Source organism: Liolophura sinensis, chromosome 1 (genome assembly GCF_032854445.1).
Source record: "Liolophura sinensis isolate JHLJ2023 chromosome 1, CUHK_Ljap_v2, whole genome shotgun sequence".
Taxonomy (NCBI): domain Eukaryota; kingdom Metazoa; phylum Mollusca; class Polyplacophora; order Chitonida; family Chitonidae; genus Liolophura; species Liolophura sinensis.
Window position 1 is genome coordinate 90,607,268 of NC_088295.1, and position 135,292 is coordinate 90,742,559.

Consider the following 135,292-nt stretch of genomic DNA (forward strand, 5'->3'; position numbering starts at 1 on the left):
TTTACAAGTGAACATGTAACTTCAACAATTTACAAAATTAGTAAGTTGCATGCCGGTGTGGATGACAGAAAGTCTTTCGAAACTTCTGAAGTTTCTGCACAGGAAGATTCGTCAAGTTAATAATTATCGGAACTCTGGCAGAAATTCAAGTGGAATGTGCAGTTTGAGAAGGATGCTCCCTGGAAAATCCCTGCAGTTGTACATGTGCAAGTGTCATGGTTCACATTGTGTGTGAAATTTTGTCAAAAAAAAAAAATGCATCGTTCTGCCATGGACAAGTACTGAATGGGACACATGAGTCTATTTCTTTGGATGTACTGGGTCAGTGTTCCTACATTTCTTAAAAAATCTCTTCCCAGGACTTTCAAGGACTTAAATAGTCGTTTTTTCCAGCACTTTCAAGAACCTTAATCCACGTATAAAGGAGCCATAAACATGCAGCCGTACTTTTCATATTAACTTGTTTGTACAATCACACAGACGTACATTAACCCCACATAACTGACACTGAGGTCCACAATGGTCATGGTGTCTGACTGGTTATTTGAAAACCTACAGTCATATCCTTGAACTACCACTGGAACTACGCAAGATTACTTGGACTTGTCAGTATACATGGTACACATGCAGCGTGACTTTATTAGGCATCGGTGTCAGTTACCTACAGGTGCTGCATGGCACTTCAGTGCTGACACCTCTGTAGTGTCAGTTACCTACATGCAGAGCATGGCACTTCAGTGCTGACACCTCTGTAGTGTCAGTTACCTACATGTACAGCATGGCATTTAAGTGCTGACACTTCTGTAGTTTCAGGGGTCTGCCCCCTCACAAGCAGACAAAGTGGTCATGGGTGCATGTGGTGTATGTCCCAAAACCCAAAACTCACACATCTACAGCATGGCACTTCAGTGCTGACACCTCGGTAGTGTCAGTTTTCTACATGTACAGCATGACATTTCAGTGCTGACACCTCTGTACTGTCAGTTACCTACATGTACAGCATGGCATTTAAGTGCTGACACCTCTGTAGTTTCAGGGGTCTGCCCCCTCACAAGCAGACAAAGTGGTCATGGGTGCATGTGGTGTATGTCCCAAAACCCAAACCTCACACATCTACAGCATGGCACTTCAGTGCTGACACCTCGGTAGTGTTAGTTACCTACATGTACAGCATGACATTTCAGTGCCGACACCTCTGTAGTGTCAGTTACCTACATCTGTAGTTTCAGGGACCCGCCCCCTCACAGACAGACTCAGTGGTCATGGGTGTATGTCCCAAAACCCAAACCTCACACATGTACAGCATGGCACTTCAGTGCTGACACCTCTGTAGTGTCAGTTACCTACATGTACAGCATGGCATTTAAGTGCTGACACTTCTGTAGTTTCAGGGGTCCGCCCCCTCACATGCAGACACAGTGGTCATGGGTGCGTGTTCCAAAACCCAAACCTCACACATACACCTCGGATAATACCTATAATATGACTATAAAACTGGGAGCCTAATCTCACATTACATAACAGAAGATTCTGGCATATATTCTGACTTTTTCAAGCAATAACCTTAGATATCTAGTGTATATCACCAGGACAATTCAATTATACATGTACCAAATAAACTGATGTATTCTTTAAGCTTTACATGGCCACCAGCTGACTTTCATGTAACCTCATGTTCATTTGTTCCTAACTTTGTAAGGAATTAAAACTTGCACTATCTCTATTTTAAAACAGAAAATGTACCTAAATCATTTTATCATAAAAAATAAATAATAAATAAAAAAAAAATAATGATATATCCCATGTATGGTAATTAACTGTTTTCAGTTTGTCACTTTCCACTGGCACTGGCGCCAGGGACTCAGTTGGCATCAGTGTTGGAGATAGATGCATCAATCTCACCGCATTTATCCCACCCATATGAAATATTAATGCCAACTCACCCATATTGAGAATATCAAAAACTTTACAATAAACTTTGCCTCATGCCTTGTGTTTATTACTTGACACGCACTGAAGCCATCTCTGAAATTTGTTGCCAAACATCCAAAGGCTGCTAAAGAGACTTTACCTGCATGGTGAAGTCTGGAATAACTTGTGTGTAACTTATTTGGTTTGTGTCATATCACGCTGTCACTGATGTAAAAAAACATAACGCTTTCTGGAACAGGAAAGACTTCTTGCGGTGGTTATCTCCTTAGCATCAGTATGTATAATGACAGTTACACTTGTGTTCGACCACTTTTGGCCTGCTATTCATCTCAGTAAATTTCACTAGGCATTTTATACACATACATACCTGGCAGAAAAATACTTGTGACAAAAAAAAAACTAAGGACCAATTTCTAAATTTCAAATTTAAAAACACATGATTTTCAAGCACTTTCCAGGTCTGGAAATCACTTCATCTCCAGTCAAGGATTTTCCAGGATTTTAAGGACCCGTACCAACCCTGGCCTTACCCTTTCTCCCACTTACAATACTGCCCTTGAGGTGAAAATGTCAACAAGCTCCTTATTTTAATGCCAATGTTGATCAATGCATTTCACGGTCCCTATAATCATCTGCCATATTTTCAGTGATTTATAGCTATATGACCAAAAAAAGCTGTAATGAAGATGCATTATCCAGCCTCATTGCCAAAAGCTATCAGCAAGGCTGTTAAGCATCCAGGCTTAATCCTATGAGAGGAAACACCTGGACACTTCTAGATGTTCAGTTTTCCAACAGCAGAGGCACGTGGTAGCTGACAAGATAATCAGCCTTTATCCTGAGTGCGGCCTACAGGCACAAAGCACTGAGCTGATCATACCATTCATCCAGTTTGTCTTTAACACATGGATGGCTGTGAAACAGACAAATCAGGTTTCTGCTTCCATTCAGCTGTGCATGGTTTCATAAACTCTTTAAACTGCGGTTTGTCCATGAACATTAGTCAGCATTATAGTGGAGAGACAATATTACATATCTCCAGTTATCAGCTTTTCACAGAGTGTCCAGCAAAGGGCCACCATTTTTTCAGTATTATTACCAAAACTACTCAAAATGTGAGACATGCACCACAACTAAAGGTGTAACATACTATTTTTTTCCATAAAAAAGCCCCATATATTTCACACATTATATTAATACACATTATTTATGCATTGCTCTATGAACCATGTATGTAACTAGCAGTGACCGAGAATAGGGGCTGTGTTTATCTAGTAGTTTGTCTGGGTCAATAAAGCACATGTCCTCTATACAGAGATGACCTGACTGGTTAATGTAAAGATATTCCCATAGGTGCATTCCTGTCATACCAGATACCCCACTTTATTACAGTTACATTGATCAGTACACTCCTCAATTGGGATTGGCATACCTAGTCTTCAATATCGCAATGTCTGTGTCTGATATATGTCTGCATTCTCTTCACGGGCTAACACCTAAATAATTTATTTAATAAAACTGCTTGCAAATTAGTTTTACATGCACACCTTCAAATCAGAAGAAAAATGTAATATCAAAATATAGGAGACTTTTCTTTTCCAGTAATTAATGGCCAAACATAAATCCTGCCTAATGTTTTATTTTACAGATACAATGCAGTTTTACATTTAAACTACATTGTTTGAGTTTGAAGACAAAGACACTACTTTGATTAGATTGGCCAATTTCAGGGCTTCATAAAAAGTATAATTTTATCAGCCTGCACAGAATAACACCTTCAGAATATGCTTGAATGAACACCTTGCACACTTGCAAAATGGTTGAAGAATTACAGTAGTCATCATTCACCTGGCTACTCTACCCCTAAGGCTACACAATTAATTTGTTTAATTTTTTTGTTTAGAAAAATTAGAAGTATTGGATTACATAATCTTTTGATGCAAACTTTTTTACAGTTAACTGTTGGTTAAAACCTAAAACATAACAATCTTTGTTCTCTCCTCTGGTACCGTAGGTGTACATGTGTAAGCTGTACATATGAACAGTGCACCTTGAACTATTTGAAAGGAATCTCAATTGTGTCTCCCACAATAACCTGTAAACTTGTTAAATCTCACAGATATGTGTACATTCATGTTTACATCCTAACATAGCCCATTCATCTCATGTAGGTCTCTAGCTGCAACACTCAGGTATTATGAGGTACCCAGTAAAGGACATGGGCTGACTCTAGCCACTCAGTTTCCTACACTCTGATGCTATTACATAAGTCTGCAGATATTTTAGGCTGGCATAATTGTGGCAACCAAATCTTTGTGACATTGACTTAAGGGAATCCAAAATGGACGGTGATTAGCTGACAGCTGAGATGGGGTTTCCTGGGTTAAACTCTGCAGCCTTGGCCATGCTTGAATAACTGTGCCATCCCTAAAATTCAGCTTTTGCTAGGCATAACTTTATAGACTTGCCCATCTCTCAAACCAGCCAATCAGAAACGATTTTGCATTCTTTTATGTCTCAACAACAACAGCTTAACCTATTTTAGAAAAGGAGTCTTCACAGTTGAAAGCAAAATCTGTATCACAATACAATAACAAAGTTACAATGCCTGAAGTTTACAAATAATCAACAGTTGTTGATGACTGTCCATGCATGAATGCATATATGCAGACATATGATGGATGGTAAATGGGAGGTTATGTTTGTGATGCACAGCAAACTGATTTAAATGTAAACAAACATATATATTTCATTGTATAAATGGACAAGCATTTCTGGAAAATCTGTGCAAACAAGCAAGAGCTGGTCGTAAGCACTGTTGTTAGTATTGCGCGTATCCCATCTAACTGTTTACATACCAGACTTGTGAGCCTGAAACTCATCTACAACAAGAGCATTCCAACATTTCCAACACTTTGCAGGATGGTAATTACAGGTATTCATAATATGTCACTAAGTATCCAAAATATACACACATAAGCTGTTAGAATTAATTCTAGATCCGAAGTCCGCAAGCATGGTTCATTTATACATAATGTAGTATGGGAGATTTGGACACAATTCAACCTGAAAATTTGGTAAAGTTACCTACAATAGGTAATGTTACCTGTGGAAGACACTGCTGCATGTATATAAAAGCAGTCATACCTGTAGGAGACAATCTTTACGGGCATATATTGCATTGTCAGCAGTATTGCCTGATGCATATATAGAATGCAATGTTACCAAGACAGTAAAATACCAATAGTCTGAACAGTTATCTTTAGCAGTAGTGTTACCTATAGAGTGCGATGTTATCTGTATAAGGCAGTATTACCAATAGGGTGAGCTGTTATCTTTAGGAGTAATGTTACGTGTAGAATGCAATGTTGCCTGTACAAGGCAGTATTACCAACAGGGTGAACTGTTATCTCTAGGAGTAGTGTTACATGCAGAATGCAATGTTACCTGTACAAGGCAGTATTACCAATAGGGTGAGCTGTTATCTTTAGGAGTAGTGTTACGTGTAGAATGCAATGTTACCTGTACAAGGCAGTATTACCAATAGGGTGAACTGTTATCTCTAGGAGTAGTGTTACATGTAGAATGCAATGTTACCTGTACAAGGCAGTATTACCAATAGGATGAGCTGTTATCTTTAGGAGTAGTGTTACATGTAGAATGCAATGTTACCTGTACAAGGCAGTATTACCAATAGGGTGAGCTGTTATCTTTAGGAGTAGTGTTACGTGTAGAATGTAATGTTGCCTGTACAAGGCAGTATTACCAATAGGGTCAACTGTTATCTTTAGGAGTAGCGTTACGTGTAGAATGCAATGTTGCCTGTACAAGGCAGTATTACCAATAGGGTCAACTGTTATCTTTAGGAGTAGTGTTACCTGTAGAATGCAATGCTACCTGTACAAGGCAGTATTACGAATAGGGTGAACTGTTATCTTTAGGAGTAGTGAATGTGTATCTGAGACAACATGTTTATTTTCAGCTTTTGCTCACTAGACAATATTATGCCTGTAGAGGATAGTGTTGCTTGTACCATGTAGTCCTACATAGACTTGCAGAATGCAATGTTATCTGTAGGGGGCAGTGTTGCTTGTAGAATGCAATGTTATTTGTAGGGGGAAGTGTTGTATGTAGAATGCAATGTTATTTGTAGGGGGATGTGTTGCCTATAGAATGCAACGTTATTTGTAGGGGGAAGTGTTGTATGTAGAATGCAATGTTAACTGTAGGGGGGACAGTGTTGCTTGTAGAATGCAATGTTAACTGTAGGAGACAGTGTTGCTTGTAGAATGCAATGCTAACTGTAGGGGGCAGTGTTGCTTATCTAGTGCAATGTCAGCTGCAGGGGTAGTTTTGCTTGTAGAATGCAATGTTAACTGTAGGGGGCAGTGTTGCTTGTAGAATGCAATGTTATACATGTAGGTAGGTGGAAGTGTTGTTTGTAGAATGCGGTGTTAACTGTAGGAGGCAGTGTTGCTTGTAGAATGCAATGTTATTTGTAGTGGACAGTGTTGCTTGTAGAATGCAATGTTAACTGTAGGAGGCAGTATTGCTTCTCTAGTGCAATGTCACCTGTAGAGGCAGTGTTGCTTGTAGAATGCAATGTTAACTGTAGGGGGCAGTGTTGCTTCTCTAGTGCAATGTTAACTGTAGGGGGCAGTGTTGCTTCTCTAGTGCAATGTCAGTTGTAAGGGGCAGTGTTGCTTGTAGAATGCAATGTTAACAGGGGGCAGTGTTGCTTCTCTAGTGCAATGTCAGCTGTAGGGGGCATTGTTGCTTGTAGGGTGCAATGTTAACTGTAGGGCACAGTGTTGCTTCTCTAGTGCAATGTCAGCTGTAGGAGGCAGTGTTGCTTGTAGAATGCAATGTTATCTGTAAGAGGCAATGCCAGAAGTTGATGTTTATTACCTGTAAAATCAATGTTAGCAATCTGTCAGGTCCTGGTGAAAGGCCACCAGGCTGTTACAAGTGAAGCCACATGTTCACTTACAGTTTTTGCTCACTAGGCAATATTGTACCTGTAGAAGATATAGCTAACCTGTACTATGCAATATCACATACACCTGTACAAGGCAACGCTACATAACCTGTACCATGCAATGTTATGTACACCTGTACCATGCAATGTTACCTACACCTGTACAATGCAATGTTACATACACCTGTACAAGGTAATGTTACATACACCTGTACAAGGTAATGTTACATACACCTGTACAAGGCAATGTTACCTACACCTGTACAAGACAATGTTACATACACCTGTACAAGGTATTGTTACATACACCTGTACAAGGTAATGTTACATACACCTGTACAAGGTAATGTCAGATATAAAAGTAAGGGAAAATTTTGACTATTTTACAAGATAAAAATTATGTGCAGAATAAAATGATCAATAGCATTAAGTTCTGCTGTTGACGTTATTAATTTTTATCGTTCATATACAGGTCAAATGTCCAAATTTCTTTCAGAGCAAAAAGTGTTATTTTACATGTTAATTATCACTTCTCTTATTACATTCTGATATTTTACACCCAACACAATGTTGACAAAAAGGAAACATTTTGAGAAAGCACATTCCTGCAGAGAAATACATGTATAAAGACTGCCAGAACAGCTCATAGCCAGAAGGATAGATATCAGTTTGCAATCATATACAGCTCTGCCCACTCCCACATGCAAATGGTCTGTACTATTTCCCATGATCTAGCTGTAGTCTGGTCACAGTCTGGTCACAGTTTGGTCACAGTCTGGTCACAGTTTGGTCAACCCATGACTTTCAATACACACTTCAGGGAAGTAATTGAGTGTGGTGCTAAATCATCAGCATCAAAACACACAGTGCTTGAAAAAGCCTCTCAGATTGGGGGAAAAAATAAACACACTGTGGATAAACCTGTACATGTTTAGTATCGATTTATAGCAAGGACTACGAATCTAAATTTGTGCAAGTAATTATTGAGATGCAAAATCAAACAATATCCTGCTTTTTGTTTACTGTTCTTTTTTCAATATGTATCAATTATGCAAAATTCAATTTCAAATTTACAATTGCCAGTGATGCCTATCATAAGAGTAAAAATCCTTTCAAAATGACAGCCTGAAAAAAGTATTCACACAGAAACAGAAACAGAAAACAAATTAAGAGAAAACCCAGGCGATTTTCTAAACATTGTACACTTCTGGAATTAAAAACGTACATTATGACCAGAATCAGAGATTTTCACTTGTGATGTAGTAATGACTCACCTTCGATGACGACCTTGATAAGTTGTGATATCTGACCAACCATGTTGGTGAAGGTGCACATGTATACGCCGCCATCGCTGCGCTGGATGTTGGTGATGTTGACATGATCTCCCTGCAGACGCACACGGAGTGAGCTGAACAGTGGCTGGGTGTCCTTGCTCCAGGAGATGGTGGGCTGGGGCGACCCCACCCCGTCACAAAACAGTGAGACGGAGTCTCCCTGACGCAGCAACAGGAACTTGGGCGAACTGTGCTCAATACGGGGAGGAGCTGAAATCAACACATAACAAAGTAAGAATTTCTCACTTGCAGAACAAATGTTTAAAAAATATTTGATGTGGTATATTTCAGGTACTGAAAGCTACTTTAGATGCAAACTAACTCAACAGTATTAAGATAATCTCAGTGTTTTCTATTTGTAACTGTATGTCAGAAGTTAAGAAAAGGAATGAGGGGAGACTACTCTGTATAATGTTCACAAATCACTGCTTGGCAAATGCCTTGACATTACTGATGATCAGGCGCCCTTTGGCCCTATTTTAAACTTCACCTTTCTTTTGCTTGCAATCTTTTAGGGTGTATGGAATATAACGGAAGAAAAAAAAAACAAAAACAGTGAAATAGTCTAAACTAAAAGTAGAGGATAAATCAACCCATCCAAAGGTAATGATGTACAGAAATCAGCTCCCCAGAGCACAGAGCCTGCAACAATGGGATAAAGAAGTAGCAGCCGTGAGAGAAAGCAGAATAAACCTGTCGCTTCAAGACTGATTGCATGTGACTCTTCAGCATCTGTTTCCTTCTGCTTAATCTAGCGGTTAAGGATGCAAATACGCTACACTTTTTTATCCATGGCTAAATTGCAGGCTGGCCTATCAGCAGCTGTCATGAAGGGCTGACCAATTGCCAAGCACGAGACAGACAACACTGTCGCTCAGATACCACGGCAGCGGCACACTCATTTAAACAGTCTATTCACAGATTTATCTCCCCTCAGAGAGCAAAGAGAAAGGAGATCAATTTATTAGGTGTCCACAGGCTAATGTTGGGCTACAGCAATCTACAGCAATGGCCATCTATCAGCTTCAAAAAAAGCACCTCCTCTTCTAGCCTAGCCTTGTTCCTGAGGAAAACAAACCAGAACATCGGAGCCTGCAAATGGAGAGCCCTCCAAACAGATCTGTCATTGCAATAACTACACACACTGCTTGTCCAGAAACAAATAAAAAGAAAAAAATCCCTAAACAGCGGGTCAATAGCTGCCGCTCAAGACCTGTGACTTTACGGCTTCTCCAGACTTTTTCTTAGTGAAATAGATAGACAGAAAAAGTGGAGCGTAATCAAAGCAAAACAGTGTGACAGTAACATACAGACTTAATCACATCCTTTGAGTACAAGGATTTACTCGAAAAATCAAATGTACATTTGCATTTGTTACCATTTACAATTTAATCCTACAACATACATGTATTTCTTCATTTCACACACATGTATTTATCATTCCACACACATGTACATGTATTTATCATTCCACACACATGTACATGTATTTATCATTTCACACACATGTACATGTATTTATCATTCCACACACATGTACATGTATTTATCATTCCACACACATGTACATGTATTTATCATTCCACACACATGTACATGTATTTATCATTCCACACACATGTACATGTATTTATCATTTCACACACATGTACATGTATTTATCATTCCACACACATGTACATGTATTTATCATTCCACACACATGTACATGTATTTATCATTCCACACACATGTACATGTATTTATCATTCCACACACATGTACATGTATTTATCATTTCACACATATGTACATGTATTTATCATTCCACACACATGTACATGTATTTATCATTCCACACACATGTACATGTATTTATCATTCCACACACATGTACATGTATTTATCATTCCACACATATGTACATGTATTTATCATTTCACACATATGTACATGTATTTATCATTCCACACATATGTACATGTATTTATCATTCCACACACATGTACATGTATTTATCATTTCACACATATGTACATGTATTTATCACTTCACATACATACAGCTGTATTTATTCATTTTATTTATTAGATTGTTGCTCCACACCATGTTCAAGAAATCTGTTACTTATACAAGGACTGCCAGTGTTATGAGTGGATGAGACCAAAGTGCCCTTAATAAACCACCAATCTTATGCCAAGTTACTGACAAACTTGCCCTGGTGAGACAAGATTTTGATTGGTGTTTTGTGCTATACTCAAGAATATTTCACTTCTATGACAGTGGCCAGCAATATAGTTGGAGGAAAAGGGCAAACCAGTGGAAGTTCGCAACCATCTGCAGATCTTCGCACTTATACAGAGGGAGGGGAAGGCAGCATGAGCCACCTGTAATAGTGGACAGGAGAGTGACCAACACCTTCATTCACATGTATAAGTGGACACAAGAGAGTGACCAACATCATCATCCACAAGTATTAGTGGACACAAGAGAGTGACCGACATCATCCACATGTATAAGTGGACACAAGAGAGTGACCAACATTATCATCCACATGTATTAGTCAAGAGAGTGACCAACATTATCATCCACATGTATTAGTGGACACAGAGAGTGACCAACATCATCCACATGTATTAGTGGACACAAGAGAGTCACCAACATTATCATCCACATGCATTAGTGGACACAAGAGAGTGACCAACATTATCATCCACATGTATAAGTGGACACAAGAGAGTGACCAACATTATCATCCACATGTATAAGTGGACACAAGAGAGTGACCAACATTATCATCCACATGCATTAGTGGACACAAGAGAGTGACCAACATTATCATCCACATGTATAAGTGGACACAAGAGAGTGACCAACATTATCATCCACATGCATTAGTGGACACAAGAGAGTGACCAACATTATCATCCACATGTATTAGTGGACACAAGAGAGTGACCAACATTATCATCCACATGCATTAGTGGACACAAGAGAGTGACCAACAATATCATCCACATGTATTAGTGGACACAAGAGAGTGACCAACATTATCATCCACATGTATAAGTGGACACAAGAGAGTGACCAACATTATCATCCACATGTATTAGTGGACACAAGAGAGTGACTAACATCATCCACATGTATTAGTGGACACAGAGAGTGACCAACATTATCATCCACATGTATTAGTGGACACAAGAGAGTCACCAACATTATAATTCACATGTATTAGTGGACACAAGAGAGTGACCAACATTATCATTCACTTGTATTAGTGGACACAAGAGAGTGACTAACATCATCCACATGTATTAGTGGACACAAGAGAGTGACCAACATTATCATCCACATGTATTAGTGGACACAAGAGAGTGACCAACATTATCATCCACATGTATTAGTGGACACAAGAGAGTGACCGACATCATCCACATGTATAAGTGGACACAAGAGAGTGACCAACATTATCATCCACATGCATTAGTGGACACAAGAGAGTGACCAACATTATCATCCACATGTGTTAGTGGACACAAGAGAGTGACCAACATTATCATCCACATGTATTAGTGGACACAAGAGAGTGACCAACATCATCCACATGTATAAGTGGACACAGAGAGTGACCAACATCATCCACATGTATAAGTGGACACAGAGAGTGACCAACATTATCATCCACATGTATTAGTGGACACAAGAGAGTGACCAACATTATCATCCACATGTATTAGTGGACACAAGAGAGTGACCAACATCATCCACATGTATAAGTGGACACAAGAGAGTCACCAACATTATCATCCACATGCATTAGTGGACACAAGAGAGTGACCAACATTATCATCCACATGTATTAGTGGACACAAGAGAGTGACTGACATCATCCACATGTATTAGTGGACACAAGAGAGTGACCAACATTATCATCCACATGTATTAGTGGACACAGAGAGTGACCAACATTATCATCCACATGTATTAGTGGACACAAGAGAGTGACCAACATTATCATCCACATGCATTAGTGGACACAAGAGAGTGACCAACATTATCATCCACATGTATAAGTGGACACAAGAGAGTGACCAACATTATCATCCACATGCATTAGTGGACACAAGAGAGTGACCAACATTATCATCCACATGTATTAGTGGACACAAGAGAGTGACCAACATTATCATCCACATGTATTAGTGGACACAAGAGAGTGACCAACATTATCATCCACATGTATAAGTGGACACAAGAGAGTGACCAACATTATCATCCACATGCATTAGTGGACACAAGAGAGTGACCAACATTATCATCCACATGTATTAGTGGACACAAGAGAGTCACCAACATCATCCACATGTATTAGTGGACACAAGAGAGTGACTAACATCATCCACATGTATTAGTGGACACAAGAGAGTGACCAACATTATCATCCACATGTATTAGTGGACACAAAAGAGTGACCAACATTATCATCCACATGTATTAGTGGACACAAGAGAGTGACTAACCACATCCACATGTATTAGTGGACACAAGAGAGTGACCAACATTATCATCCACATGTATTAGTGGACACAAGAGAGTGACCAACATTATCATCCACATGCATTAGTGGACACAAGAGAGTCACCAACATTATCATCCACATGTATTAGTGGACACAAAAGAGTGACCAACATTATCATCCACATGTATTAGTAGACACAAGAGAGTGACCAACATTATCATCCACATGTATTAGTGGACACAAGAGAGTGACTAACATCATCCACATGTATTAGTGGACACAAGAGAGTGACCAACATTATCATCCACATGTATTAGTGGACACAAGAGAGTGACTAACATCATCCACATGTACTAGTGGACACAAGAGAGTGACCAACATTATCATCCACATGTATTAGTGGACACAAGAGAGTGACTAACATCATCCACATGTATTAGTGGACACAAGAGAGTGACCAACATTATCATCCACATGTGTTAGCTGACACAAGAGAGTGACCAACATTATCATCCACATGTATTAGTGGACACAACAGAGTGACCAACATTATCACCCACAAGTATTAGTGGACACAAGGGAGTGACCGACATCATCCACACGTATTAGTGGACACAAGAGAGTGACCAACATTATCATCCACATGTATTAGTGGACACAAGAGAGTGACCAACATCATCCACATGTATAAGTGGACACAAGAGAGTGACCAACATTATCATCCACATGTATTAGTGGACACAAGAGAGTGACCAACATTATCATCCACATGTATTAGTGGACACAAGAGAGTGACCAACATTATCATCCACATGTATTAGTGGACACAAGAGAGTGACCAACATTATCATCCACATGTATTAGTGGACACAAGAGAGTGACCAACATCATCCACATGTATAAGTGGACACAAGAGAGTGACCAACATTATCATCCACATGCATTAGTGGACACAAGAGAGTGACCAACATCATCCACATGTATAAGTGGACACAAGAGAGTGACCAACATTATCATCCACATGTATTAGTGGACACAAGAGAGTGACCAACATTATCATCCACAAGTATTAGTGGACACAAGAGAGTGACCAACATCATCATCCACATGTATTAGTGGACACAAGAGAGTCACCAACATTATCATCCACATGCATTAGTGGACACAAGAGAGTGACCAACATTATCATCCACATGTATAAGTGGACACAAGAGAGTGACCAACATTATCATCCACATGTATTAGTGGACACAAGAGAGTGACCAACATCATCCACATGTATTAGTGGACACAAAAGAGTGACCAACATTATCATCCACATGTATTAGTCAAGAGAGTGACCAACATTATCATCCACATGTATTAGTCAAGAGCTCGACCAACATTATCATCCACATGTGTTAGTGGACACAAGAGAGTGACCAACATTATCATCCACATGTACTAGTGGACACAAGAGAGTGACCAACATTATCATTCACATGTATTAGTGGACACAAGAGAGTGACCAACATTATCATCCACATGTATTAGTGGACACAAGAGAGTGACCAACATTATCATCCACATGTATTAGTGGACACAAGAGAGTGACCAACATTATCATCCACATGTATTAGTGGACACAAGAGAGTGACCAACATCATCCACATGTATAAGTGGACACAAGAGAGTGACCAACATTATCATCCACATGCATTAGTGGACACAAGAGAGTGACCAACATTATCATCCACATGTATTAGTGGACACAAGAGAGTGACCAACATCATCATCCACATGTATTAGTGGACACAAGAGAGTGACCAACATCATCCACATGTATTAGTGGACACAAAAGAGTGACCAACATTATCATCCACATGTATTAGTCAAGAGAGTGACCAACATTATCATCCACATGTATTAGTCAAGAGCTCGACCAACATTATCATCCACATGTGTTAGTGGACACAAGAGAGTGACCAACATTATCATCCACAAGTATTAGTGGACACAAGAGAGTGACCCACATCATCCACATGTATAAGTGGACACAAGAGAGTGACCAACATTATCATCCACATGTATTAGTGGACACAAGAGAGTGACCAACATCATCCAGATGTATTAGTGGACACAAGAGAGTGACCAACATTATCATCCACATGCATTAGTGGACACAAGAGAGTGACCAAGTGTATTAGTCAAGAGCTCGACCAACATTATCATCGACGCGATGATCCAAATGTAATTATCAATGTATCAAACCAGCAGGCACATATATACATCTATCACTTCATCAACACGTGAACATGCTGAAAGTACAGAGGGATGTCAGTCCGAAGTTACTGGAGTCAGGGCTTCATTGTTAACCCTGAATTCCTGCCTAGTCTTCCCGGTCTTGGGTGAGTAATGACCCTATACCCCTATTAAAGTAGAAGAAAGCTAAAATATGAAGTAAGATTCATCTTATAGACAAGTGAAAACCATGCATAAAAATACTTTCATGTACTTTTTCAGCTTTTTTAAAAGGCATGTTGTTGAAAGGCATTAAAATATTTCAATAATATGGTGGGCTTTATGAGCTATACTGACGGCATCTAAGAACTATGACATCACATCACATTTTTTTTCCTGATGTTCACCAAAAGGAAGGAATTTTTGGTAACGTTATTTCAGTAATCTTTCACCCATTGGCAGAAAAAGTTGAAAAAACTTCCTGTGACGTCAGAGTTCCTAACCTCAAAGAGTACAGTCCATAGTGCCACATTAGAATTCAAATGTTTGAGGGCCTTTAATTTTTTTCACAAAAATTTGAAAAAACAAATGAAAGCATATTTAAGTACAGTTTTAAGTGATCTATTTAGTGATGCCTACTTCAATTTTTGGAGCTCTTTTCCTTTCACTTGTGCACCCTGTCCCTTTTTTACCAGGCACACAGTTGACACAGTCTCCAGATGCCACCTATACCCCTTTTCTACCAGGCACAGTCTCCAGATGCCATCTATACCCCTTTTCTACCAGGCACAGTCTCCAGATGCCACCTATACCCCTTTTCTACCAGGCACAGTCTCCAGATGCCATCTATACCCCTTTTCTACCAGGCACACAGTCTCCAGATGCCACCTATACCCCTTTTCCACCAGGCACAAATTATTATGCTCATTATTATCAGTACCACTCTTCACTTCTAGTTAAGAGGCTGCCCAGAGACAGCTCGCTATTTTAAGGGACATGCCCATTATTCAAGACTTAAAATTTGTCGTCCCAGTATCATCAAATGAGAGGCATTAACAGCACATAAAGGTTTTGTCACACATCTCGGCTATCCTACTGAGGCTTTCCCCTCAGATCATAAAAATCAGCCTAGACTCCCTAAACCCTCCAAAAAAGTGTATTACACACCCTAACCTCCCTCAAACCTTCCACAAAAAGTGTATAACAGGTGATATTTCCCCATTACAAAACATTCTGTGCCTTCTGTTAGCTATAAACAGCTGTGTGCCAGGCTTGATTACACCTGCACGAAGCACGCCTTGATCATTATCCAGCTTCTTCAGCCTCCCACAGCAGAATATAAATTCTAACCAGTCTAATCATTATAAATAATTGACAATAAAACTTCTATGATCGGAAGTGGCTTGTTTTTTTTCTCACAGTGTTGGGTTGAGAGGTGTGCTTCTGACAGTAGAGTGCCTATACCCTTAAAGACCAATGCTGTAAGGAAGGGACAACAAGGCCCGGGTCTGACGCCAATAGACAAGGGACGGATTTCAAGGGGTCATACACAACTTGTCTCTTTCAGTGCCAGCCATCAGTTTGATATTTCTCCCCTAGCTGCAGCAATCAGCTCCATGTGCCCAGCACATTGTTTTGGAGCTCTCTGTGCCAGAGTTGATGTGTCCCCAAGGAGGGGCAACAGACAAACTGCAGCCTGGAGCACCTCAAGTAAAACATCCTACAATACACCAAGCTAAAGGTATGAACCATTCTGTAGAAAGTTAGATTTTAGCACGTGTTAAAATATCTGAAATAAGACAAAGTTTTTGATGTACTTGATGTATGTTTTTTTGTAGACCCTTAAAGTCTACAAAAACCTGCTTAGAACAGTCTACAGAGATGACTTCTGAATTCTATGCACTTGTACACTGTCAAATCAACATCCACCTACACGTAAATTTATATTAAGACATAAATAAAGAAAAAAGTACATACAAGAATGCAACACGTTACACTATATTTTAATTTTAACTGCTGCATTTGTGTATCCAAAATCATGATGTATCATTAGGTTTCTGTAGACCACATTTACTAGCATTATGATTATCTCATCATAACTAACAATTTATGTCCAAGTTTGACCCACTATATCTTCACAGTTTTGTGATAACTTCTCAGCTTTCTTACATTTTTTCTGAGTTTTGATTGAATGGCTACATCAACATGATACAAGATACACCTTCAGCAACTGTAAAGTGATTCTTTCATTCTGATGGAAATGTTTTTGATATGTTTATACAATATCATCAACATAGGTTCCTGTAGTGTGCCTAGTCACTTTTCTGTGATAACTTTCTGTTTTCTGATATTAATATTTCATGTGATCACTGCACTATAATTTTTGTGAAGACGCACTCTGCACTGGAATCATAAAGCTTGTTGTACATGTGGGCAATTTACAGTTATAGACACAACCATTAGATGGATGCATTTGCCAACAAAGACACCTATATCTCGGTCTTAATCAGGCAGATTGGATTAGATGGCTGTGGATTCTGAAGTACAGCCACATGCATCAGTGAGAGGGTGTGGCTGTTCCTGATAGGCCCAGAAAACTACAGACAACTTAAGCATGATGTACACTTTAATGGTGCTACCACCTCAGACCAGTGAATTGTCTTAGGAGTCCAAGTTTACACCATTATCACTCAACTTTACACCTGGCTAATTAGATAGAATGTATCCCTGCTGATCAGCGCTGGTGATTTGCACCTGTACATGGATAAATAATTTACAAAGACTAATGGGTACGTCAGCTATTCCATACCGACTCGGGGAGCAATAACTCACCGGAAGCCGTGCACAAAGATCTGCTTAAACCATCCCTCCAACAATTCTCATCATAAATCCCAACTTTTTACATGCTCATATTGCATTTTGGCAGAGGCGGCTTTTAGATCCGTTTAATTATTCAAAGAGAGCAGAGTCATTTCCGAAAATCCTGTCTGGCTGCCTGTAGAAGCCGGCCGCCTGGATTTGTAGTGCAGTAATTATCTCTTAATCAACACAAGGACATGGCTGTATCAGGAGAGACTGGAGTCATCCCACAGGGAGACAAAGCTTTATAATGTTCATCTGAGACATCCAGGATATAGCTTTAATACATAAGATGTGTGCATTTACAGTCTCTCAGATTTGTCCCTCCTCAAAACCAGCATCCCTGTGCAAAGCTGGTTATAAGTCTGAAATACTCACATACAATTATCAAAATAATGCCTTTCAAGATAATATGGACATCCACTGAGAAATGAAAAAGAAGTCATGCCTTGTCATGGAATGGTATACACAAATTGCAGTACACACTTGTAGCTGGAGAAACACTAATGTGCATGTAGTGCCCTATATCTTACTTGAAAGGATTCTGTTTCACATAACCTCAGATTAACTTCAGATGTGTAACCGTACGTAACTCTTCAAATGTAGTTTTCAAATTGCAATCTCTGTTAAACAATTTTAACAATTTTCATATCTAGAGTAGAGATCGTTAGCTGTAGGGTTTTACAAAAATTTTTCTCTCTCAAATCTTAATTTCATTTACATGTACCTGTATAAAAGGCCTTCATGCCAATGTGACCCATGTGCTATCACCCACTGTAGCTCTGGACTTGGCACCAATAGGATCCCTAGACTACCACCATTGGCAACAATGGGCTCTCCACTAATGGGATCCCTGGACTGCCACCCATGGGAACCCTGGAATCCACACCTATCAGAGCCCTGCATTTCCCACCAATAGGATTCCTGGAAACCCTGGATTCTCCACCAATGGGAACCCTGAACTTTCCTCCCATGGGTACCCTGGAATCCCCACCAATAAGAACCCGGGGCTCCCCATCAGCGGAACCCCTGGATACTCCACCAATGAGAACTCTGGACTTCCCTCCCATCGGAACACTGGACTCCCCTCCCATGTGAACGCTCGGCTCCACCACCAATGGGAACCATGGGCTCCCCGCCAAAGGGATCTCTCGATTCTCCACCCTTGGGAACCTGGATTTCTCACCACTGGGATTTCTGGACTTCTCACCCACAAGAACTCTGGACTAGCCACTCAGGCTTACGTGTTACCTCAGCAGCGTAAACACAACTAGCCACTGAGGTTATTATGTTACCTCAGCAGTGTAACTACAACTAGCCACTGAGGTTAGTATGTTACCTCAGCAGTGTAAATACAAACTAGCCATTCAGGTTAGCATGTTACCTCAGCAGTGTAAACACAAACTAGCCATTCAGGTTAGCATGTTACCTCAGCAGTGTAACTATGACTTGCCAATCAGGTTAGCATGTTACCTCAGCAGTGTAAACACAAACTAGCCATTCAGGTTAGCATGTTACCTCAGCAGTGTAACTACAACTAGCCATTCAGGTTAGCATGTTACCTCAGCAGTGTAAATACAAACTAGCCACTCAGGTTAGCATGTTACCTCAGCAGTGTAAATACAAACTAGCCATTCAGGTTAGCATGTTACCTCAGCAGTGTAAACACAAACTAGCCATTCAGGTTAGCATGTATCCTCAGCAGTGTAAATACAAACTAGCCACTCAGGTTAGTATGTTACCTCAGCAGTGTAAACACAAACTAGCCATTCAGGTTAGTATGTTGCCTCAGCAGTTTAACTATGACTAGCCACTCAGGTTAGAATGTTACCTCAGCAGTTTAAACACAAACTAGCCACTCAGGTTAGCATGTATCCTCAGCAGTGTAACTACAACTAGCCACTCAGGTTAGCATGTTACCTCAGCAGTGTAAACACAAACTAGCCATTCAGGTTAGCATGTTACCTCAGCAGTGTAACTACAACTAGCCACTCAGGTTAGCATGTTACCTCAGCAGTGTAAATACAAACTAGCCACTCAGGTTAGCATGTTACCTCAGCAGTGTAAATACAAACTAACCATTCAGGTTAGCATGTTACCTCAGCAGTGTAAATACAAACTAGCCACTCAGGTTAGCATGTTACCTCAGCAGTGTAACTACAACTAGCCACTCAGGTTAGCATGTTACCTCAGCAGTGTAAATACAAACTAGCCACTCAGGTTAGCATGTTACCTCAGCAGTTTAAACACAAACTAGCCATTCAGGTTAGCATGTTACCTCAGCAGTGTAACTACAACTAGCCACTCAGGTTAGCATGCTACCTCAGCAGTGTAAATACAAACTAGCCACTCACTTAGCATGTTACCACAGCAGTGTAACTACGACTAGCCACTCAGGCTGGCATGTTGTAACTACAACTGGCCACTCAGGCTTGCACGTTACCATAGCTGTCTTGTTACACTGGCCAGTCATCCAGCTCCACAAAACAATGTACCCAGACAAGGTGTTTAGCCCCCTTCTGATTACAGCCTTCAGGCCCTCATCTCTGGAGTCAAATCTATCAGTTGGGTGTCTGACAACTCAGTTTCGCAAAGACATTAGCTGTCTGTGCGGTGTGTGATCAGACTTAGTACCATATTGCTTATATCAATTAGTTTTCTGGTCTCGTACTAGCTGGAGATCTATGAGGAGGACATCTTGGAGGGCTGTGACAGAATAGTGACTGTGCGAATATCGCGCTGGGATGAGGGAAGTCCCCGACTCCAGCCTGATCCAAAGGTCCCAGCCACTCGGTATGAAATTAAACTTTGCCATTCTATTACGGACAGCCGAGGACTAAAGCCATGTCTTTGAGAAAGGGCTTAGGGAGCATTAATCTTTACCCTCTCGGATGAGCGATCAGGATCGAGTTGGATATGGGAGCCCGATCTGTAAAGACCAGCCAATCATAACGCAGCTGTCAGCAACGAAGAGCAGAGATTATATAACGGAGCTCTGTCATTATACTGCCATTTACAAGACATATTGGACCCAACCATCTGTAATAATGTCTCCATCGTCTTCGTATCAGCGTTCAATATGGCTGTACATTTGTTAACAATTCAGAACTGACAAAGGTTGGGCACTGCCGGATGATTAATCCAATACTGGGTGCCCTTCAGTCACACTGGTGGAAATCAGCACAGAGAGGGGAAAAAAGCAAAAATGCAAAGACAGATTCCTTCTGGTGACCATCCAGCGTTCCGGATAACTGTAGGATTGTGTTACATTCCACGTGACACAGCAGTTTTCTCCCTTAACTGGGTTGTTTAGCTACCTATAGTCAGCTCAATAACCTAAATTGAACGTCCACTACAGCAAGTAGCAAATACATTCCGCTTGAATGGTTGAACTTGAAATCTCCATTTAACTTGCACGTACTTGCTAGCCACATCATGTGATAACTGTGTTTGGTGTTTTATGTTTTACTCGAGATATGAATAATGGTTATAATTGTCAAAGTCTTTTTGGAAAAGGGACCAGGAAATACAATTGATATAATCTTCACACCTTCATGGCAATGAGGCAGTGATTAATGACTGTAGGAACAGCTACACAAACAACGTACTATATCCACATACATGTACATCTATACATGTGTATGTATTCAGGGCCATACATGTACATCTATACATGTGTATGTATTCAGGGCCATACATGTACATCTATATCTGTGTATGTATTCAGGGCCATACATGTACATCTATACATGTGTATGTATTCAGGGCCATACATGTACATCTATACATGTGTATGTATTCAGGGCCATACATGTACATCTATACATGTGTTTGTATTCAGGGCCATACCGGTACATCTATACATGTGTATGTATTCAGGGCCATACATGTACATCTATACATGTGTATGTATTCAGGGCCATACATGTACATCTATACATGTGTTTGTATTCAGGGCCATACCGGTACATCTATACATGTGTTTGTATTCAGGGCCATACCGGTACATCTATACATGTGTATGTATTCAGGGCCATACATGTACATCTATACATGTGTATGTATTCAGGGCCATACATGTACATCTATACATGTGTATGTATTCAGGGCCATACCGGTACATCTATACATGTGTATGTATTCAGGGCCATACATGTACATCTATACATGTGTTTGTATTCAGGGCCATACCGGTACATCTATACATGTGTATGTATTCAGGGTCATACATGTACATCTATACATGTGTATGTATTCAGGGCCATACATGTACATCTATATCTGTGTTTGCATTCAGGGCCGTATGTCTAGACAAAATTGAAAGTTCTGATCCTAAACTCAACTAGCTGATATTGTGACACTGCAACTCAAGATGATATTTACTGAAATCTGAGAAGTCTGTGAATGACATGAATCTGTATGTAAATTTAACTGCTTATTGGTATTTTTATTTAATGTGCTTATTAGTTTAATAAAACTTAATTGATTGGATGCCCTGTAGCTTGAGAGCTGCTGAAACATTTTCTGGAACTAAAATGGCTCTAGATATGGCCATAATATTATGATGTACTAATTTAATAGTGGTTTACAGTTGAACTTTTTAGCATTGATTGAAATCAGTGGATTTTGGAAAGATAATGTTCCAAAAATCACAATGCTGAAATGTTTCATGCAGATAAAATTTCAGTTACTAGAGACTGAAAAGCAGTGGCATCTTTCAAAAGTAACCATGTAGTTGAAGCAGATACCCACAATTATGGCAGTATGTTGGCTGCAATTACTATAAAGATAAGATCAAAAATAACAATCAGGGTGATTATAATGTTGTACATGCACTTCGGACAACATAAAACTGGCAGTGCTGACTTTAAAGGCAGACTGCTATGTGTGATGTCACAGCCATCATCCCAGACTTAGCATTTCTAATTGCACATTAATGCATCAAGTTAATCAGCAAGCTGAGGCCTATATTCATGTCTGTAACACACACTCCTGATGCAAGACTGCACTGTAAACACTACCATCTACCCCAAGGGTAAGGATTCATCAGGTACAATTCTATAGTATCCATGGCAACCAAAGTTAAAACTGTTACTTGTGATCAGAGTTGCCCATCTCTATTAATAATGTATATTTGTATCTCTGGAATCCATGCAGTGTCTCTATTACCAGCTCATCAAGTTTTTCCTATCTTCGTTTTTCAGTCTTGATTTTAGCCGTCAACCTGATAGGCCAGAATACTGCATGGTGTTACTGTACACAGTTCACAGTTGAAAACCAAGATTCCATGTCTTGATAATATGGTGCAAATTTATCCGAGGATTTCCTGAAGCCATTTAGATGCGTGTAATGAGGCACTAAATAAGGTTTCATATAAGGTTGCATATAAGGCTATGGTAATCCTCCCATAAAACTGTTTTGGTAAAGATTACAAAACTTGCAGGACTAATTGAACAGCCGCTCAACTATCTATTGTTTGGCATTCTAAAACCCCAGCGACATTAAACTTTGCCACACAGTATAAAATAAACACCAAGAATATGACACTGCAAATGTAAAAATAATAATAATAATAATAAAATAAATATAATATTCATTAATCCCATTTAACTGATGTATTCTTAATAATACACTGAACTCTGAAATTATTTTGCTTACAAGTGTATGGGTGAGGAAATCACTACACCTCATCAGGTATACATTTATCTGACAAAATTCCTTACTTCAGGCTGCATTCAAACTCTCAGGAGCTTGATTTGAAGATAAGCCAGCTTCAGTAGTCACAGGCTTGTTATCTTCATAATTAACAATGCCCATTAGAAGGCTCATTCATGAAGGCTTTTGCTATCCAAGTATGCTAGGTGACACCATTTTTATTTTTTGTTTTACCAGCATTATTGGACATCAAAAACTCCAAAAATGGAATTAAAATAAAACTGAAAATCCACCATTTTAGTTTAGCCAATCTTTAAATTTTTAGGATTGTCTGGTTTTTCAAAGCTTAATTTATAAATAGGTCTTCAACAGTTTACATTTCCCACAAATTAGACAATTTTTAAGTTTTATTTTTATATTTATACCTTCCTCTAACATTGGGAAAAGATTTCTTCTGCCCGTAAAACAACAATTTAAACTGGTGTGGCCTACTTTGTGATTATATACAATGGACATGATACACTGTCCTTTCCACACTTGTACTTGATTACAGCCACACTTTACTTCCACATTTCATGTGATCACACTTAAGAAATACGAAATATTATGTATGTCCTTTGAACTACATACGAGCACGTCACATGCAGCTTCAGCATGTGTGTGTGTGTGTGTGTGTGTCACTGAAGGGGGCTGCAGGCAGCCAAAGCCATCAAGAGACAAGCTCTGCCAAGATGTCCATCAACGAATCCTCCAATGTGCTCAATGTTACAGTTAGGACAGAAAATCAGTCAATTGATTTGGGAAAGTAAAAGTCTTATCACAGACAAGGTCTTCAATGATCAATGGGTATTACTGGAGTATTAGATCTGCTCTACATGCCAGCCGCGTAACCAGATGAATCTTTGATTGGGCACGGCAACAGGCCCCCGATCCACATTTCAGGTATCTGGCAGTAGACAAACCCTGTCAGAACAACGATGGGGGGCAAGCAGAATTAGTCTAGCTTCTTGTTATCAATGTGTGTATGGAAAGCTACACTATAAATCCATCCAACCCAAATAGGTATGGCTCAATTAATGGCTCGGTTCAGACAATGGCAATCTGAGCAACTACATTATACACACTCTAATATGTCGGACAACACACTGTTTTCTTTGGCACAAATTCTAAGGTCATCAGTGAATAAGAAGACTTCTCAGGCTGACATGAGAGCACAATCAGTAGGTCCTGCCCTGCTTTGGAGAATGAATACAAGATATTACAGTAAGCCAATTAGTCCAATATCAGCGTACAGGCCAGAATACAAACCTAGACTCTTCCAAGTTTTACCTCAAGCAAAAGAACAAGTTGTCATGAAACAATTGGTAAGAACATGAAAAGTCAAAAGTCAAAATCAGTCCACATCACACATCCGCTTAACTTTTGGAGCGTATGTGTAAACAGGATGGAACATGACATTTAGCACCTCCAAAGCCAGAATAAAATGAGTGGAGACATCTGAACGGTAAGATCAATGATACAGAAAAAGGACTACAATTACTCAAAGGACTGAATTAAATTACAGGTGTTAATTCCAATCAAGGAGAGGCCGAGGCTCCACCTGACTGATTAAAACTGTTGAGATTGGGATGCCTTGGGATTGCTGCCAGCTGATTACATGATGGGGGGACTTCGGCAGGTGGCCAGGCTTCACACCCTGTGTTATTGCATTGGCCACAGTTCATCCCACTGGGGAAAGGTTACACAGGTCGTGCGGCCAGCACCAACTCAGGGCTCAGCTTCAAACAGAACTTCTCAATTTCCTTTGAGGGTCTCAAGCACAAAAGGTGGAGGAACAAGCCAATTACAGTCTTACTAGTACACTGACAGACCACCCAGATCAATTACGGCAGGGATATCTCTGGACCCATGTACTGTATCTGTCTAAAGCCATGACCTGTGACATCCAACTATATACACACAACATCAATATAATCAACTTCTGTCTCTGGTCAGTCTGACCTTAGGAAGCCAAGTCATGACAAAAAAACATCAGCTCATATTCATGTGCAGATTATGGAAACTATTACGGAAACTTATCCCTCAAAATTGTTGTCAAACAAGGCAATAACTCAAATCACTGTAACTAGGAAACTGTTGTCTACAGGGACTGTTACCATGAAAATGTGCTAGTCAAACCTCCATGGATCTGCATCTCTAACGGGATCTCACAACCACAAAGACTGGATACATTGTTATCTTGGGTTACAGTTCATACATTTACTGTTTCCAATCTGAACAGGGAAGGGGAATAAATGAATGAATGAATGATTATGGCTTAACGCCACATCGACAATATTTCAGCCATATTGTGGCAAGAACATGTTTAAATCAAGAAGCCGTGAAAGCTTTTCGATGTGATAATATGAACATTCAAAATAAAACAAAACAGACGAACATGTTTCAGATCAGATAAACCCCTACATGTACATGTAATCACTTTCCTTGCATATGGCTCAGAGGTTTTGGAGATGCCTCGTGAAATGACATATGAACTCTGACCTTAGCAAGTAGATCATCAGTATTATAGTAGCAGAAAATCATGAAGAGCCCCGGAAAACCTAAGACTATCCACAGATTACTACTACATATGATGTGAGAGGAAGCTAGCATGAGATGGTCTTGAACTCACAGCAACCATATTGGCAAGAGGCTCCTTTGTCATTATGCTGCGCTTGCGCACTAACTAGTTGGCCATGCATTAAAAAGTCAGGTGTAATATTGTACATGTTGTAACTGGTAAAAAATCGACCTAGTCTACCAAGGCTTAACTCAAAGCAAAAATACTGATTAAAAATATGCAGCATTGATTTATATATTAATTTCATTGTTGTCAGTTGAGCTGCTCATATAATATTAAGTTAATTATCACATGTAATTTGCATGTTTTTTCTGATTCCATTACATTAAGCACTCAAGGATTCATAGAAGTCCAAATTTTTACAACCAGAAACCCAAAATTGGGTTTTTTTCTGGTTCAGATTTTAAATAAAGACTACAGCCTGGTACTGAGTTTAATTCCGCTTTACCAACCACTAATGTTGTGAATGTGAAAGTATATAAGTTTAATTTCATTTGGGGTTCAATTCTGATCATTTTATTGTTTGTACATCCATATACTTTAGCAAGTATATTATCCTGCTCAGAGATACACATTGCATAATAAAACAGTTATAAAGCATGGTGATCCATGGTAAGATGTTGATTGAAAGAGGAAGAAAGAAACTAACAAACATTATATCAAAAGCAAAATGTGCAAAATACAGAGACAAGGCTTATCCCGCTCAGAGGTATATAATGAAACAGTGATAAACCATGCAAGGTCAGTTGTTGGTTGTCATAAATATTAGAAGAAAGAAAGGAACTAACAAATATTACATAAAACATATGTACGGATTTACTTCAAGGATGCGTTTGCTGGAATTAATTGTTGCATAATTAATCAAAGAAATACTAAAAAAAATCTTAAAACTTAAAATCTTAAAAATCTTCCGAATTATAATATGGCCAAAATTACTCAATCAAGTCAAACAGGTATTACCGAGAGTGGCCATAACCCTCTTTTGTTTCCTGCGGTGTTGTTGTGAGCAGTAGTCGAAGAACCTAAGAGGTGTCACATGTTTTTGCACCTGCCTTTGACTGGCGAGCGAGTACACGAAGGCCTACTTTATATCAACTGGCAAAGTGACCTGTCACCTTTTGAGCAGATAAAAATTAAATATACACAGTAAATTCACCATTATCGGAGCCAGTCATTCACACAATCAAGCAACACGACTAGTTTTGGACTGTTTTCGGTTTTAGTTGTCCTCTGTAGACACTAACAACGCGTATTTGTCAAACGGCCATCGCATTGTTGTATACAGTTTATAATTTGTTACAAACTCACTCATAGATTCACAGGAGACACGCAGGCAATGGGATAGCCTGTATCAAAGCGTCATTCATTAGAAGCCAGCATGTTTTCTAATTTTCTTTCACTTTCCTGGCATACTGAAGACTGATCAAACTAAATACGAATAAACTGACAATTTGTTTTATACCACTAAATGTTAACACCATAGTTCGAATATTTTTAAAGCCTAATTTTAATTTAATTACAAACAATACATGCATGATCATTTTGGCTTGTCATGCATGCAGCCGTTAGTTGACCGCTCATCGCCACGCCTATATTTTTGATCGCAATTCAGTTTTTTTTCCCCAAAATTTGAGTATTTGTCCCTGAAAAACACAGAATTGAATTTTTTTCACCCCAATTTTTGGTCTTTAACTGAATTTTACCACCGAATACCGAGGTCTAAAATCGACATGTATTCATCCATGGTACTGTGATGATATTACGATGTTTCAAAAAAACAATGAATCGATGTATGTAGACCATCATTATAATAATCAAATCATTTCCAACTACAGTAGCATTCACTAGAAATTTGTTAGGATGTGATTATTCATATAACATTAGACTAAATTTGGTGTCACAACTAGATATATGTATAGACAATGATTTTACAATATATGAAAGAGTTTTGTAACAAACATTATGAATTTCACATGCATGTACGTTCATTCAGCTTAATTTCACCAAAAGTTTAAATTATTGTTTATCATATAAACGGGATAAGTCTTTGTAAATATGAGCCTGGCTGTCCTTGATAAAAATCACACACAAGTCCATTAGTCTTATTTATGAAGCAGAATCTATGACAAGATATAAAACTCAAGAGGATCAATCCTCTTAACAATGTATTCCAGCATAGCTATTTTCCATTCATTGCCTGTAACTGTTTCACATCAGGATCTGACCCCTTAGTCACTTCAGTCTGGAATCCACCATGGACAGACTGGATTGCCTCAGACTGTTTACCAGTTAACTGGCTTCATTCCACTTGGCAGTGTGAACTCTGCAGATATAGCCACTGTGGTATACACCTACATGTACATGTAAAAAGGTGGGTCACAGTCTTCATGAATCATTCAAGGTGATGCTAACCTGCACCATTGGCTGGCACTACAATACACATCTGAGATACTCAAGAACAACAAAGACATTGGCTGGCACTACAATACACAGCTGAGGTACTCCAGAACAGCAAACACAAGAATCAAATACTTTATGATGCACTGACGTTGTAAAGGGTAAAAATACATTGTGTAAGGCATCAATAATGTATGTGGTAAGAGCTTAGGGTTTGTGATGACTCCATCCACTTTGTCAGTCCCTGAAGGTTCTGGTTTAACATCTTCAAACACAACTATTTGTAACTCACACCCTGCATCATTCATGAATGACAGCTAAACCTTACGCTTTTTGACCCCCTTCCAGCAATCCTCACAAAAGGGCTAATTAGGTACTGATGAGACAGATGCCACATAGCCTGGCTGGACAGGCCACAGTCTTAAGTTGATCAAGTTTTCGTTTTGCACCCAAATACCCAGAATTCAAGATGAGCTAAGGGGAGTAATACATATTCACATAAAGGCTTTTATGATATTAATCTTCTTTATTCTTCACAGGGGCATCTGCAACTGTCTCAGTGGGCAACTTATTGGCGCACAAGTCACACCGTTCATAGCCCTATAATTATTGGGGCTTACCCAGCCTATGCTTCATGGGCGACCCTCATCAAAGCAGCAAAATATCACAGAATCACCAAGGGACTCAGTCTAGCAGTAGCCACACCTAATCCCAAAATATCCAATCATCCAACCCTCAGATTCTTCTGATGTTCCTCAATTTTTACGCGTGATTTTTTCATCACTGAGATGCCTGCTAGGATGGGGATGTTCATGAGGTTCAACTCTCATATCCTATGCCCCAACTTCATTTCCGACTATAAAACATATATATACATGAACATCATACAAACATCTGAAATAAATAAACAAAAAAAAACCCAAAACAAAACAAAACAAAAAACATGACAGAATTCTATGTCAATCTGTGCAGGAACACAGCTATATACACATACATGTCATACTATTATATAGAAATCATCACTTGTAGACAAGACTCAGCTTTGCTCAGGTTTTCTCATGAAGACTCATAAACCCCAGCGTTGACATTTACAGGAAAAACCCTGACGAGAATGACTGAAGTGCTTTCTGTCCCTTCCAATCACAGACAATGCGGTAACTCAGCGTCCAATAGTGCCATGTGACGAGTCTGACCACTGGTGGTCAGATCATTTATCACAAGACGTTTGATCTGCTCTTTCAAAAGCAATCATCTCACAGCAGGGTGAAATATTAACTCTACTGCCTAGTTGAAATGAATAACTGGGAGATATTGTTATGGCTGGCCACCAGTGACCAGCAAACAGGGCGGTGGACAAAGTGAAGAAAGGCCTGCTGCTGACACAAGAATGCCAAATGAAGATTTATCACACTTTCATCCAGCATTCTTTGGCAGCTGACAAATGGTGATTAAATTTACATGAACTTCTGGTCAGTGTGTAGGGAATGGTCTTACTGGGCCAAAGAGTCTTTGCTGTAATTCCTGGCACTGTAAGCAATTGGCAATTAGTGTTTCTCACAAACAGTTTCATTAAATCACAGACAAAGTGAAGCGGGACAAAATTTTTCTGTAAGTACATTACAATAAGTAATGCAGCACAAATGACTTATGTACATGTAGATAGTGATCTAGCTCAGCAAATTTTCTGGATAAATTTAAGACAAAGTGTTACAAGGAAGCGTATTAACTGCTGTACATGAAGCTTTAATAGGAACTAGGATAAGCAACTTTTGAAGCTAAGCCTGATACAATGTGAACCAAGAAAAGAAGTAACTACACTGAAGGCATAAATCTGCAACAAAGTAAAAAGCACAAATTCTTGTAACTTCTCTATATACATCTGATAAATATAAAGTCAACTCGGAAAACGTATGCAGATAAGGCTGAGACAAAGTGAAACCAGACAATCATTCTTAGAAGTTCTTGTGACACATCTGATTTTCAAGATAACAACCTGCAACGAAGTATTCAAAGACAAAAGATGATCAGGACAATTGTTCATGGAGTCACTTGGGATGCCATTTAATTCATTTATTTAAAAAGAAGGAACAACTGAGTACTAAAAGAAAAAGAAAAATGAACAGGACAAATTTTCCCGAAGTCACTTAGTTACTGAAAATAACAACTTGGGACAAAGTATTCAAAGAAAAAGGAAAACGAACAGGACAATTGCTCCTGGGAGCACTGGAGGCCCATCCTAACTTCTGAAGATAACAATCTAGAACAAAGTTATCACAGTAGAAGAAAAGACATTGGTAGATGCATACATGGAATTCAGTCAGCAACATTTATTACAACTCCTTCCTTGCATACTCTCTGCCAAGTGCTAGACACATTAATCCAGAAAAGAATCCAATAGTTAATCCCTGACCTTGATATATAAGCCAAACTGCCACAATAATGTAATAAAGTAGACAAGCTGATGCTGGTCCAATCCCATCAAAGTAAATAATACATATACACTGGTAATAGACACTGATTAAAGGCAAATATCAAACAACTCTTTCTCAATTAATATTTTCAAAATGTCACTCAAGCTGCATTAACAAGACTGTTAAGGTGATCTACTGAAAAATTGTTAATATATTTGAGGAGTTTCAGACAGTTGGTCTACATTGCTTCTACCCCACAATGTAAGATAACAGCTAATTACTAAAGTAGGGGCATTATTAACTACAAGCATGTACACATCCACATTTGGAAAAAGATTCTCATTACTGTAGTCATATCTGCTCTGATTACAGTATAATAGCATAACATTTAAATGATCTTTTTTCAAATTTCACTCTTGAGTGTTCAAGGCCTTTTCACTTCATTACTTCAGTCTACATCAAAGGCACATGCATGTACATGTACCTGGCATTGTCTATACTCAGACCACGGTGATGCTACCGAAAAGGAACAGGAACAGCTTCCCATCTGTGTCATTGATTTGGACAGTGGTGGTCGTGAGTGAGAGTGGACACTTGTAAGAAGGCAGAGGACAAATTGGCAATGGCCACACAAATTAATTGCTCTGCCACTGGCCGCGCAACCTCCCCAGAATAAAAACTCAGAGGGAGAAATCAAACAATTCCACAAGGACTGAAGATGAATGGGCCACACAAAACACTGACACTGTCCAGCAGGTGAAGCTAAAAGAGAAGTACCAGTCAGGCAGAAATTGATATAATATTTGTGTTAATTTTTCCAAAATTCCATTTTCATTCCATCACTGCACAGTTTCCATTTATGCCTTAATGGTTCTCGTAATCTAATAACCATTTTATTCAAAGTATTTTCCTGGTGACAGCTAGCCCAGCCGATTCATTTCATCTAAGTCTGTTGCCGCAGTAAGTCAATGGTGCTGACAAAGATTAACAGGGATGGTGTAAATTCTGCATCACAGACACAGCCTCCTGGAACTGCTAGCAGAAAGTCAATGTTTTCACACAACAGCTTCTCTTTTGAACGTTTACCCACATGAACTGAGAGGAGTGAAGCAGTAGGTGGAATCACATGGGTGTTTGCAGTTTAGGCAGTGCTAAGTGCTGATAGTACACGGGAAGGCTCCTGGAGACTTAGCAAATGACTCTCTTTTCAACATGCACCAAACTTTTTTTATTACACCATATCGTGATCAAAGGAAAACCATACAAACTTTTCCTACAATGATGAAATTAGCTTTTGTCATTACTCAGTGTGTGCATAATGAAGCGACACATTCTCTGTTTGTATATCCTCTTTGAGGAAGTGCTGCTGCCCTATAGTTCTTCCTCCACTCTAGAAGGACAGCCAACAAAGCTTACATTGATGGTTGGGCTTCAGACAGAGAGGTTCAGCTTTACTGCTATACACCGCTTGCCTCTGCCTAAGTTATGGGCTAGGGAAAAGTGGAATGAGGTGGAAGTGAAAAGAGGGCAGGAGATCTAGTGAGTTATAGAGAACCAATTAACACTTGTCAAAGAACATTTGGAACTGGCCAAAGAGAAATGGATGCAAGTGAAAAAGGCGTGGACTACAGACAGCTAAAGAGGCAGACACTGGGGTTTAGTATGCTGGAGGTGTGGGCAGGGATGGTCAGTGATCAGGGCTTAATACAAGACATCCCCAATGACCAATGTGGGCAGGCCAAGTGAAGTTAACAAAGCACTGGTGAGACAAGGAAATGGCGAACCTAAATCAGTCAGTTTGACGGCGACCTGCTCAGACCACTTCCCAGGAATGTCAGATTGAAGATAAGACTGAGTGATTGGACGCTGGCTATCCCCAATACTCCTCTAGACCTGGTTATTTCAGGTGTATACGTTAAGCGAGTAACACCCTGATCCACATAACGACAAAAACTCATTTTTAGTTTGACAAAAACCTAACATCAGAGCAATCTCGGATTGATTATGCACTCATTTGGATCTGGAACAACATTTCTTAGCACTTTCAAGTAGATGGTAGATGTTCTGCCATCTACATGTATAATCACCAAATCACAGGCAACATATCCCTAAATACACAAGGAATTGACTTTTCTTCAAGGTGTATTTCATTCAAACATCACATTTCCCAAATGCTTAGGTTTTCGGTGACATGTTTTCTGTACACATACATGTAACTGAAATAGTGGTCTATCTAAGCTAGCAAAATCACCAAATGACAAAAAACCAATACATTTCAATGTACAACCACAAATTTATCAAATGAAAAACATTCCTACAAAAAGCACTGCAGAACCATTTCATGTCAGTGGAGCCAACTAAATACAAAACATGGAGGTTTTCACAAACTTGGGCTATACATGTACATATAGCATTCCGTTTTTGATCAGTACACTGAAATGCTTCCCATTAGATGGAGACAGAGGTGCTTATGCCAATACAAGTATATTTAATACCTACCCACCCCCCTCCCCACCACAAAAAAACTTTAAATGTGTCTGGCCTGACAGAGATACTTCCACACTGACAGCATGGTCATCAACACTAGCAAATAGGGGTCCATGTGGAAACATTTAAACAAACAAATTAATATGGCAAGGGGAGGTACTGGCTTTCTCTCTCATAATTATCAAGACCAGTGTTCAGTGTTGATGTATAGATGGAATTAAAACCTTTTTTTGTTTTGATTTTACTTAACAACATCAAGTTTCCTATTTACAAACAGCAATCTAATTATATAGCAGAGTCTCAGCTGATGGCCAACATTTTCCACGACAACAATGTGTGTCTTCTCTGGAAGCAAAGCGATTGAATTTATCATCTGATAAGCCAGAAGCTACATGTAGGTGTAGATTTCATGAGTGAGTGAGTGAGTGCTTGGGGTTTAACGTCGTACTCAACAATTTTTCAGTCATATGACGACGAAGGAATCATTAGGGTGCATGCACGTGTAATGTGCCTCCTTGTTGCAGGACGGATTTCCACCGCTCTTTTATTTAGTGCTGCATCACTGAGACGGCTTACCGAAGGCAAGTAAGCCATCCCGCCCGAGCCATTATACTGATACGGGTCAACCAGTCGTTGCACTATCCCCTTCATGCTGAACGCCAAGCGAGGAAGTTACAACTTCCTCTTTTAAAGTCTTAGGTGTGACTCGACCAAGGATTGATCCTGGATCTACCGTAGATTTCATGACAAAACTGAGGCAAATAAGGGGTTTGTAATGCAGTTGACATTGAGGTCAGTCAATAAAGGGTTTATTATGCAGATGACAAAGATCTACAAAAAAACAGGTTTGTAATGCAGTTGACACCAAGGTCAGTGAATAAAGGGTTTGTAATGCAGTTGACACCGAGGTCAGTGAATACAGAGTTTGTAATGCAGTTGACACTGAGGTCTACGAATAACAGGTTTGTAGTGCAGTTGACACCAAGGTCAGTGAATAAAGGGTTTGTAATGCAGTTGACACAGAGGTTACTGAATTAAAGGTTTGTAATGCAGTTGCCACCCAGGTCTACGAAAAAGGTTTTTTTCATGCAGTTGACACCAAGGTCATTGAATCAGGGGTTTGAACTGGAGTTGATGCTGAGATCACTGAATTAGGGTTTTTTAATACAGATGACACTGAGGTCTGTGAATAAAGGGTTTTTAATGCAGTTTGCATGGAAAATGGATAAGGATTTTGTCATGCAGTTGACACCAAGCTCAGTGAATAAAGGGTTTGTATAAATGCTGTTTGACACCGGTGTCAGTGAACGAGGGGATTGTACCGTAACACAGTTGACTTTGACCTTTGCCCACAGAATTACCTCAATGTAAAGAACATATTTAAGGAAGACATGCTTTCCCCAACAAATTTCATGTAAGACCAACTGAAACAGCCCAATAACGCTGCTGTTCGCTTATTGCTGCCAAATGAGGAGGTATGGGGAAATCTGTAAAATGTGCTCATATCATAACAATGACTTGACAATCAAGGCCAGTGAACACGAGGTACAAAATACTTACTGTTGACGTTGAGATGGACCCAGCTTCCATTCACAGAGGAGTCCTCTTTACCATCCAGCAGAATGATCTTGCATTCATACCACCCCTCGTCTGATGGCTTAATCTGGCTAAGCTCCAAGCTCCCGTGGTCCAGAAGCCGCACTCGACTCTTGTAGCCACGGTCCATGTGGGATGGGTAGTTATCATACTGGATGAAAACCGGGTTCTTCACCCCCTCCTTCTTCCACTGGACGACGTAGGGTAGGGTTAGCTCATCCGGGTAACTCAGGCATGTTAACACCTGGCGACCACCCACGCTTGCCGACTTGCTACTGGTCTGGCTGTAGATGTATGCAACTGTAAATACAAACAAATGAAAGATTAAAACCTACCTCACCTAGTCCTACACTTATATCGATTTATCCCATATGGTAGGTAAGTTGTTTTGAAAAAAAATTCACTTAATTTTGACGATGGTCAAATTTTGTTTGTGGAGAAAACCTGAGAGACAGGTGTAAATCACCACCAGTCGCCAGATAGACAATGACAGAGAGACAGGTGTAAATCACCACCAGTTGCCAGGTACACACTGACAGAGAGACAGGTGTAAATCACGACCAGTCACCAGGTACAGGTATGCTGCATTGTCCATGAACACAAACTTAAAAGCTGCACTATAAACATGTACTTGCAAGCTATCAAACTGCAGCTGTTATCTGCATACTGTCCATGTACATACAAGCTATCAAACTGCAGCTGTCATCTGCATACCGTTCACGCAAATACAAGCTATCAAACTGCAGCTGTTATCTGCATACCGTTTATGTACATACAAGCTATCAAACTGCAGCTGTCATCTGCATACCGTTCACGTACATACAAGCTATCAAACTGCAGCTGTTATCTGCATACCGTTTATGTACATACAAGCTATCAAACTGCAACTGTTATCTGCATACCGTTCACGTACATACAAGCTATCAAACTGCAGCTGTTATCTGCATACCGTTCACGTACATACAAGCTATCAAACTGCAGCTGTCATCTGCATACCGTTCACGTACATACAAGCTATCAAACTGCAGCTGTTATCTGCATACCGTTTATGTACATACAAGCTATCAAACTGCAGCTGTTATCTGCATACCGTTTATGTACATACAAGCTATCAAACTGCAGCTGTTATCTGCATACCGTTCACGTACATACAAGCTATCAAACTGCAGCTGTTATCTGCATACCGTTTATGTACATACAAGCTATCAAACTGCAGCTGTCATCTGCATACCGTTCACGTACATACAAGCTATCAAACTGCAGCTGTTATCTGCATACCGTTTATGTACATACAAGCTATCAAACTGCAGCTGTTATCTGCATACCATTTATGTACATACAAGCTATCAAACTGCAGCTGTCATCTGCATACCGTTCACGTACATACAAGCTATCAAACTGCAGCTGCTATCTGCATACCGTTTATGTACATACAAGCTATCAAATTGCAGCTGTCATCTGCATACCGTTCACGTACATACAAGCTATCAAACTGCAGCTGTTATCTGCATACCGTTTATGTACATACAAGCTATCAAACTGCAGCTACTACCTGCATACCGTTTATGTACATACAAGCTATCAAACTGCAGCTGTTATCTGCATACCGTTTATGTACATACAAGCTATCAAACTGCAGCTGTCATCTGCATACCGTTCACGTACATACAAGCTATCAAACTGCAGCTGCTATCTGTATACTGTTTATGTACATACAAGCTATCAAACTGCAGCTGTCATCTGCATACCGTTCACGTACATACAAGCTATCAAACTGCAGCTGTTATCTGCATACCGTTTATGTACATACAAGCTATCAAACTGCAGCTGTTATCTGCATACCGTTTATGTACATACAAGCTATCAAACTGCAGCTGTTATCTGCATACCGTTCACGTACATACAAGCTATCAAACTGCAGCTGTCATCTGCATACCGTTCACGTACATACAAGCTATCAAACTGCAGCTGTTATCTGCATACCGTTTATGTACATACAAGCTATCAAACTGCAGCTGTTATCTGCATACCGTTTATGTACATACAAGCTATCAAACTGCAGCTGTTATCTGCATACCGTTCACGTACATACAAGCTATCAAACTGCAGCTGTTATCTGCATACCGTTTATGTACATACAAGCTATCAAACTGCAGCTGTCATCTGCATACCGTTCACGTACATACAAAGCTATCAAACTGCAGCTGTTATCTGCATACCGTTTATGTACATACAAGCTATCAAACTGCAGCTGTCATCTGCATACCGTTCACGTACATACAAGCTATCAAACTGCAGCTGCTATCTGCATACCGTTTATGTACATACAAGCTATCAAACTGCAGCTGTCATCTGCATACCATTCACGTACATACAAGCTATCAAACTGCAGCTGTTATCTGCATACCGTTTATGTACATACAAGCTATCAAACTGCAGCTACTACCTGCATACCGTTTATGTACATACAAGCTATCAAACTGCAGCTGTTATCTGCATACCGTTTATGTACATACAAGCTATCAAACTGCAGCTGTCATCTGCATACCGTTCACGTACATACAAGCTATCAAACTGCAGCTGCTATCTGTATACCGTTTATGTACATACAAGCTATCAAACTGCAGCTGTCATCTGCATACCGTTTATGTACATACAAGCTATCAAACTGCAGCTGTCATCTGCATACCGTTCACGTACATACAAGCTATCAAACTGCAGCTGTTATCTGCATACCGTTCACGTACATACAAACTATCACATTGCAGCTGTTATCTGCATACTGTCCATGTACACACAAGTACACACACCATGTATATAAAGGTGTATATCAAACACTGTGTACACTGTAGTAAATTTCACAAAATGGTAGAATCAATCAACAGCCCAATTCACACGTAAAAAAATCATGCAGGATTACATCTATCTGGTATCACTACTGGCTAGCATAAATAGAACATTACCGTTTTCGTGCTGATTTTTGTTTGTCACAAAGCAGCTACTAGAACCCCTTTGTTGCCTCTTGGTGATAAGAGAAGACACCAAGAAGATATGTACAAACATACAGGTACACGTAAACTGGACCGCACACCAAGCCTATATGATGTGTTCAAATATATTGTTTAGCGGACTTCTGATTTCCAACCGACACAATGCTAAAATTGATCAAAAGCCCAATTCACGCTTCTAAAAACTTCATGCAGGAGCATATCAATCTGATATCACTATCTGCTATTCTAAACAGAACTTTTATAAGTTTTTCTTTTCTTTTTTTTTACTTTGATTTACAAAGAAGCTGAGCACCTTAGTTGCCTCTGGTTCATAAGGGAAGACACCACAAACATATTTCTGTCTCTGCTACTTGTGGTATATTTTTATAACATATATGGCTGTGATGCAAGTTGTATAAGAATAAAGCTTGATCCATCATGAAAAGTGCATGTACAAAATCATAATTTTACACTAAATTATACATTACATCAATGATGCTATTTCACAACATAAAGTCATACTCTGTTACTGTGCAGATCAGAAAAATTCTCACTTATACAACTACCACTGAGAGATGGTTGTGAAATGGAATGTCAAAATTTATTACAGAATATTTGATTTGAGTATACCATAATTTACCATACTTGAAAATGCAGCCAGGTCACTTCTTTCAACAGAGCATCATACTTTAAAACATAAATTTAAACTTCATATAAATCAAACGCGAGTTCATTCCAAGTTCCCATCAACAAAGAACCAATAATACCACCTTAATCCTCAACATCTTCTAAAATGAAATTGCCAGATCCACAGAGCCAAACAGTTTACAGGTTTTTGTCACTTAATCTTAAATTATATCACAATTCATTCTCAAAAATGTCCCTACGGCTTTATTTACAATTACCTCCCTTTACGGTCTTTTAGCGGTTTGGCTGCAAACATCCGTCACACTGACAGTGAGCGACAGAATAATTAGGGCACCCCAAGATATGGGTTGGCACAGGGACTGGAACGATCCTTCAAACCACCAGTATTGTCTAACAGGCTCACTCACTTAATTCTAATGACATTTATAGGTGATTCAGCTAAACACATATCCGGCACAGATGTTGGCCACTCCACATTATAAGCAGCATCCTCTGGCAGCCATAGCCTGTTGTAGCAGAACAATTTGTCCAGCCTGATAGTACAGTAATCCTAAAGAGTTACTGATCAATATGAAACTTAATTACATTATACCCTCGTCTAAGGAACCATTTACGGTCTGCAACAGCAGAAGACACCAAAATGATGCACTGTATGCAAAATGGGCATACAAGGTCAGTGTGCATGTTTTTACATAAAGAAATGTAATCTGGAAGGGACAGTCATTTTACATAATGAGATTTGATGTTCGCAATTTAACCAGCATCAGAAAAATAGCCATTTTTAATATCCCTGATGCGATTTACAAAAACGTAAAGACTTTGATTTGATATTGATCACTTAATGTAATCAATCCTTTACCCTTAAATTCTTATCATGAAATATTCAACCAAAAATTATTACCTTAAAAAAGTAAAGTTTGTGGTTGAATGACAGAAAAACAGCCGAGGCCCTCTCTCCTTTAATCCCCTATTTTCCAATTTACTTTTAAGCTCAATACAACCTAATCCTTCTGGTGCCCAATATCATCCTCTGCTCCTACTTTTTTAAAACCTGAACAAACTATCATTTTCAATTTAATGAAAATTGATATCCCAGTGAGACAGTTAAATCTGTTGGAACTGAGATTTAATACGAGCATGAGAAGGTGTTCTAATCGGCCTTTGGGTCGAGCTGGCAGGAGGGATGTCAGGCCAGTCCACCCAAGCTGTAATTAACACACATCACAACTGATAATTTGAAGTTGTCAAAATGCCAAGAAAATGGAGATCACGCGCCAGCAAATGGAGAAATCTTTTTTTTTTCTCGCACACACTCTGTTGAACAGTTTTGCTGAGCAACATTTCAAAATGATGTCACACTGTGTAACTTGACATTGCTCGTGTGCAGTTCAAATGGAAGAAATACAAATACTGCTTGTGCTGCTTACAGAAATCAACATATTCTGCTTGTGCTGCTTACAGAAATCAACATTTTCTGCTTGTGCTGCTTACAGAAATCAACATATTCTGCTTATGCTGCTTACAGAAATCAATATACTCTGCTTGTGCTGCTTACAGAAATCAACATATTCTGCTTGTGCTGCTTACAGAAATCACAATGTTTATCCTCATATTAATGAAAGTAACCAAAGAAACTCGTTCTCTTTGGTTTTCATCTCTTCCAAACTGAAATGTTTTTGGCTTATGATGATGCTGTTCCTTTTGGTGCTGTCTGGTTTTCTCCCACTATAATACTTGCTGTCATCATGTAAGTCAAACATTCCTGAGTACAAGTATAGCATAAAAACACCAATGAAATAAATAAATAAATAAATATATATACATATATATATATATATATATATATATATATATATATATATATATATATATATATATATTATAAAGATGAAGATATTCACAGGTCACAAACCTGAAATTTACATATTCACACTTTTCAACAAGTCAGCATGAAGTCAAAGTTTAACATGCATGTGTGCGCTGTGAAAAATGCTGATGTATCTTAGACTCCAGCAGTGAGATCCTTTTATGGTCTGAGAAAGCCTGGGTATATCCTCCGGTCAGGTTGACGCCTGTTGCTATCACCAATAGTGCTATGTCCCCATAGGTCACCTGTAGCGCTATGTCCCCATAGGTCACCTGTAGCGCTGTGTCCCCATAGGTCACCTGTAGCGCTATGTCCACACAGCTGTTTTGATAACTTCACAAGGAAACCTGCATCCAACAGAGCAGGGACAAAGCGATGCTATTGTGAAGGCAAAATTTAATGCTTTTTGCAATATAGTTCCAGAGAAAAGACAAACAATGTAAAGATATTAGACATATTTGTACAGCAGCTATTAGACGTACATCGAGGGAGAACTGCTAATAAAGTGAAGTGGATAAGTGTGGTATATGAGCACCCTGCATGTTAGCCTGTGATAAGTGGCCTGCCGGTCACCCACTCACCCACCTCCTACTGCCACCAACACACAGCAGGCACCCACAGACGGGGTGATTTGTGGGAGAGGTGACAGGTGGATTCCACCATTCATTTAGCCAGGCGTCTGGATTACACAATTAATTCCTAGACATCACGAGAACAGTTTGTGTTGGCGAGAGCAGTTTGTGTTGGCCGGCTGCTTGAGGCATCAGTCAGATTGCATGACAAATCAGCAATAGGTAGCCTGTCTACCCTGATGATTGTCTGCACACATGTATGCATGTGAGATGAGGGCGCATCCCTCCCTGATGCCCAGCCAGCTAAACAACCCTCATTTACATAATTAAATACTACAACTGTAATAAGTTTTGTCATCATCTCATCAGCTTTTACAAATGATCCTGATTTCATATCAAAATGCATTACAAGAGGTAATTTCTCTTTGCATGATTAAGGTGGGCAAATCAACCTTGTTACTGCCAATCTGTTTGAGATACTGATGAACGGCTCTCACCATGTACCATAGTTGCCAATGTTCACACATTCCTGCTGATAATGCTACTATAGTACCACTACTGGCAACGTTTTCATAATAATCATTGCTAGCAATGCTCATTCAGAACGACAGCTGACAAAGCTTTCACAGTATAATTGCTGGCATACAGAATTACATCTGGCAATGATATCACAGTATCATTGCTGGCATACAGAATTACATCTGGCAATGATATCACAGTATCATTGCTGGCATCACACCCACCTTACCACTGTTGGTAATGCTAAATACAAAACCACAACTGGCAATGCCCTCACAGTATCATTGCTGGCAATACACTCACATTACTATAATTGACAATGCTTATACAGATCCACAACTGACAATGCTGTCACAGTATCATTGCTGCCGATGCAATCACATGACAATTGTTGGTAATGCGTATCCAGAACCACACCTGGCAATGTCCTCCCAGTATCATTGCTGGCAAAACACCCACATTACCACTGTTGGTAATGTTTATACAGATCCACAACTGACAATCCCCTCACAGTATCATTGCTGGCCATGCAATCACATTATCAGTGCTGACATTGCACTCACATCACCATTTTTTGGTACTGCTTATATAGATCCACAACTGACAATGCCTTCACAGTATCATTGCTGGCTATGCACTCACATTACCACTGCTGACAATGTACTTACATTATCACTGTGACAATGCCCTCACATTATCACTGTGACAATGCCCTCACATTATCACTGCTGACAATGCACTCACATTATCACTGCTGACAAAGCACACACATTATCACTGCTGGCAATGCACTCACATTATCATTGCTGGCAATGCACTCACATTATCACTGCTGGCAATGCACTCACATCATCACTGCTGACAATGCACACACATTATCATTGATGGCAATGCACTCGCATTATCACTGCTGGCAATGCACTCACATTATCATTGCTGACAATACACTCACAGTGTCAATGTTTGACACATGATGATGCTTGTGATATTATTATGTGAACAGTGATGAGGATTTCTATTTGAAAAGCTAATTAGACATGCTGTTTAAAATTTGCTGATTAATGTTGAACATAAGTGATGTTTGGTAAGAAGGATGGTTTTTGGTGTAGAACAAGGAGCTTGACTATGTCCAGTCAATCTGAAGATCTTGTTAACTGACTGTAAAGACTGTATTTCAATCAAAACAAACTACATGTATATCATTGACATACAACATCTATGACCTAATACTGCATTAAAAAAGAACAAATTTGTTCTCATATCCATGCATGTGTACCACGTGAACACAACATATTTTTTGGAATGAGAAGTTTGGGCAGCATGTGATCCAGTTATGATGAGATCAGTGTCATCACGTGACACAACATATTTATGGAATAAGAAGTTTGGGCAGCATGTGATCCAGTTATGACCAGATCAGTGACATCATGTGCACTCAACATATTTATGGAATGAGAAGTTTGGGCAGCATGTGATCCAGTTATGACCAGATCAGTGACATCACGTGAACACAACACATTTATGGAATGAGAAGTTTGGGCAGCATGTGATCCAGTTATGACCAGATCAGTGTCATCATGTGAACACAACACATTTATGGAATGAGAAGTTTGGGCAGTATGTGATCCAGTTATGACCAAATCGGTGTCATCACGTGAGCACAAGGCATTGATGGAACGAGAAGTTTGGGCAGCATGTGATCCAGTTATGACCAGATCAGTGTCATCACGTGAACACGACACATTTATGGAATGAGAAGTTTGGGCAGCATGTGATCCAGTTATGACCAGATCAGTCTCATCACGTGAGCACAATGCATTGATGGAACGAGAAGTTTGGGCAGCATGTGATCCAGTTATGACCAGATCAGTCTCATCACGTGAAAACAACACATTTATGGAATGAGAAGTTTGGGCAGCATGTGATCCAGTTATGACCAGATCAGTCTCATCACGTGAGCACAATGCATTGATGGAACGAGAAGTTTGGGCAGCATGTGATCCAGTTATGACCAGATCAGTCTCATCACGTGAGCACAATGCATTGATGGAACGAGAAGTTTGGGCAGCATGTGATCCAGTTATGACCAGATCAGTGTCATCACCACCAGCTAAGGAACAGGCCTCCAATAAGCCTATGGGAAATCCCTGCGCACAAAAGCCTCAATCATTCCAGACTCGTTGAAAGTGTTTTATCAGGCAAGGTTGAACTGGTCAAGCAGCTGAGGTTGATACTGTGTTTGGCTAACAGCCTGGCTCACATCAACCTATCTCACTTCAGTCTATTGCCAAGCGGCTGTCTTATTTAGTACATTGATTTAGAATGGGACAAAGTAGCACCTGGCTAGCTATCAGAGGAGTTAATACCCTCAATTTATAACTAACTACTATAGGACATATTATACACAGCAGCTGTCCCTCCTGTGGCTGCTGACTGATTAACCTTAACTATTCCATGTCTTCATACATGACTGCACACACAGCGCCAAGGAGTAATCTAACTCTGAGATAATATTGTGATTTGTATCAAGTGTAAGAGATAAGTGACACAGTTAATGATTACAGTCATGGAGCATGCTACATTACAGAGCACGCCTACCTGTGAACGAGAAGTACATGGGCCTGTATCTCATACACACATGTACAGTCTGATCACTTCAACATGCCTATACTGTTTTCAGCACATCCAGCTGCCCAGTAACCGTGGAGATACATGTATCTGTCTTTTCAAAAATAAAAGAATTTCTCCATTTTACCTCATATATGGTCATGGTGGATCTGTTTCACAACAAGACTAATTGAAGAGATCTGAATTGATTTGATTTGACTTGACTTGATTGTTGTATGCCATATTCAAGAATTTTTTACTTATACAATGGCAGTCAGTATTATGTATAAAAATGGTATTATGGAAACCAGAGTGACCCCACCAAAGAAATCTACAAATTTTGATTGTGTTTGGAAGCGATGGAAGGCAACTACCTTTAACCACAGCTGACTCTCCAGAGGTGGAAATGGTTCATATACAATCTACAATAAATGTAATAAAAATGCTACAAACTTTCCAGTACACTGCAAAAGACAACCTGTGAAATAAATGACCAGTCTAGCATTTCACTATTAAGTAGGTACAGCGTAAAACACAAACCACAATATAAACCAACCATCTAGAATTTCACTATAAAGTACTTGGTGTGCTTTGTATTTATTGCCAGACCTCACCAAAGAATCTGCAGTTCACTGTGGTTCACAGTTTCAAGGTTCCACGGCATGCAACCATACTAATTCACACCTGAGCAGTTCAAATATGTGTTACTTTGTATGTCCTATATGCAGCATGCATTCACTATTTTCCAACTGCACTAATCAGCATAAATACACAGCGTCCACATCCTCTATAATCATATTGTCAACCTCAGGAACATCATGACTCTGCCTTATACTTATTTATTTATTTGATTGGTGCTTTACGCCATACTGAAGAATACTTCAGCGGCCAAAAGAGCAACCATCCATAGGTTGCTGGGATACCTTCCCATGTGCGGACAGAAAGGACTGGACTTCAACTTACAGTGACCACATTGGTCAGAGGTTCCAGGGTCATTGCAGGGTGTTGGCGTGCTAACCACCTCGGCCACAGAGGCCCCTTTCTGCCTTATAAGCCGGTGTATAAATTACATCTACACTGATGTACAACGTACATGCAAATTTTCAACAAAGCCTCTACTTGTATCCGCTGTGAGTACACTGAAGACTACATACACGTATGTAAACACTGTTTCCTTTTCAAGTAAGACTTGCAACTTGAAACAGAAAAGATTATCAATTAGGTTATAAAAAGACGAAAAAACACATTTTACAATGCACTGTACATCTGCTACAGTCTGTGATAAATTGCATTTGGATATCAGAGACACATGTGTACAAAGCACTGACTTGGCAGTAGACCTTATCAGGCTATCATTTGTCAGACATTGATGTATCTACATGTACATTTAACAATATTGGACTCATTCTGATTTATTCAAACAATTTCTCATGGTTTGGATATCACTTGTCAACAGAAAGTAGTCCTCCCAAACCACAGAAGCCCAATCATAAATGGTGTATGGTTATATCTGCACAGCTCAGAATCAACGTACAACCCTTCCCTGTAAAAACCTGCCCTTCATCAGGTTACGTTCTCGATAAAAATGACAAACGTGTTTTGATTGAGTTTCCAGCTTTATGTGCAGTTATTCAAGCCCTCGCTGAACAGAAGAACAGTCAGCTCAATTTGTCGAAGGCAGCAATTTGGGTCTATCAAACATAGTCAATCGAACTGCCAGAATTAGGTTATGAAACTGTAAAACAGAGGCATGTATCAACATCTTAAAGTGGGTAGAAAATAATATTTGGCAATTGCTGTAGGTGGCGCCAGTGTTCTGGGAGGTTTAACAGGGCTGTGTGGTCCGTGATCCAGCTTTGCCTTGCCTCTGCCCTGCCAAAACCCCCATTGATTAGGCAGACTGTGACGGGAAATTGGGAAATGCTCATCCTCTCTCTCCTTATTACGCCATTCATTTTCCTGCTTGGCCTTTGACTTCAAGGCTCACACTGCTAAATCATCTCTTATTGTTCATCTGCTATCATCCTGGGCGGCCATACAAAACCCTCAAAAGATTCTATCCACGTTACATGCAGCCTATTGTTTCCAAACTTGAGACTCAAAGTAACAGAACATACAAAATTACCCATGGATATAAGGTCAGATATATGTTAAGGATCCATCTATCACGATCATCTCATTACAGCTGGTCATTCTCTTGACTGGACATGAGCAGCTTCAGTTATGAGAGGAGCATGTCGGAGAGCCCACCGCTGCCACTGTAACAGTCAACATGACCAAGAAGGGCAGGAAAGACTAATGGGCTGGGAGATTTATGGGTGCTCAATCTTTGGTATATGATGGAGTTGGGCAGGATGCAGGGTGTTTTCTCCAGTGCTTGAAGAAAGGTGTAATGCAGTTGTAGAAAGGCTCCACAACCCTTATGGGTGACAATCATAAAATAAAGAAACAAAGCTACTGTTATGAGAGGGTGTCAGAATCACAGAGAAACACACCATAGTTCAGTACATACGCTTAAGTGCACAGGTACTAACTCACTCTCAGCATACAGTTTATGTGTGTAATATGTCAGTAATTCAACCAACCAACCAGCCAGGTGACAGGGCTGGGTGTGGGGAGGGCTGGGTGTGGGGAGATGACCAGGCTGGAGAGGTGACCTAGGCTGGGTGTGGGGAGGTGACCGGGCTTGGTGTGGGGAGGTGACCTAGGCTGGGTGTGGGGAGGTGACCGGGCTTGGTGTGGGGAGGTGGCGACTGTGGGTGTGGGGAGGTGACCATGCTGGGTGTGGGGAGGTGACCGGGCTGGGGAGGTGACCTAGGCTGGGTGTGGGGAGGTGACCGGGCTGGGTGTGGGGAGGTGACCGGGCTGGATGTGAGGAGTTGACTGGTCTGGGCTACAGTACCGAATAAGGCAGACAGGCTTGGTTCCTGGATGGACAGATCATGGATGACAAGACAGAGACTTGTCAAGTAAGACTAAGGATTCTGATTCTACAGTTATTGAAGACTACAGATTATGTGGTTTGGAAACTTGCTCCATTCCAGTTTAACAGTTATCACACTGTTTTGGTGTGATCTCCACTCGGTCATTACACATCGTTGCCATGTTTTGCTACTCCTTAGTTGATTGTCACTTGCACCTAAATGAACCCAGTTATGCTCACTGCACACTCTATACATGAAACTGATTGCTAATCTTGAAACCTTCTTGCAAACACTCCAGAAATTACGTGGTTTTGGTATCTAAACATAAGTTAATTAGTTTTACCAAGCTTCTTTTAGCGGGAATTTAGCCTGGTTTGGTCATGTGACCAAAGGGTAAAAATAGGGATTTCCTCCATGTATTTGGGGGATGTCAGTCTGACATCCAGATGTGTTTGGATCTGCTTCTACCTATGAGGTGCGTATCCCGGGGTTTCCGCATATTAAATAGCATCTTCAATATGGAGAATTACATGGAATACAGAATAATACAGGATTACTACACATACTTAGGAGGACAACGTGTAGCTTAAGCCTACACTATAGCATGGTGAATACTATGCAGTATTATAACTATGCCGTACGAGTGTTTACCTGACCTGGCCTGTTACCATCACCACACTTGCAGTTATACCATTGATTTGTAGGCCCTCATGGTATAACAACTACTAACTATCTGTGTTTATTACTGTTTTCTTCGGGATCAGTTTAGCCTTAAATAAATCCTCTTGTCATTTTAGCTGAGAAAAAGTTTTGTGTGGGTTATTATATTGAAGTTATAGAAAACCGGCCAAGGAATATAACAGCTTACAATATGCAACCAAACTGTTTCACCAGGCCAGAGAAAGACCAGGCCAGAGAAAGAACAGGCCAGAGAAAGACTAGGCCAGAGAAAGACTAGGCCAGAGAAAGAACAGACCAGAGAAAGACTAGGCCAGAGAAAGACCAGGCCAGAGAAAGAACAGGCCAGAGAAAGACTAGGCTAGAGAAAGACCAGGCCAGAGAAAGACTAGGCTGGAGAAAGACCAGGCCAGAGAAAGACCAGGCCAGAGAAAGACCAGGCTAGAGAAAGACCAGGCCAGAGAAAAACAGGCCAGAGAAAGACCAGGCCAGAGAAAGACCAGGCTAGAGAAAAAACAGGCCAGAGAAAGAACAGGCCAGAGAAAACAGGCCAGAGAAAGACCACGCCAGAGAAAGGACAGGCCAGAGAAAAACTGGCCAGAGAAAGACCAGGCTAGAGAAATACTAGTCCAGAGAAAGACCAGGCCAGAGAAAAAATAGGCCAGAGAAAGACCAGGCCAGAGAAAAATAGGCCAGAGAAAGAACAGGCCAGAGTAAGACCAGGCCAGAGAAAGACTAGGCCACAGACAGACCAGGCTGGAGAAAGGCCAGGCCAGAGAAAAACAGGCCACAGAAAAGACCAGGCCACAGAAAGACCAGGCTGGAGAAAGACCAGACCAGAGAAAGACCAGGCCAGAGAAAGACCAGGCCAGAGAAAAACCAGGCTAGAGACAAACCAGGCCAGAGACAAACCAGGCCAGAGAAAGAACAGGCCAGAGAAAGACTAGGCTAGAGAAAGACCAGGCCAGAGAAAGACCAGGCTAGAGAAAGACCAGGCCAGAGAAAAACAGGCCAGAGTAAAGTATGTCATCATGTTCTGGTCACCCATCACTTTCCACAGGAAATCATGTGCTTCTAGCCTGCACTCTTTGACCTCTGTGAGGCCATGCCATTTAAAGAAGCCAGTCTGTTGAAAAGGTCCAGTTAGAGACCATTGATTGGTCGTCTTCTTCAATCAAATCCCTCTCTACCCACCAAAGTAAACTCCTCATTTTTGTGAGGAGACAGATAACTGCTCTGATTGTCACTATGGTAACAAGCCAATCCCTGACACTAAACTCAGATTTTCTAGAAATGTTTCCATTACTTAAATTTGTGGCTGGAATTAGGACAAATAAAAATCACTTAAGCAAGAAATGGTAATATAATCTGTCTAAACAAGACGCATACAGATAAACGTTTGCATAATGCATGCTTCTTCACAACCCAATTCTTGCAATTGCCAGTCTGAGTAAGATCACCCAGAAATCAATAAGACAAGAACAAGACTGCTCTACTGTCAAACAGGATTTCCACCAGGTCTCCAAAGCTGCCAGAGGTACATGTTAAACCTTTGTCACGGGCACAGCTCTGTTTGTTATAAAGCAATGAAAATATGTGTGGCTAATCTTTCAGTCCCATTTTTCATCTTGAAGGAATGGATGAAACTTATGAATTCCAAGTTGAAAGCTTTACCACACCTGTTGAGTCTATGGTCAGCATTTTGTAACCACAGGGTACCTAATGTGCATAAACTTCATGCATCTTTTTTCTGGCTGACCTGGAAAATGGAATGCACATGTAGCTACACACGTGTTGACTTTGTACAAGTCTGAAATCTGTTTTATAATGCTTATCTTGAATTATCAACTGCATTTTCCCCGAGACAATGACCACTGACCAGTGATGATGTGCGTCTTTTGGTATGCTACCACCATCATATCATGGTTTCATTAATTGAGGATTAGTGTGAATTGTTCCTTGACACGTCAACAAACGCAGAATGTTCTGGTTTGGTTAACATATAGTGGTATCTGATATACAAGTATATGCATGTTGACCTTGATGCTTATATTGTTCAATATGGCATAGGTAGTCTGGTTGCAGGAAGAACACTTGGGTTTCCAGCCAAACTGTCTCTGACCCCTTTAACAGGAATATTCACTTACAGATAGTTCCTGCCATTCCCTGAGCTCCCCCTGGCCAGAAAACAATTGCACTTTTGAAAACACTCACCATGCCCAACTACCAAGCACTTTGAGCAGCCAGTGCCTGAATTTACCTTTTTGGAAATCTGCAATTACTTCAAAAGCGAGACAAGAAAATTCGGCATTAGCCATATTAAGACCAGTATGGAGAAAGCTTCCGATTTCGATCCTACAGAGATATTAGATTACAGCTGGCTAGATTTTCGAATGTCACACAGCCGGGACTAAGGAAGATCCAAGACCCCAATTTTACTAACAGCACTTCCTGCAGTTGTCTAAATAGATTGCCCAATCATGTCGAACATAGCAAAACTCTGATAAAATGTTTCTCCCGTATATGTTACCATGACAACCAAGTGAAATGGATTAATAGGTCTGTAAAAATGGCTATAATCTAATTCTTGCTCAGACACAATGTCCGGACCTTTGACCGGTCTTTGTGTAGTGCTCTGAGCAGTGTTTACTTGGGAGACAGAGAAAAAAAGAGGCTAATCCATGGACATTTTATGACAGATCATCTTCTTCACAGCCATTGGTGTGGACTTGGCGCATTCCAGGAGTCAACATTCAGGAAATGTCAGAGGTTACATGCTTGACCTTTAGTGCAAAAGTATTTCAATGTTCTTAACATACATGATGAAAAAAAAGTTTCCATAATGCCTGTTCTGACAAATATGCAGGCACATGACCAACTAACAAGGTTTTCTTCAATTTAATTTCTACTATTTAAATTCTCCTTAGAGAGTCTCATTGGTATGCATGATGTCTATGTATCAGTCTAGGAGAAGATTCTCTAAAACCTTAAGCAAATTGAATCAAGCGTTGATGAAATTTTCACACCTGATTGGTCCATTATCTTTATCACATGATGATCACATCAGCCAATTGATGCATTTTATTCAATTACTTCAGCCAACCACAAAGCAAAGCAAACGATCTGTTAATACCAAGAAACTGATGCATAAATAAATAGGTGAGAAGTGTTAAAATAGAGATAAGAGTGGTCACTACAGTGGACGGGACAGGGCCAGAGCTCTGATAGGAAGAAAATGTCATAAGACCTTGTGGCTCTCTCAAAGGAGAAATGTAATAAATACCAGCAGCAGATTAGGCGCGTCTAATCTGGTATATCTGTCCAGACAGCTGATGGGATTTAGTCACCTCATCATCCATGCGGTCCTCTACAGGAAGCCTAGCAACAGATTACACAATAGCTTTCCTGACAGCTCTATCACAGTAACCTAATAAACAGCTGACAGATGGGGGACAGGAATCTCATGATCTGCTCCAAGTTACCCCATGTCTCTCTGGAAGCAGCTACAGGTTGGTGAGAACTGAGAAGGGTTGGGGCCATGTTCTAACTACAAATGGAGTCTTCCTCGGTTCTTTGTAGAGTAGGCTCCAGACAGTTACTCAACTCATCACAGGTATCATGAACAGAAGACTGTCACAGGAAGCTTGTCCCCTACTAAAGCTGTCTCAGCCTGATCACCTAGACACAGATGAATGGCCTCTTTAATTTCAACATTCTCTGCCAAGGAACATAAGCACCTGCCTTGAAAGGCACACACTAATGTCAAGTATATGTGTATATGTCAGATGAAAGACCATCAAACACTGTCAAGATGAACAGCTCGATTGTTTTTCCTTTTTTAAATTTTTTTTTCAACCTTGTAAAATATAAAACTTGAAACTTTGAATTCAACATTGGCCTTTTCTGATCATACTGGGAACAGTAATGCAACATCCCCTTAAGACACATAGACTGCTAAGACATATTGACTGCTAAGACATACAGACGGCTAAGACATACAGACTGCTAAATTCTATCATTCAGAATAAATACATACATGTAGATCTATGAATGCATTCACTGAATGTACCTTGAACGAACTTCATGTATTTAAAGCAAAAATGGATACACTCTTAAAGAATCTGATGTTTTAAAATCATGTTATTTTGTTGGGAAAAAATTTTTAAAAATAAAATCCAACTATTGTCTTGGACAGTGTTTAATGCTGTTTTATCTGATATATACATAATTTAAGTGTTGGGGTCTCTGTGGCTCAGTTGATTAGCAGGCTAGCGCAGCGTAATGACCATGGAACCTCTGACCAATGTGGTCTATGCGAGTTCAATTCCAGCTCATGCTGGCTTTCTCTCTGGCTGTACGTCGGAAGGTCTCACAGCAACCTGCGGATGGTTGTAGGTTTCCCCGGGCTCTGCCCGATGTCTTCCAACCATAATGCTGACCACTGTCGTATAAGTGAAATACTCTTGAGCAAGGTGTAAAACACCATAAGTACTTCTTTCCCTTGAAATCTAACTGGGGGTTCAAACCATTTCACTGGAAGTTCTTACCAACTCCATGTATACAGGTTATCATACACTCTTAACATTTTCTTCCTCATCAACTTCCTTCCTACATATTTACCAATAGATACTGATTCAACTTGATTCACACAGAATCACACCTTATTAACAATAGCCTGAGAGTATATCCAATCCTAATTCGCAATCCTCATTACCACATAAATAATTTAACTATTTTAACATTATCAGGCACTATTCCAAGTGTTAATGTGAATGCAGGTACCATGTTTATTATTAGACAGAGCACTTCAGAAAGGTGAATGGGCCAATTTTAGAAACTGTTGGCGTATTCTTGCCTCCAAATACACCTATGGGTTAAAGTTAGAAGGACAACGTTCAGCTATAGAATGGGATTATCTTAGATCAGACCATAGCAAACAAAAGATCAAAGCAGTAAAATCTTATTACTTCTGCCGTCCATGTTCCAATATGATACTTTTTGTCATAAATACAAAATGAAATGAAACAGCTGCTTTTTCTCTTGATTTCAAGCTACATTAGCATACAAAAATGCTTTGAATAAAAACCAACCCGGTCCAGGAAATCAACCTGGCTTTTCAAAAAGAAAAAAACACTTGTTTAAATGACCAGCATGGCTGATTTAATACCCATATACGAGTTAGGTGTGCAATCAAATCATCATTTTGATGCCATGGGTGGTTGGGAAGTGCATAAACCGCATTCACTGAGAAGTGACGCTCCAGATGCTATTATAAGAAGGGCAACGGATGCTTTGTAAAACTAGGCCAAAAACTCTACTTTGGTTTGTCTGAGAATTGGGAATCCCCTCTTATAGAGCTGAAATCCAGCATACCAGTTTTTGTTCAAATTTACATATAGATGGATTGGACCCCATGCAGGTGATCAGCAAAAAGCTTTCAGATATTCTCAGGACTGCAAAGCTATTATGTATGGGCGGAACACTCTGGATTCTTGCTCTTCTGTGTGTTGGAGAACGAAGGCTATCCACAGATACAAGTATTTATTTGACAGCTCCGTAATAGCAGTTCTTTAGACAATATGCTAATGTTGTTGTTCCATTACTCAAGTTTGAAAGAGTTCAAGAACCCTTTCCTAAATTAATCCACACAGGGCTGACAGAATCTGAGGAAGAATATCCTGTGAATTTGAGGCATTTCTATGAACTCTGAACAAAAATCTGATTTCAGCAAAGCCACTGGAACAGAATTTCTACAAACAGGAAATCTGTAACCCTGTGCAAGAGCATACAACTGATAACTTATTCTGATGAGAGGCTGCAAGCACCTGTAGAAAAAGAGTTTGAAGGTAATATGACTATGTATTAAATGTACATGTAGATATACATATGAAACTTACTATTTATGTGCATGTACATCATCAAAAACTGAATCCCAAAATGTTTAGTATTTAACTAAGATTTGTTTGAAATTTTAGACTACTGTATGAACAAAAATGCATTTGCCAAAAAGTGCATGCATGTTCATTCCATCAGTTTACATAAAATCATGTGATTGTGTTTGCGTCATGTGAAGATGCCATCATGTAACAAAATGTTTCAATCTACATTCTGCCTTGGCTGGTACCCTGTATGTCATTAGTTGTGTCATCAGATGCATGTGTTAGCAACCCCCCTGCAGGTCTCACAAGCTGCCATGCCCGGTTTTCTTCACCCATAAACCGGAATCACCATCAAGTCGAGGAGACACCCTTAGGCTCAGTGTTCACAGTAAAAACCACCAATCAAACAGACACATGTTCTAAAGAAACTATTTCAGGAGAAAAGAAATTAAGACAGAATGATTTCACCAGTCAAACAACTGTGAGGTGAGATACCTGGACGGTCAGCAGCCACATGTTAATTACTCAGCAATGATTTAAAGGGATGGTGAATGTGAGGGAATAGGTAGTAAATTAGTGATTCGCTGAGACAGACTGGCTATTTCTGTTTGACAAAGTGGCACAGGAGGGAGCAAGACTGAGGCATTTTACACCCTCCACAGTTGTGTCACTGTCCTTTTTCATGGTTTTCACATCCTTTCCTACCTCATCAAATTGTAATATGTCACTTTTCTCTCTTGTAAAATCTAATTAGGAGCTAAAGTGTAGGCGTGTTAATGTTGAGAAGAACAGCAAATCAGTGATATAAGAGGGCTCAGTGCTCTGCTGGAAACCTGTCATCCAAGCTAGGTGAATCCCACTTCACAAGTATCACGCTAATATTCCACTCTTCTGCACCTATTACCATATTTACAGAGATTTAGCAGTGAAATTTGCAGACTAAATCTGCTTGCAGTGAGGAGACACTCTAAGTTTGGCTATGGTGCAGGAGGAATCCGCATTGATCAGTGGAAGGGAAGTCAAGCAGCATGTGGCAAGACTGGGGAAAGGCCGTGGTAGTCAGGCATGGGCCTGGCCCTAAGCACAGCCCACATGGCTAATAAAGAATTATGAAGTCCTGAGCAAGGGAACCAGTCAGAATCTGTCCGCAGGAAAACTAATTACATGTCCCTGGAAGGTTCTCTCCTTCAGTTTGATGCGAACAATGTGAAAAATGTCCCGCTGTGGTTATTAGACCAATTTTTCTCACAGGGATCAGTGATGGATTACGATGTAAGTCGTTTTAACACAGATTCAAATCACAGCTTCATCCAGCTTTGTCTTAAACCCTTAGCGCCTGTTCCCTGTGCTAATTAGTACTCTCACGGAGACTCAGAAATCGACACCTTGCTTCACATCCTCAACACACAATCATTTAATTTGTAAAGAGGCTTCTACTGGGCACCCCTCAGTTCTAAATGTCTCTACAGTGGCTAAACCTTATCTGACTCAAGGTTAGAGCAGCCCCACTGTGCCACAGCACCTGCAGACAATAGTATAGCAGGACAACAATCTCTTAAACCATAGGAGCACCAATATGGCATGACAAATTACCATCCCATGTACCATACTATAGGAGCACCAATAAGGCATGACACATTACCATCCCATGTACCACACTACAGGAGCACCAATATGGCATGGCATATTGCGATCCCATGTACTATACTACAGGAGCATCAATATGGCATGACATATTACCATCCCATGTACCATGCTATAAGAGCACCAATAAGGCATGACACATTACCATCCCATGTACCACACTACAGGAGCACCAATATGGCATGACATATTACCATCCCATGTACCATACTATAAGAGCACCAATAAGGCATGACACATTGCGATCACATGTACTATACTATTGGGGCACCAATGCGGCATGACACATTACCATCCCATGTACCACACTACAGGAGCACCAATATGGCATCACACATTACCATCCCATGTACCACACTACAGGAGCACCAATATGGCATGACACATTACCATCCCATGTACCATACTATAAGAGCACCAATAAGGCATGACACATTGCGATCACATGTACTATACTATTGGGGCACCAATGCGGCATGACACATTGCGATCACATGTACTATACTATTGGGGCACCAATGCGGCATGACACATTACCATCCCATGTACCACACTACAGGAGCACCAATATGGCATGACACATTACCATCCCATGTACCACACTACAGGAGCACCAATATGGCATGGCATATTGCGATCCCATGTACTATACTACAGGAGCACCAATACGGCATGACACATTACCATCCCATGTACCATACTATAAGAGCACCAATAAGGCATGACACATTGCGATCACATGTACTATACTATTGGAGCACCAATACGGCATGACACATTACCATCCCATGTACCATACTATAAGAGCACCAATAAGGCATGACACATTACCATCCCATGTACCACACTACAGGAGCACCAATATGGCATGACACATTACCATCCCATGTACCATACTATAAGAGCACCAATAAGGCATGACACATTACCATCCCATGTACTATACTATAAGAGCACCAATGCGGCATGACACATTGCGATCACATGTACTATACTATTGGGGCACCAATGCGGCATGACACATTGCCATCCCATGTACCATACTATAGGAGCACCAATATGGCATCACACATTACCATCCCATGTACCACACTACAGGAGCACCAATATGGCATGACACATTATGATCCCATGTACCATACTATAGGAGCACCAATATGGCATGACACATTACCATCCCATGTACCATACTATACGAGCACCAATATGGCATGACATATTACCATCCCATGTGCCATACTATAGGAGCACCAATATGGCATGACATATTACCATCCCATGTACCATACTATAGGAGCACCAATATGGCATGACACATTACCATCCCATGTACCATACTATAGGAGCACCAATATGGCATGACACATTACCATCCCATGTACCACACTACAGGAGCACCAATATGGCATGACATATTACCATCCCATGTACCACACTACAGGAGCACCAATATGGCATGACACATTACCATCCCATGTACCACACTACAGGAGCACCAATACGGCATGACATATTACCATCCCATGTACCATACTATAGGAGCACCAATATGGCATGACACATTACCATCCCATGTACCACACTACAGGAGCACCAATATGGCATGACATATTACCATCCCATGTACCACACTACAGGAGCACCAATATGGCATCACACATTACCATCCCATGTACCACACTACAGGAGCACCAATACGGCATGACATATTACCATCCCATGTACCACACTACAGGAGCACCAATATGGCATGACACATTACCATCCCATGTACCACACTACAGGAGCACCAATAAGGCATGACACATTGCGATCACATGTACTATACTATTGGGGCACCAATGCGGCATGACACATTGCGATCACATGTACTATACTATTGGGGCACCAATATGGCATGACATATTACCATCCCATGTACCACACTACAGGAGCACCAATATGGCATCACACATTACCATCCCATGTACTATACTATAAGAGCACCAATACGGCATGACACATTACCATCCCATTTACCACACTATAGGAGCACCAATATGGCATGACATATTACCATCCCATGTACCACACTACAGGAGCACCAATATGGCATCACACATTACCATCCCATGTACTATACTATAAGAGCACCAATACGGCATGACACATTACCATCCCCTCCAGCACCAGGACAGAACATCAACATGTACTCAGTACTCATCAAGAAAAACAAGAATGATTTCTGAAGATCAGCCATTTCATTGTTACTTGCCTATTAAAGCAGCATATCATTCCTGCTGATCTACTGATGAATGTCAATTTGGCTTCAGTAAAATCAAATATTTATATGAATATGCATGCTGTGTACCATTAACAGCACATCCAAGTCATCATCTTGGCAATGAATGAGAAAAAAGTGCTCACACGGTTGTTAATGTCAACACTGGCAAATACAGATACATCTTTACACATGTATTATTAGCTCTGCTTAAAGGGAACATCAGCTAAAGATGGCTTATGTGAGATGGCAGTTTGATAAGAGTAGTCACGGTAAATGGTGTGTTTATCAGAAGCATTGCTCTGACACTAGCAGGAGCATCAGGGTCGTGGACTATCTGTGATGGTCATCCAGCCTTAACCTCTGCTCCTCTCTTCTGTCCTCCTGGTCCACTCACACTCCATCCTGAATGCTAATAAAATCTTCACCAAATGAGGTATTTTAATAGTGCCATCTGTCATCTTGTGATGTGATAAAGATAACCTGGTGAAGAGGTGGAGAATTACGGGAGGAAATTACACAAAACTGTAGAGAAATTACACAAAACTGTAGACAGTGTAAATTTAAGGAATGATTCCTTCACACAGAGATACATCAAGAAAAACAATCATATGGTGACATTAAAAAAGCCAGAGGGGACATTTGTACAGAGACACAGCTGAGCGTTTCTACAGAGCTAGAGATGAACATATTCCTAGAGGCGGGTCACACATGTAGGCGTTCCAACCTCAAGATGGCCACACTGTAACGCCATCTCTACCATACCCAGGAAGTTTGACAGAATAGAGTTTACTGTCATAGTGTTCATGCTTTTTTCCCACAAAATGTCAGCTTCCAGCTACGCCTGGCCAATTATTAAAGTTCTACAACAGTTAAATCTCCTACAGAAAAAAGGTGAGGAGTGGCAGCTGTAGGGCTATTCCCCTCAAATCCATTCATGCAGCTTCTCTATCTTATTTAACTCTGCACTCCAGAAGAAATGTATCGTGTGAAATCAATTTATTATATTTGAAGGGCAGTTGCTTGAGACAGACTTGGCTCTGTTCACTCCGTAATATCTGCCTGCTGGTGGAAACACATCAGCAATTATTGAATTGGAAACAAGACAAGCAGTCATTAAGAACTCAATTCTTGTTTTCCCTCACTAAAAAGAGACAACATGTCTTGGATGTGCTTGCAGTTTATTGAAAATCACAAAAACTGTTTTTCTCTATACTTTTAACAGAAATAAATGTAGGAGGCCATTTTCCCATAAATAACTGCTGGATATTTATAGCAATGATCAGTCAACATAAAAAGCTTTTCTACAAAAACAAGCTAACTGACCACATAAACATTTCACCTTAATGATCATCCAGACAAGAGTTATAATTACAAAATATTGTGATTTTTATTTTGAAATATCAACATGTATGTTCACCCCCACAAAAATATGAGTAACATAAATAAATGAAAAACAAATTGGAATAGTAACAGAGTCGCAAGTTTCAATCCATGAAAAACACAGAAGTGAAATAATAATGCTTTGTTAAAAACAAGAGACATTAAAACACAAAAAATAACTTTTAGCCAAAATAAATGCATTTCATGTGATTGATGTTCAAAAATCAATCATATTTTCTTTTAACTGTTAAATCATCAAAACAGGAACAAGTCCATTCTTTTGACAAAAAGGCATGGTCTTCTCCTGCTAACATCACTTGTTGAAATCCTTCATCTAATACAAACATGTGCAGGTAGGGTTTTGTTCACTCACTGCCCTGTCAGTAAAACAGCATGCATTCGAACATTAATAATTCCGCCTGCAGGCCCATGAACATCGATGGCCCTTCACTGGCGTAATATTCGCTCGAGTACAGAGTTATCAAGTGGATGACCAACAACTAGAGCCCACAGAAAATGAAAACTGTGACCCCCATCACATCATATAGCCTCTGTCAAAAACGTGTCAAGTAGAAGAAAGGTACACTCTGCTGGATGTCTAAGGCCACATATTTACCGACACAGCATTGCAATTTCCTCTTTATCATCACACTTCAATGAAATATGGGGGATTAAGGAATGAGCTTGGACATATTTAGTCACACATGCTTGTGTAATAATGTAAAACCCTATATCCATTACTTAAGGAATTCATGTAGTGAATCTTTATACATATGCATGTATATGCATTGACCTACAGAGGAGAGGGTACATACATACGCAAGTATTTACCCACAGAAGAGAGGGCACATACATACACAAGTATTTACCCACAGAAGAGAGGGCACATACATACACAAGTATTTACCCACAGAAGAGAGGGCACATACATACACAAGTATTTACCTACAGAAGAGAGGGCACATACATACACAAGTATTTACCTACAGAAGAGAGGGTACATACATATACATGTATTTACCCACAGAGGTGAGGGTACATATATATACATGTACATGTATTTACCTACAGAAGAGAGGGTACATACATATACATGTATTTACCCACAGAAGAGAGGGTACATACATACACAAGGGTCAATCCTGGGTCAGGTTACACCTAAGACCTTAAAAGAGGAAGTTGTCACTTCCTCGCTCGGCGTTCAGCATTAAGGGAATATTGCAAAGACTGGTTGACCCGTACCAGTATAATGGCTTGAGCGGGACGGCTTATTCGGTAAGGCGTCTCAGTGAAGCAGCACTGGATAAAAGAGCTGAAATCCGTGCTGTAACAAGGAGGCACATTACATGCATTCTAAAGACTCCCTCATCGTCATATGATTGAAAAATTGTTAAGTACGGCGTTAAACCCCAAGCATTCACTCACTCACCCATAAACACTAGGAGAATGTAAGTTTACTGCAGTGTATCTGCCCATAATGCCATGCTATCATCAAACTCTATGCTGAGTAGATGTACATGTATGTACATGTCCATAACAATGCATGTACAAAACACTTGTACAGATAATTAAGCAATGGCCTACATCAGGTCACACAACACCTCATGACAACTATGTATTATTGATTTGTATTGATCTCTGGTGACTGGTGTCTCGTGTACCTACATGCGGATATCAATAGCACCCGAACACCGCAGGTATAAATAACATTGATGAGGGTATGCCAGCATGTTGCACAACAAGTTTGAAACCCTTCAAGACTCTTCACCCAGTAATAAAGGTACATGTATCTCACAAAAGCTGTATACTAGAGTATGCCAGAGAGGCTTTATTAAAGCATGAACTTGTGAGGCTTTGCGAAAAAGTCAAAGTCTTTGAGTAAAGCTTCATGCAATTTTCGCCACAAAAGAATCATTTTAGCAATGCCTGAGAGGCCTCGACCCACTAAAGTCCACCGGGTTCCAGTGAGGTGTACAGAGATCCAGAATCCTCAGCACTGCCTGCAGCATCCAGCCTTAATCAAGTATTACTGGTTTCATTTCTCAGACTTCTGTAGCTAAGTCAAAACCAGCGATCATCCGGATTTCTTGGGTTTCATAAGGAGATGACGTTAGGCCATCATTGGAGAATTCTGCTGGTGGACCGCTATCTGAATTGCTTTAATCTGCCCATTGCTAGCTCTTCCCAGATGAGATAACAAACCCTGAAGAGGCTGTCAGTTCTGCAGGCTTCATAATTCAGACGAATCACGGACTGCTTTCCGGACGGTTAAACGTGCAAGATTGTAAATCAGACAGATCTCTTTATTACGAGTGTTATTGTAACGAGTTGGCTGATGACTTGGATTGCAATGAACAAGGGCGAGGTGGAGACAATCTCTGATTTAGGCTTGCATCCTCACGCAGGCCCATACATACAGCTCAAGTATACGCCTACAAATGGTCACAAGACAAAGCTTTATTGTCCCCTTTATTTCAGCCCCAAAGCTGATGGCCATGATCTCATCAGACAAAACGATCCATTCTCCAAATTTAACCAAGACCAGCATAATTTTTTTCTACCATTCATTTTTATTTGGCCTAATGGCAATTCTGTGGAATTGGAGCTTTGACCGTGACCAAACGCAGGGAGAATATCTCTGAGCGGGTTATAGCAGGCGGTGCCAGGCTACCCCAGGCCCTCTCACTATTAATGGTACCGTATACAGTAAATCACTGCCATGGGCCATCAGTGTTAATCTTATTGCCTACGGTTCTGGACACCTAAAGCAGGACATTGGCTATTTCTGAAGAGAAGGCTGTAGATCTTAGCACTTTGGATTGTAGAGAATAGGAGTTCTACTAAATGACTGAGAAGGAATGATTTAGAATCGTTCAATTTCATTTCTGGTCACATTGTGCTGCTAATACTATTACATAAATCATGTTAGAGGTGCCTGTAACAAATACAGATTTATTAATGCTACACACAACCTTGAAATGAGAGTTGTTGGTAATATGTCATACACATAGAGGATACAAATTATCTGTCTTGGAAGTTTCACATCTTCGCCCTTGACAAATTGTCCCCTGTACTTCTGTAGTATGCCAGGGTCAAAGTAAAGGTAGGAAATAATTTTAACTGTCCACAGGACTGTGCGTGCATGTGTCTGCACAAAATGGCAAAAATATCTTCACAAAATTGGAAGAAGCCTGGCAAATGATACTGACCAACACGTAACTTTTTGACACCAATATACTAGAGACAGAAGGGCGGTAATTTTAATTTTTGTGAAAGGAGTGAGAGCTTATGATATTATGAAAAAATAATTGACTTTCAAAAACAATAAAGTCATATAAAAAATGACTGAATTCACAAGTACATGTACATGTGCTAAAATTCTTCCTCTTGAAGCATTTCTTACATTCTTCAGTTATCTTTCTACTCAACAGGTTTGAGAATGTGCTTCCCACTACATCAAGATCATCTGTTTTATTAGGTTAGAGGGCCAGCGGGTGATGCATTGTCTTACCATAAATCGGCAGACCGTGCCCAAATTCCATTGAGAAACATTATCTAAGGATTTTAAGTAAATGGCCTAGAAATGACTGCTGTCTAGACACATTAAATGGTCAGCGTGTGCTCTTGGAGGCTGTGTGATATGTCAAATGATGTTTACAATGAATAAGAAGAGCTATTCCTGCGTCATATTGCAACTCCAGGCATCTGGCTTATTGGGAAACTCTACATTTAGATAGGTATATTACTGAGATGTCCACAAATAGTAGTACCTGTGGAATAAGCATTTTGCTCCCAGTGATCCAAGCAAGAACAGCTTAGAGAGCCAAGGAATAAGCCACCAACTGTTACAGTGATCCAAGCAAGAACAGCTTAGAGAGCCAAGGAATAAGCCACCAACTGTTACAGTGATCCAAGCAAGAACAGCTTAGAGAGATAAGGAATAAGCCACCAACTGTTACAGTGATCCAAGCAAGAACAGCTTAGAGAGATAAGGAATAAGCCACCAACTGTTACAGGGGTCCACTTTCTCCGTCATGTACATCAATAGGAATCTGTAGGCCTGTAATTAACTAAGTAAAACTAAAAACTGGTGGCTTTTCATCCGATGGCTCTCTAAGTTGCCATCTAAGAGATCCAAGCTGATAAAAAGCTTATTCCTCTTTACTAAGTACTACCTGTGGACAGTTCAGTAATATATATCTACATTCTGCATCATCTACATTCAATATGAATCAGTAGGCCTGTAATGAACTAAGTGAAACTTTAATTTTAAATGTATTTATTTCCCAGCAATAAATGTCACACTAGCCAGCTTAATTACAAATTGATCACAAGCGTTGACAGTGGTCAGTACATTTTAAGAGCTTTTGCAGCATTCAAGGAAATCCGGACTTTGAGAGGATGGACTGTAATGAAATCTCTTTGAGTCCATCCCTGTTTCCAAGCTCTTCCAGAATAAAGAGCTAGCCACAAAGTGGAGATCTCCAGCAAAGTTGAGTCTGGTATGTGGACAGTTCTCTAACCAGTACCAAATCCTCTCTGACCTCAGCTGTCTAGACGGAGGAAATAACTAAACCTGCCCCTGTCACAGAGTCTTATCCTAAGCACACTGACCACAAATCAATGGACACTTAAAACACTGCCACTCAAGTCATCACACTTAGGAAAGAAAACCACTCTCTAAGAACCTACATGTGTTGGCAAATGCATCTGTTGCAGGTGTACCTGTACATGTAACAAAAAACTTGCTTTTTCTGACATCCATTGATCTAATGGTTGTCCAAGTTGCCCTTCTAAGCCACGCCCACTAAAGTTTTCAGGTAACAGTCATGTTTCAGACTTCAGACAATCATTGTTGGTAAAACAAAACCGTCTGATATCACACATTACTCATAAATAAATGACAGTTCCACTGACTGATATCAGACTCAACACTGTAAGTCATTTAGTATCTGGTGGATACATTTATGTACATGTACTTCCAACAAGCATTAATACTTCGCCAAGAGACCAATATTAATGTTGAGTTCAATCGATAACTGTAAGGAAATGTTAAACATGTGTCGTCTTAAGGCATTTTGTTACCACATTAATCTAATCAGGAGGCCTTACCGGTGCACACAGTTATTTCCTCCACTTGATCAGAAATATTAGATGACCCATTTTATCAGCATGTCATCACAACAAATGTAGGCCCACAGGTCAGTGTTTCTAGCACAGCTTTTTCCAACCCAATGCAGTTGTTTGCTTGCAACCAAATAGAAAAAAAAATTGAGTGGTAAAGTTTAAGGATGGTTTGAAGGCATGAAGGTGTTTTTGTCGAGGGGTCCTCAACAGCATGTAGTTAGCGGCCAATCAGGCGTATTAGTGTGCAGGGTGTAACATCAGCACTGCATGCCACAGCCATTGACTTCAGCCCTCTAACTACCACTAATTGATTGCCTAATAAAAAAACCTCCCATGTCAAGAACTGGCAATGGAGTTTTAACACGAAAAGACCATTTTTATGAGTTGTCCTAGTGTTGAGGATCAATGTAGCTGGCAGCCGAGATGTCCACCGGTCTCGCTCCGGAAGCTGGGACAATCCTTTCCCGTGAACTCACCCCTGCCATCATTTAGCTATCAGCCACCACACAACAGATGAGCTGTGTCGCTTGCTTATGATCCTTTTAGATTTTATGACAATCAGTTGATGTAAGACAACTGTTATTCAGGATGTTCCCTAAGTAAATGGCCATCAGGGTTTCCACTTTCTTCTGTGAAAAAAAAAAGACATCCTTGGTCTGGCTTTGATGAGGTTACCATGATCCATGGATTTTTCCAATCTCATACTGGCTTCTTACTCTCTAAACCTCACTTCCTATTAAAAGTGAGGCCAACAGACAAAATGTTTTAGTGGTGTTCAGAGGAGCACTACAATGTTTTTGACCCCATCACGTTCTACCGCTTAGCATTTCCCGCTTAATTTCCACAGTGATGTAATTCTAAAGAGCTTCCAGCCATCTCAGATCACAAAGATCCAGCAGACTAGCAATCCCATCTCAGTGTATCGCTGGCAGGGTCTGCAACTGGATCTTAACCAGGACTTTTCACAGCACTTTATGGCCAAGAACAAACTATCCCCCAGTCCTCACTCAGTTTTTTCTATGTACATGTACATAGATGGGTAATAAAATAGCCAACCGGTAAAATAAACTTCTGCTCAAGCAATGGTACCAGGGGGTACGAAAACACAATATTATTTAAGCATTTACATGAACAGTTATGATGAAACCCTAAGGTAAACTAACAACAGGGCATATTTCAGCAGTCACAGTTTCATGTGACCATTTGCCAACTATCACACCGTCGTTTGCACTGGTTTGATTATCTACGCTGCAGTTTTTTATATTACACATTATTTCAAAAGAAATTATTCTGTACACAGATTATCACAATCTCAATTATTCAACGCTTTTTTGAATGGTAGAATATTAACATGATGTGAAAAGCTACACCGGTAATTTCACAAGAAACCTAGACAAATCAAATGGGCAAACTTTAAGACAATGCAATTAAAGCAGTAGTTTACCACATGGTGTAGCAGTCTGGCTAAGATAACCCATGCTGTTAGTACAAATTTAAAGGCCGCAAATCAAGCTGACAAAAAATCCATCTGGACAGTAAAAACATGTATTTGTTCACACAACATTATTAGCAGCAGAGCTCTTATGCATGTCAATGTGAATGAGACCGAAGCTAACAGAACTTTTACAGAAGTTAATTAAGCCGAGAAATGGAGATCTAAGAGGGATCTGGACAAGAGCAGGAAGTCTGTGTGTTTTCTTATGTTAACTCATTTCCACATCAGCTGTACTAATGCACGTGATAAGGACTGGTCATTTACCTGATCTTTATTAATCAATCAAAGTCAACAATTACCATCTGTACCAGAGGAAATAGTCAGGTGTAAATGGAGTAGGAATCGCTCACTTGATGCGACACTAGATATTACAAACAACTCCACAAACCTGAAAACATGGCCTATCACTTAACCCTAGGAGAATCTGCAAATGTCACCCCAACAAATGTGGAGTTTTCCTTCAGGCAACACAAAAGTACACTAAAGACTAATTAGGCCATCAAATGGCAAGAGAGGGGAAGTTATTAATGGAGTCTGGAGTTTCCAGTGGGAGCACAAATTGTGTGCACAGGTGTCACTGCTGACATGCCACAAAATGTGCTGTGTCTGAGAATGTTCACGAATTGCCCTTGTGGACAATGTCAACCACTAAAGCTTTTTTTTTTTAATTTGTTTGAAAAGGGGTGGAGATGGACTGTTTAGAGAGGTGGAGGTAATGTCTGTGGTCTGTGGGTGTCCAGGATGTGCCTGTTGTGAGGAAATACAATTGGCTAATGGGGTACAGGGTGTGCCTGTTTTGTATTAGGGTCACTAAGCTGTGACTGTTTTGTGGGTGTGCCCTTGTCTGAGGATGACCAGGGTGTACATGATTAATGGGTCTGCATGTTTTGTGGGTGTGTCTGTTTTGTGGGTGTGCCTGTTTTATGGGTGTGCCATTGTCTGAGGTTGTCCTGGATATGCCTGTTTTGTAGGTGCGCCGTCGTCTGAGGGTGCTCAAAGAGTGCATGTTTTATGGGTTGGACCATTGTCTAAAGGTGCCCTGGGTGTGCCAATGCCTGAGGGTGAACTGGGTGTGCATGTTCTATGGAAGTGCCATTATCTGAGGCTGCCATGGGCGAGCCTGTTTTGTAGGTGTGCCATTGCCTGAGGTTGCCCTGGGTGAGCCTGTGTTGTAGGTGTGCCATTGTCTGAGGTTGCCCTGGGTGAGCCTGTTTTGTAGGTGTGCCATTGCCTGAGGTTGCCCTGGGTGAGTCTGTTTTGTAGGTGTGCCATTGTCTGAGGTTGCCCTGGACGAGCCTGTTTTGTAGGTGTGCCATTGCCTGAGGTTGCCCTGGACGAGCCTGTTTTGTAGGTGTGCCATTGTCTGAGGTTGCCCTGGACGAGCCTGTTTTGTAGGTGTGCCATTGTCTGAGGTTGCCCTGGACGAGCCTGTGTTGTAGGTGTGCCATTGTCTGAGGTTGCCCTGGACGAGCCTGTTTTGTAGGTGTGCCATTGCCTGAGGTTACCCTGGGTGAGCCTGTTTTGTAGGTGTGCCATTGTCTGAGGTTGCCCTGGACGAGCCTGTTTTGTAGGTGTGCCATTGTCTGAGGTTGCCCTGAATGAGCCTGTTTTGTAGGTGTGCCATTGTCTGAGGTTGCCCTGGGTGAGCCTGTTTTGTGGGTGTGCCATTGTCTGAGGGTGTCCTGCATGTGCCTGTTTTGTGGGTGTACTCTTGTCTCACTGTGCCCAGAGTGTGTCTGTTTTGTGGGTGTACCACTGCCTGAGGGTGCCCAGGCTATGAGTGCCAGAAATTGTTGATTGAACACAACTAAACTCTGGCTAATGCATCATGTACACTAGATTACTAGAATACACAACTAAACTCTGGCCATGTGTAAGAATCAGCTCTGAATTACTGTTTTCTTCCACTACCACAGAGTATTTACACCATATATACATGTTAATATGTACAAGTCAACATTGACATCAAAAAGCTACTTATACATAGCAGAATACACATTAGTCACATCCAAAACTGATATTTACAACCACAGTTTATTAACAACTTTAAAAATATTGATCTAACTACTTTCACAACTTAAAAAAGGCTTTTCATGGGCTCGCATATGGATGTGGTCATTGATGTTCAAAGGCATACATATACGTGCACTAGACACTGACAAGTAAAATCCATGTTACTATTTAGCATGCTAAAGGTACATTTGGATTTTCCTTATGCAGGTCACAGTCCTGAGGAAAGTGAACTGAATGTAAAGACTGGGTAAAATCTGATCCAGATACATATGGTACATTAGCACAGGATGATCAAAGTCTTTGTTCATGCAGGATCTGTTGTTTAGTTTACCAGAGCTTACATAATGCACTCCACCATAATTGCTCCATCTGTGGCAGATTCTCTCAGTCTTCCATATTGTCAAACTCCCATTGTGGCAGGTCATACCTTGCACCAGTCCCACATTGTAGTTTTCCCATCATAAATTCCCAGACAAGGACTTTTGAGTACAGTGTAATTAAATGTCATTGATTTTAAGGGCCATCTGTTATATTCCCTGCTCCACTATAGACATTGAGTGATGTTGTCATGATTAGTACACATGACAGGTAAAGCACGAGTCCACACACAGGTTAGTTTATCACATCATCATATGTGGTCCTCCCTTCCCACTCCACCTAATCTTCCTGGCCAGTCATAAAGGTAGACGTGAGTCAGGATTTAGTACTATCTACCCAAACCCATGCCGTCTTCACAAGATCCTCAAGTCTTATTTAGGTTATGAGTAGCGCATGAAGGCTGGGATGCTGAGATCCCACCAATCTGATAGGAGCTAGGTGCACATGTAATTTTAAATCAGGGTTCAGTATAGTGTAATCACAGGTGTACAGGTGCACACAAAGCACATGCTGGTCTTGTCTACATTTACCTTCACAGAACATACAGATCAAAGAGAACGAGTTTTAACTGAAGTGCTTTACAGGCACTTGTGTATATTAGTACAATACATAAATAAATACGATGATATTACACACACACACACACACACACACACACACACACACACACACACACACACACACACACACACACAAAAGTGCCTAAAGAAAACTGCAAAAATCAATTGTTTCCAAATGTAACGTGTATGCTGTATGATACATACCACCTTCAATAAATCTTGAGTTTGAAGATGTCATCTGTATACCAGTCAGTGGTCATGAATAAAGCTGTCATCTCCATCACTATAGAATGCCAAGGCCAAAAAAAACTGAGGACTGGATATTTTTTCTCAACAAGTCTCCTTTTTCATTCATCATTTTTTTTCAAAGCCATGATTTTTCTATTTATTAAGTTTTTGTTTAGCCAGACAACCAAGATATAAAATACACATTTATGTCAAAGGAGAAAAGATATGCCACCGCTTCAATAGTCGCATGGATCTTGAACTAACCACGTAAAACTTAAGCTTTAAAACTGAAAATAATAAATTTTATATGAAAACCATAACTTAGATGAAAAATAATCTGGATCCAAAAATAAATTTCAATTTCAAAGGAAACTTAGCAGAAAAATATGTTAGAGTTAAAAAAAATGTTGCAGCAGAAAAATATTATAGTATCTTTATTTCAGCCTAGGAATAAAAAAACTAAGGTTCTTGCTTGTTTCTGCTTTACCAATCTATACATGAACATCAAACACATAAACACTCAGTTACACATCTTTCTGTCTCCTTAGACCTTGGACATTTCTCAAACTTCAAAAACTTAATACAATAATAAATGATAAAAATTAATGAAATAAGTACCTGTTAAAATATATGTACATATAGTAGAATAACAAAAAATCCTGTTTTACAAAAACTTGTTTGGTTTGTAAATAATGGCTTGTTGTGCGGTGTGTCTATTTTAATGCCTTCATAACGCCGTCACTCTAGCGAGCTTTGCTCATGTCATAATTTGACGTTCCTTATTCACACAGCTTCTGACATCATTTAGGAAACTCTCAAAGCCGATACGCAGCTTATTAATCAGCTGGTGACCTTTGACCAGCTATGGTGAGCGGGAGCCGGGCGATCCATCAGACTGATCAGTGTGTCAGAGTGATAGTAAGAGCACACGACAATCCATCTATGTCCACAAGTAAAACATAGCCGGGAAATCAACTGTCTGTAACCTTGGCTCCCCAGTCAGATCTAAGCGGAGTACAAACACCTTGACAAATCAATGACTGTAAATAGAAACTCTTCCCAGCCAAAAGATTTACACAACAGAACTTTCAAGGAAATGCCACATTACAAAGTTACAGCCATGGAGTTTTTTCACACAATTTTTCTACTTTGTCACCTGCTCTCCGGGTAGTTTTTGGGCAATCTGGACAAGAGGAAGAAAGGAGAAGAGGAAAGAGAGAAGAGCCTGCTGACAAGACAAGTGTGAGGCCACACAGGGTTTCCTCTCAACAACAACAACCAAAAGGTATAACACTGAGCCAGTCTTACTTTCCACGTAGTATATATATATATATAGTCACTCACTGCAACTGTAGGCAACAAATCTCTGTGTGTCAAATTTGATATTACAAGACCAAAGGTTGCCATGATTAATAACTTTTTAGAGCTGTATGAGCATCACAATAGGCACATGTATGTAGAAAATGGCCCATTTATATATATATTTTTTAAATGTTTTTAAAACTTTTACTAAAGTGATATTAATGAGAATATAGATGGATTTACCTTAAGAGCTTAGTTCAGTTCTCTTAAAATTTCCCTGTATTAAGTGGTATTATCTTTAATAGAAATGGCAATGATACCACCTACACTCAAGGTACATGTAAGTGTGTATTTACACAGTCCTTGGTCGAGAATACAATGTCTATCAGGTATGTAGATATGAGAAGATAGCCGCTAGGATAGGATACCACCCAGGGACGTGTTTGGGTGGTCAACACAGATGATTTGTCTAACCTTGATAGGCAGGGATCAGACAAACTGTGGAACATCGCTGTCAGATCACTGTAGCCATGCAACAGCTCACAGCTTTATCTATTCCACATCTTAACACAAACTCTGTCTGTATTGTTTTTACTGGTGATGGAAGGCTGGAAAAAACAGAGTGTAGACTTTCACTGAATATGCTTCAGATCTGACAATCAGTTCATTTTGCGCATTGAACTGTTTGTTTCTGCCATCTGCATATTGATGAAGTATCTCTGTTCAATATACATGTAGTTTTAAACACATTTCCCCACAATTAAGTGCAGTCTACTGTCTAATATGGCCACTTCAGTTTGCAGCAATTATGGTTTACCTGTCATTACAACCATTCCCAAAGAAGCAATGAATGAAAAAGTCACACCTGTTTAAATGTCATGAATATTCATGACTGTACCAGCTCACCTGTCACTGACCAGATCATTGTCTCACTTATGCCCTGAAGAGCAGTTTAGTTCTACAAAGGGCAGGTGAGCCATGGTGTTCAAATCCCCCATCCTCCACTGTAAACGTACCTTTCTGTGGATGCTCAAAGAGGAGCAAACCAAAACTGCCTTGTACTAACAAACTCTGCCATTCAGTTTTATTCCTCAGCATGCACAACTGCCATGGCCTATTCTTTGCAGAAAGACAGTGTCAAAATGAGATGCATTTGGGAAAAATTCCCAGAACAAGTTGTCTGTGATGTGGGGTATTCATGTCTCTGTTTAGGCTGGCATACCTACCACTGTTTCTCCAATTCCAATAGCGAGCTCTGCTGTTCTTTACTCCCTTGAGACGCTGAGTAGTTTACCTTAGGCTGAACAGTCAGAGGTTTTGTCCTCTGGCAATGCGGCGGTACAGCTGCACACAGAGAGTGAGCACCAGGCAATCTCCAGGACCTTGGCTAACACTCTATCAAACTTGTACACTAAGATCAAGGCCAGACTTAAGTGAGCAACAATGACAAAATTCTCCCAAGTTCTGTATTCCTGATTTGATAGCAAATTCAATTCTTTCAAAACAAAAAATACATGTACTGCAATCAATCATTTTTTCTTTCTGGGAAAAAGATTTCATTCATTACTTTCTTCACATTCATATAGAAATTCTGAACAATTCAACCACACTGTATGTAGGCCTTCACATTCATATAGAAATTCTGAACAATTCAACCACACTGTATGTAGGCCTTCACATTCATATAGAAATTCTGAACAATTCAACCACACTGTATGTAGGCCTTCACATTCATATAGAAATTCTGAACAATTCAATCACACTGTATGTAGGCCTTCACATTCATATAGAAATTCTGAACAATTCAATCACACTGTATGTCGGCCTACACATTCATATAGAAATTCTGAACAATTCAACCACACTGTATGTAGGCCTTCACATTCATATAGAAATTCTGAACAATTCAATCACACTGTATGTAGGCCTACACATTCATATAGAAATTCTGAACAATTCAATCACACTGTATGTAGGCCTACACATTCATATAGAAATTCTGAACAATTCAATCACACTGTATGTAGGCCTTCATATTCATATAGAAATTCTGAACAATTCAACCACACTGTATGTAGGCCTACACATTCATATAGAAATTCTGAACAATTCAATCACACTGTATGTAGGCCTTCTCATTCATATAGAAATTCTGAACAATTCAACCACACTGTATGTAGGCCTACACATTCATATAGAAATTCTGAACAATTCAACCACACTGTATGTAGGCCTTCACATTCATATAGAAATTCTGAACAATTCAACCACACTGTATGTCGGCCTACACATTCATATAGAAATTCTGAACAATTCAACCACACTGTATGTAGGCCTTCACATTCATATAGAAATTCTGAACAATTCAACCACACTGTATGTCGGCCTACACATTCATATAGAAATTCTGAACAATTCAAACACACTGTATGTAGGCCTTCACATTCATATAGAAATTCTGAACAATTCAACCACACTGTATGTAGGCCTTCACATTCATATAGAAATTCTGAACAATTCAACCACACTGTATGTAGGCCTACACATTCATATAGAAATTCTGAACAATTCAACCACACTGTATGTAGGCCTACACATTCATATAGAAATTCTGAACAATTCAACCACACTGTATGTAGGCCTTCACATTCATATAGAAATTCTGAACAATTCAACCACACTGTATGTAGGCCTTCACATTCATATAGAAATTCTGAACAATTCAACCACACTGTATGTAGGCCTACACATTCATATAGAAATTCTGAACAATTCAATCACACTGTATGTCGGCCTTCACATTCATATAGAAATTCTGAACAATTCAATCACACTGTATGTAGGCCTTGACATTCATATAGAAATTCTGAACAATTCAACCACACTGTATGTAGGCCTTCACATTCATAAATTCTGAACAATTCAACCACACTGTATGTAGGCCTTCACATTCATATAGAAATTCTGAACAATTCAACCACACTGTATGTAGGCCTACACATTCATATAGAAATTCTGAACAATTCAACCACACTGTATGTAGGCCTTCACATTCATATAGAAATTCTGAACAATTCAACCACACTGTATGTAGGCCTTCACATTCATATAGAAATTCTGAACAATTCAACCACACTGTATGTAGGCCTTCACATTCATATAGAAATTTGACTGTATGTAGGCCTTCACATTCATATAGAAATTCTGAACAATTCAACCACACTGTATGTAGGCCTTCACATTCATATAGAAATTCTGAACAATTCAACCACACTGTATGTAGGCCTGCACAAAGAGTCTTAAAAAGACAATTTTGGAGGCTGATAGATGTAGCTCCTAAAGCCTCAGTTTCCTATGGGATTATCTCTATAGAACATATCATGTACGTGAATGCCAGTACTCAAGGACTCCAGTGATGCATGTACATGAATGCCAGTACTCAATGACTCCAGTGATGCATGTACATGAATGCCAGTACTCAATGACTCCAGTGATGCATGTACATGAATGCCAGTACTCAATGACTCCAGTGATGCATGTACATGAATGCCAGTGCTCAATGACTCCAGTGATGCATGTACATGAATGCCAGTACTCAATGACTCCAGTGATGCCTGTACATGAATGCCAGTACTCAATGAGTACAGTGATGCCTGTACATGAATGCCAGTACTCAATGACTCCAGTGATGCATGTACATGCTGATAATGTAAATTCACATAGGACTATTTTCCAGCACCATATCCAAATCTCAATGAGAATGGAGATCCAGATTATTCTGAAACATGATAAGCACTACCTGTACAACCTACTCTAAATTTTTAATGAGAGCTTGGAGGAAAACTTAATATTCTACCAAAGCAATCAATGAGGCGGATTTTTGTCAACTGTTTACACAAAATCACAAAATGCCACAAATGTAAATCAGTACCCATGACCATAAATGCATTAGTAGATAAAGCAAGTCATACACACATGCATTTTGTCTACATAAAGTCACCATTTTTGCAAACATCAAATAGTGAGCAACGTCAACCACCCATTATCACAATTCTAAGAAAGCATGTTTCATGAGTTGCAACTCAATTCCATCAACCACTTATACAATCACTCCTCAGGGTCTGAGGCTATCCCAGTAACATGTACAGGGCAATTCTGTTGCAGCAAACTGTGGGCATTCATCAAACAGCCAGGTCAAATGGCATCTGGGGCTAATTTTCCCCAAACAGTCTGGCTGCCCTGAACACACATAGTTAATACAAAGTAAAGTTTCTCAATGTAACCATAACAGAAATTTACAACATTGTTGGTCCTGAAATAACAATGTGTTTAGAAATCTCAGGGGCCTCACAGAAACAGGCTGGCTGGCTTGAAGGGCAGACTGGACATGCTGGACAACTAGCTACAAGTCAGCACTATACACTCAACTTACTCCTTCTTTAATATTGACCACCAATCAAAAAACAGCCATCTCAAGGACCCTTCCAGTCGGAATGCTCTACTTCATAGGCTACACAGAGGGCCTGTCCAGCAAACTGTGTGATTAAGCTGATGCGGTCTGACGAAATTCCAGACTGGATAATTGGAGCGAATACCGCACGTGCAGAGTCCACAGGGTGCTCTGGCAGGGGTAAACGATCCGCCTGGCTGAGAGTCTGACAACCATCCCCAGGGTGGCGTGTGAAAATATCACACTCTGAACAACATCTACAAGAATACCTGACAGCACAATAGATTTCTGATTCCTTAATATACTGGATTTAATCCGTTAGAAATTGATTGAGTGCAAATGGACATTTTATACCCATGACAATTGGTTTCATCTATACAACTGCCACATTTAATACAGCTATTTAGGAATCTCCCCACAGAAAATATCCCATGAAATATGATAAAGAGAAATGAGCTGATAGTAATTAAGGAGTCTGTAGACAGACATTTAACAACACAAATGATAAATGAGTCTTTGCAAAGTTCCTATACAGTACACATACTGTACAAAAAGAAGTTCCAGAAGAAGGCATATTATATAGACACAGGTGTTTTCATTACTTCGTTAGAGTGGCATAATACTCCTCATGAATGCACAACGTCCGCTTGTCTATCCAGGAGAATTCCTCACAGGTAGTTGTACATCTACATCTTTGTGTAAAGAATTTGAAAGAGAGCATACATATGTACATGTGACTACATGTTCAATTCTCTCAACAGATTACCTGTCAACCTTAGCTGTGACAATGGAATGTATGGACAAAGAAACAAAGGTGAAATGTATTCAAATCCTGCTGGTCTCGTGCATTCCACAAACTTTATGTGTCAATTGTTTTATTGGTGGACAAAGAAGAACCAGGTCGCAGTTCCACAAGGACTTCTGTTATTTCAGCTAATTAATGGAAAATCAAACCTGGAAATGAATGACAAGTGGGGAAAGCTTGACAAAACCCCTTTACATTGGACTCGAGTCAGCCGACAGTCTGGGGGTCTGCCCTTGTGCAGAGGTAAATTAATTACTGCATATATCAATAGTGCTGTTCAATAATGACACTTTGCTAAAAAAAAAACTACAGGCTCGTCATTAAATTAGAATATTCCCATTCCACAAGCTGTGCTAACTTGAGTAAGCTAGAAATGCATCAAGATTTTCATTTCCAGCCCGACGTCCCCACCACAAAAGCTTTGACTTGTTAGCTGGGCTATCCACATGACTTTTTATTTGGGGTAGACTGAATCTATGCTGTGCCAGACTGATGGCCTGGGCCAGGAAATGAATTCATCCTTAAACTGCTAATTTGGGAATAGTCTCTCCCACTTCTGCAACTCGGACTGGAGCCACAACACTTCAGGCATCTACTGAGGAATTGTCAGCGCTAACAACATGCTTACTGTCCATGTGCACATTTCAATACTGACCCACATACATGTTCATCCAGCAGCTTTTTTCTCTACAGACACTACACTCCCCCCCTCCCCCCATCCAACACACACACACCCTTATAACAGCCTCATCTACCCAAGACACTTTCTCTTTTACTACTACATTCTTTTCAGGGATTCCAGATTTGTAATGAATTTTTTATGTTTTCTCTGCCTGTGTAGACATGGAATCAATTGAAGGCTGGTGTGTAGTTCTGTTCCTGCTTGGTCCAATCAGCCCCTACTGCCAGACGGGCTAATTCCACCTTTGTGCCTCCAACAGGCTCTCCACATTTGGTACAAATCTGTACATCTTCAGCAGTTTTATGTAGCTTTTTATGAATCTGTATCCCTTAAGAGAATCTTGATGAAACCTGATCAGATTGACATTCCCATTTCACCCCGCTTCTTTTATGTGATCAACTTTTTTACGTCTTCCATAATCATTCTCAAATTACCCTCAACTACTGTAGATGGTTAGTGTCACACATCTTACATCTTCCTGTTTTTCTTTCGTCTTCTTCTAAAACAAAAGACAAGAAACGAAACAGACCAGAGGGAATGTAGTTTGCTTGTTGGATATTCACCATCAGGTACATAACAGTCCATGGCTGGGTTTGCTGCTGGCTAAATCAAGCTCTGCATTTCCATGTGTATTAACTGACATGATTGTAAGTTTCGAAATGTTTCCCCATTTAAAATTTTTGCAGTAATATACATATCTATCATTTTCAAGCAAAAGTGTGTTAACCCCAGTATCCAATCTCTCCATGCATTACCATGTTTTCTGCTCCATTCCCGAATTTCGCCTTGAACGTGAAAGACTGCTGGATGTTACAGTAGGACAGAGTTACACCACCGATTACGAATATTTCCATGTTACCAAATTCCATGTTGTGCTCTCTGATTGATTGACTGATTGATTGAAACTTAAAACCATACTCAAGATTTTTTTCACTTGTATGATAGCGATGAAGTTCAGCAAAGGTGGAAACACGAGTGACCAGAGGAAACGGCCGGACCTTCACCAGGTACCTGACAAACTTTTGGACATACAGCTGCAAAGTAAAACTGCGATATCTGGAGTTAAACACGGGAACACATTGGCCCCAGCAAGCCAGTTTTTAAAATTTGTGCCAGAGAGAGACTCACCTTTAGTATGGACTTACATGTAAATCTAACTCTTTTGTACATGTTTTCACACACACACTCACATCATGTTCTGTAGTTTCATATTTAGGTGATGGATCAAGAAAAAGCACCTGTGCCATATAAAAGGGATATGGCACTAAACCAAGTTTCTAACACACCTCATGTAATATACATGAGTATATAGAGATAATTTTGTTAAACAATACAATGTTTCTTATTAACATGTTCATATTCTGTTGTATTGGCAATTTACATTTATATATTATTAACAGCCAAACTTAGGCCACCGACTGATTGTAACATCTGCCTCATACATTGTAACATCCGTCAATTATACCTCCTGCCAAGCCACTAATGTGGGTTTTTAATAAGTGGCATCATTCACACAAACCATTACAATTAAGCAAAAACTGTAGTTGCCAGTGATATTGATGTAAAACTTGACTGACACATTTCCTGGTAAGTGGTAGGGATTGGGATTTTTTATGTGGTCACACCAATCAGTGCCCAGTTTATGTCTATCATTGCTCACTTCCTCCTCATGTTGATCAATGGATGCTGTATAATTGATTCAGCAGTAGCCTGTTTACCCTGGCCTGCTCTAGCCACAGATTCTAAACACTGCACAGCTCTATGTGTACAGCTGACCAGTTTAACTTGATACGCTTCTATTGGACAATAAATAATGATCGCCAACCGCATATACATTATAACATTTTTTTCCCAGATGCTCATTTAAACGGGGTTAAGAGGTCTTCCTACCAGGATCAGGATTTCAAATTTCACAGGCAGTTTAAATCAAAATTTCTATCAGTCTGATGCAAACAGCCCAAAAACTGTTCACGGACAATGAGTAGCCTAAATACCAATAAGCTGACATTAAATCAGAGTCTATCCTCCCCTTGCTGCCTCCTTCCACCCATCACACTTAATATCAACTTAGCACGAGGAAATAGTGAAACCATAAAGAGAAAGCATGATAAAACTGCTTACTCACACAATCTTGTATTCTGAACACCTCTAAATCTTGGTTTAATCTCAGTACCCCAGAAAATGCAATTTACCGCAGTTACATGTGGCTTGGAAGCTTTTCCTTGATTGAGGCACAGGCCTAGTCAAAACCTGGCTGCTGTTCTCTGAAGGAAGCAATCTTACAAACAATGAAAAATGTCACTTGAATCATTTGCCACCTTTGCACATAATCGTTATGTATCAGGAATGTTGTGTGGAGAAACCATTGGTAAATAAACATCTATATACTCACAGAAAGGTATAGCTTGATCAAGAAAGATTTCAGTGATAACAATTGCATGTGTAATGGCATTATATAATGCCAATTATACTGAGAATACTGTCTGGGATGTGAGCATTCTTAAGGTTACATTTCTCTCATGAATGCAAGATCATTCTCTGTCAGTATAAACTGTGTTCATTAAAGACACAATATTCACCATGAAACGACATTACTGATAATGGCAATGATCATGATACCAAATGATGAATGGTACAAAGAAAGTCCCAGTTAATATGTAAATGTAAAACACTGGTACGGTATCAATTGTCTACCTATTCGGCTTAATTTTCCACACCAATGCTACCTGAGTATTAAACACCTATTAATTTTCTACTCCTCATACACTTCTTCCTATAAAACACCTATTAATTTTCTATTCCTCATACACTTCTTCCTATAAAACACCTATTAATTTTCTATTCCTCATACACTTCTTCCTATAAAACACCTATTAGTTCTGTATTCCTCATACACTTCTTTCTATAAAACATCTATTAGTTCTGTATTCCTCATACACTTCTTCCTATAAAACACCTATTAGTTCTCTACTCCTCATACACTTCTTATAAAACACCTATTAGTTCTCTAGTCCTCATACACTTCTTTTTATAGAACACCTATACCGTACGTGTAAACATTTCCACACATGAACTATTTAAACCATCAGTCCACATCTGAATTCAAGTAGTACATATTAATCACTGATAATATAGCACGAGAGAAGTTGGCATTAACTACAACAAATCAAATGACACATTCTGAAACAATGTGCATTAATTCAACTATTGCCGTGGTCAAATGGCAGCTTACTTCCTTTGACCAATGTGATCACGGCATGAACACTGGCCACTGCAGCACAGAACAATACGAAGAGCAGAAGGCAAAGAACTGATCCTCTCTGCCATTAAGGGCTGCTCAACTCATCAATGGCGTCATCCACACGCCCTAAGTGTCAGTCATTGATTTAAAACACCGAACAAACAAAGTAAAATCAATGGAATCCACAGACTTGGGATATTTTGTTTTAGAGTTGTATTTTTTTCTCGTACCCAGGCGTGCCAGACCTAACCAAGACTATAACTGTTCTTAGCCTAATGCAAACATAAAGCAGAATGGATAAATCACTTAAGGCGTTACACTGGCACAACCAGCCCAAAAACACTTCTTTAAAATTCCTTCTTTCCAAAATATCAGCTTCTTTTGACAAAATTTATTAACCAATAAAAAAGACCTTCTCTGATAAAAAAACAACTGAATGCCCTGCCTAATTAAAACGAATATGGATGCAGCCACAAAAAAGAAATGAGGCTTTATTTGACAGGGAAAATTTGGAAAACTTTTTTGAAAAAAAAAATACATAACAAATTATCAGATGTGGAGAAAAAGAGAGTTTTCGTAGGGGGAGAGATACTGTTTGCTTATGATATTTACATATGGGAATATATCAGATGTAACACACAGATACAATTTTCCTCTTGCAAAGTGAGGACGGCAATAATTCAGAACAGATTCAGGGGCCTACAGTGTAGTTACATCCAGACAGGGGACCTTAAGGGGGTGTTTAATGATCCTTACAGCAATTCCTGGAACCTGATCTACTGCCTGAGGAGGCCTGTTTTGAACCTGGTGCTGAGGATGGGCACTCACAGAAGGGTGGGTTGATGTCAGATCTTTAGGATGGGTATAGGGCCAGTGTAGACAGCACTAGACCCTGCAGATGGTGAACTCAGAACCCTGCTGGATAGTGATTCTACCTTCGACTGCAGGGTCCTCTAAAGCAGTCTACTCCTCTCTCTTAATCTGCCTTATTACTAGCACACCACCAGATACAGACAGCCCAAACTCACAATCTTCACCTTCAGTCAGTCAGTTAAGGAGATAAAGCCACAAGTCCATCAATGTCTGTTTTTCATTGATTTGTGGATGGACCAATATGGCACCATTGAGGCTCCACAAGGCACCCGGTGAAATTCTGCTTCAGCATTCAGTAGCCTTACAGATCATTGGGGTGCATGCTGGGACCTTGAAGGGGTGCACCCATGTTACCAACATGGAGCAGCAAACAAATAACGGAACACGACATGTGCGCGCTTCAGCATGCCTAAGTTGAATGGTGATGCAAACGCTGAAGGAGCCACCCCATAAATCTTCACTCAGCAAGACGCTGACTTTCACATGCCCATGCCCCTGAGAAATGAACAGGGTATTTAAACTGCCATCTTTTTCACATGGATTATGAATGACGTTTCTAGTGCCACTTATATAAATTTATTTTGAAATGAAGTCCTGATATTCAATAAGTGCAGCATGTTGCCTTGGCAACATAATATGAATTTCAGATATTAAAGATTCTGAACAACTTCACTGATATAGCCGGGATAATGCTGGAAAAATTCAGCCAAGCCCATAATAGCAATGCGCTTCACTAAAAAGACGACAATGGGCAAACTGTATCCTAGGCATTATAAGGCATGGTTTTGACATCCATGTGCCCATTTGAAAAATACCACAAAAATACACCTATTTGGAGCATAATCAAAAATAAGATAAATCTGCATTTAATTGAGTTTGAACAATTTATTAAAACGGAAAGACAGGAATGGTAACAAACATTTCACAAATTGTCCTTTGGTACTGCCATGCACTGGAAATTAGCCCCTGTATTGGAGTCAAACTTGCTGGAGTGTAATTCACTGTGTTAATCAGGAAAGGGTTGTACGAGTATAACAGAAACAGAGACATCACTTTGTACCTTCCAGGTGTGTACATCATATATCCCAGCTCACAAAGATACACTGTACGTGACATCACGATAGCCCATCCGTCAATACCCTACATCTACTTTGCTGAAACAACTTCTTTCCATGCTGAATTAGATTTCCTTTTTGAAAAGTATTGTTCTGATTTTCACGCACATACCTTTTTTACTTGTCTTTGTACATTAATTACAGTATGGGATATTTGCATCTTTCTACTGCCATGGTTTCGAGCAGATTTCTGTTCATATACATACTCCTCAAACTGTACACGTCAAGCTTTACCATTCGCTCACCTCATCCCAACTTCCTGGTACCAGCCATATGCACAGAAGCCTGCAAGGTGTATAGGTGTACTGAATGAATAACACTGCAGATATTGTTATAGCCTCTGTCCCATTCCATCCACACCTATCAGTTAGACTTAAGCTTACCCACTCTGCCATACACACACATCTCCTCAATTACATATACAAATACATCTGACACACAAACATGTACACAGAGCACATGATCAGGGTCCCCTAACACTGACAGATGATCGGAAAACGTCCAGAGGATTCTACATTCCCAGCTGTCCAACCACATTACTCAATCTGGTGTCACCGCATAAGTAACCCAATGAAAAGTCTTTGTGACAGACGAGGAAAAACACATGGCAAGTGATTTCCAGCTGCAAATGATGTGAGATACAATGGCTGCAAGCTAAAAAAAAAAAACATCTGTCTGTTTTAGGTAATTACTTTGGGAGTATTTACGAGGTTTATGTCAGAGGTTGGATGCAAGACCAAGGTGAGCTTGGATTCTTTTTTGGGTTGTGGAATGATTGCCAATATGTGAACAGGGTAACATCAATTTGTACCTAAAAATAAGCAGGACCTTGACAGTAATGCAGTGACTGGAAAAATCTGTATCTTGTAAAGGTTTTGTTTCCAAACAGCGTGTGATGTGAAATAGACTCACGAAATAGATCTCCCTGGATATTGTTGCCTGCACATACATGTACATGTACATGTAGGCATTTATCATGCACACTTGAAAACTCCCTGGTTACAGTTGCCACACAGTTGTGCACACTTGACATCTCCCTGGATACTGCTGGCACATATATGTACATGTAGGCATTCATGATGCACACTTGAAAACTCCCTGGTTACAGTTGCCACACAGTTGTGCACACTCGACATCTCCCTGGATACTATTGCATGGACATATATGTACATGAAGGCATTCATCAGGCACACTTGAAAACTCCCTGGTTACAGTTGACACACAGTTGTGCACACTCGACATCTCATTGGATACTGCTGGCGCATATATGTACATGTAGGCATTCATCATGAAGACTTGAAAACTCCCTGGTTACAGTTGCCACACAGTTGTGCACATTCGACATCTCCCTGGATACTGTTGCATGGACATATATGTACATGAAGGCATTCATCATGCACACTTGAAAACTCCCTGGTTACAGTTGCCACACAGTTGTGCACACTCGACATCCCCCTGGATACTGCTGGCGCATATATGTACATGTAGGCATTCATCATGCACACTTGAAAACTCCCTGGTTACAGTTGCCACACAGTTGTGCACACTCGACATCTCCCTGATACTGTTGCATGGGCATATATGTACATGAAGGCATTCATCATGCACACTTTGAAAACTCCCTGGTTACAGTTGCCACACAGTTGTGCACACTCGACATCTCCCTGGATACTGCTGGCACATATATGTCCATGTCGGCATTTATCATGCACACTTGAAATCTTCCTAATTACAGCTGTCACACAGTCATGCACACTCGACATCTCCCTGGATACTGTTGCATGGACATATATGTACATGAAGGCATTCATCATGCACACCTGAAAACTCCCTGGTTACAGATGCCACACAGTTGTGCACATTTAACACCTCATTGGTTACAGTTGTATATCTAAGTGCTAATGGTTAGTAACAGCAAAAGCCCTTGGAATCAAAGCGCCTGGACAGGTAACTCTGCCTACATGTGTACATGTATGTCAGTTTCATAATTACATGCACTCTTTTACCACACACACGCACCCTCAGTTTTGAGAGGATGACTTTGTTCCCTTGGTGTGCATTAGCCCAGAACATGCACCCAGTAAACATAAACATATACATATGCACAGAGACAGCTACACGTGGGCTTTGTTGCTCTGGAAAAAGTGTACATATATTCTGATATATCTCTCACCACAGGGCTGTAGATCTTTCACATTCACACTGATACAGACAGGGAATCCTATACGGCCCATATGTCCCTCACATAGACACAAGCCACATTGGATTGCCAGACTACATGTACACTGATACAGACATGGAATCCTACACGGCCCATATGTCCCCCACATAGACACAAGCCACACTGGATTGCCAGACTACATGTACACCGATACAGACATGGATCCTACATGGCCCATATGTCCCCCACATAGACGCAAGCCACACTGGATTGCCAGACTACATGTACACCGATACAGACATGGAATCCTACACGGCCCATATGTCCCCCACATAGACACAAGTCACAATGGATTGCCAGACTACATGTACAATGATACAGACATGGAACCCTACACGGCCCATATGTCCCTCACATAGACACAAGCCACATTGGATTGCCAGACTACATGTACACCGATACAGACATGGAATCCTACACGGCCCATATGTCCCTCACATAGACACAAGCCACATTGGATTGCCAGACTACATGTACACCAATACAGACATGGAATCCTACACGGCCCATATGTCCCCCACATAGACACAAGCCACACTGGATTGCCAGACTACATGTACACCGATACAGACATGGAACCCTACATGGCCCATATGTCCCTCACATAGACACAAGCCACAATGGATTGCCAAACTACATGTACACCGATACAGACATGGAATCCTACATGGCCCATATGTCCCCCACATAGACACAAGCCACAATGGATTGCCAGACTACATGTACACCGATACAGACATGGAATCCTACATGGCCCATATGTCCCCCACATAGACACAAGCCACACCGGATTGCCAGACTACATGTACACCGATACAGACATGGAATCCTACATGGCCCATATGTCCCCCACATAGACACAAGCCACACTGGATTGCCAGACTACATGTACACTGATACAGACAGGGAATCCTATACAGCCCATATGTCCCCCACATAGACACAAGCCACACTGGATTGCCAGACTACATGTACACTGATACAGACAGGGAATCCTACATGGCCCATATGTCCCCCACATAGACACAAGCCACACCGGATTGCCAGACTACATGTACACCGATACAGACATGGAATCCTACATGGCCCATATGTCCCCCACATAGACACAAGCCACACTGGATTGCCAGACTACATGTACACTGATACAGACAGGGAATCCTATACGGCCCATATGTCCCTCACATAGACACAAGCCACAATGGATTGCCAGACTACATGTACACCGATACAGACATGGAATCCTACATGGCCCATATGTCCCCCACATAGACACAAGCCACACCGGATTGCCAGACTACATGTACACCGATACAGACATGGAATCCTACATGGCCCATATGTCCCCCACATAGACACAAGCCACACTGGATTGCCAGACTACATGTACACTGATACAGACAGGGAATCCTATACAGCCCATATGTCCCTCACATAGACACAAGCCACATTGGATTGCCAGACTACATGTACACTGATACAGACAGGGAATCCTACACGGCCCATATGTCCCCCACATAGACACAAGCCACACTGGATTGCCAGACTACATGTACACCGATACAGACATGGAATCCTACATGGCCCATATGTCCCCCACATAGACACAAGCCACACTGGATTGCCAGACTACATGTACACTGATACAGACATGGAACCCTACACGGCCCATATGTCCCTCACATAGACACAAGCCACACTGGATTGCCAGACTACATGTACACTGATACAGACATGGAACCCTACACGGCCCATATGTCCCTCACACAGACACAAGCCACACTGGATTGCCAGACTACATGTACACTGATACAGACATGGAATCCTACACGGCCCATATGTCCCTCACATAGACACAAGCCACACCGGATTGCCAGACTACATGTACACTGATACAGACAGGGAATCCTACACGGCCCATATGTCCCTCACATAGACACAAGCCACACTGGATTGCCAGACTACATGTACACTGATACAGACATGGAATCCTACACGGCCCATATGTCCCTCACATAGACACAAGCCACACTGGATTGCCAAACTACATGTACACCGATACAGACATGGAATCCTACATGGCCCATATGTCCCCCACATAGACACAAGCCACACTGGATTGCCAGACTACATGTACACTGATACAGACATGGAATCCTACACGGCCCATATGTCCCCCACATAGACACAAGCCACACCGGATTGCCAGACTACATGTACACCGATACAGACATGGAATCCTACATGGCCCATATGTCCCCCACATAGACACAAGCCACACTGGATTGCCAGACTACATGTACACTGATACAGACAGGGAATCCTATACAGCCCATATGTCCCTCACATAGACACAAGCCACACTGGATTGCCAGACTACATGTACACTGATACAGACATGGAATCCTACACGGCCCATATGTCCCCCACATAGACACAAGCCACACCGGATTGCCAGACTACATGTACACCGATACAGACATGGAATCCTACATGGCCCATATGTCCCCCACATAGACACAAGCCACACTGGATTGCCAGACTACATGTACACTGATACAGACAGGGAATCCTATACAGCCCATATGTCCCTCACATAGACACAAGCCACACTGGATTGCCAGACTACATGTACACCGATACAGACATGGAATCCTACACGGCCCATATGTCCCCCACATAGACACAAGCCACACCGGATTGCCAGACTACATGTACACCGATACAGACATGGAATCCTACACGGCCCATATGTCCCCCACATAGACACAAGCCACACTGGATTGCCAGACTACATGTACACCGATACAGACATGGAATCCTACACGGCCCATATGTCCCCCACATAGACACAAGCCACACTGGATTGCCAGACTACATGTACACTGATACAGACATGGAATCCTACACGGCCCATATGTCCCCCACATAGACACAAGCCACACTGGATTGCCAGACTACATGTACACTGATACAGACATGGAATCCTAAACGGCCCATATGTCCCCCACATAGACACAAGCCACACTGGATTGCCAGACTACATGTACACCGATACAGACATGGAACCCTACACGGCCCATATGTCCCCCACATAGACACAAGCCACACCGGATTGCCAGACTACATGTACACTGATACAGACATGGAATCCTACACGGCCCATATGTCCCCCACATAGACACAAGCCACACCGGATTGCCAGACTACATGTACACCGATACAGACATGGAATCCTACACGGCCCATATGTCCCTCACATAGACACAAGCCACACTGGATTGCCAGACTACATGTACACCGATACAGACATGGAACCCTACACGGCCCATATGTCCCCCACATAGACACAAGCCACACCGGATTGCCAGACTACATGTACACTGATACAGACATGGAATCCTACACGGCCCATATGTCCCCCACATAGACACAAGCCACACCGGATTGCCAGACTACATGTACACTGATACAGACATGGAATCCTACATGGCCCATATGTCCCCCACATAGACACAAGCCACACCGGATTGCCAGGCTACATGTACACTGATACAGACATGGAATCCTACACGGCCCATATGTCCCCCACATAGACACAAGCCACATTGGATTGCCAGACTACATGTACACCGATACAGACATGGAACCCTACACGGCCCATATGTCCCTCACATAGACACAAGCCACACCGGATTGCCAGACTACATGTACACCGATACAGACATGGAATCCTACATGGCCCATATGTCCCTCACATAGACACAAGCCACACCGGATTGCCAGACTACATGTACACCGATACAGACATGGAACCCTACACGGCCCATATGTCCCTCACATAGACACAAGCCACACCGGATTGCCAGACTACATGTACACCGATACAGACATGGAACCCTACACGGCCCATATGTCCCTCACATAGACACAAGCCACACCGGATTGCCAGACTACATGTACACTGATACAGACATGGAACCCTACACGGCCCATATGTCCCCCACATAGACACAAGCCACACTGGATTGCCAGACTACATGTACAATGATACAGACAGGGAATCCTATACAGCCCATATGTCCCTCACATAGACACAAGCCACACTGGATTGCCAGACTACATGTACACCGATACAGACATGGAATCCTACATGGCCCATATGTCCCCCACATAGACACAAGCCACACCGGATTGCCAGACTACATGTACACCGATACAGACATGGAATCCTACACGGCCCATGTGTCCCCCACATAGACACAAGCCACACCGGATTGCCAGACTACATGTACACTGATACAGACATGGAACCCTACACGGCCCATATGTCCCCCACATAGACACAAGCCACACTGGATTGCCAGACTACATGTACACTGATACAGACATGGAATCCTACACGGCCCATATGTCCCTCACATAGACACAAGCCACACCGGATTGCCAGACTACATGTACACTGATACAGACATGGAATCCTACATGGCCCATATGTCCCCCACATAGACACAAGCCACACCGGATTGCCAGACTACATGTACACCGATACAGACATGGAATCCTACATGGCCCATATGTCCCTCACATAGACACAAGCCACACTGGATTGCCAGACTACATGTACACCGATACAGACATGGAACCCTACACGGCCCATATGTCCCCCACATAGACACAAGCCACACTGGATTGCCAGACTACATGTACACTGATACAGACATGGAATCCTACACGGCCCATATGTCCCCCACATAGACACAAGCCACACTGGATTGCCAGACTACATGTACACTGATACAGACATGGAATCCTACATGGCCCATATGTCCCTCACATAGACACAAGCCACACTGGATTGCCAGACTACATGTACACTGATACAGACATGGAATCCTACACGGCCCATATGTCCCCCACATAGACACAAGCCACATTGGATTGCCAGACTACATGTACACTGATACAGACATGGAATCCTACACGGCCCATATGTCCCCCACATAGACACAAGCCACACTGGATTGCCAGACTACATGTACACTGATACAGACATGGAATCCTACACGGCCCATATGTCCCTCACATAGACACAAGCCACACCGGATTGCCAGACTACATGTACACTGATACAGACATGGAATCCTACACGGCCCATATGTCCCCCACATAGACACAAGCCACACTGGATTGCCAGACTACATGTACACTGATACAGACATGGAATCCTACACGGCCCATATGTCCCTCACATAGACACAAGCCACACTGGATTGCCAGACTACATGTACACTGATACAGACATGGAACCCTACACGGCCCATATGTCCCCCACATAGACACAAGCCACACTGGATTGCCAGACTACATGTACACTGATACAGACATGGAATCCTACACGGCCCATATGTCCCCCACATAGACACAAGCCACACTGGATTGCCAGACTACATGTACACTGATACAGACATGGAATCCTACACGGCCCATATGTCCCCCACATAGACACAAGCCACACTGGATTGCCAGACTACATGTACACTGATACAGACATGGAATCCTACATGGCCCATATGTCCCTCACATAGACACAAGCCACATTGGATTGCCAGACTACATGTACACTGATACAGACATGGAATCCTACACGGCCCATATGTCCCTCACATAGACACAAGCCACACTGGATTGCCAGACTACATGTACACTGATACAGACATGGAATCCTACACGGCCCATATGTCCCCCACATAGACACAAGCCACACCGGATTGCCAGACTACATGTACACTGATACAGACATGGAATCCTACATGGCCCATATGTCCCTCACATAGACACAAGCCACACCGGATTGCCAGACTACATGTACACTGATACAGACATGGAATCCTACATGGCCCATATGTCCCCCACATAGACACAAGCCACACCGGATTGCCAGACTACATGTACACTGATACAGACAGGGAACCCTACACGGCCCATATGTCCCCCACATAGACACAAGTCACACTGGATTGCCAGACTACATGTACACTGATACAGACATGGAACCCTACACGGCCCATATGTCCCCCACATAGACACAAGCCACAATGGATTGCCAGACTACATGTACACTGATACAGACATGGAACCCTACACGGCCCATATGTCCCCCACATAGACACAAGCCACACTGGATTGCCAGACTACATGTACACTGATACAGACATGGAACCCTACACGGCCCATATGTCCCCCACATAGACACAAGCCACACCGGATTGCCAGACTACATGTACACCGATACAGACATGGAACCCTACACGGCCCATATGTCCCCCACATAGACACAAGCCACACTGGATTGCCAGACTACATGTACACTGATACAGACATGGAATCCTACACGGCCCATATGTCCCTCACATAGACACAAGCCACACTGGATTGCCAGACTACATGTACACTGATACAGACATGGAACCCTACACGGCCCATATGTCCCCCACATAGACACAAGCCACACCGGATTGCCAGACTACATGTACACTGATACAGACAGGGAACCCTACACGGCCCATATGTCCCCCACATAGACACAAGCCACACTGGATTGCCAGACTACATGTACACCGATACAGACAGGGAATCCTACACGGCCCATATGTCCCCCACATAGACACAAGCCACACTGGATTGCCAGACTACATGTACGGCCATTCATTTATTACATGTATTTTATCTTTTGATGGAATCTGCTATTACTGGATTCATCCCTACATCAAAATTTAAATGGGTGAATAAATAACACTTTGCAGAGCTTAAAGACTATTTCCCGGAATAAAAGATTGATGAAATATTCAGCAGATGCTATTTCGAAACCATGCTTAAAAGCTTAAATGCAAGTGCATGCACAATATCTGACTAAATACTTGCCAGCTCGGAATACACATAATCTAAATCCTACATGATTATAGCTATATGCCATATTTATTCCATAAACCTCTCTCTGAGAACATCCTAACTATGCTCTGTAAAACTCCTTGTACTGTGAACTAGAAATTCCTAAAGTACTCCTCTTAGGAAAATTAGTGCTCAGACAAAACAAGAGTTACAAAGCTGAGAGTGAATCTACTTTTAAGAGGTCATCATAACCTTGGCTGAGCTAGCATCTCTGAAATGTTTCCCGTAGTAACGGGAAAACTTTCTGATACCCAACAAACAACAGACGCAGCATTAGGAGAAGGCATGTAATGCTGACATGCTAGCCCAGGTATACATGTATGGGGTAGCTTATAATGTACAACAGAAACAGGCTATTGTTCCTCTTAAAGACGGCAGTGGATTAGCTGAGTGGCCAGGAGACTGACTTGAGGCTCATAGCACAGACATACCTGCGCTGGCATACCTGTACACTGCTGCTGGCAGGATAGACCCGTTCTGTTCACCCTAAACACTCGGGCCTAATTGTCAAGCTGCCAGATTCCTCTTGTATTCCACACATTTGTAATCCAGCCTGAAGTCAAGTACACAGCCACTATGCACACACTGTACATCTGCAAGTACAGGGGGACTGTGTGAAGCTTCTCCCAGAGGTACAAGAGGGGTGTTGTAGGGGTGCAGGCAGGTGGGTGCTAGTGAGGGGTGTGTGGTAAAGGCCACATCTAACTACAACTTCTAGTCATTTCCAACAAACAGCAAATATGAGATAGCTGGGAAAACCCGCTTCCAGGTGTCCCTACTCTATTCTAGTCACATCATACGTTGGCTGCCCTTTGGGAAAGTCTTCTCACCAAAACACACGACTGATTCAGAGTCGACAGCATGTTTGAGGGAATAGACGTAGGCGCCATCATCAGGGGATAGAACCCTCATTCTACACTGTTAACCATGTACTGTACCCTACACAAAAAACTGTTTCACAAATGTACGTATGGTGGCAAGATGAAAACGTACTTTTAAGCAACAGAACGGATCAAATCAAAGACAATTACCCTAATTCTTCTAATTTTTGGGACATGTGGACTGCTCTTTTTAGCCAATATACATGTAATTGTAGCACGAATATTTAGTTTCTTTTTTCACATGGCTAGTTCTCTCTCTCTCTCTCTCTCTCTCTTCCCCCCCCCCCCCCACCTCCTCCCTTGCTACAGTACCAATGAACAAATTATTTGGACATGTTAATTATCAAAACCAGCCAAAATCACAATATGTCTGTTATATCATGAAGTTTGGTAAATCCTAAAATAATTCAGTTCTAGACAGGCAGCAATGAAACAAGGACATATACATGTAGTTATATTTGTTGAAAATATTATTTTAGTGTGACATCTGGCCAGCGGCAACTTCATGTATGTTATGTGTTCAGTGAGAATTATTACATGAAAGTGTGACAGAATAAACTAATACTATGATATAAATATTTGATTGACAATAAAATCAATAGATTCGAAAAGTTCAGAGTTGTCTTTATTTAATATCTACATGTATCCAAATTTTGATAGGTACCAGTATTGTCCATACTATATGTAGGTGTCTTCAGCTAATAGTGAGAGGCTTGGTGTTGTAAACACATAATCATGAGATGATGATATCTGGTTAACAGTTGGACTGCACTGCTGTCCCATCTCCCTGATGAAGGCACACCTGACAGGTAGTAATGAAGAGTACATCATTTCACCCTGACTGTAATCCACACTCTGCACACAGACAATCCTGCCACCAGAGACACAAAACATATGTGAATACCTAACTGTATAAGGAGGCTATAGCTAGTGCTAATTGAGCTTGTGCTATACTGGCCTTGTTAGTGAGGGGGATATCCAGCCTTAAAGAGAGGTCACTCTGTGAATGGATGGTGTGAATGACCCTGGGGCTACTCTACACAGCATACTCCACAGCCCTCTACTGCTCCTTACCACTGCACCCCTCATCACTATGTAACCCTCAGCACCAGCTACTCCAGGCCTTAGAACCAATGCCAACTACCCACAGCCACAGACTAACACCAGTATCTGTATTTACTTACTGACATGTCAAAATAAAGCAGCAGAACAAATTGACAGTATCCCTTCAAAAACCATGCCTAGCTATGTACTTTCTCAATAAGGATTATCAGCTGCGAGCAATAACCCTTGGCCAGGGGATATGGGGGAAGGCAATATATGACCCTGTTTAGGAGGTACAACAACAACCACCAGGTGATGCCACTGACAGACAGGAAGTGGAATTTTGTCAGACAAGTTTAGGCAAAGGTAGGAAAACAAGAAAACATTGACTTTAAGTGACTTTCCAGCCGGCAAATTAAGAGCCAGACAGAGAAGAATGTTGAAGTATTGGGCACCTGGCACACTGCCTACTCCATTCTGGTGAATCAGCTCTCCTTGTCTGAACTCTCCTTCTCCTACAATACAAATGAGGCTCCTTCTGGGCACCAACATCTGCTCCTCACTAACCTCCCTTTTTCTTCAATTCCTTGTGCTTAAGGGAATAACTTTTACACAAGTCATAGTTTACATTTTTGAATGTTTGACACAAATTGAAGAAGGCAGCAGTGGAAGGGATAAGACAGGGTAGGGCCGGTTGGATATTGATTTTACACAAGTGGGAATTCTACTGAAATGAGATACGACGAAATCTCGCTCAGCGCTTACCAAGATGGCATCTGTTGGAATTGCTGGAGGGTTTTTAGGCTTTAAAAAAACAAAACAAAAAAAAAAAAACAGAAACACTAGCATGAGCCCTCATCAGATTTCACTAGTCAATGTACCGTACATGTGTACAAATATGTCTTCCATAATCAATGATAATGTCCTGTACAAAAGTCAGATGAAACTGTTCCCACATCAAGACAATATTTGGGGACAAATCTCCCCTTTGTTTCACTACAAAACTAAAAAAAAAGAAATTAACAAGAACACATCAGATGAGCATACACATGTAATGTAAACTTATTAGAGAATATTTGTGACAAATAAAACAAAAATGCACTTCAAAAATCCACACTCTAATTTCAAAATTACAGCAAAAATACTATTTAATAGCATATCAATCATATCATGGGTATTCCCGCAACAGGAATTCATATTCCTAAATGCCATTGTGTTTAACACAATTGAATATTTGGGAATTTTGATTAAATTGTCCCAATCTTTCAATTCAAAGATAAATTTTTATTTTGAAGATAACATTATTATGCTAAGCTTTTCCTTTCATAATCTGTTAGATCATGAGGTGCAAGTGATACAGTGTCTTGTAAGAAATGGACAAATAGCCTCTAACTCAAGGACTTCATTCCACCCTTAACCTAATATCAAGCACACAGCTAAATGTTATCATCGTCTCTTACGCTCATTTTTTTTCTTCTTTCTGGTCATTGATAGCAGAGCGTCACTTAATTGTGTTTACCTCTAAGCCATACTGTGAACTGATTTAAAGCGTGTCACACACAATCAGACCTTGGGTTCCTGTTCAATTTACCAAGGAGCAGTTTTTTCCCCAGTTTCTTCTGAGAGGGAACGTCAGCTTTGTTCAGATACAACAGCTTCAAGGTGTGATTCTTATGCAAATTTTTTACGCAGCTTCATAGGTCTAGGTGAGGTGATAAGAACACTTTCATTTTGTTCCGAGGTCCACTACCTAATTCCACCTCTCGGCAAACAGAAAGCATCAGGTCACCACTGCAGAAGACTTAATTTCTTCATCCTCATGCTTCAGTTTTATCCCTGTTCACGTTTAATCAAGAAAATCTAACAAGTAATTTGCAGTCAGCGCTGGTTACAGCAAAGCCAGATTACATACGGCTGCTTCTACATGGGTGAGAAAATATGAGGAGAGTAGAAGAAATCTGTTACAAGTGATAATAACCTGGCATTAGTTACACAGCACAGCTATCCCTCATTGCTCATGCCCAAAATCTGCTTTGCCATGAGCAGAAATTAGAAATCATTGTTCAGCATTTTTCTCCTGGCAGTGGAAAAGGCAAACAGCAGTCTTGTAATAACTTTTGGCAACCCAATGGCGTTTTTCTTATCAGGTTTCAGACAGGGTCCGATTTTTTAAACAAAATTGACCATCAAGTTGGGCTGAGGAGCGGGCTAATCAAATGTCTTTCATCTGGCCTGTAATGTCAGCTTCTTTCCCCACAGACAATGTACAGACTGATCCTGTAGGTACACAAGCCATTGGGCCACTGTCGATAATTCCCCACGGTTTGTTTGTCCAATATTTGAGGTCCTCCGTCAATATTTCCTGGTCGACTAGGGTCAGCAGAAGGCCGTTTTCCGCTCCTGATGCATAACTGTCTCCAGGCATGAGCCGTCACATTTACCTCATGTGTTTACACAGATTTCCATGTCACATTCACCAGAACATCTGTTACAAATTCATCAAGGATCGAGGAACAAAAAGTTTGAGACATTTCTTGGTGTTAGTTGATGTCTGCCAGGGGGCGTTGATGATGCCTCAATAGCCCTGGTCCCATCCTATTTCTGTGCCGTAACCATTTAAACCCTGCCACAGCCTCACCTCAAAAAGTCATCAAAGAACAACACAAACAAATCAACAAACTTCCTTTTCAAAGTCCTAAAATCCACAACAAAACACTTCAGGAGCTCTTTTTAAAACAATGACTTTTTACATACTTTCTTCACTCGCCATTATTCTAGACTTGAGATTAATTCCTGTCAAAAAGCAACATTGTAACATTGCCTTTAGACTGTATTCAATGGCTACCAAACTACAGCCCTTGGACTTATTAATGATTGATAAGACTTCAATTCTTTCACAATGGTCTGACAAAATGCTGACAAGGTATGAACTAATCAATGAAAACCTCAACATAACAAAAAACAAACTAAAAATGAGGAGGAAAAACAAACAACAAAAACAATGAAATGACACTGTCACTGACAAAAACACCTCAGAAGCTAGAGGGAATGACATGTTTATGAAGAACTTAAGCTATATTATTCATGTAATTACTTCAACTGAATAATGACAGAAGAAAATGGTTGACACCTATACAGAAGGCAAACGTCTAGCAAGCAGAATCTTTGTCACAAGCTGCCAGTCACTGGGCCAATGGATGACCCCAAACATCAAACAGGTATGCATAATTAACGACTGACAACATCACCTGTCAACAGACAGTGTCAGGTAATTGCTGTAATTTATGTCCCTACAATGGTCTTAGTGACCACTTAAACTCCCCTAAATGACACCCCCTACCAGCAATTGACCATGGCTCATGCCTGACGGAATTGGAGCCATGATTAATTAACATAGTTAAGCACACATGCATGTTCTGTCAGTTGATTGGACAAAATCATTTTTTCCCACTCATTAGACAAGGGTAATTGGCCATCAATCAAGAGTCCCATGCTGGAACTGGCTCTGCACCACACACCATCCACCATTAGTAACACACACATGTAAGGCCTCCATTCTAGTCTGATCACTAAAAACATCTTAATTTATTGTTCCGTAAGAAAAACTTGAAACATGTGAAGTTCAAACAAGTGCAAAAACATGTTGTGCAATTGAATGAACAAACTGTTCTGTAAAAACACCTAATAAACTATGACCATGCATTGCCAGGATACAAAGATCTCAGGCTGGTCTGATATTGTATACTAACCAATAACTGTTATTAAACAGATTTTGTTCAAATCTTCAAAATCAAGTATCTATTACCCGAGATCTTTACTTACATAGGTGTAGAACTGACCAGCCCTAGTAATGGTGTATTTACTAGGTGATATCTTTACTTACAGAGGTGTAAAACTGAGCAACCCTACTTAGGTAAGGTCTGGAGTATAAATTATTCTTCCTGACTTGTATGGCATGCACAGCCCCAGTATACCTATGAAGGTGTTATCTGCTATCTATGTGATATCTTCACTTACACAGGTGTAGAACTGAGCATACCTAGTTCAGGTGTCTCAATTAGATATCTTTACTTACACAGGTTTAACACTAAGCAGCCCCAGTTCAGGTGTCTCTACTAGGTGCATCTCTTCACTTACCCAAGTGTAGAACTGAGCAGCCCTAGTTCAGGTGTCTCTACTAGGTGATATCTTTACTTACACAGGCGTAGAACTGAGCAGCCCTAGTCCAGGTGTCTCAATTAGGTGATATCTTCACTTACACAGGTGTAGACCTGAGCAGCCCTAGTTAAGGTGTCTCTATTAGATTATATCTTTGCTTACACAGGTGTAAAACTGAGCAGCCGTAGTTCCGGTGTCTGTAATAGGTGATATCTTTACTTACACAGGTGTAGAACTGAGCATACCTAGTTCAGGTGTCTCAATTGGGTGATATCTTCACTCACACAGGTGTAGAACTGAGCAGCCCTAGTTCAGGTGTCTCAGTTAGGTGATATCTTCACTTACACAGGTGTAGAACTGAGCAGCCCCAGTTCAGGTGTCTCAATTAGGTGATATCTTCACTTACACAGGTGTAGAACTGAGCAGCCCTAGTTCAGGTGTCTCAATTAGGTGATATCTTCACTTACACAGGTGTAGAACTGAGCAGCCCTAGTTCAGGTGTCTTTATTAGATTATATCTTTGCTTACACAGGTGTAGGACTGAGCAGCCCTAGTTCCGGTGTCTCAATTAGGTGATATCTTCACTTACACAGGTGTAGAACTGAGTAACCCTACTTAAGGTCTGGAGTATAAATCTTCCTGATTTATAACATGCACAGTTCCACGATATCTATGAAGACAGTCTTCCCATGACACCAGAATCTGTCTGCTGGTAGGCTCAGTCAGAGCCTTGCCTTAATGACTATTATTACTGGTCGCGAGAGACCCTTTAACACCATAGTAGTGACAAGCTCCAGACACCTGTAAATGCCAGACATCTCCTCAAGAGAATCAATTTCCAATCGTATCCATTTTGTACAAGGTATACACAGGTGTTCAATAACTAGTTTATGTTAAGAGCATGTTAGATACTAAATATGGCACTTGACGTAAATCTCCACTTTGCAAGGAGATTGAAGAAGTCTGTGCCAAAGTGAGCCCAAAAGTGAAAAGCTGTATCGCATGCACACCTTGAGGACATCTGAAATCCAATCAATACTGCCAAGAAAAATTAGAGTGAAAAGCATATCAGCTGAGCCAGTTACCCGCTGTCATAGACTGACATGTCATAGCCTGGTTTTCTCACACGCATACAATGTGGCCAACCAAATGGAATACACCAGTATTCACACATAGTGTGCCCAGTTTAAGACCACGCAATAAATTACAACATGTGTTCTCACCATTTTGTTCATGCTCCTTGACATGAAGCCTTCCAATCAACTTTGTTAAAAAGTGAACATGGATCAGAGCTTGTACCCAAATTTTCACTATGTAAATACATGTACATGTACACATAGGTAAGCTAATGACCTGTACATGCCATTACTTTACAGCTTCAACTTCCACCTGGTAACTCTGCTTTCTTATATGTGCCTGATCAGGGATGGTTTGTGACCTGTGGCTATCAGGTAGTAATTGAGTGATCAGGCCTGACTTACCTGAGTTTATTTTATCCAGTAAGCCCCTGGGGTAATACCGTTACAAAAAAAACGCAGATTGTTAGAATGAGAAAGCATTAGAGATTTACACCTGAAGGACTGTTAACATCCAACAGGTAACCTGATAAGGCTATTACCTTCACAACTAATCGGCAGGTAGACATTATAAGTACACACATAATCATCGGCAATGCAATGAAGAAGCTTCTTAATGATGGCCCTGGGAACATCAAAGGGAGTTGGAGCACTGATTTGAGACAGGTGATTTGAGACAACCTCTCTTAAGACATCAACCGTATAAGCCATCATCCCCGGTACCAACTGGTATCCAAGGGTCCCTTAACTGTGGGGAACAAGAAAGCAAGAGCATGGTCAGAGATCATGGACATGGGAAAACATACCACAGAGATACTGAAAGTTATATAGCACATGTGGCGTATCTATATGTACAAAATCTCTTGTAGATATCAGTTACAGAAAACCACAATTAGGCAATCACTGTAGCCTATCTAGATACATATCACCTTCTGAACCTTGATTATGTACTCCTCTGTCAGAATTGGTGCTGTTATGTGAAATTGTAAAAATAGAACCTCAGGCTCTGTTCAATACCATAAAATTGTTTTTCGAAATAGTGAGTATAGCAATCACCTTAATACATATCATGCTTAATCCATATGAGGTATACAAAACGCAGGAATAGTGTACCTGAATATTAACGTGAGCTAATAATGCATACACACCAAGGAAGTCTTCGGCAAGCCTTAACCTGGTGATATATGACGGATATGGTTATCAATGACACCAAATGTAAGAGACAAAAAGCAAGAGGAGAGCAGAGGATATCCATCTCAATGCTGAATTCGTTGAATCCTGGGAATATTCTCCCACTTGGTCCCTGTTTACCTCTGCCATCCATCACTCCGGCTGTTTCTGCCTAAAGTATGAATCCATTCAAACCTGTAAATGGGCAAAATGTGAAGCACAAAAAAAGTTGTGAATTTAATTTTCTTGGGAGCAAGGCCTTGAAGCCCCTGGAGAGAGAGAGAGGCTGCTTAAGTCTGGTCAGCTCTTCTTTGTGGTGGATTTCACCCCAGGACGGAAAAAATTAGAGCCCATCTATCACCAACGAAAGTAGCAACTTTTATATGATTAAGATAAAACACATTTATTTATGTTGGTCTAACAAAAGGCCATGTATTCCTCTGCAAACTAATGTGCTCTGAGGGCCTATGGATATTTCACCTCCCGTCAAAGAGGGATCTTATATTCATAGGCAACTTCCAACACATGTCCTTTTGTTGATCACAAAATCAATGGATCTGTCGCAAAACTCGGCAATTTTATCCACCGACTCCAATCAACTCTATCAGAGAATTGATGGGAAATTGACATAGGCAACAATGGAAGCAACATCTCAGCCAGTCGCCATCACTCATCTACAGCTCAAGACAGAATAAATGCGAGTGGCCTCGTAAACCCTGTGAAAACGTGTCCATAGCAAACCCTGAATACACTCTTGCGATCCTCAGTTATTGCTTATTTTGTGGGAGATAATAGTGTTCACCAAGCATTTAGTGCCATTGTAACTGAAGACGGTCCACTAAATATGAAAATCAAAGCTCTGACCTCAAGATTAGCTAGTTATTGATACCACCGATGTGCTTCCCATGATGCACGAATCAACAGCAACATATGCAGGCATCATCAGAGTAAGAGTCTCAAATCTCCACACATTCAATCTGCTATAATCTCCTCCTTTTCTCCTCCAATCAAGGTTATTATTCTATACTTCCGTTCACACATACTAAATGAAACCGGAAAAGTTTTCTTTTGTAAGGATAGCAAAGAGAAAAAAATTCTTCCCAAAGCTCTGTTGATGGCTCTCATGAATGTTTGATCACATGTCATTCTTCAGCGTGACTAAATGCTTATCACATTTCTACTTTCAATGCCCTGGGTATTAGGATGCTAGGATGTTTTATAATGATTACAAACCAGAAACTTCCTTTCAGTCAGTATAGGAAAATGTACAACTGTTCAGAGTATCTGTGTTTGCTTTATTCAGCTCTGTCACACAACAGACCGAGGTGTTGTTTTGTGCGCAGTTTAATTGCTACTTTTAGCCCCCGGGGTGGCCAAAGTTAACCAGTGGAATTAACAGTATTATTGGTGATGTGAATCTGATATTCTCATGTCAGCTGACCATTATCATTACTACTGCCTGGCCATCACTGCCTTATAATCAGGTCATCAGCAAACTTGACTGAAAATCCATCACTCACACAGCCCATACCTAAGACCAAGCACCCCTCCCCACACCCAATGTAACATGCCTCACAAACATGGCTGAAAATCCATCACTCATACAGCCTTACCCAGGACCATCACCCCAGCCCCAACCCCATATGAAGCTTGCCTCACAAAATGGCTGAAAATCCATCACCCATACAGCCTTACCCAGGACAATCTCCCCAGCCCCAACCCCATATGAAGCTTGCCTCACAAACATGGCTGAAAATCCATCACTCATACAGCCTTACCCAGGACAATCTCCCCAGCCCCAACCCCATATGAAGCTTGCCTCAAAAACATGGCTGAAAATCCATCACTCATACAGCCTTACCCAGGACCATCACCCCAGCCCCAACCCCATATGAAGCTTGCCTCACAAACATGGCTGAAAATCCATCACTCATACAGCCTTACCCAGGACAATCTCCCCAGCCCCAACCCCATATGAAGCTTGCCTCACAAACATGGCTGAAAATCCATCACCCATACAGCCTTACCCAGGACAATCTCCCCAGCCCCAACCCCATATGAAGCTTGCCTCACAAACATGGCTGAAAATCCATCACTCATACAGCCTTACCCAGGACCATCACCCCAGCCCCAACCCCATATGAAGCTTGCCTCACAAACATGGCTGAAAATCCATCACTCATACAGCCTTACCCAGGACAATCTCCCCAGCCCCAACCCCATATGAAGCTTGCCTCACAAACATGGCTGAAAATCCATCACTCATACAGCCTTACCCAGGACAATCTCCCCAGCCCCAACTCCATATGAAGCTTGCCTCACAAACATGGCTGAAAATCCATCACCCATACAGCCCTACCCAGGACAATCTCCCCAGCCCCAACCCCATATGAAGCTTGCCTCACAAACATGGCTGAAAATCCATCACCCCTACATAAGACCATCCTCCCCACCCTAATAAAGCATACTTAAAAAAACATGGATCGTGGAACAATTACAGACAGACCAGTGAACTTTTAAATGGCAATGAGCATGTTATTGACAGATTATGTCATACACTTCCAAACCATAACTCCATAATTGATGACCTTTACTAGGTACACTGCCAATCTCAGGGATGGTAACCTTTTCCACTCATTTCCACAAGGTTCTTGAGACTTGTTGTATATAAACTATACAGAACTCTGCTACGAGACAATAACCAGAGATTGGTGCCCTTTGTAAACTAGGCTGACATCTTTATAATCTTCATCAGAAACACTATGATACCCGTCTGAAAACTTTACTGCTCTGCTTCTGTGTTGCAGGTTTGTTGTAATGAAGAGCCAGCCCTGCTGACCTGCTGTTTGTTCCTCATAAATTTATTTACTTATTTGATTGGTGTTATATGTCATACTCAGGAATACTTCACCTATAGGACAGTGGCCAGCAATAGGGTGAAAGGAAACTAGGCCCTCATAAATAGACAACGGCAGCTCTATATAGTCTCTGTCAGTACAATACTTGAATGTCAATGTGGTAGGCTGCTCGGTTTGTTCACCAAGTGTCTGTTGTGTTACATAGGGATTAATTCATACATCAGTGATGAGAACATCCTAAGTTACAGGTGAGACACAGGTGAAAAGGTTCGACTAGACTGTCCTTCATGAATCTTTAAGGTAAGCTGATGATAGACGACAAGAGAACATATGAGGTTACATGAGAACCAAATCAATCTGATTAATGAAAGTCGATAATGTGAATGTGAGAAAAATCTATCCGGGCAAATGTCTCCCCTTCCAATGACCAGGACTAATATGACTGCTGATGTACATGCAATACACGCATCAGCTGACAAAGATTATGTAAAGGAAATGTACATGTGTACTGTGTATAAATATGTACATGTACCTTTGTGTATGCCCCATTGGTGGGTTAGGATTATATCGTACCCTATAGTACAGTACCACACAGTACCCTACAGTACCGCACAGTACCGCAAAGTACCATACAGTACTATGACATGAGGACCACCTAAAACAACAAGCAAAATATCACTCAATTTATCTGATTATGTTCACTGCTATACTGAAGCATATTTCACTTATATGATGGTCGGGGTCATCTTTATGGATGGGGAAATCAGAGTAAGGGTTTATTGTTGATACATTTACGTCTACTAGGCTCATTTTTTTTTACTGTTTTTAATAACATTTTCAAGAAAATTAACTTCTTTGATGGCGGTCTATATTATGGATTGAGGAAAAGGGAGTGTCACTATGTGTATAGTTAGTGTGTCCAATTTGGCTAGTCTACTATGTATATAAGATACACGTATGTACACGTTCACATTTTGTACCTACGGTATTCTCTTGTCTGGGACATACACTTCCATGTACTCCTGGTGCCTGATGATAATTGAGATGGGTGCAGTCATCTGTGATTGTTTATTGGGTAAGGACAGACAGAGCTCCTGACCCATTCAGCCCAGAAAGCACCTGCTAAAGTGAGAATCCATGTGGACAGGTATCTCCAATCACTGTTGGTAATGACAGACCCACACCAATAAAAAAAACAACTTCAAGTGCTCATATCCAGTTTATATAATGCTATGACTGAGTCAAGTGGGGGACATCCAATAGTGAAAGAGGAACAGATGTAGGGGGAAAAAAGTTTTTGCTGCAGGGATGTATTGAATTTAAGAGAATTATCTGTGTATATCTGCTGGCTGAATTCTATCCACTTTTCACTTCATGTCTGTCGCTTAATTAGATCATTACCAAGGGATAGCCAGAGGGAGGGCTCATTAATTACTCCTCCATCACAGGAGAGTTCCCGGTCCAAGCGTTTCAAACTCGATCTAGATTTGAATATCACAATATTCTGACGGCCCCAGCTCTACAGCCATGAACTCTGGATCGGGTTTTCTCCAACTGTGACAAAACCAAACGCCCAAGAGAAATTAAGAGACCACCTCATTCATCAATGTTGTCTTCAACCTATCACAGATCGACAGTTTCTCCTGAAAATTATCAATTTCAATTTCACAAATGCTTCAAGCTAAATTCAAAATCATAAAATTTGGATCTTGTGAGATAAATGGGACACATGACTAACGAGTGTTTATTTCCACCACAGAATAATAGCTGTTCTTAATGAATGGGCAAGCCACCTCCAAATTTATTTCCTCAGCACTCATCACTTTTCAGAAGCATTATTGTTTGACTCCAGAATATTTTGTTTCATGAATGATAATTGTTAAACACCAATGGTGGACAAGGGAGGGAGTCATTTATGGACATTATATGTAGTAACTTCAGATATTCTGTAAAAAGAACATACTTCAACAGTGCAGGTTTATCGCTTACTTGTATACATCGGATTCACATACTTACACAACAGAACCATAAATTAATTCCTTCTTACCCACCAGATATTACCTAATGTACCGCGTACAATGATCTACAACACAACATAATTTGCATCTTCTGATACAAATGTACATTTTTAGTTCAGGAAAGAACATAACACATATGATTTATTTAATCAAAAGTAATCATTTTCTACATGGTCAAATACTCCTCCCCCCCCCCCCAACCCCCCTCCCTTTCAGTGAATATGCCTGTATCTTGAAACAAGGAAGCACATTTGCTAAATAACAGGAACATTTGACTTCGAGTCTTTCTAACCAACACTGAACAAGTTGATGGCTGTATCCTCTGAGATTGCACATGTACATGTATAATTTGCTGGGGGGCTGTGTGACAGGGAACAAAGTTTGAACGCTGGCAGTTTGAATTGTCTCTAATTGTTATCGATCAGGAGCATTATAAAACGACGCGCAAAGAGCCAGCAGAGTGGTACTTGTGGGGCGTTAAGCCAGGGTGACTCTGTGTCAGGGTCCGGTGCCCACTGCAGCATAATTACCCTCTTTATCTCCAAACTGTTAGCAGTACAAATGACTATCTGTTTATATCCTGATTACAGCATCTCTGATTAATGCTAGCATCTCTTCACTCCTCACATTAGGTGACCATGTTGACTCGTGTGGAAAGGCACCAATTTACTCATCTTCATGGTATAAACCCCACAGTTTGACTTGAGGGCCGACTGTTAGAGACCTTACCAATCCGGAAACCACCCCATCCTCTTGTAATTATGGTAATCTTATCAGAAGCTATTGTCATACTCGTACATGAACAAGGACAGATTACCTTGGTTAGGATTTATAACCAACTCTCAGTAAGCCACTGCAACAAGGATTCGTCAAACCTATTGGTCATGCGCGAAGAAACTGGTTTTGATTTACCAATTCATACTAACGCTGATCTCATTTAGCTTTTAGGCCATAATCTTTTGTGAGACTGAATGATTATGGCTTAACGCCACTTTGGCAACAATGTAACCGTATCACAGTCACCCGTAAGACTACCAAGAGCTTTATCAACAATCAACAACAACTTACATTGCTTTTGCCACTCCTCAGTTCTGCAGCCCATGTAAAACATAATCTATCTTTAAAATTAGAATAAGAAGTAAAAGTGTACTGAACCAAACATAATAATGATTCACAAATAAAGCCAGAATACAGGGCCAATTTAGTCTACTTTGAGACATCGCTTCCACTTTTGTTTTTCTCTCAAGGCCGTTTCATTCTCAAGGATGCTACCGGCATGGAGACCACATGCAGTGTTCTAACAGTAAAAACTTGTGAATTCATACACAGTTTAATTAAAAAATGGACAATGAAAGATAAAAATTTAAGGAAACCAGTATAGCATAATAATTATGCATATTGACAGAGTGATATCACATATGAATGTGTGTGTGTAAGTACCTGAGTGTCCTTTATAATGTACATGTACAGTTGTGGTAGATGTAACTTTGTACATGAATTCACATACATGCATATTCAGAAGGTAAGAAAATCTTTGTCACTGAACACTGCTCTGAACCCCTTCACTACCTACATGTACATGTCTAGCCTATACTGAGGTAGTACATGGAAGGAAGATGTAAGGGGTTTAACATTTTGCACAACGTGGTAGATACAACAACAAAAAAATTTCCCACAGTATCGATTGTAATTCTATAGCGTTAAGTCGTGAGCCATTGATTAGCTGTGTTCATCAGAAAAGTTAAAGATTTAACGAGTTGGACAGAGGAGCCATTGCCACTTGAACAGATATATAGCTATCATAACTCCCCTCCAAAGGCCTTCATTACAGATCACCCGCGTCACCTCAGGCTAGACCCTCACCAAACCAGTAATTTCCGCCGACAGCCGTTTGTTGAGTTTCTCAGCGCCGCCATGGAGGGTATAGACGCCAAGCCATCTATCGGCTCTCCTTTAACGGCTCCTATAATTACGCTGCTAGCCATCGATGGGAAATTACATTTGTATTATCAACTATATTGCATGACTCCATCAGCTTTAGCCTCTATCAAGTCTGGTTTTTTAAAGCTACCCACTGTGTTGAGGCAGTAGGAATTGTAATGGACTAAGGAAGACAAATAAAACACATTTAGGATAAGAGTCTGACAACATAGATCTGTTCTGCAGATTTGGATAACAACTGGCCATTAAGTCATATCAGTAATATGCATGCAGAAGTCAAACACAGACATCTGAACACAGCCACTGTTTTATACTTGTTTTTATGTCGCTGAATTGCCATGGACAGGAAACTTTTCTTGATGCTTACAGTCAAGTCCATTTCAGATCGTCATAAAGATCAATTTGACGAGAGAAGGTGACACTAGTTCATAGCAACTGTAGTAAAATCTGTCACTGTAAATTTTGTTATACTTTTCACTGCAAGCTTAAAACTACTCTGCAGGCTTAAAAAATCATGAACACATGTAAAGTACAATATGGATAGGTCAGAGTTCACAAATTTACAGCCCTTTGTATCTGCAAAGTGTCACAGTCATTAAATAAATTTCACATTGTTGGAAATTTCATCATGCTATCACAAAAATTATGCGTTAATTTTCATTTGAATCCAGCAGCATAATTCAAGTTTTTCAAAAAATCTAAGAATTTATCAATGTAGGTACATCAACATAAGTTTATCATAATTCTTACACAAAACACCACAGTACATCATTTTTCAATTTTGTTTCTACCCAAAAACTAGCTAACTAAATATTGTTGTACAGACAATCCTACATTTGAGAAAATTTCATAATTAATAGGGAAGTGATAAAAATTTGGACTAAAAAAAAAGTTCCTTGTTTGTAGCAGAGCAGTAGTTGGTGCTAGGCATCCACCAATCTCCTGGATACATGGAGGTTGCTATATCAAACTGATAATTACTGAATCGTTTTCTTCAATCTTGCCACTACTGCGAAGTGAAGATTAACACGAAAACTTGGCAAGGACGGGATGAATTCACCACCATCAGCTAACCACAGTTAGAGTTTATATATACTTGCCAACTGACCGGCTGACCAACCCGTAGGCTGACCTAGCCAACTACCAACATGCCTCAGTCATAGGCTCTGTCCACGTCTTTGGATTAAAGACACAATTTCCTCACTCCAGGTAGATTCTTGTATTGGTCAAAACCACTTTAGATTCATTATTTTCCCGAGATGGGAATAACAAAGGGATCGAACAAAACAGGAAATAAAGAAGATTATCTGTCTGGCCTGGCAGTCTGATGCAGGATGGGGGTTCTTCCCAGTCTTACTCCTATCAGGAAAAGGTGGAGAGTAGACGGATACATATAGGCTCTTGTACGTCGTATTAGATTTTCTATACATATGCACACATACATGTGCCTCATGGTAGAACAAGGGCAACAATGCAATAGCTTGAATTATCACATACACAATGCTCCTGCAAAATTAAACTTGTTAATAAATAAAAAGCGTCCATATATCTGATCTGACCCACATCTGACCCATATTCCAGCAAATTCTCCTGTAGCATGGTTCGTGGGAATGGCCTTCAACATCCTACAAGTACAAGGCTCCTCCAAGCAACAACCCACATTTAATCCTCTTCAGGGTTTTGAGAATAGCACATGTATGGCACAACACTTCATCTGCAAATACATCTCTGAGACTACAGGATGATCACAACCTTGGATGCAAATCCAGTAAGTAATGTAATTCTTGAAAATCGTGATTGAAAACCTTTTAAATTACATTTGCTCACAAAGCAAATATTCAGATACATGTAAGTGAAATAGTCCAGAGCGCACATACTCATCATGAAAGCACATAATTATGCTGGACAAAACGAACCTCAGTTCTATTTAGTTACTGGCACAGGAAAACCTAGACATCAATCAGGGTCAATCTGTTAAATTTATTTATTTATTTATTCATTTGATTAGTGTTTCACGCCGTACTCAAGAATATTTCACTTATACGACAGTGGCAAGCAGTTTGGTGGGACGAAACAGGGCAGAGCCTGGTGGAAACCCACGACCATCCGCAGGTTGCTTCCTGCAGACCTTCCCATGTACAGCCAAAGACTATTAAAACATGAAAAGGTTTTATTTCTGTTGAGCCACTGTACATGATATCACAGGCAAGAACCCATTCACTGAGTCAAAACAGATGTACCTGTGTCTTACATGTCCATGCAGTGACAACACATGCAGAGGAACACATGTACAAACAAGTGAACAGGTATGAAGTGGTTGAATGAGTGCTTCCAGATGTTTCTTCTCTTGGGCTTTGTTTAAATGTTTCACTTCAAACAGGCCGCAGTAAAGAGCATCCAAGAGGGACAGACAGGTAAGTTCATTATCAAAGGGCATGCACTGCACAGGAAATCAATCAATACTTACCTGCTGGATGCTTGGATCACCTGTCCCCATCCCACTAACAGGCAACCAGCTAAGTTAAAATAAAGAGTTCCCAGCTACCAGGTATTGGTAAATGCACAAAGAGCTATTCACATCTCATTCTGTTTCCAGTTTTATTGTGGCCTCTACAAGCATATATTATGTTTTGACCTGTGAACGCTTTTAATAACAGAATTCTTTCAAATGGAGAAACATGTTGTTGTTCTGGCTACAAGTACATGTGCATTTGGGAAACATGATAGTGTCCTGGCTTTCTCTTTATGAAACACAGTCCTTGTTCTGGCAACCATTTATTAGGCTCGTTACAGCCATCAGCTCAAATATAATGTACTAAACAATAGTACATACAATGTAAGATTTGACAGAAACAGTAGTTAATTCAAGTTAATCCTTTTTGGAGGGCTGTGGGCATTGTAAGCATCAGATCTACTGTTACGGGGCCTTTAAGGCTGGGGCGTGGCTGTTCCACCAACTGAGGTCTCAAGTTTGCAGCTGGATTTAGCAGAATAATAGAGCAGGAGATGTTGGAAGTAGCACCTACATTAGTACAATGGTTCACTTCAGACAACATCTGCTGTATATGATAAAAGCACTGGCGTCTAGTTTGCCACAAAGACTGATCTACAAATCGGAGCTGTAAACCACAGACCAATCCCTAAACAGTTGCTACAATCAGCTCAAGGCACATTTTTAGAAACTCTGGTACATATATACTGATCACAATGATAAAATCAACTGAAACAAGAAAGAAAGCGCAAAAACTTTCCGGATGTTCTTCCCCATTAAATTATTGCATTCCATTTGAATCTTTGAAGCTACCATTACATTAGCCTATACTGAAGTAATATATCATCTTCCCATTTGTAGTAATTGTAAAGTCAGCAATCTTTCAGCATGGAAATGTACAGCAAATACTAAATCACGAGCATTACTAGACATACTGGCTATAGCCAGGTGTATTTTCCCACATAAAGGAATAGTATTCTGGCATTCAGGAAGTGGAGTTTCAATTGACACCTCTGCTTTTTATTCCAGCCTCTGTATTTTATCCTGTTGGCCATTAAGGCAGTAATCCTGATACTGACACAGTGGAAAATGCAATAAAGCCGTTTCAAATGGAGTAGTTTAGGCATACAAATTTCTCTTCCACTTTTTATGATGAACTGAGAATTTGAAACTTAATGCAGCAGTCAATCAATAAATCCATATAGGAAGACCTGGGTACACTATAAACCAAAAAGTGTTTACATAATACATGTAGTTACGCTCTCGATCACAAATATAATACCACACCACAAGACTTCTTTTTTTTTTTTCATTTTGAGTACCTGAGACTAACTGCTGAACACATCTGACTGTGTCAAATTTACCCACTTAGACACGTACTTGTATTAACGGCATTACGCAGGCTAAAGATCTGTGAAAACCTATATTTTGTCAGCTGTTTGACACTACACAGGATGTTTAATTAGAGGGGCCACGCAAAACAAAATGCCCAAAGGTGAAAACCCACTGCAGTGCTATATTGTGTTACAGGATCAATGCCTCTCTGTTTCTTCAAGGGTGAATATTTCTAAATGGGCAAAAATCCTTTTTATTCCTCCACAATATTGACAAACGTGCTGTTTCCATTACGTGAGATATTTTAACCCTTGAGGGCGTGTTTCCAGTATCCAGTTATTTAAATGCTTCCCTAGAGGCTGTTTTACAGGTGAAGTAACATCCTCAACATCAATACTATGAACCAAGCACTTAAACCACTTATGAACCCGAATATAGACTAAACTCATATCCTTCATCTGTCACAAGTGTTCACATGTGACATTTGAAAGATGCATGATGTCAATCTTTGTATGTAAAAAATTACAATTTTTATTTATCTTTTTATTTGATTGGCGTTTTATGCCGTACTCAAGAATTTTTCACTTATACAGTGGTGACCAGCATTATGGTGGGAGGAAATCGGGCAGAGCTCGCGCCAAACCCCCACCATCCACAGGTTGTATAAAAAAGGAAAGTTCAATGTGTAAACTGACATGTATAGATCAAATGTAAGCTGTAGGAAGGGCCTAATTACAACTCAGGTATGACATGCTCACAAATACTTATAAACATAATATATTTATGTGTGTGACACAAAAATGTTCAAAATCAATTTATAGTCACCTGTTTACCTGTTCTCAGTGTTACCTGAAAAGTTACATGAGCAGAAATCTTACAAGTCAGAAACACAGGTACACAGAAAATGACATAATCGGGAAAGGGGTAAGTATGTTTGACGTATCAACCTGTTCACAGCGATGGTCTCGAGAGAAACTGAGGTCATCCAAATTATAATCCTTTTATATCACTGAAAACAAAATGGATGGTGAAGAAATACAACAAACAATTATTAAGACCCGCAGACATGCAAGAGAAGATTGTTCCTAGCTAAACCTCCTGGCACTAATCTACTGCTGATCCAATGACAGCCAGATTCAAGCATGCCACATCTCAGACATATATATGCCAAGGATGTGTTTATGTCTTCAGCACTTTTACACAAGCTTAAACATAAAGAAAACAATAAAATATAATACACATGTGAGATGAAACAGCCTTAAACACTGTCCAGATAAATACTTGGATTACTTCCTTTTTTTAAAGAATTTTTCCATATATTGCTTTTTAAAACATGGGATTCCATTTTGGTATATTGGCGTCCAGTGGGTAACAAAGGTGTCCTATCACGGCTTGAAGTATGTCCAGGTCCAATCGGCAAATGAAAATCCTATTTGTCTATATGGTTGCACTTTGAATTCATAAGTCGACAAATATGTGCCGCCATAGATTCCTGTGTTTCAAATGCGGTTTACTCAGCTGAAACAATTAAATTCTAAAAAAATAAATCAAACTATTTTTCTTAGCTGTGTTTGTGTTTGACTGCCTTTAATCGGACATCCATATGTCTGACATCCATGTAAGTGTTTTCTTTGCCTTTCAGGAAACTGGAACCTTGCATTTCAAAATATACACATACATGTATACTCTAAATATATTGAAGCATTGGTGCTTTCCATGAATTAAACATGTCCATTTGTACATAAAGCAGTGTATAATCACAAGAGGCCATACACACAGATGTGCAGCATACATTGTGTGTACTCAGCCTGTTCTGGGAACAGTCTGAGTTAACTGTACAAGATTTCATCTACAGTACAGTGACAGGCTGGGCAGACTGGCATTAACCTGGGGAAACTATAGTTTAATCCTTACAGACTTGAGAACTCCAATAGAACCAGAATGCTGAGTGACAAGGCTTTTAACTGGATCTGATAAGACATCTCTAGCCAGTTTGGGCAGGGGCTGTAATAAACCAAGTCGGTATGTGTGCCTGCTGTTATTTTATTGCCTTCCTTGCCAGGTTTCTGTATGTCCCAAATTTCCTTTTTCTAAGGCCACTTGAGACTTCTGGGACTGAGCACTGTCAACACAGTAACAGTTCAGGCTTCTCATATGAGAATGTCCACTAGTTACAACATTGGCAGGTTGGAGACTGGAATGTGTTCGCCAAAACGCTTTTAATATCTCACCTAACATTCCTGTTTCACAGAGAAACTACCTGTTCAGAGCCGGAGACTCTAACAGCAATGTAATCCTTACTATGTTCTAACACATGGATGTTCATCTCGTCACTTAGCAGTGCATATAAATATGAAGGCTTAAATTTAAATGACCACATCTAAAAGCACAATTATTTTTCTATTCATAACATGTGCATATAGGTGTCTGCTAAACAGTGTAGGTTAAATGACAACGTTTGTGCCTGTATACTCACAATCAATAACAACTTGATAGAATGCTTTGTCATATCCATCATTTCATCAGCGTAATACATGTTTTGAACACTGGATGAGAGATTCTACATGACAGCTACAGAGCCCTTGATCCTGGGTGATCTGTACGGCTGCTACTCACATGTTCTTACAAGCCAGAAAGTTGGCTTTCCACATGGCTTTTGTCGGCATCTTTAAACGGATTCCGCAAAAAGAAAACCAGATCTGTGGTAGAGACAAGTCAAAGGTTGCCTGATCACTAGGTCTGAGATGGCAAACTTCCTCTGCTGACGCCAGCACATCTCTGTCTCAAGCCACTTCATCTCCATGGCCCCATGACTGACCAGGCCAGTGAAGCCTTCTGTCTGATGTTATTACTTGTAGTTTATATCAAACATACCCCTACAATACCCATGCACCTTACTTGAGGGCAGCAGGGCCAATCTACTGTCTAAATCATAAACCAGGTATACTTATATCCTAGGGAATGTACAACTGAGATGGTTAAGCCTTGATCAATTTGCATGCATTCCACATCATGCTGGGTTTAGGTGGAATCAACCAAGAGTGAAGTAGGTTACACAAGAGTATGTGTGTCCACATCATGCTGGGTTTAGGTGAAATCAGCCAAGGGTGAGGTAGGTTACACAAGAGTATGTGTGTCCACATCATGCCGGGTTTAGGTGAAATCAGCCAACGGTGAAGTAGGTTACACAAGAGTATGTGTGTCCACATCATGCCGGGTTTAGGTGAAATCAGCCAACGGTGAAGTAGGTTACACAAGAGTATGTGTGTCCACATCATGCCGGGTTTAGGTGGAATCAACCAAGAGTGAAGTAGGTTACACAAGAGTATGTGTGTCCACATCATGCCGGGTTTAGGTGAAATCAGCCAAACGCGAAGTAGGTTACACAAGAGTATGTGTGTCCACATCATGCCGGGTTTAGGTGAAATCAGCCAACGGTGAAGTAGGTTACACAAGAGTATGTGTGTCCACATCATGCTGGGTTTAGGTGAAATCAGCCAACGGTGAAGTAGGTTACACAAGAGTATGTGTGTCCACATCATGTCGGGTTTAGGTGAAATCAACCAAACGCGAAGTAGGTTACACAAGAGTATGTGTGTCCACATCATGTCGGGTTTAGGTGAAATCAGCCAACGGTGAAGTAGGTTACACAAGAGTATGTGTGTCCACATCATGTCGGGTTTAGGTGAAATCAGCCAACGGTGAAGTAGGTTACACAAGAGTATGTGTGTCCACATCATGTCGGGTTTAGGTGAAATCAGCCAACGGTGAAGTAGGTTACACAAGAGTATGTGTGTCCACATCATGTCGGGTTTAGGTGAAATCAGCCAACGGCGAAGTAGGTTACACAAAAGTATGTGTGTCCACATCATGCTGGGTTTAGGTGGAATCAGCCAAAAGTGAAGTAGGTTACACAAGAGTATGTGTGTCCACATCATGCTGGGTTTAGGTGGAATCAACCAAGAGTGAAGTAGGTTACACAAGAGCATGTGTGTCCACATCATGCCGGGTTTAGGTGAAATCAGCCAAACGCGAAGTAGGTTACACAAGAGTATGTGTGTCCACATCATGCCGGGTTTAGGTGAAATCAGCCAACGGTGAAGTAGGTTACACAAGAGTATGTGTGTCCACATCATGCCGAGTTTAGGTGAAATCAGCCAACGGTGAAGTAGGTTACACAAGAGTATGTGTGTCCACATCATGCTGGGTTTAGGTGAAATCAGCCAACGGTGAAGTAGGTTACACAAGAGTATGTGTGTCCACATCATGCCGGGTTTAGGTGAAATCAGCCAACGGTGAAGTAGGTTACACAAGAGTATGTGTGTCCTCATCATGCTGGGTTTAGGTGAAATCAGCCAACGGTGAAGTAGGTTACACAAGAGTATGTGTGTCCACATCATGTCGGGTTTAGGTGAAATCAACCAAACGCGAAGTAGGTTACACAAGAGTATGTGTGTCCACATCATGTCGGGTTTAGGTGAAATCAGCCAACGGCGATGTAGGTTACACAAAAGTATGTGTGTCCACATCATGCTGGGTTTAGGTGGAATCAGCCAAAAGTGAGGTAGGTTACACAAGAGCATGTGTGTCCACATCATGCTGGGTTTAGGTGAAATCAGCCAATGGTGAAGTAGGTTACACAAGAGTATGTGTGTCCACATCATGCCGGGTTTAGGTGAAATCAGCCAACGGTGAAGTAGGTTACACAAGAGTATGTGTGTCCACATAATGCTGGGTTTAGGTGGAATCAGCCAATGGTGAAGTAGGTTACACAAGAGTATGTGTGTCCACATCATGCAGGGCTTAGGTGAAATCAGCCAACAGTGAAGTAGGTTACACAAGAGTATGTGTGTCCACATCATGCTGGGTTTAGGTGAAATCATCCAACGGTGAAGTAGGTTACACAAGAGTATGTGTGTCCACATCATGCTGGGTTTAGGTGAAATCAGCCAAGGGTGAAGTAGGTTACACAAGAATATGTGTGTCCACATAATGCTGGGTTTAGGTGGAATCAGTCAAGGGTGAGGTAGGTTACACAAGAGTATGTGTGTCCACATCATGCTGGGTTTAGGTGAAATCATCCAACGGTGAAGTAGGTTACACAAGAGTATGTGTGTCCACATCATGCTGGGTTTAGGTGGAATCAGTCAAGGGTGAGGTAGGTTACAAAAGAGTATGTGTGCACACATTATACTATATTGTCTACACACCATGGGCCAATTCTGCCCACTCTACCAGCCCTGCATATACCCCATTGTGCACTCACTGTTTAGTATCAGTAGCATGGTAAGAATGTAATATTGTTCTCTCCTGCTCACACACCACAGGCTCTAATGTGCAAAGAATTATGGAAACTTTTGCAGTTCTTGATAATTTGCCAATAATTGCACACTCCTTGGAGGTTTATCCAGTGTAGATGTGTGTTGTCTTAGGACTCCCACTATTCTGCATCCCTATCTGTTTATTTCGGGGTGTGGGATGAATTTCATGATCATTAGGTCCAACAGCATTGCCGATGGATGGTATTGATTCTCACTGGAGAGGACTGCGAGTCTTAAAGGTTCCACTGCTCTGATTGTCTCATCGACAAAACTGTCCATCCTATGATTGACCAACAGTTCCACATTTACCAGAACAATTCTGACCATCTCAGTCACATGTCAACCTCACAGCATCTCTTCATTAGCAATTCAAAGGACATAAATGAAACAAGGCCCATGCCAGTCAGTCAGACTCCAACGGGAAATGCCAGATTATTTGACAAATATTTCTATTCTGCACTCCTGTACAGCTTTCGGTTCTCACCAGAAAGGTATCAATTAGATTGGAAATTGTACAGACATAGAGCCTGATATATTGGAGAGTTCCAAACATCTACCATTCATATAATTCATTCCTGATAAACTTGGGTGCCCAAAAGAAGTGCCACTGCCAAAGCTAGCAGTGGTAAATTTTGATCAAAATGCAGCTCGACAGAGGCTGTTGGAAATGTAGAGCGATTAATACCCTTGGCCAGTGTCTGCGAGACCAACAGCACGTGGCCTGGGCCAAGGGGGAAGGAAGGGGAACACTAAGACCACTCACGCGACACCCAGACGAAGCAACCTTCACAATACATGTGCACGTAGTCTCTCACAAAATTGATGGTCCAATCTAGCTAATCAACTATTGATTACAGCACGGAGCAGGAGGACAAACCAGCCTAATATCATTTCCCCTTTCCACGCACACAGCAGTTTTTACAACCGCTCTGCGCTTTGTATTTTTATCTGTATCTTTTTACTGCATACAACAGCATACACAATCTCTCCCAGACTGTTTGTCCTTTGCTCCTCGTTGTTCGTCTGCTGACAAGGTGTCATAACTTCTCCTTGACGGCATCACAAAGGCGGGCGGTTGCTCCACGCTGCTACACGCACGCTTGTGTGGCTGCACCATGGATGGACCACTCTTCTGGCCAGTCAACTGCAAGACTTGCCGACATCACACAGATTGTTCACAACACTTGGCTTTGAATGCGCGATTTGTTCCAGCCTGTTTTACATTTGCTTTTTCCTCAGCTTGTGCTTTAAGATTTTCTTGCACGATGAGCAAACAAAACTTCACTCACATCCTTGCTGCATACAAGTGCATCCTGGTATTCAAAAGCTCAAGCTCCAGTGCATATCCAATAAAACCCGCGCCTTCTGCAAATACCAGATACTCTACACAACTTTCCAAGAAACAAGAATATTTGTTGGGCAGTAGTATTTCTGATCAAAGATTGAGCGTTAACACCAAGGTATCATATTTCAGGTAAGTGCAAGTTTAATCACCCTGAGCACATTCCATCAGCCATCAATTACACAGTGCCAATAAGGTGAGAAATGACCTGGGGATCAGGATTCTAAGAGGAACTGTTTACATGATCTTACCACAGGTTCAAGGGTCTGGTGTTTAAATAAAACAGTGAGTGGGTTAAATGTTGGATAACTTCACTCTTACAATCCACTATGCCTGTAGAATCTTGAGACAAGAGATTCTTATTCCATTCACACAGGAATAATTTAATACCGTATACAAAATAAAGCAGTACACATCAACAGGATGATTAAACATGCAACCAACACTTCAGGTCGACTGAGTTACCATGCTTTTGTCAACATTGTAACATGCTGTGGCATATCCTACATGCACACTGAGTACATGTACACCTCATTCACACATACAAATGCACATTCAGCACAGGTACCTGTTGTCCAACAATAACATCCAACTGAGTTGGACTACATAAATGCACTTACATTTGTCAAAATTTTTGAGTTCAAAACATTAATTTTCCACACCAATGATATTGTGCATGATACATTTATGGCTAATGTTTCACATGAACTCATTTCATCAATATGATCCCTGGTTAACAAGCTTTCCACTTCCCTTCACTGAAGACCAGCATAAGAAACAAAATTTTCAATTTCCAGGGGTCCTTTTTCCTCATTAGTTTATGCTTCAAACTTTCACACATTATTCAATCATGGTAACTTCAAACGAAGTAGGTACCGTAACAAAATGAGGTTACTTTCACTTAACATTGTGTATCAATGATTTATAAAACAACACTTTCAAGTCATTCAAAGAGCATATAAAATACACACCATCAGTTAAAGCCTCTATGTTCCTTAATTTACACATACATGTCTGCACATATACATGTACACCAGTGACAGGCAAGCTTATAGGTGCACGTGTTACCCTAACAGACTATTTAAGGAAGGGGGGGGGGGGGGGGTGCTGAAATCTTTCCAGTAATCTACAGCAACAACTGGATCTAGCTAACAGGCCCATGACTGATAGAGTTTCTGCTTGCCTGGATGTTTTCTGTTGTGGATCAGATAAGTTTTCAGGGGGTCTGTGCCAGATACTCAACATGGATCTCCTCTGATCAGACAACAATGACAGACATTATAACCACACCAGTTTGGGGTCTGTTTTGGGTCAGGGCTCTGAGGTCTGATACAGTTAGTGGAATGGGTGTGGTGACTTTAAAGCCCTTTGGCAGACACTGCAGCACATAGAGTGAGGAGACCGATAAAAATTGGGAGCCCATGCGTCTGGCCCTGACCAGGCTTCTTAACCATCCCTCCCCACCCCTTGTCTGAGACCTCCACCTCATTCTGGTTCATCTTAATAACTCACTCAGCTATGTACAGCCTCATCTCCCCCTTCCCACACACTACCTCAGCCTATCACCAAAAGGAGAGTCAGATATACAGGGTCTCTCACACCTACAAGACCTACATGCAGATCATGACAAATGAAACTAATAATGCTGCAGACCACTTAATCCCACCACAAGCACCCTAACTGCCTTAGTCCATCCCTCTTCACAGTTCACGTTCCTCAATAATACATCAACCCATTGGCAGTTGGTTAATGACACTGCAAGTACTGGTATGTGTGTAAAATTGGCCAGTCCACACTTCATTCTAGCTAGGTAAGAGTGGTGAGGACAATGTACCTGACAGGTCCCCTGCCAGACTCCAGTCACTAACATTGTTAACAGCTTCCATTTCTCTATTTCAAGGTCACACATACATGGGGAAACCCAGCAATGTTCCGTGCTAAGTCCATATATATCAATTCTTTATTTTCCAGTCGTGCTAACGCCTTCCTTTGCTAATTCCATCTCTTGCTCCTTCTAAACCATTTAGTTGTTCTGCCTGGCATATATCGCAGAGCCAATCTACATGCCACTCTAATAAACAAGTGAGATGATTCAACCCAGAGAGTAGAGAGCAACAAAATGGTCAAGAAGTTATTGGTGAGGAGCATTTTAATTAATCAAAAATATAATCAAACATATCAAATATAATTAAAAAATATAAGACTATATTGTAGTTTATATATACATGTACATTGAGGCATCAACATCATGGTCTGAAGGTTGTCCTGTATCCAAAAAGCACTGAAATTTAATTCTTCAACCCTTTAAACTGCCTCTGACACCAATATTTTGAAACATTCTGATATAACTATGGGGTGTAGAGAAATACTTTGCACAGTTTTATGAAGCTTGCATCTTTTATGACACAAACAAATCATTTTTAGCATCACTTTCATAATAGAGGTATGGATAAATTCCACTGAAAAAAAGTGCTTTAGTGCTGGAAAAGGTTGAAGATTTAAAGTATGCATTGAAACCTTCATTAATTTCAAGTATATTGTCAATAAACATCCATGTTTCTAGTGAAAATAATTTAATATGGCGTCACACAGATCTCAGTTAAGTAACATACTGTACATATAATGTGTATAAAAGTTAATGTATGGTAATTCTGCATGCTGCTCACTTCCATAACCTGGCCGACATCCACAGCAGCTGTGACTGGCAAATGGAGTCCAGCAAACAAACATTTACTCATACACAACTCAAGAGGAGTCATGTGTATCTATTTTAGCTATATGTCCATGGTTCCAACACAATTACCTGAAGCGCACACCTGCACAGACCCTATGTCTGAATGACAGACACACAAACATGATAAACAGTCCATACTGTTCCAAAAAAGACCAATAAGACACTGATGTGTAGCTACACAGATTGACATTGTGATCTTGATCTAACAGGAATGAAAATATTTGTACCAAAGCAAACAGACAGCACCTACTAACTCTAACAAACGTTTCATCTTAAGCCAACACTATACCTGTTGGTGTGACAAAATTAAAACTTGCAGTGTGCTTTAAACCTGTCACTTTGTGCTCAGATCAGGTGAGGCACATACAAACTACAACCAACATGTAACACATAGGAGTGGGATATGGCCCATTAAGTCTCCTAACAGCTGAAACAGGGGTTTAATCCTGGTCTGTGGCAGAGAATTTCTAGACTTCCCCACTCTCACTATTCATGGGATCTTAATGACAAATTCAGCTGACAGTGTTCATAAGATAGTGTGCAAGTGTACATGTCAGTTGACCTTGGGAACTTGTCAGCAGCTTGCCAATGGTCAGCAGTTAACTCCAAGTACCCTCCACCCCTTTTCTCCCACCACAGAAGATAAATGTTTAGTGTACATGTATATGGCTTTAAACAACAATCAAATAAAGTAAATAAATACATGTAACACAGATTTGTTGAAATCTTCCAAGCAGATACACTAACAGATTTGTTCAGGTCACTAAACTAGTTAGTCCCATATGCAGTTTGCCACAGAACCTTAATCATCTTCTGTAGGAATGGTGTGGTGTTAGTTTTAAATTGCAAGCTGATCATTGATTTCCACTAATGTAAACTTATTGCAGGAGAAAATGTTCTGGAGGTTCCACAGTCCATGGTTGGTTTTGGATCACCACCTGAGTTTTGACAACACCAATGCCCTGGTTTGTGAAGTTCAGCAGCAAATTTTTGGGTGTGTGGCTGGTTTTGGATCTCGATGACAAAGGGCCCAGAGGCGAGTATCTTTTGTTGATCAGAAACCTTCATAAGAGTGGTGTATGGTTGTTTTTGGATCACTAACTGAACCTCGACTTCACCAATGGTCTGCAGACAACCATTCTGTTGGGGGGAAACATATCATCGTCTGCTGACAGATGGGTTCATTCCAACTGCGACAGCAGACATGTCTTCTCACCCTCTTTCTTTTCAGTACATTCACTTCTTTTAGGGCCTACTGTGGTCCCTCTTTTCATTTTTCGTTTCTATGAGATAAAATGCAAGTTACCAATGACCTTGGAAGACTGAAGTCATAAAACACAGCTGAAGGACAAAGCAAGGCTGTGGCGTGGAGTGCGATTTACTCCATTTTATACAGGAAGACATGATGAATGGTGATACCTCACAGACAACTGCTCGCTGTGACTCGCACATGGATGAAAGTATGGGAAAACTATATTACAGAACTGTCAGACATAGATCAATTCGATATTTCTTATCGAAAGATTCAGAAGCATGCAGTCTCTCTGATGATGGTAAATATGTGGCAAAAAGAACTCTTTGAAGTAAGCCCATTAGCTCTATTTCCAAACAGAGCCAGTTGGAAATGACACAGGTGGAATATAAGAGAAAGCAAAAACAAACAAAAACAGAAAGACAAAGTGCTAGGATGGGGAACCAGAAAACACTCTGTCTGGGCAATGGCTGCTGATATTATCATCATCACTTAAAATGCGATGTGTTTTGTAATGCTCTTAGTTTGTCCTTAAACAGAGACTTAAGGCCAGAAGCCAATTACTGTAACGCTGGTCGGATGGGGACATTCAGCCATATTTGGCTGTCAGAGTCTGAGACTTCATCGTAGCCCCGCTGGGAGATCAATTTGATCTTCCATCAGGCAGGGCTGCCTCTAGTTTTATTAATGAAGAGTGAGTGTGTAGAGCTAACACTGAGCCAGCGGATTATCACCATGAACCCTCTACCCCAAAAGCCCTCAAGGACAAGGGTTTACATACCAATGTATTAAAAGGCAGAGAGTTCTGTCCTACCCAGCAACTGCCAGCCAACTGTCCACGGTCAGCTACAGCAATCATTAATTACCCTATAGGTACCACCTTACACATGTCCGAAGACAACTGTTTGTTCTGCGGGGAATTTCAACTAATCAAGCGGAAACATTCAGGGTAACTTCAAGGCTTCACCTTCTAGTGTCGCTGAGCAATAGAGACAAAGTTGTCTGGCTGCTTCCTCTGGTGTCAGACTGGCTTACAAGACATTAACTCAAGTCCTGCCACTAAAACAGACCTCACATATCCCAGGTCAACACGGCAGGTGACAACAACAACAAATGGCCAATGCATTTAATGAATTTAGTACTTAGACACTGAGGATGGCAGTAAATTATCCAGATGCTCTTACTCATCCATGCACGGCATACTCCAAAAGGATAGTCATTTATTATTTGCTTGGCTGCATTTAATGCTATACCCAAGAACATGAAAGTTGTGCATTGACAGACAATTTAATGTTTGGAGGAAACCCAGAAGAGTCTGGACAAAATCACTATCGCTTGCCAAATACCTGGCAGAAACCATCCTACTGGTATCTCAGAACAGTAAAGGCAGCATGATCTTAGGCTGAAGTCCTCTTGTGCTGATACCACAAGGCCAAGTTCTGACTTAATTAGAAATTTGAAATATAGTTTTAGTAATATACTTTTTGGGTCCCAGTAATTAACAGTTTGACCACCTTATAAATGTTGTCAAAAATTAAGCTTCCATGATCAAAAACTAAGAACTGTGAAGTGATAAATGCCGAAGTTAGATAGCTTTACATGATCTTGTGTTCATGTCTCATGAAGATGTGGGTTATATTCCTCGCCAGTCCTAGAAATAGATTGTCTACAATAGTTCCAGGTGTCCAGACGTCTTCCTCCCATGTGTTTTATCTCTGTATGAGCATCAGCAAGGCTTGGGTACCAGACACATCAATGAAGCTCACTTTATGAATGGCCTTGAAGTTTATCCAATTGTACACCCATAAAACAATAAGACTTTCTCTACTGTCCATTAAGACAGAAGAGAAAGTTCTGCTGTGTAACAACAGAATGTTGTTTTTTAGCTTTTTTTTTTCTCATTTTCTTTTTTTTGTGTGTTTTGCACAGACCTTGCCTAAGTCATTATAAGGACTACTCACAAAAGGACAGTTCTGTAAAAACCACAAATGTTATCTTGTTATCTGAGCTGTGGTGTAAGTGGAACATTGTTCAATGATATTATCAATGCAAACTTTCACTCTTTCTTAAGTTTTACAATATGCCACCATGTTACAATATGTATCATGGGAAGGGGAAACCGGAGTCAAAATTTTAAACCACCATTCAAGCCATCATTAAAAATATGTTTGTTGGGCGTATGCTGATGAATTCTCTTACACAGCAGATTAAAATTCAGATTTTGCTAATAAAAAATTCTGTTCTCTCAATATTAATGTATTTAAAAATCTGTGTCCCATTGCCAAAATAAAGAAAACACTTTTGCCTCCCCTGTTTTTCATGACATTTATGATTGGTGTTTTACAACGTATTCAAGAATATTTCACTTATACTATGGCGGCCAGCATTATGGTTGTTTTTCCTGTTAGTCAGGTTACTCCAATTATAGTAATACAAGTTGCAATCTTTACAACAGCAATCTTTAACAGCAGATTTAGCAGAGCCCATATTGGTTGTGAAGATTTCCTTCCTCCTAAGGGCCATTTCCCAGTATCACATTCCATAATACCTGCCTCAGCCATATCCAGGTCTTCCCACACAGGCTTAGCAAGGTGACTTTCATTTATATATGCAGATTAAGCTGCTGATACCATGTCTGGTTTTATGTCTTCAGAGCTTAAACTGTCATTTCACACCTTAATGAACAATACAAAGTGAACAGAAAACCTGGCCTATCACCAACCCTTATCAGTAGGAGCTGGGCAGGCAGTGTAAAAGGGATGCTTCCTCTGACTGCCTATACATTATACCCACAGGTAAATGGAGTTACTGTATGGAGATTTCACGCTCGATTAATTTCACATACCCTAAGCTCTTCAGGTATTCAGCTCACACACAGCCTTAATAATGATGTCCATAGCTTTGGCATACTTCAATGGCTAGTTTAGACAGATTTGCAATCGCAGAAATTCATCCAACAGATTTGCAAACTGAATTAAAATGGGACCAAGAATAAGTAAACTTTGACAAAATGCGCATTTTTGCAGCACATCCTGCCAGCAAAGAAGTGAAAATCTTCCACATGCTCATCCACATTTTAGTATAATTTTAAATATAATTTTAAGAATGTCATAATCATAACTTTACCAGCATATAAAGTATTCAAAATACCTGTTAATGTAAATGACTGAACAAAAGACACAATGTTCTGCATGCTGGACTGATTTCCAAAGTTTCTCTTTATTTCTCTCAATAATCTTATGTACATGTATACTTCTACACTACAGGTAACAGATTACAGACCTCCCTTGGCGTGCACTACGCCTGTCACTCAGATGTCTGTACCCTTTTATGTGCAAAACAATAGAAACAAAATCTCTTACAGACAAATGTACATACATGGCACTGCGCACAAAAATAAACAGGCAGAGTCTGTCAATAGAACAGAAGAATTGCTCTTTTTCTTCTTGATTACCGCATCCCCAATAAACATCAGGTGAGAGCTTTGATGTCTTTGTGCAAATGGTAAATGACAAAGGTGAGAGGAAATGAGCATGATGCACACACCTGTACGGAAATTTATCTCCCGCAGCATCAAGCGTGGGTCTGAGTCGTCCCACTAATCACAACTGATTAATAAATAGTGTACCTGCAAGAGTAATGTGTGCAATTCCCGCCTCAGTGGCTTTGACTGACAGCTAAGCTGACAGATGGGTTAATTATCTAGTTAGACTCAATAATGAGAAATTCTAGTTAAAAAAGAGAGAAATCAGTGCCACTTAAGATAAAATAGCCCTGCCAGGTGAGGTTAAAGGTAACGGCAGGCACAGTGTTAACTGCAGGTATGTTTTAAATAACACAGACACAAACTGGCTTGTTCAGTCTGGCTGATGTATGGGCCAGGAAAACAAAGCTGTGGAAATTAGGAGGGGGTTACAGATAAAAGGGTGGGTGGATGGGTGTGTGTGTGGGGGGGGAGTACATGCAGGGTAAGCACGGGGCACTGGTTGTATGGGGTGGGGGAAGGAGTAGACAATTCAAGAACTCATCACTGTAATCATTTATGAAAGTATGAACACAACCATTAAAAAGCCAAAAAAGGCACTGAATCATAAAAAAAATTGAAAAAAAGGCACACATAGACTTAATGATAAGATAGAAATAAAATAGCTGTCAGCCATCTTGAATGAATTTTTTTTTTCAAAATTAATCAGATAGGGCCAATTATTGTCCGAAAAGATAAATAAAATGTCAGATAAATCGAGAAGTGTTTACAATGTTCATATGTACACATTAACATTGATACAGACGTATGTATGTATGCTACAGTCCAACTGTGAACAGCGATTTACATATCAATAAGAAGTAAGCCACATCACAAATGAACTTTGGACAGATATGGAATCATAACTCACATAATTCCTTAATGTTCCTACATCAGATATTCCAGCAGTATTCAAGACCACTGTCCAAGCACCTTACACATAAAAAAATTAAAACTAATAATTTCATTTCTAGGTTTTTCTTATCCACAGATAGCATGTTTATCTTACTGTTCTCTGATTACATTAAAAAAAAGAATTATAGTCAATGTGTATATCATATCATGTATACCTACACCAAGACACAGATGGGGAAAGACACCTCCTCCTGAATTAAGACAACAATGACACAGCTAATCTACCATTACAATGTCCTGTACATCTCTGCTTCCCATAATAACTGGAAGCTGCATGCCATTGTTACCTGCCAGCTTTGATCTATGATAGGCTAGGTAAGTGCCTGTGACAGCACATGTACAGTATCATATGACACACAGATGGTTTTGCTGGGGAAGCATGATTTGTATGTGGCATTACCTTTGTACATTACAGCCTTGTGGCGTAACATGTTGGCATGATATTAGATAGATACACCCCCCCCCCACCCCACAACACCCCCATCCCAACAATAACTTGTCTAAACTAGTGAAACTGACAAAACTCATCTACATGCAATAACTGTGTTTCTTGTCCCAAAATCGAATAATTTGATGTCCTAATAACAACTGGCCTAAGAAACACCACAAGTGTAGATTAAAAGTAAAAATACATGTTAAAAACAACTTGAAAGAGGTGCTTTTCACCTCCCTGACATTGTTAAATGTCCTAGATTTGATCCCTAAAAAGAGCTTAGTTTCATAAAGGTAAAGGAGTACAAATCTAACAGAGGACATCAAACTTAAGTGAAAACAACTCACAAGCAGTATTTGCAGCTAAAGATGCAGATATGAAAATCAGACTTGGTATCCAAATGTACTTTTTCAAGAGATTAAATGGTTATACTTGGATTATTCACAGTGATACATTGCATGAGTATCGTGTCCTAAAGACTAGTCTCTAGAGACCAACACTTCCAACGATTAACAATACACATTACCACAGAAGACCCGCGTACAAATAAACGCCCATCATGGTGACATCACAGACTATGGTACATGTAGACGCCAATCCGAGATACCCACTGTAATATAGGTGCTATGTCTTTCACCTTTATGCTATTTTGCTAGGAAATAAGAAATTTTATTATTTCTGACATTATGAACATTATGAACATGTTGAAAAAATCAATTTGATTGCCCTTTTTTATTTTTTACTTTCATAAAGGTTAGAATTTTGTCACAGCTAAATGAAAGGTATTTAAAAAATAATTTTTATGTGTGGGCTACACATAAAAGTCAAAATGATATGAGCTAATTCAAAAAAAGAAATAAAAAATACACTTAATACTGTAATGATACTACATGCAAAATGAATTGGCAATCACATAAAATACACTTAATACTGTAATGATACTACATGTAAAATGAATTGGCAATCACATAAAATACACTTAATACTGTAATGATACCACATGTAAAATGAATTGGCAATCACATAAAATACACTTAATACTGTAATGATACTACATGTAAAATGAACTGGCAATCACATAAAATACACTTAATACTGTAATGATACTACGTGTAAAATGAATTGGCAATCACATATAAATTCTGGCTTGAAAGTATCACATGCCGGGCTGAAACTATTGATATTGAGTTTGACAGAGATGAAATAAATATCATATTCAGAATATCATATTTGCAGAATATGAACAACATCAATGATTCTGTAACTTTGTATTGAGTCCAAGAGCAGACATTCCTTCATTACATACACCACCAAACACAGCCCATTTATTGTATGTACTATTAACATGCGATTTTCATTGAGGGCCTGAGAATTCAGACCACAAGTAGGACGTTGTCAGTCTAATATGTTAGTCTCACAAGGATTTTCAACAAAACTACACTTCTGTATTTAAATATAAAGGATTATACACTGTACTTAATACAAGAGGGGGGCCTCCGTGGCTCAATTGATTAACGCGCTAGCACAGCGTAATGACGAACGCGCTTCTCACCAATGCAGTTGCTGTGAGTTCATTTCCAGCTCATGCTGGCTTCCTCTCCGGCCGTAAATGGGAAGGTCTACCAGCAACCTGCAGATGGTTGTGGGTTTTTACTGGGCTCTGCCCGGTTTCCTCCCACCATAATGCTGGGCACCATAGTATAAGTGAAATTTTTTGAAAACCTAATAAAACACCAATCAAATAAATAAATAAATAAACAATAAAAAAGATTGTTCATGTAATACATGCTCTGTTGCTTTGTACATACTTGTTCTGTTGCCTTGTGTAAACTGTCCTTAATAAAAAGACTTGTAGAGATAAAAAAAAAACATGTTCTGTTGTTTTGTACATGTTATTGTCATACAAAAGATCGCCCATGTAATACATATTCGGCTAACAATCTAAACTGTAACATGGAAACATTTACATACATAATTATCACCATGTATCACATCAGACAAACACTGTCTCTGTATGTCTCACAAGCTCTAAGACAGGGTCACAAAGAATGCATTATTGTAATAGTTTAAACAATAGCCCCACTTAAATGGTTAAACTCTACACATGGCAGGGTGACAGGGTCTATGTGCTGGCTGTGTATATGTCTGTACCCCTTTGCCATCTGGCGGGCCTCATTCATAAAACCACAACTGGGTCATAACTGTTGCCAAATGAGAGATCACATGACTCCTGACATACATGGCAAAGAGGCTGGCAAAAACCAACAGTCATAAATATATTTGGCTTCACTCTAGCTGTCTGTAACCATTTATACTCTGCATCATAAACATTTATAATTATGTTAACAAGCTACTTAACATTTCCACAACACCAACAGTTTTTACATTAAAATTCGTCAGTGTAAGAAATTTAGCCATGTTTTCAAGCATTTATATATTTATGTTGCATATTTTAACACAAAACATTTTGAAGTCAATGTTTAAACTATTTTAAATTCCATATCACCTATTATTTACATAATATCTCATTCCTTTACATACTGGTATGTGGGTGACCTGGTGAAAAGTGGCTACAATATATTATTACATTACAATAACAGAAATGACTGCATTGCTATGTATAATGACCCGCATGTAAATGTATTGGGTGGCCATGTAGTGTGAGAATTGCTTATTATAACAACCTATATACACTGTGGGAACATGTTGGGCAGTAGTACACACTTCCTTACAATCAGAAGTCTTCACTTTGTACATGTCCATGCCAATGTTATTGGCTTCCTAAGAAGAAATGAGAAGCCAGTGGCATGACAGCATGACATAGATTGATATGTACGCTGTATATTTTAATACATTAAAAAACAGAATAACATAAACTTATATGCATTGGCTATTGCAGAGCATTCTATTTTCTGTTTAAAAACTGCTTAATAATTAAAAAAAAAAGTCAAGTTATATGTTTGGAGGTTCCTTGAATTGATTTTTATGTGTGTTTACAAGTTTGCTATATCAGGACACATTTGCTTCATCTGTAGAACACAGCACTGGTTTTGTTTAGTTTCCTTGTTTCTTTACTTGCCTGTGGGAAGCTGTAGGCTGGGTGTCTGGAGGCTGGTTTGCCCTGTCCAAACAATGTTACAGGCTGGCCTTGGATCTGGCCAAGCTCAACTGTCCAGTGTTTTTACAGTCTGGTAAGGTCATCATTGGCTCCACTTGGAGTAGGATCTTATCTATCTACATCAATGACAGCTGACAGATGGGTCAACCCTGGACACATCTGATACCCCACACATTGGGCATGGCAGATCTGGCATGGTTATCCAGGCAGCTAGGTATAGCCTCATTGAAGCACAATCACACATGCATACACAATGTACAACAACTTTTAAATATCTTATCTCCATACAATATCTCCCTGTCTAACCTCAGAAAAGACTCCATGATTGCAATATTGTAGACAGATTTTTTAGCTCATGTGTTAACAAATATTTCACTTGAAGATTTCTACAAACTGTCTACTACAGTATTGTCATACACTGGAAGAATAGAAGTTGGCATGGCAGAGAGGGGGAAAGAGAAAATGAGATGCAAACAAAAGATAGCAACATTTAGGGTACTGTGAGAATGCTGAATGGGCTGTTTACAGAGAGGTAAGGCAGAGGGGAACAGACTACAGAGGTACTCCCTCCCAGGGCACCTCTTACAGGGCTAGGCCCCCAACTTCAGTTGACAGAACATGACCAAAAGAAATATAGTTTACAGGAGGACGATGACGCTGTTACCCTTACTCAGAGAAACCTCTCCACAGTTCTGTCCTGCCCTTTAGGACTGTTATAATTAATAGCCGTTTTATACAGCTACATCATTAATGGAGATCTATTCAGGGCGGAATCCACGCGTCTGCGGCAACCCCAACTGGGTTTCTAGTCATACAGATCAATACCTGCTATAACTCCGTACACCTCAAAGAGCTCAATGCCCACAGCTAAACGTGTTATGTCCTTACCCCCATCTCTCTCTGCCTGAAGAAGCATCTTTATGATACCAAGTGTGAAGCTTACACTAATTTTTACAGAACCCATGGAGAAGTCTACACCAAAAATCTGTACAGATGTCACAGTTGATCTTAAAGTATAATAGACCATAACCTACCAATCATTTACACCGTCACTCAACATTCAGCTTGCTTCCAGAGTATTAAGTGAATTCCATTTATCAATTGGGTACATTTACATACATGTACATAAAATGAATGCTTTCCAAAAACCACCAAGTGCTTTGCATAAACAAAAATGAAAGAAAACAACAGTTTTAACATAATGAAAAAAAAATTAAGAATAAAAACATGTTAGTATATTTATCTTACAAGGAGTAATAAATATTTCATGAATAATCCACTCTCTTATCTAGAAAACTGTCAAACCAAGACATGGATAAATGCAAGAAAAGTATCCAATTTCAATATACCCAGAATTTGTGATACAGTCATACCTCACCAACAGAGCTTGTCTAAATACAACTCTTGCAATGAAAGACTCACTTGAGCAAGTATGGTATGGTTTCAATGAGATTAATTGGTGTCAATTGATCGGTGTTATTTTAAATACAAGTAGGCCCAGTGGGTGGGATAGCAAGGCCTGTAAACTTGTGGGGTAGGGATTTAATTCACACTATTCTCTGCGGGAAGCAGCTGATGGATGCTGCCCAAGCCAAAGCCTGGGGGCTTTAAAACTCGTCAAAGGAGCTCTTCCATTATGTAAGAGATCGCTACGCTTCACTGAGTGAAGGGTTAACTGCCAAAGACTGCTGTGAAATACAGCACGCCGGTGGCAACAGTAACCTTTTGAAATTCCATCAGAGTAAATGGTACTTAACTATCGATACAAGACTAGTATGACGACTGGTCTGCTGAGAATAACAAAAAAAAAAAAAAAAAAAAAGAAAGATAAAAAAGGCCTTTTGAGCAAGGATCCCTGGCAGCGACAGAGTAATTTCCGCTGAACACCGAAAATCGAGTTGCAACTAACAAGGATGGATTATATATTTATTTACAGATAAATATTGGCTTTGTAGGAGTATGCGGAGATTGTGTCAACACATTCCATACTGCCGGTAGCGGCGAAGATTTCCTTTCTGTAGAAAAACTTCCGAAGTATTTCACAGAGCTGCCGAGCCCGCATGAGTGGCGGTGTCTAATGACATCTGAAATACCACGTGAAAGTTAGAAATACAACTTACCGAAAGTTGCTTCAAGTAACGCTAGAATTCCAACAAGCGCCGAACATCGTGGCAGCCCTACCATGGCATCGGATCAGAGCTGCTCAGGAGACATCCATACAGAGAAATCATTCATTTTCCCACGGCACTTTCAGTTGAAAATCGCTCTCGACTTGTCACACAAACAGCCAGCGTGCTCATTCGTACACAAACCCAAAGGTAGGCCGATTGAAGCTCTGAAATCCCGCCAATCGCAGCGATTGATAGGCCTGCCCTTTTGTGCTCGCCGATCCAATGAAAGAAGAAAATACATCGATCGTAAGAGAGCCGGTTTCAATGAGGTCAGAGGTCAGGAGCGCTTACTAGCGCCATCTGCTGGCGAAAAAGCGCAAATACGCTGATGTTCCATTTGTAAACCCCGTAGTCTGTCTTTTACTCAAGGTAAGATGGCTACGGCATGTGTATGGTGGTTAGTACCACTGAAATGTTGAAATTAAGTACATTTACGGGTAATGATTACATTCAAGCTGGTTGAGGCGCCTTCATATGAACTAAAGAATGTTTGAGTTATGCACGTTTATTGGAAATAGCTCTATATGGGTGACACTGACAATGATAAAATGTGCGGGTTTCTGAGACCAGCATCATGTAGGGTCCAGTTCTCGTTCTGTGTGAACGTGTGATCGACAGGTCGCCAGAATTAGGCCAATTGATCGATGGTATCTACTGAATGATGGGGTAAGGATTGGGAAATTTGCATTTGTAATCATTTAGACAACTTACTGCATTGCCGTGGGTATCATGCTTTTGTTGTCGATTTTGTAACTCTTGTTGATTCCCCACGAGGCAATCTGGGTTTGAACAAGGGACAAATTTTAACTGTACCTGGTGGGGGAGGGGGTTTGATTTGCAATAAAAATATAGCGTAAGTACGGTGTTATTCACACAATCATCTGTCACATGATATTTTCATCTATGAGTGTCCTGCACTGACGAGTTCGTTGTGAAAAGTTCTCGATTTGAACTTCCATCAGACAGCATGTATCTGTAATAAACTGAATGAAACTAAGTAGGAAAGTATAGTAAAATACGTTTCGCGCTCTCCCGGCTTGTATGAGCCTTGGTGATATAAAGTGGTCGACGACACTCCACCACCAATATGTGTGTATTTGTATTACATGCAGAATGTGGGAAACTTGCCAAAGGTTGGTGGGTTATCCTGGACGCAAGTCAAAATGCCCACTACCATAACACCCGCTAGTTTTAGTCGAAGCACCCATTATAGCATTCTTATGGGCTAGCCAATATAAATAGGCCAAAATAGCCTTCCCATTACTTAAAAACAGTGAGAGATGAATAAGGCGGAAAACCATACAAATCTTGAACAACGCCAAGGTCTGGGTGATGAAGTCATGTCAAACACAGACACTCAAATATTTTTTTCTAATAATACATTATACGCATGCATTCTCTGTATCTAGGGTATGTGGTACATGGTTCTAACATCACCTGAAGTAATTTTATTTATGAATGCTGATCATGTAGTTCCACATGAGAAGACAAGTGGTGAGGCTAAGCCTAAACACTTTGCACAAACCCCAAAGGTCAAGCTTGTCTAGTGGTGGCGTTGATGTAAATCGAGCGTAGAGAGCAGCGCATGCGATCTAAGGAGTATGGCATCAAAACATAAATTTACTATAGTAAATTTTAGTAGCGCGATTTGAATGAATGGAGACTTGGAGAGCCCTTGCTGTGTGACTTTAAGCTGATATAGAACATCTCCCACAGATGACTGAACCTTAATTTTCCTTAATTAACATTCACACCATAACTGACCATATCAGTTCGGTAGACAGAGCTCTCATGGAAACTGCTTAACCTTTCCAGACACCAGCCAGACCTTTTGTTTTTAAGCAGGAGGCCGACCTCAGGGGCAAGATTTGTAAACACACCATCATTTAGATTTAATTGAGATCATTCAGCAAAAAAAAATTCTTCACAACAGTAATCCAATGCTTAGTGAGTGATGTATTTTGCCTTTTTCTATCATTGCCAAAAGGATAACTGAGGAAAACTTTTGAACTCTGGAGATAAGTAGCATGACAGGGACAATGTCCGACACCCAGCAGTATTTTGACAGGGGCCAAACATTGAAACTTTCTATTAACCTGAATAGCTGGAATGTTTGCCAATATATCCTGTCCCAGCTTAAAACAGACATCCACTGCAAAATGAGGCCAAGGACAAGAGCGTGCATAACTGATAAAAGCCAAGCTATTCACTGAAAGAAATCATCCAGTAACCACAGTCGTTGTCCCCCAATGTCTATGTGGGTTTGTGAACTTGAAACTCTTCTGTGACTTCTGTGTTTGTGCACAATGTAATTCATGACAGGTAAGTTTTCCAATCCGGAAAAAGGCAGTGTTATCAATGTAGGGTGTGTATGCCCTGTTTTCAGTGGATTATGATTATTCATCAGTATAACGTATGAACTTGATGCATTGTCATTGAAGGTCAGGTGTAACAAGCCTAGGTGTAACAGGATACGGATATATAGGGCGAAAAGCGCTATGTCCTTAGTTGAAAAGAAAACATATACCTGTTCTATATTTATTTCTTCTATCTTTAATAGATTCAGATGAAACACTTGCATTTTGTGGACTTATTAGATGGAAGTGCTTTCAGTGGTTCTGGGAAGGTCTGCCAGCAACCTGCGGATGGTCGTGGGTTTCCCCCGGGCTCTGCCCGGTTTCCTCCCACCATAATGCTGGCCGCCTTGGTAGAAGTGAAATATTTTTGAGTACGGCGTAAAACACCAATCAAATAAATAAATCAATGGTCCTGGGCGTTACTCAATGAATCCACCAGCAGGCAGATTCGAGTACTTGGATGGTGTAATAAGCATCATTGATTGTCTCCCCTTATGGGCTGTGGCTAGTCACATGTACCTGATGCCTGGAGGAGTCCTGTCATTGTTTATGATGAATCATATGATCTGTGACAATCACCTTCTGTGTACCGTATAATAGGACTAGAGAGAAATCTCAAACGGACAAGAGGCATAACACAGTAATTACAGCCAATTTCAGGATTAGAGGATGGCAGGACAGGCTGTTCTCAGCTGTCTCAGCCATGTGATTGAGCAAGAGGATATTCCCATGCTGTGGAAAGATGAATGTTAGCCAGTTCTACACTGCCCAGGTGAAAGAACAAAATTACGACTGTGACAGACATGCATTTGTTCAACTTTATTGAAGGCATTATAAGCAGAGAATGGGTCAAGTTGACATCCCCTTTTTGCTGCTTTCGAGGTTGTAATGAATGGTGATCACATGACTTGTTTTTCACTCGTCGGACCCAAAGGGTAAAGCCTATAGGGTGTGGCCATGGTAATTTCCCCCTGGCTTTTCCCGGTTAATGCCACAATAATGCTGGCTACAGTTGTATAAGGGAAATATTCTTTAGTAAGCCCGAACGGAGTTGAACTCTGAATCGAATCAACTGTGGATCACTGGTTCGTTGTCTTTCGTTGATAAGTCACTGTTTTGTGCATTGAGTATTTTTGGGGTTGATTCTGGGGCAAAATATATTTACCTAGATGATGTTAGCCGGTAAATGAGATGTAACAAATCTAACGGCAGGTTTGAGAGAGGTCAGAGAGGTTGGACAGGATTGATGTTCTGATCAAAACTTCAGTATATCCATGTACTTAATGACCAATAAGTCAGTGTTAGAGAGAATTGTATCAATTCCTTCCATTTTATCCAGAGTGCAGTTGTGATGGATTGTACAGTGTAAGATCAGCTTTCTGGTTGACCAAATTATCGGCGGAGAAAGCAAACGGCTCCAACACCATGGTAGAATACTTTTATAAACCTAAAATGGAAGGAAAAAATCCCTGATCTGGGAGAAAAACAAATGAGCCGGATTAAAATTCTTCAAATTGAGTGAAGTCAGTTGTGATAAAAATGTACAGAAAAATTAATATTTCAATAAATTAATATAACAGTGCAACAAAAGTAAGTTCCCCACAAAACGTTGTTTGATATCTCCCGTGGTATGCACCAGATCGCAATGAAATTTGCACACACCATCCCAGTAATCCGGCAGGCGTGGTATATCAAGGATTAATGTGCAGGTGCAGTTGTGTGCTAAGGGGCATGTGCAAACTGAAAAGCGGCCGATTTTGAAAATTTCATAACAGGATTCAACCAGATTTTTTCAACGGCAATTCTTTATTTTATCACAGAATTCAATCATTTTCACTCGATGACCAGTAATTATCAATATCGTGTGTAGAGGCCCACAAGATTGTATCACATTTCGACAACATGCTTTCATTGTGTTGATCCGTGCGATCCGACATTGCGGGATGGCTAACCACTCCTGAAGGGGGCGTCTCAAATCTTCAAGAGTGGACTCCATCCCAACTCGACGATAGACTGATTGTTTCAACTGATCCCAAAGATGTTCGATGGGGTTGAGATCCGGAAAACATGCGGGCCACTGGATCCTGTCAATGCCTTAAGTTTGGAAAAAGTCATTTACAATCCTTGCACGATGTGGACGCGCATTGTCGTCCATGAAAACAAATCTATCTCAAACGGCGGCTGCGTGGGGCAAAATGTGCGATCTGAGCACTCTGCATGCTGTTCACCCTGCCGACGCCACACACGTCTCTTAACGTCAACATGACGGAGACACACACACACGTTTCCTCGGTGAAAAGAACGTTGCCTCATTGCCGTCTCGGCCATCAAATGTGATTTGTTGCCCACTGTAGACGCGCTATCTTATGACGGCGAAGGCAACAAGGCTTTCTTCACCAGCCACCTGGGACGTACTCTGACGGTTTCAGACGTCTCCTGATTGGTTGGGAGCTCAACTCTCTTGCCCCGACACCAGCATGATCTCGGACCTCTGGTGCTGAAATTCAAAATAGTCGAAAATGGCATTGGGTTTTTTTTTTTGTGTGTGTTTGTGGCAAACTCAGAACCTTATACCTGATGTCGTTCTGTTCCTTAGTACGACGTTAACGATTCGTCAGTCTTGTCTTTGTTTGATGACCGGGCCAGATAGCACAGTTGGTAGAGCATCCGCTTCAGGACCGGTAGATCCAGGATCAATCCTTGATCGAGTCACACCTAAGACTTCAAAAGAGGAAGTTGTAACTTCCTCGCT

At 40.5% G+C, this 135,292-nt stretch overlaps 1 protein-coding gene across 1 annotated transcript; it reads right to left on the reverse strand.

Annotated features, from left to right (window-relative positions):
- Positions 1 to 4,782: 4,782 nt before the first annotated feature.
- LOC135465533 (protein turtle homolog B-like) lies at positions 4,783 to 90,939 on the reverse strand. The gene is made up of 4 exons (XM_064742774.1): positions 90,834 to 90,939; positions 34,955 to 35,290; positions 8,185 to 8,454; positions 4,783 to 4,814 (listed from the first exon to the last, which is right to left on the reverse strand). The coding sequence occupies exons 2-4, from the start codon at positions 35,118 to 35,120 to the stop codon at positions 4,783 to 4,785; spliced, it is 468 nt and encodes a 155-aa protein (XP_064598844.1). The 5' UTR covers positions 35,121 to 35,290; positions 90,834 to 90,939.
- Between the last annotated feature and the right edge of the window lie 44,353 nt (positions 90,940 to 135,292).

Bases quoted from the DNA above. Each gene is read 5' to 3' on its own strand.
- LOC135465533 (XM_064742774.1), bottom strand. From the start codon at position 35,120: ATGGACCGTGGCTACAAGAGTCGAGTGCGGCTTCTGGACCACGGGAGC. The intron at 8,455-34,954 runs GTAAGTATTTTG...TGTTGATTTCAG, and splicing joins GGTCCATCTCAACGTCAACA to CTCCTCCCCGTATTGAGCAC. The intron at 4,815-8,184 runs GTGAGTCATTAC...CTCTTGTTGTAG, and splicing joins TATCAAGGTCGTCATCGAAG to ATGAGTTTCAGGCTCACAAG.